We start from the raw sequence: 144,179 nt of genomic DNA on the forward strand, positions 1-144,179 counted from the left end.
AAGGAAAACGAAACAAAGATATTGCAAAGAAGAAGTCCTATAAAGCTGCTGCAATAACTAAAACCAAGAGGAAAATGTATGCGGTTACTAAACCACCTACCGAGGTTCACCCAATGTCAAAACCTAAGCATACCGTAGAACCTTTAAATGGAGAAGAACCTAAAGATTCCCAACCTCTATTATGGATGTGAAGAACTTCTACTACCTCCCCCACTGGCCAAAAGCGTCAAAAGGCCCATACCGGAGACTCTAAAAAGTCTCTAGTAGGCATTGGACTCAACGTTGAGTCGCTTGAAAAGACCCCAACCATCCACTCTGGTTCATCAAGTGAATCAGTTTCAGAACGTTCGATTAGAGATAGAACCCAATTAGGATTCCAAGTGAATCCTGATGTCAATCAACCTCCCAAGGTCTCCAGGAGCAAACAAAGGCACATATTTAGCCTATAGGAGCTGAACTCCATTACTTTTTAACTTACACAAACACATCAAACACAATCTGCACCGAAGGGTCCTTTTTCAATGACCCTTTCCAGAATAGATCTGAGGCCAAACTTGGTTTTAGACCAAGGAGACCAAGGAAGATCTCGAAATCCTATACCATCTACATTACTTTCAACTAAATTAGGCACGTGGAGCCTCATTGGGCAAGGAACTGTGAACTGCAGGGACACGCCGGTGGTAACTAGTACGAATTCTCGTATTTTAGGTGACAGTTGGACGAACTACAAACCAGCCTCTAACGCAGACCTCCAAAAGTTTGAAGCTCATAAACAAGAAATCAGAGAAAAGAAGGAGCAATCTCTGCTGATCCAACAAAAGAGAGAAGAAGCCAATCGTTAAGTAGCCTTATACTTAGCTTCAACCATCATCAACATGAAGAAAGCTCATAATCTGGCCCAAACCAAAGCATGGATGGAGACGATGGAAGAAACTATCTGTAAAGCTCACATCGGAGAAGGTGCCCAGATTGGAGGTGCCTAACCCCCTTGTCCTCCTCCGTCATTGTTGAGAGAAAAACTTGAGACACACTTGAACAAATGTTAGAACAAGTATAATTGCGGAATAGTTAGTCTCGAAGGATCTAAAAGCTCAACAATAATAATAATAAGTTAGAGTTAGATAGTTAGAGAGTTAGTTGCGGAAATGTAAGAAATATAAATGGCAGCAGGTGATATATCAAGTATACACATAAGTTGATTCATAACATGGAATGCATTCAGACCAAGTTAATAAGCGAGATCAAACTTAGTGATAAAGTCACGAATGACTTGCTCCGAAGAGAGATTGTATTTAGTTATGTTCTAGTGAAGTTTGAGAGTAAGAAGAGATGCGTAATCAGATAGAAGATAAAGATAGAAATGATAGCATCGAAGTTGTATTGAATAAGTAAGAATGAGCTCTATTTATAGAGTCTCAAGAATTACACCGGATCACATCTCTAAGAGTAGCCATGCAAGGGATACTGGACTATAGAGAGTATTACAGTAAAATAGATAAAGTTAAACTAAGTAGATAGAGACTGCGGTTGATGAAGACTTCGGGTGTGGTTGCTGAGGAAGGTCTGACTGCGGATGCTTGAGGACTGCGGTGGCTGAAGTTCAAAAGGGTCACTTTTATGATTCAACAGTCATCTTCATCAACACCAAAGGAATCATTCCAAGGGAGTACTGAAGTGCGAATTAGCACCGATCCACTTCTCAATCAGGTCCAAAAGTGTAAATTTTTAGACCAAATTTGTAAAAAAAATTTGAAATATGGTCCAAAAGTGTAATTTTTAAAAGTTGGATGACCTGTTGACCGGGTAAAATGGTCAACTTGAATACGATTACCGTTTTTGGGACTTAATTGAACAAAAACAATATATAAGGACTAAATCGATAATAAGGTCAATATATAAAGACTTTTTAGCAATTTTCCCTATATTATATTTATATTTTAAAAATATGAATCATCTTTGGGGTGGGGAGTAACATGTTTATGTTTGTTGATTCAAAATAAGAATCTTTTCACGTTTTTTTTAGGGTGGGGTGAGATAATATACATTTGTATTTATACATTTCTCTTTAACATAAATAAATGTGGATAATTTAGTGATATAAATTTGGTTTATGTCAATTCTATTATGCTTCCAAGTATAATGTGTTGATTTTGTTGGCACTTTGTAGGAACCAATAGAAGGATTGAGTTATAATGCTCAAGTCTTTAGATATTGTGCGAGTTTTTTTTTTCCATCGGTTTGGTTTAAGACCCTCAAATTATTTCTTTAAGTGTAAAATGGTTTTCTTTGGATGAAGTTGCAAGTTTCTTCTTGTTGGAACTTCCTAATTTGCACTCTCTTGAAGAAGGCTTCTTTACGGCAGGTAATAGTCAATTATTTCTTTAAGGGTAAAATGGTCTTCTATGGATGAAGTTTCAAGTTTCTTCTGGTTCCAACTTCCCAATTTTCAATCTTTTGAAGAAGGCTTCTTCTCGGTAAGTGATAGTCAATTTAATAATGATAAAATGAAGTGACAAACACAATGTGAGTGTTGAATTTAATGTGTAGTTTCAAAAAATGAATGTATTGTTTAATCAAGGCAATGAAATGCCCCACAAGACAACCCCCATCTACTCCCACCACAACTGAACACACTTACAACTATGGTAGAATATTGCAAATTGATGACCCATCAAACCACTCAAACTACTTCCATAGCAGGTTAAGATGTTACCATTATTTGCAGTTAACATGAGTGATTAAATTGGAGTAAACATTATGAGTTAATAAATTCAATTTGCAAGGAATTGACACGTCAATAGATTATTTAATGGTTTTTATAGTTTGATCTGATAGCCTCCAAGAAACTATTCATCAAAATGAAATAATCACCACCCAAAAACAATTCGATGTCGTCGCTTTGTGCTGGTACACAACTTATATATATATATATATATATATATATATATATATATATATATATATATATATATATATATATATATATATGAGGGTTCAGTTGAGAATGGGGGAATCAATCTCAACCACACATTTATTTTGCCGCAAAACACTTGGGTATACCGACGGAAATAGACAAGAGATACACGTGTATTTTAAAACCAAACATGTTTCCTCAAACTATGTTAATCATTATATTATATATATATATATATATATATATATATATATATATATATATATATATATATATATAACGTAGATTTATTTTTTAAATTTTTAAGTAACTAGTTTTATCGAAAAATTATTTTAAAATACATAAAATCTCATAATTATTTATTCACTGTAAATAGACATCCATATTGATATCGTTTTAAGATAAAATAAAATTTTTATTTATTTATAGTTTCAACTCTCGTTATTTATAAATGAATAAAAATGCAACAGATTTTTATTACAGTACATTTGTTATTCACTTATGAAAACGTATGCTTAATTTTTTTTACAGTTTAAGTATCATTTATATATGAATATAACACGTAATAAAGTTTTGTTACATAAAATATATTTTTTTACATCATATTTCGTAACATGTCATATTAATATATAAATAAAACGTGTATTAACTATCGTTATATGTTATATTAATATATGAATAAAATATTTATCATATTTTTATTATAGTTAATTTGTTATTTCATATATGAATAAGTGGTATTTTAATAGAAGATGAAATGTTTTGAAAATTCGAACTCCTTATTCATATATGAATAACAAATGAACTGTAACAAAATTCAGATAAAATTGTTATTCATATATGAATATAACTTTTAAGAAGAGCAAATACATGTTTCATTCATATATGAATGATAGTTAAATTGTAAAAAAATTAAGCATACTATTTATTCATATGTGATTAACGAATGTACTGTAATAAAATCTGATGAATTTTTATTCACATATGACTAACGAGAGCTGAAACGATAAAAAAAAATTATATTATTTTAAAACTGTATCAATATGAATGTATATTTATAGAGAATAAAAAATTATAAATTTTGATATATTTAAAATAGTTTTTCAATAAAAATAACTCCTTCAAAATTACAAAAAAATATGTATTTGTGTATATTAAGGTAAGGATTAACATAGTCTAAGGAAACATATTTGTTGGAAAACACATGTGTATTCATTTCCCCTTTTCGCCGGTACAATTGAGGGTTTTGCGACAAAAATAAATAATTGGATGAGAATGATTCCTCCATTGTTAAAGACAACCTTCTTAATTTTTTCAATTGAACTTACTTTTATATATATATATATATATATATATATATATATATATATATATATATATATATATATATATATATATATATATATATATATATATATTATTTAAGTTTTATTATCGGATAGGTTTGCCAAACAAAAGTATCATTTAATGCAAGTATATTATTAGATTTAAATACCAATGAGTAAACATAATTTAAGAAATACGGGTAATTTCTTACATTTATTTACGACGATGTCTCATATTACGAAAACAATATACAATTATATTATACACAAAACTTAGTAGATTATGAAATCAAAACAATATATATTAAATACACAAGTTGAAAAAATAATCAAATGATAATGAGACAATATATATTAGATGCAAAATGTTGAAACTAGTATAGAGTGAAAATGAAACATCTAATTTATAATGTCGATACTCACTTAATGCCATGCTTTTAATTATGTTTGTGTTGTCATGTGTTGTAAAGTTCAATACCACCTACTGTGAATGAAATACTAATCCGTTTTTTTAACGACTAACTTATATTAAAAAACAATCCACTACCAAAAAGTTAGCAAACTACACGAGAATACAAAACATACGGTTTTGTAAACCCATAGACCAATATATTCTAACTTTATAATTCCTAGCCGAAAATCAATCAAAAGAGGCAACAACAATGTTATAAAAATTATTAATCTAAAATGTACATCTATTTCAATATGCTTTAGACAAAATTGTAAGAATGGTCCCTATAGTAGGTCAAAACTCGTATGTTTAGGCCAAAAAAGTTTGGAGTAGCACCAGTAATCCAAAAGTTTCATTTTCTTGCGAGTCTGCTCCAATTTTTTCAAAACTTTTTATGAATACCAAAATTACCCTTGGTATTTTCTCTTTTTCTATTTTTTATTACAAAAAGAATGGTCATCAGTGAGGCTTGCAACGACTATATCTTCCGGCAGAAAGGGTTCATGCGGATCTAAAGGAATGAGAAAATTGAATTCAGCCACCACCACCTTTACCTTCGCTTCACTTGATCTGTTTACCAAAGACAAAACCGTCAATCTGAACTCTAGCGAGTCTTTCCAGATCTAAACTTCGGCGAACAGATGGACCTTATTCTTCCAGATTTGAGCTCTGCCACCTCCAACAGGTCTCGTTCATGACGAAACGAGATCTTCTTCACATACCTTATGTTGCAATGATCTTTATTCCTTTGTGTGTGAGAGATAGATAACGATGTTCCAAATTTGCGCCGGAATGCCACCTCCTTGCTACCTAGCGTAGATCTAAGAGTTCCACTACCGACAATAACGACATTCCAGAACTACAATGAAGGGTGGCGACTAGAAAGGACAAGGTAGGATTTCCATATCTGCAAATGAGATCTTCAAGCGATGAGGGTTTGTGGATTTGAAAATATAAGAGGGAGAAGATGAAGGGTTGTGCCTGATGAAAACTGAAGTGGAAGAAAGGGAAGATGAAGGGCGACGACGATGATAGGGCGGCGGTGATGTTTCATATAATTGATTTATTTTTCATTCTCGTTTTCAGGAGGTTTGCAGATCTGGAAAACTGAGTTTTTCAGAGTTTTTGTTTGAAGATCTGGAAAAATTTAGTTCTTGATTCTAGGTTTTTGAATTTTCAAATCTGGAAAAATTATTCTTGTTCTTGAGATCTAAACAAATCAGTCATGGGCAATAGGGCCGCCCAAGCTACTATTAGTTTATAATTTAATGTGTACTGTTTCGTCCTATAATTAGATGATCTTTTTGATCAATCTATATCTGGTTTTTTACTTCCGATATCATTTCTGTGTGTAATCATAATATTAATACAGAAGTCTCTTTATCAAGATTATCTTTCATAATTAGTTGTTCATCACTTTCTAACCTGGTCTTCAATGCAGGCCTTGTTAGTATTCAACTAAAGTGTTATTTAGTTGCTTATATGTTAAGTAAACTTGTTGTTATATCTCTTCTTTATCATTCCACAATCTAGTTGTTGTTGAGCTTCTTTAAAACATCCATTAATTCCGTACTTATCTTAATATCATTCAAAGATTAAAACCTCTTTGTTTTATTTTTAACTTATTTTAATTGTTGTAATAAAGAAAAAAAATAAATAAAAAATAAAATAGTAAGGTGCAAATCCGTCATTATAAAATAGTTTAAAACACTTTGGACCAAACTTGCAACATAATAAAACTTTTGGACCACTGGCGTGAATACAAATATTTTTGGACCAAACTTACGAGTTTTGACATAACATATGTATTGCAATTTTGTCTATGCTTTATTTATTCAAGAAATATATGATTTCGATCCCCACTTAATGACATATTCATTATCACAAAAAGATATCTACTGGAGCCAAACTTTAAATGCCCAAATTAGACAACATTTTAAATACCCAAATAATTTGAATGAAAAACAATTCATAACTTATTATGTGTTCATGTGGCTGATTGAAATATATTTGTAATTATACTTCTAAAAGAAAACTATTTTATATTAAATTATATGCATGACGATACATAGTAAAAGGACTTCTAGCGCAGCAGTATCCGGTGTTGCCCTCCGTCTTTGAGGTTGAGGGTTCAAGTCCCTTCGTGGACATAGGTGGATTTATGTGTAGTTTAGGAGTATGTTAGAATGTCGTTTCAAAAAAAAATTATATAACAATGTATCAAGATTATGTATATGTTATTCCTTTATTTAATACATAATATATACCATACAAACTAAGATATAAAACATGCATCTTTGAAATAGATTCAAACAACACATGATTACTTAAAAGTAGATACGACTAGCAAGATGCTTGTTGCCTTACTCCCTTGTTATTCTATAAAATACATATAGTTTTTCGAGGTAATCATTATCAATCTCGTTCTCCTTTATCCACCTCCATTTTTAAAGACCAAATCAAGATTGTATAGTATCACCCGCAAACCTTTCTACAAGATTTCCCTCGGTTACTCCAATAATAGTTCGGAGCTGTTGTTGAATCCTGAGGAGAACTCCTATAGCATTTAATAATTGCGCTCTATATGTACCAAATTGCAAAGCTATTGCATTAAAAACAACAGTATTTCTCCCCGGCTTTGTTATAACAACATTCTGGACTTGTTGTGAAAGGGAACCACTCACTGCAATTTCCACGTTTAGCCTTGCTATAATCCCGTTGATAGAATTAATAAGTCCCCTAATAGAATTTATAAAACTATCCATAGGTGGTACATTTGTAGAATTTGTATATTCTCCAGACGCTCCTACAAGATCAACCTCGATATGTCCTCCTATATGACTTGTTCCATTCAATCCACAAGATACTCTTTTTGTGAGAACACAACTAATCATACTACTTACCTCACCATGTCCAAAGGATGTCTTTGCCTTTTCAACATTCTTTCTACAACAAACATTGTCAGTTTTGAAAATAAAAAACCAAAATAGTACAACAATAAAAGGCTTAAGAACCATTAGGCAACCTTTTATGAAATTCCTAATGATTAATATAGGCTACAAAAGCTAACACACAATATATATATATATATATATATATATATATATATATATATATATATATATATATATATAGTGTGAGGTTCAATAGAGAACCATAATTAACCAAGAAACTAATCGTGAGCGTTGGAAATCATAACGATCAACGGCCAAGGAAATAAATGTACACTTTTACATTGGATGCACACACACCGGATTATACCAAAAAATCCACCGTTTACAAAAAAACCAATCACTTTTTTTCGTTTAAATTTTTTTTAGGCCATGTTTTTTATCAAAAAAAAAACTGAATATACCGTTGTTCATGATTTTTCGTCCTCTTTCCATAGAGATCCATGATGATATATAAAAAACGAACTTTTTTTTCGAAAAAAACTCACTTCATTTTCTTTGATGAAAAAAGTTAAAGTCTATTTTTTATAGAAAAAAATTAATAAATATATCAAAATTCATATTTTTTGTACTTTTTAAACATAGATTCATATTCATGTTAAAAAAACGATATTTCTGTTCAGATTCACATTGTGAACCTCCTCAGATTCACAGTGTGCATAATAATAAGTCAGATTCACAGTGTGAATCTGAACTGATCGGAGCTTTTTCACATTGTGAATGTTAAAATTTGAAATATTTACAATTTAGATTCACAGTGTGAATCTACACTGATCGAGGTTTTTTTTTTGTGAACCTTCTCAGATTCACAGTGTGCATAATAGTAATTCAGATTCACAATGTAAATCTGAACTGTTCGAGATTTTCCATATTGTGAATTTTAAAAATTGAAATATTTACAGTTTAGATTCACGGTGTGAATCTACACTGTTCGAGGTTTTTTTTTTGTTTTTTTTTTGTATTTTTTAATCGGTGTTGATGTTTATTAATAGAGTACAAAAAATTAATATTTTTGATATAATTAGTTTTTTTTTTTTGATAAAAATAAACTTAAATATTGAAAAACTAAGAAAATTAAGTGAGTTTTTTTCGAAAAAAAAAGTTCGTTTTTATATATCATCATGGATCTCTATGGAAAGCGGACGAAAAATCGTGAACAACGGTATATTCGGGTTTTTTTTTTCGATAAAAAACTTGGCCTAAAAAAAATTTTAAATGAAAAAAAGGAAGTGGGTTTTGTTATAATCCGGTACATATGCGTCCATTATAAAAGTTTACAACCCTTCCTTTTGTTGTTGATCGCTTTAAATTCTGACGCTTTGGATTGGTTCCTTGGTTCCTTGATTAATAATGGTTCTCTATTGAACTTTTCCATATATATATATATATATATATATATATATATATATATATATATATATATATATATATATATATATATATATATATATATAGGTTCAGGTTCATTTGAGACCATGCTAATTTTGTGAGACCGTGAGAATATTAACTTTTTTTTCGAAAATAACCCACTTCATTTTGTTAGTTTTTTCAATATTTAAGTTTATTTTTATCAAAAAAACTAATTAAACCAAAAATATTAACTTTTTGTACTCTACTAATAAACATCAACACCGACTAAAAAAAACCTCCATCAGTGTACATTCACATTGTCAATCTAAACTGTAAATATTTCAAATTTTAACATTCACAATATGAAAAAGCTCGATCAGTTGAGATTCACATTGTGAATCCGACTTACTATTATAAACACTGTGAATCTGAGAAAATTCACAATGTGAATTTGAACAGATTCACGATGTGAATCTGAACTGAAATAGCATTTTTTAACATTAATATGAATATAATGTTAAAAAGTACCAAAAAGTATGAATTTCGATTATTTTATCAATTTTTTTCTATAAAAAAATAGACTTTAACTTTTCAACAAAGAAAATGAAATGGGTTTTTTTTTTAAAGTTCGTTTTTTATATATCATCATGGAAGTATTTAGCATTAGGAGAGATTGGGACATCCCAATAACCATCAGAAGGGGGTTCAGCATAGGTAAGATAAGGCTTGTAATCATCATCCAGCAGTCTTCGGTGGGGATTGATCCAGGAATTTACTAAGGATTCATCCATAGTAATATCAAATCTGTTTTCTCTCCAGATGAGCTCCGCGAACTTGGCTGCTTTCCAGTCTTTCTTCTTTTGTTGCGTTGCAGGGGAGTCATTTAAGTGCTCTGATGATATGTTGGATGCCAGATTTTTGAAGTGGGGAGGGGTCTCTGGTCGCTCAGGAGAAGGAGTTTTTTGAGTGATCTCCTTTTGCGGTGGAGACTGATGCGGTGGTGGCGTCTGATGAGATGGTTGCGGTGAAGGATCTTTCTCAGTTATGATGGGGGGACTTTGATGATGGAAAATGCTACTGGAATGATGGTCTTCTTCATCACTTCCCCCTCTTGAGGAATGCAACACCGGAGCATCCTCAAGCCATTGTCTGAGACCATCGACTTTGGCATACACCTCCTGGAATTGGGCTTTAAGGGCATCAGCCAGTTGTTGATTGTCTGGGATGGCAGTGTTGAACAGCAGGTGGTGAATCTCCTTTGTCAGCTGAAGAATCTCGGGGCCATGAAAGTTTGAAGACAAAGAGCGTTGGAGTCTGTTGATGGTGGATTGAAGGACAGAGATGGTAGACTCATACGCAGTGTGAGTCTCAGGGATTAGTTTTTGAGAATGAGTGGGTTGGTCCGCAATGGCTATTTGTAAATCTTCTTTTATTGCGGATACCTCAGAGATGAGGTGCTCCGCAGCAGCCATGAATTGCTTGTGATCAGCTTGGCGACTTATGTCAAGGGATTTGATTCTCATTTCAACCTTCAGAGAGATGCGCTCAGCAGCCAGTCTTTCTCAGGTTTCCAGTCTTTCAATTCGTTCTATTAAGGACTGCGGTCCTGGAATGTCTTCTAGTTGTGGTTGAGTGGGCTGTACCGCAGCAAGAATTTGATCAACTTTAGCTTGCAGACTTAGGAACTCTTTTCTGGTCACCGCATTCTTCTTCTTCTTCTTCTTTGCTTTTGGCTTGGAGGTTGACTGTTGAGAACCACTTAATTCTTCTTCTTCATCAAAAATCATCAGAAGGGTTAGGTTGATTTACCTCATTTAGATCAAAATCGTCGAAGCCAAATATGGGAGTTGAGCTAACTTCGACTGCGGTTCCTTCTTCTTGAGAATCATGAACAGATGGAGTTGGAGTTGGAACTGGAGGGACCTTGGATGTACCTTCACCACCAAGAGTGGTCTGAGTCTGTTGAATCGTTTCAGCCATTGCGGCCATCCATTCTTGTACTTTTAAGATGGTGGCTACGGTGTTGGCATTGTTGATTGCGTCCGCCCGGTACTTGGCTACGGATTGAATTTCCTGTTGTTTCTGTTGAAGTTGCTTGACTTGCTGATCCTTTCTTGCTTGGAATGCCCTACGGAAAGCGGCATATTTCTTGATGTCGGAGTCAGAAACTGGAGTGTAATGTAACCATGAATCATTTGATTCATCACCGTCAAATCCTTGGTATCGCACCGAGGTGTCCCTCGGGTCCACGGATCCTTGCACATTGGTGCTATCCGTGCCTAAACCACCTGTAATAGATGTAAGCAGAGTAGGATTTCCTGAGCTTCCTCGGTCTCCTTGACCCGTGGTCAAGTCTGGCCTCGGCTCAGTTCTGGCAAAGGCTGAAGAATTGCCATGCGGTTGGGAAGGTGTTTGCAGTGTTTGGGTAACAGACAAGAGTATGGAGTTCAACTCCTCAGGGGAAAAGAAGTGTAGACGGGAAGCCCTGGAGACCTTAGGGCGAGAACCAGTATCATCCTCTTGGGAGTGAACTGGGGGTGAGTCACCACGATGAGGTGAAACAGACACATTTTCTGTGTCTGAGTGGTATTCGATTGTGGTGTTGAATGGGTCTGCGGCCACCCTAAGGACTACCGGAGCCTTTTGAGAGGCTGAGGTATCAGTCCGGTCACGCATTTGGCCAGTGGGATCGGTTTTCCTTTTCTTTAGGATAGCGATGGGTTGTTCATCCTCATCAGAATCACTTTCAGTGGATTCGTCATCCGAGGGCACAGTTTGTGTGATTTTTCGTTTCTTTGAGGGTTCAGCTCGTTTGGGAGCATCTTTCTTCTTTGGGGTTCTTTGTTTCTTGGAAACATTGCGCTGGCCTTGATGGGCCGAAACTAACTGTTTGCGTCTTTGAGAAAGGTTGGAGGGAGTGGTGGAGGATGGGACTGCGGTACAAGAGATTGGTGTTGTTGCCCATGCTAAAACCTGCATCCGCATGAAGATCTGAGATGCATAGAGACCAGAACCTAGCAAATGTGATTCGGTAGGGTTTTCTCTTGGGCTCGCTTTGGGGATGTACTGCAAGAAGTCATCCCACAAGATCTGTCCGTAGTTAACGTCGTGGCCAGTAAAAATGCTCCACACCAACTCCAGAAGCTTGAGACCCATATTATCAGTGCCTCCGGTTCGGCCTGAGAGGTTGCTGATCACAAAGTGACAAACGAATTGCCACACCGCAGGCAGCTGATTCTTCTTGAATTCGCCGATTCCTTTTATCTTTTTCTGGTAACCCATTTGGTAGAGTGCTGAGGTGATGTCCGCCATGCTTGGAGTAAAGACCTTGGTGGAGGGATGAACAAGCAGATTGATGGCAGTTAGGAACTTTTCTTTGTTCAGGATAACCAAAGAATCGTTCACCAGATTAAGATGCACTTTTTGAATATTTTCGTGGGGTTTGTAAGCAGAGAAGGCACATTTGAACAGGGTTGAAAGAGGAACAACGTCTGTGAATGAATCGAATGGGCCAAATAGGGGGTGATTGGTCAAGAACTTGATCATTAGCTTGATCGGAGCATTGTAGGAGGAATGCTCTTCGAACACAGCCCTAAAATTGCTTGAGGTAATCGTTGGCGTTGGGTGTCTTGAAGCAGAGTCTGAACCAGTAGGGTTTACTGATCCAGATGCCTTGGAGTGTTTCTTGGAGATGCCTGATTTCACCATTTTTGAGTGTTTGAAGAAAGTTGCAGAAACAGAGTGCAAGAAAAAGATTTGAGGTTTAGAAAGCGTAAACTTTTCTTGGGGAAGAAGAAGGGGGTTTTATAGTGGCTAAATTGGAGCGGGAAACGATTTTACCCTAAGTGAAATTAGGTAAAACGTTTGGGTGTTTTTCTTGGATTAAGAGAGATAATCTCAGCCACAGATTAAGAAAAAAAAGGTTTAATCTATATTTTTGAGATATACCAAAAAGGGTTGGCATTTAATGAAGTGTTAGAAATCAACACCACGTCTGAAGAACGTGTGGTGACGTAGGGATTAATCCGTTGTGTAAAGGGGAAGTTGTAACGGATTAGACGTTTTGGGGTAATAGGAAGAGACAGTTTAAAAAGGATTTGATTTTGGGAAATCGCTCTTTTTGTCATCATACCTAAAATAGGTCTGACACAAGGTTTATTCAAAAAGAATGGGATAGTTACACAAAGAATTTTTTTTTTTTATGTTTTATCTATTTAATGAAGGAACATTAAATAGCATACCATGTTTTTTTTTTAAAAATGAAACAGTTTGAAAATCAATCAAAGTGACTGCGGATTGATACATCATTGCGGATGGATCAATTGCCATCGGATGGATGACTGCGGTAGAAGAACTGAGAAGAACACTTGAAAAACGATTAGTAATAACAAACAATAAGGACCATTGAAGGATAAATATGATATATGGTTGCGGTACACAGGATGTATCAAAACCATCTATCATAAGTAACTTCAGTTAGGACCGCAACAGAGACCAAGGATGGTCTGCGGTACCTAACAATTCAAGAAGAATTGTGGGTCCGGATTCATCATTCCTAACATTTGTAAGAAACTGTTGAGTTTTGTAGAGTCAAGTGCCTTTGTGAATACATCAGCAATCTCTTCATGAGTGTGAACAAAAATCAGTTCAATGTTACCTTTCAGGATGTGGTCTTTGATGAAGTGATACCGTAGTTCAATATGCTTGGTTTTGGAGTGCTGTATGGGATTATGAGAAATCGCTATAGCACTTTTAGAGTCACAATAGATTGGTATCCGCAACATTCTGTATCCATAGTCCAATAGTTGAGTTTTCATCCATAAGACCTGAGAACAACAGCTGGTTGTGGCCACATATTCAGCTTCTGCGGTAGACAATGACACACAATTTTGTTTTCTTGATGACCAGCTGACGAGTCTTCCACCCAGAAATTGACATCCACCGGAGGTGCTTTTACGATCCAGTCGACATCCAGCATGATCCGCATCGGTGAATGCTTGTAGACTGAAGTCATTCCCTGCAGGGTACCATAAGCCAAGAGTCTTGCTATTCTTTAAGTACCGTAGAATCTGCTTGGCTGCGGTCATGTGAGACACTTTCGGGTCAGCCTGGTACCTTGCGCATACACCTGTTGCAAAGACGATATCTGGTCGGCTTGTTGTGAGGTACATGAATGAGCCGATAATACCTCTATAAGTCTTGTGATTGACTGATTCGCCTGAGGGATCAGCAGATATCTTATATCTGAAGGCCATGGGGACCTTAGCCGAAGAACAGTTGTCCATTGAATACTTCTTTAATAGTTCAGAGGTGTATTTCTCCTGATGAATGAATATCCCTTGAGGGACTTGTTTCACTTGAAGTCCTAGAAAGAAGTTAATCTCATTATTCATGCTCATTTGGAACTTGTTGGACATGAGTTTAGCAAATTCATTCACCATATTTTGATCAGTGGAGCCGAAGATGATATCATCCACATATATTTGTACAAGCATTAGATGATCACCATTTTATTTTCTAAATAAAGTGGGATCAATCACTCCTCTTTTGTATCCGGACGAGACAAGAAATTCAGAGAGAGTCTCGTAACATGCTCTTGGGGCTTGTTTTAGACCATAGACTGCTTTTTCAAGCTTGTAGCAGTGGTCTGGAAATTCAAGACTTTTGAAGCCCGGAGGTTGCTGAAGATAAACCTCCTCTTTTAATTCACCGTTAAGAAAAGCACTTTTCACATCCATTTGATGAACCTTTATATTCTTGTGAGCTGCGTATGATAAGAGGATCCGGATGGCTTCCATTCTTGCTACCGGAGCATACGTTTCATCATAGTCAATACCTTCAAGTTGATTATATCCCTTGGCAACTAGTCTTGCCTTGTTTCTGACGACCGCACCGGATTCATCCAACTTATTCTTGTACACCCATCTAGTACCAACAATGGTGTGACCTTGCGGCTTCGGAACAAGCTGCCATACTTTGTTTCTTTTGAATTCTTCTAGCTCTTCTTGCATTGCGGATATCCAATCTGGTTGTAGTAGTGCTTCTTTGATCGTTCTGGGCTCGACCGAGGACATAAATGCTGCATAGTGACAGTGATCAGATAAATCCTTGAAAGATCAAGTTTGGATACCTGCGGATGGGTTACCGATGATTTGACCTGGTGGGTGATCCTTCGTCCAAACATGTAGACGGGGTTGTAAATGATCAGCAGCTGCGGTGGAGGGAATGTCTTCAATATCGGAAGACTCTGCGGTTGGACACGACAGTTCCCCCTGGACTTGAGAACATCCTGCTGAATTGTCTTGAACTGGGAAGGAGGGATCAGAGTTTTCTTGGGCAGATGATGAAGGTTCCTCCTGAAGTACAGACAGGAGTTCCCCTTGAACCTGCGAAGGTTCCCCCTGGATTGCGGATGGAAGTGTGATAATCCTTGAATCTGTTCTTGTGTCAATGTTCTCTATGTTTTCATCATCCGAGTCCAAAGAATCGTTTGAGAGTTGAACATCTTTGCGGATGATTGGAGCTGCATCTTCTAGTACTGGAACCTCGATGGTTGTTGCACGGTTCGGAGTTGAGCTTTCCCCCTCAACCGGCGAGGTGGAAGTATTTAGTGATACTTCATCGGTCAGTGTGGGACCAGATACATCAGCATGCTGCTGCTGAGCTTCCAAGGACACAAGAACTTCGGATAACTTGGTTGTTTCTACAGGGTCGAAGAGATCGTCATAGTTTACTTCAATTAGATTTAGTGGACCCGAAGAGGCAGGAATATCACTTTCTAGAATTGTTGTGGTTTCGGTTGATGGAGCGGTGTTGCGGATGTGATAGTCATCAAATTTCACATCGAAGCTTTCAATTATCAACCTTGTGCGTCTAATGAGAACTCGATAAGCAACCTTGTTAGTGGAGTAGCCAAGGAATATGCCTTCATCAGACTTTGGTGCGAATTTGTTGAGATGATCTCTGTTGTTGATTACGAAACATCTACACCCAAATATATGGAAGAATCAGACATTTGGCTTGCGGTTGTTAAGGCCCTCATACGGTGTTTTGTTGAGGCGTTTGCACACAATGCTTCGGTTTTGTACAAAACAGGCGGTGGCCACTGCTTCGGCCCAGAAGTAGAGAGGAAGATGGGCGAAGTTGAGCATAGATCTGGCAGCTTCTACTAGAGTGCGGTTCCTTCTCTCTACTACTCCATTTTGTTGCGGTGTGTAGGGAGCTGAGAAGTTGTGAGTAATGCCTTTGGAAACCAAGAAACTATTTAGAAGATGGTTAGTAAACTCGGTTCCATTATCACTGCGGATACGTCTAACGGGTAACTTGATCTGAAGTTCAATTTCCTTGATGAAATTGATCAATATCTATGGAGTTTCTGATTTGAGTCGTAAGAAATAAACCCAGGTGAACCGTGTGAAGTCATCAACTATAACCAGTATGTATTTCTTGTGATGAAGACTGGCTACGGTAGATGGACCGTAGAGATCAATGTGCAAGAGTTCCAATGGTTCAGTAATTGAGGAGTCAATCACCATGGGGTGACTTGCTTTGGATTGCTTTCCACATTCACATGCAGGACAGAGAGTATCATTGCTGAACTTGAGAATTGGAAGACCTCTGACTAGTTCTCTAGTGACCAAATTATTGATGTATCTGAAGTTGAGGTGAGCGAGCTTACAGTGCCATAGCCAGCTGACTTCGGATACTGCTTTGGATAGGAAGCATAACTGCGGTTTGCCTATGATCAGAGAGACATCCAGAGGATACATAGTACCTTCGGATCTGGACTTGATCAGACAAGTGCTCCTATCGCTTGTCATTATATAGCAAAATTGATCATCAAATTCAACACGATGGCCTGCTTTACATAGTTGACCAACACTTATGAGATTGTGTTTAAGGCCTTCTACATAAGCAACCTTTTGAATAGAGAAGTTTCTCGTAGTAAGAACACCATAACCTCGGATTATCCCATTCGCATTGTTCCCGAATGTGACATTTCCCCCGTTGCAAATTGGCATGAAATCTCGAAGGTATTCTAACCTTCCAGTCATGTGCAAGGAGCAGACACTGTCGATTAACCATTCTTCTTCTTGTTCCTCCTTGCACAGGTCCTGAGAATTACATGGTTAGTTTAGGCATCCAAACTAGTTTGGAGCCTAGGACAAAAGGTGAATTTCTGATTGGTGCATGAACCAAGGTTGCATGGATGGGTTTCGTGTCAACTTTTAATCCTAGTCCTGGGTGTTTGTGAGATTTTGGAGTGTTGTAAATTTTTGAAAAGTTACGAGGTTTCTGAAACAAACCAGATTTGTCATGAGATGATCCATTTTGACAACTACACTGACATTGACAGGTTGAAAATTTGTCTTTTGCTCTAACACTTTGTTTGGTCAACGGTCTAAAGGATGAGTTGGGCTTGTGACCGGTCCGAGGTTGGTAATATCTGACAATGGTGCTGTTGGACTTCTGAAAAGTTTGTTTTGAAAAAGGTTTAGCACGTGTAGATCTTTGGGACCTTTTTGTTGGTTTTGGTAAAATACCCTTCCACTTGTTAAAATTCTGATGTGATTTTAAAAGTGTTGGAGTGGGTAAGATACCCTTCCATTTTGGATCATATGAGGAATAGATTTGAAAACCATTGCTTTGAAAAGACCTTACACTCTTTTGGGTTGTGTCAGATGAAGTAGGAATGACTGTTGAAACTGTACATTCCTTTTTGCATATTTTCTTGATGGGAGAGTTTTTTGAAAAATAGTGTGAGAAAACAAATTTTTCTGGACTCTTAGACTTTGGAAGTCTGATATGTCTTTTGTTTTTCGAAAAGTTTTGTCTATTTGTGCCTCGAGATCGAATTTCCTCTTTGAAAGCCTTTTTAGCTAAGGTTTTTGGGGAACCGCAGTCATTGGTGTTCAGCTGCGGTTTCCTGGAAACCTTTGAAAATTTATGAAAACGAGGGCTTGAGTCATCCGAACTTGAAGATTCAGGGATTTGAGAGCATTGACCTACTTCAAAGTTTTCTATGGGTAATTCATGATGAATTGGTTGAAGAGTTGCAGAACTTTTGTTCGAGGACTCCGGTAGGGATAATTTGACTATCGCAGAGTAAGTCTGGGTTGGGACTTCAGTGGGACATTTGTGAGACATCCGCTGCTCATGACTACAGTGAGGGGCACTGCGGTCTGAGGGCAGAGATGGGAAGTATTGCGAGACTTCGGGGCTTTCAATGAGAATTTCCTCATCAACTACAGATGAAGTTTGAGAATTTGGGTAAACTGTGCCACAGACAGGGATATGATCACTTGTGTGACCCGAAACCTCAGGCGCAATTTCCTCAATGACACAATTATTGCTTAGATTATGAAGTCTACCGAAGTGTGTTCTGATGTCTTCGGGAAAAGTCTTGTCATTGAATGGGAAATAAAATTCTCGGTCCCGAGGGACATACAGTTGATCTTTGTTAAACCGGGGTGAGGAATCATTTGCGGTAGGATACCCATTCGACCAACCCCAATTGTATGTATTGTCCACAGTTCCATTATTAACCAAATTTTCAATAGCTTCACTTTCATTGAACAATTTTTCTATTAATAGATTTAAGCGTACAATCTCACTCTAAGCTAAATCTCTTTGGTTCAAAGCTATTTCTAGTTGTGTTTCACTCAATATTCTTGCATCTTTTTCTAATTCTAAATCCTTTTCTAACATGGCCATTTTGAGTCTTTTGTTGTCCATTCGTCCTCTTACATGAAACATCTCTTGGGACGTTATGTTCTTCTCATCTAAGGATTTGTTATAGTCTGTAAGAACGGCAGCACATGTGTCATTAAGATTATCTATGAATGGTTGACAGTCATGCATGCTATAGTTTAGATTTTGGATCATGAGTTTTACTTGTTCGACGATGCTTAGAGTTCCATCCTTTGCCATGTAGCAATAGTTCTTTTCTAGCTTTGTAGACCCATCATCATCCGCAGTTGCTAGCACGAAGATTTTGCCTTTTCCTTTGACATTGCTGATGGCTTCTTCTTCATCTCCGGATGACCAAACTTGATGGTCTCTTTCGACATGGGCCACGTATGCCCTAGCCTTTTCCTTTTCCTCCAATTCTTGAGCCATTCTAAGGTAGAATGCTCTGTCTTTCACCATATTTGCTTTGCAATCTTTTGCAAAGTGATTCTCTTTGTTGCACTTGTGACATATCACTACATCACTTTTGTCTTCGGAGGGGGTACCGGAGTCAGTGGTTTGAGTGGACTGCGGTGCCTCCTTTGGTTATGTATTTTGAGATTGCGGTGGTGGGTGAGAACTTTTGGGATAACGAGAGTGATTATTCTATGGGTTGAAGTTACGGTTGAATGGAGGTTTGTTGAACTGCTGATTTTTGCGAAAGGAAGGAGGTGGTAGTCGATTGAACTGTTGGCTAACAAGAGCAATAGCCTTCTGAAATTCTTCTTCATCATCATACTCGGAGTCAGCTTCGTATGACTGCGGTGTAGTGTCATACGAGGTAGAGTAGGATTAATTGTGTGGAGCTTGTGCTATGAGAGCGAGTGGTCCTCTGAAGTCAGCACAGTCTTTGAGTACGGTGGATTCTTGTGCTTGCAGTTCCCCGTAGAGCTTGTAGAGAGACAATGAATGAATCTTTCTATCCCCTTGAACTATCATCTTAGCAGTCGTCCAATGTCTTCCCAAACCGTTGAGAAATTGAAGATTTGTTTCATGGTTACTGCGGATGGTGCCAGCATTCGATAACTTGGTGACTATCAGATTGAACCTTTTAAAGGAATCTTCTAAACTTTCGCCAGTATGAGCTTTGAAGTTGTTGAATTCATTGAGTGTAGTTGTGAGCTTCTTATCTTGAGCTTGTTCTGAGCCTTCATACAAATTCTTGAGAACATCCCAGATCTCGTTTGCTGATTTACAGTTTGTGATAATGTGGAAGTTGTCAGGAGCGACTCCACAAGAGATTTCATAAAAAGCAACAGCATCATTTTCCATTTTATCTAGATCATCTTTGGTGGGACGGCTCATGACTGGTTGTCCTCCTCCTAGTCTGGTTGTGGCGTCATCAGTTTGAACTGGTGTAAGAACAGGGACATGTGGTCCTTCTTCTACGGACCGCCATACATCTCTACCAAGTCTCCTTAAGTACCTTTCCATTCTCTGAGACCAGTGATGGTATTCATTTGCCACCAATATTGGGGCTCGATTTGAACCACCAACACTGTTGGAAACATTCAGAGATAATGCTTGTGCCATTTTTGTTTTTTTTTGTTGTTTTTTTAAGAAATGAGCTTCAGTGGTATAGAAGGCCCTTTGAAAATCAGAGTTTTGTTTTTCAAAAAGCAACCACTATGGCTCTGATACCAATTGTTGAGAGAAAAACTTGAGACACACTTGAACAAATGTTAGAACAAGTATAATTGCAGAATAGTTAATCTCGAAGGATCTAAAAGCTCAACAATAATAATAATAAGTTAGAGATAGATAGTTAGAGAGTTAGTTGCGGAAATGTAAGAAATATAAATGGCAGCAGGTGATATATCAAGTATACACATAAGTTGATTCATAACATGGAATGCATTCAGACCAAGTTAATAAGCGAGATCAAACTTAGTGATAAAGTCACGAATGACTTGCTCCGAAGAGAGATTTTATTTAGTTATGTTCTAGTGAAGTTTGAGAGTAAGAAGAGATGCGTACTCAGATAGAAGATAAAGATAGAAATGATAGCATTGAAGTTGTATTGAATAAGTAAGAATGAGCTCTATATATAGAGTCTCAAGAATTACACAGGATCACATCTCTAAGAGTAGCCATGCAAGGCATACTGGACAATAGAGAGTATTACAGTAAAATAGATAAAGTTAAACTAAGTAGATAGAGACTGCGGTTGATGAAGACTTCGGGTGTGGTTGCTGAGGAAGGTCTGACTGCGGATGCTTGAGGACTGCGGTGGCTGAAGTTCAAGAGGGTCACTTTTATGATTCAACAGTCATCTTCATCAACACCAAAGGAATCATTCCAAGGGAGTACTGAAGTGCGAATTAGCACCGATCCACTTCTCAATCAGGTCCAAAAGTGTAAATTTTTAGACCAAATTTGTAAAAAAATTTGAAATATGGTCCAAAAGTGTAATTTTTAAAAGTTGGATGACCTGTTGACCGGGTAAAATGGTCAACTTGCATACAATTACCGTTTTTGGGACTTAATTGAACAAAAACAATATATAAAAACTAAATCGATAATAAGGTCAATATATAAGGACTTTTTAGCAATTTTCCCTATATTATATTTATATTTTAAAAATATGAATCATCTTTGGGGTGGGGAGTAACATGTTTATGTTTGTTGATTCAAAATAAGAATCTTTTCATGTTTTTTTTAGGGTGGGGTGAGATAATATACATTTGTATTTATACATTTCTCTTTAAGATAAATAAATGTGGACAATTTAATGATATAAATTTGGTTTATGTCAATTCTATTATGCTTCCAAGTATAATGTGTTGATTTTGTTGGCACTTTGTAGGAACCAATAGAAGGATTGAGTTATAATGCTCCAGTCTTTAGATATTGTGCGAATTTTTTTTCCATCGGTTTGGTTTAAGACCCTCAAATTATTTCTTTAAGGGTAAAATGGTTTTCTTTGGATGAAGTTGCAAGTTTCTTCTTGTTGGAACGTCCTAATTTGCACTCTCTTGAAGAAGGCTTCTTTTCGGCAGGTAATAGTCAATTATTTCTTTAAGGGTAAAATGGTCTTTTGTGGATGAAGTTTCAAGTTTCTTCTGGTTCCAACTTCCCAATTTTCAATCTTTTGAAGCAGGCTTCCTCTCGGTAAGTGATAGTCAATTTAATAATGATAAAATGAAGTGACAAACACAATGTGAGTGTTGAATTTAATGTGTAGTTTCAAAAAATGAATGTATTGTTTAATCAAGGCAATGAAATGCCCCACAAGACAACCCCCATCTACTCCCACCACAACTGAACACACACTTACAATAAAAAACTACGGTAGAATATTGCAAACTCAAACTGATAACCCATCAAACCACTCAAACTACTTCCATAGCAGGTTAAGATGTTACCATTATTTGCAGTTAACATGAGTGATTAAATTGGAGTAAACATTATGAGTTGTTAAATTCAATTTGCAAGGAATTGACACGTCAATAGATTATTTAATGGTTTTTATAGTTTGATCTGATAGCCTCCAAGAAACTATTCATCAAAATGAAATAATCACCACCCAAAAACAATTCGATGTCGTCGCTTTGTGCTGGTACACAACTTATATATATATATATATATATATATATATATATATATATATATATATGAGGGTTCAGTTGAGAAAAAAAAGGTTGAGAATGGGGGAATCAATCTCAACCACACATTTATTTTGCCGCAAAACACTTGGATATACCGACGGAAATAGACAAGAGATACACGTGTATTTTAAAACCAAATATGTTTCCTCAAACTATGTTAATCATTACATAATATATATATATATATATATATATATATATATATATATATATATATATATATATATATATATATATATATATATATATAAACGTAGATTTATTTTTTTAATTTTTAAGTAACTAGTTTTATCGAAAAATTATTTTAAATACATAAAATCTCATAATTATTTATTCACTGTAAATAGACATCCATATTGATATAGTTTTAAGATAAAATAAAATTTTTATTTATTTATAGTTTCAACTCTCGTTATTTATAAATGAATAAAAATGCAACAGATTTTTATTACAGTACATTTGTTATTCACTTAGGAATAAAACGTATGCTTAATTTTTTTTACAGTTTAAGTATCATTTATATATGAATATAACACGTAATAAAGTTTTGTTACATAAAATATATTTTTTTACATCATATTTCGTAACATGTCATATTAATATATAAATAAAACGTGTATTAACTATCGTTATATGTTATATTAATATATGAATAAAATATTTATCAGATTTTTATTATAGTTAATTTGTTATTTCATATATGAATAAGTAATATTTTAATAGAAGATGAAATGTTTTGAAAATTTGAACTCCTTATTCATATATGAATAACAAATGAACTGTAACAAAATTCAGATAAAATTGTTATTCATATATGAATATAACTTTTAAGAAGAGCAAATACATGTTTCATTCATATATGAATGATAGTTAAATTGTAAAAAAATTAAGCATACTATTTATTCATATGTGATTAACGAATGTACTGTAATAAAATCTAATAAATTTTTATTCACATATGAGTAACGAGAGCTGAAACTATAAAAAAAATTATATTATTTTAAAACTGTATCAATATGGATGTCTATTTATAGAGAATAAAAAATTATAAATTTTGATATATTTAAAATAGTTTTTCAATAAAAATAACTCCTTAAAAAGTACGAAAAAATATGTATTTGTGTATATTAAGGTAAGGATTAACATAGTTTAAGGAAACATATTTGTTGGAAAACACATGTGTATTCATTTCCCCTTTTCGTCGGTACAATTATGGGTTTTGCGACAAAAATAAATAATTGGCTGAGAATGATTCCTCCATTGTCAAAGACAACCTTTTTAATTTTTTCAATTGTACTTACTTTTATATATATATATATATATATATATATATATATATATATATATATATATATATATATATATATATACATACATTTTATTTAAGTTTTATTATCGGATAGGTTTGCCAAACAAAAGTATCATTTAATGCAAGTATATTATTAGATTTAAATACCAATGAGTAAACATAATTTAAGAAATACGGGTAATTTCTTACATTTATTTACGACGATGTCTCATATTACGAAAACAATATACAATTATATTATACACAAAACTTAGTAGATTATGAAATCAAAACAATATATATTAAATACACAAGTTGAAAAAATAATCAAATGATAATGAAACAATATGTATTAGATGCAAAATGTTGAAAATAGTATAGAGTGAAAATGAAACATCTAATTTATAATGTCGATACTCACTTAATGCCATGCTTTTAGTTATGTTTGTGTTGTCATGTGTTGTAAAGTTCAATACCACCTACTGTGAATGAAATACTAATCCGTTTTTTTAACGACTAACTTATATTAAAAAACAATCCACTACCAAGAAGTTAGCAAACTACATGAGAATACAAAACATACGGTTTTGTAAACCCATAGACCAATATATTCTAACTTTATAATTCCTAGCCGAAAATCAATCAAAAGAGGCAACAACAATGTTATAAAAATTATTAATCTTAAAAAATATACATCTATTTCAATATGCTTTAGACAAAATTGTAAGAATGTCCCTGTAGTAGGTCAAAACTCGTATGTTTAGGCCAAAAAAGTTTGGAGTAGCACCAATAATCCAAAAGTTTCATTTTCTTGCGAGTCTGGTCCAATTTTTTCAAAACTTTTTATGAATACCAAAATTACCCTTGGTATTTTCTCTTTTTCTATTTTTTATTACAAAAAGAATGGTCATCAGTGAGGCTTGCAACGACTATATCTTCCGGCAGAGAGGGTTCATGCGGATCTAACGGAATGAGAAAATTGAATTCAGCCACCACCACCTTTACCTTCGCTTCACTTGATCTGTTTACCAAAGACAAAACCGTCAATCTGAACTCTAGCGAGTCTTTCCAGATCTAAACTCCGACGAACAGATGGACCTTATTCTTCCAGATTTGAGCTCTGCCACCTCCAACAGGTCTCGTTCACGACGAAACGAGATCTTCATCACATACCTTATGCTGAAATGATCTTTATTCCTTTGTGTGTGAGAGATAGATAACGATGTTCCAAATCTGCGTCGGAATGCCACCTCCTTGCTACCTAGCGTAGATCTAAGAGTTCCACTACCGACAATAACGACATTCCAGAACTACAATGAAGGGTGGCGACTAGAAAGGACAAGGTAGGATTTCCATATCTGCAAATGAGATCTTCAAGCGATGAGGGTTTGTGGATTTGAAAATATAAGAGGGAGAAGATGAAGGGTTGTGCCTGATGAAAATTGAAGTGGAAGAAAGGGAAGATGAAGGGCGACGACGATGATAGGGCGGTGGTGATGTTTCATATAATTGATTTATTTTTCATTCTCGTTTTCAGGAGGTTTGCAGATCTGGAAAACTGAATTTTTCAGAGTTTTTGTTTGAAGATCTGGAAAAATTTAGTTCTTGATTCTAGGTTTTTGAATTTTAAAATCTGGAAAAATTATTCTTGTTCTTGAGATCTAAACAAATCAGTCATGGGCAATAGGGCCGCCCAAGCTACTATTAGTTTATAATTTAATGTGTACTGTTTCGTCCTATAATTAGATAATCTTTTTGATCAATCTATATAAGGTTTTTTACTTCCGATATCATTTCTGTGTGTAATCGTAATATTAATACTGAAGTCTCCTTATCAAGATTATCTTTCATAATTAGTTGTTCATCACTTTCTAACCTGGTCTTGAATGCAGGCCTTGTTAGTATTCAACTAAAGTGTTATTTAGTTGCTTATATGTTAAGTAAACTTGTTGCTATATCTCTTCTTTATCATTCCACAATCTAGTTATTGTTGAGCTTCTTTAAAACATCCATTAATTCCGTACTTATCTTAATATCATTCAAAGATTAAAACCTCTTTGTTTTATTTTTAACTTATTTTAATTGTTGTAATAAAGAAAAAAAAATAAATAACAAATAACATAGTAAGGTGCAAATCCATCATTATAAAATAGTTTAAAACACTTTGGACCAAACTCGCAACATAATAAAACTTTTGGACCACTGGCGTGAATACAAATATTTTTGGACCAAACTTACGAGTTTTGACATAACATATGTATTGCAATTTTGTATGCTTTATTTATTCAAGAAATATATGATTTCGATCCCCACTTTATGACATATTCATTGTCACAAAAAGATATCTACTGGAGCCAAACTTTAAATGCCCAAATTAGACAACATTTTAAATACCCAAATAATTTGAATGAAAAACAATTCATAACTTATTATGTGTTCATGTGGCTGATTGAAATATATTTGTAATTATACTTCTAAAAGAAAACTATTTTATATTAAATTATATGCAGGACGATACATAGTAAAAGGGCTTCTAGCACAGCAGTATCCGGTGTTGCCCTCCGTCCTTGAGGTTGAAGGTTCAAGTCCGTTCGTGGACATAGGTGGATTTATGTGTAGTTTAGGAGTATGTTAGAATGTCGTTTCAAAAAAAATTATATAACAATGTATCAAGATTATGTATATGTTATTCCCTTATTTAATACATAATATATACCATACAAACTGAGATATAAAACATGCATCTTTGAAATAGATTCAAACAACACATGATTACTTAAAAGTAGATACGACTAGCAAGATGCTTGCTGCCTTACTCCCTTGTTATTCTATAAAATACATATAGTTTTTCGAGGTAATCATTATCAACCTCGTTCTCCTCTATCCACCTCCATTTTTAAAGACCAAATCAAGATTGTATAGTATCACCCGCAAACCTTTCTACAAGATTTCCCTCGGTTACTCCATTAATAGTTCGGAGCTGTTGTTGAATCCTGAGGAGAACTCCTATAGGATTTAATAACTGCGCTCTATATGTACCAAATTGCAAAGCTATTGCATTAAAAACTGCAGTATTTCTCCCCGGCTTTGTTATAACAACATTCTGGACTTGTTGTGAAAGGGAACCACTCACTGCAATTTCCACGTTTAGCCTTGCTATAATCCCGTTGATAGAATTACTAAGTCCCCTAATAGAATTTATAAAACTATCCATAGGTGGTACATTTGTAGAATTTGTATATTCTCCAGACGCTCCTACAAGATCAACCTCGATATGTCCTCCTATATGACTTGTGCCATTCAATCCACAAGATACTCTTTTTGTGAGAACACAACTAATCATACTACTTACCTCACCATGTCCAAAGGATGTCTTCGCCTTTTCAACATTCTTTCTACAACAAACATTGTCAGTTTTGAAAATAAAAAACCAAAATAGTACAACAATAAAAGGCTTAAGAACCATTAGGCAACCTTTTATGAAATTCCTAATGATTAATTAATCAGGCTACAAAAGCTAACACACAATATATATATATATATATATATATATATATATATATATATATATATATATATATATATATATATATATATATATATATATAGGGTGAGGTTCAATAGAGAACCATAATTAACCAAGAAACTAATCGTGAGCGTCGGAAATCATAACGATCAACGACCAAGGAAATAAGTGTACACTTTTACATTGGATGCACACACACCGGATTATACCAAAAAATCCACCATTTACAAAAAAACCCACCACTTTTTTTCGTTTAAAATTTTTTTTAGGCCATGTTTTTTATCAAAAAAAAAACCGAATATACCGTTTGTTCATGATTTTTCGTCCTCTTTCCATAGAGATCCATGATGATATATAAAAAACGAACTTTTTTTTTCGAAAAAAACTCACTTCATTTTCTTTGATGAAAAAAGTTAAAGTCTATTTTTTATAGAAAAAAATTAATAAATATATCAAAATTCATATTTTTTGTACTTTTTAAACATAGATTCATATTCATGTTAAAACAAACGATATTTCAGTTCAGATTCACATTGTGAACCTCCTCAGATTCACAGTGTGCATAATAATAAGTCAGATTTACAGTGTGAATCTGAACTGATCGGAGCTTTTTCACATTGTGAATGTTAAAATTTGAAATATTACAATTTAGATTCACAGTGTGAATCTACACTGATCGAGGTTTTTTTTTTTTTGAATCTTCTCAGATTCACAGTGTGCATAATAATAATTCAGATTAACAACGTGAATCTGAACTGTTCGAGATTTTTCATATTGTGAATGTTAAAAATTGAAATATTTACAGTTTAGATTCACAGTGTGAATCTACACTGTTCGGGGTTTTTTTTGTTTTTTTTTTGTTTTTTTTAATCGGTGTTGATGTTTATTAATAGAGTACAAAAAATTAATATTTTTGATATAATTAGTTTTTTTTTTGATAAAAATAAACTTAAATATTGAAAAACTAAGAAAATTAAGTGAGTTTTTTTCGAAAAAAAAAAGTTCGTTTTTATATAATCATGGATCTCTATGGAAAGAGGACGGAAAATCGTGAACAATGGTATATTCGGGTTTTTTTTTTCGATAAAAAACTTGGCCTAAAAAAAATTTTAAATGAAAAAAAGGAAGAGAGTTTTGTTATAATCCGGTACATATGCGTCCATTATAAAAGTTTACAACCCTTCCTTTTGCTGTTGATCGCTTTAAATTCCGACGCTCTGAATTAGTTCCTTGGTTCCTTGATTAATAATGGTTCTCTATTGAACTTTTCTATATATATATATATATATATATATATATATATATATATATATATATATATATATATATATAGGTTCAGGTTCATTTGAGACCATGCTAATTTTGTGAGACCGTGAGACCATATGTAAAAATAATTTTAAAATGCAAAATAAAAGGAAAAATCCAAAAATTCTTTTTTTAATTATTATTTTCGGAACTTTATTTACCTTAAAAAAATATAAAAAAAATTAAAAAAATTAAAAAAATCACCGTTTTTTTTAAAATACGTGAAATATTCTAATATAATATTACACTGTACATATTGTAATATGATTTTTAGAATGTTTAAAATATTCTACTAGATTTGCCAGATATGTAGAATATTCTAAATATTCTACTAAAATATGTAAAAAATGTATTTTTTTTTGTATTTATTTTTTATTTTTTTTGGTATTTTTTTAATTTTTTTTTGGAAAATATATATTCCGAAAATAATATTGAAAAAAAAATTTCGAAAATTTTCAATTATTTTGCATTTTAAAAATGTTTTTGTTTTATCTAATAAATGAGTGGCTAGGATTGCGTCTCACGGTCTCATATAATTAGGCCGTCTCACATTAACCTAACCCTATATATATATATATATATAGGTTCAATAGAGAACCTTTATATATATATATATATATATATATATATATATATATATATATATATATATATATATATATACATATATATATATATATATATATATATATATATATATATAAAGGTTCAATAGAGAACCATAATTAACAAGAAACCAATGAACCAATCGTGAGCGTCGGAAATCATAATGATCAACGGCCAAGAAAATAGATGTACACTTGCAAATTGGACGCACATACACCAGATTATACCAAAAAACCTACCTCATTACCAAAAAACTCACATCTTTTATTCGTTTAAATTTTTTTAGGTCATATTTTTTATCGAAAAAATAAACCGAATATACCGTTGTTCTCGATTTTTCGTCCTCTTTCCATAGAGATCCATGTTGATATATAAAACACAAACTTTTTTTTTTCGAAAATAACCCACTTCATTTTGTTAGTTTTTTCAATATTTAAGTTTATTTTTATCAAAAAAAACTAATTATACCAAAAATATTAACTTTTTGTACTCTACTAATAAAAATCAACACCGACTAAAAAAAACCTCCATCAGTGTACATTCACATTGTCAATCTAAACTGTAAATATTTCAAATTTTAACATTCACAATATGAAAAAGCTCGATCAGTTGAGATTCACATTGTGAATCCGACTTACTATTAGAAACACTGTGAATCTGAGAAAATTCACAATGTGAATTTGAACAGGTTCACGATGTGAATCTGAACTGAAATAGCATTTTTTTTAACATTAATATGAATATATGTTTAAAAAGTACCAAAAAGTATGAATTTCAATTATTTTATCAATTGTTTTTCTATAAAAAATAGACCTTAACTTTTCAACAAAGAAAACGGAATGAGTTTTTTTTTTAAAAGATCGTTTTTTATATATCATCATGGATCTCTATGGAAAAACGACAAAAATAGTGAACAACGGTATATTCGGTTTTTTTCGATAAAAAACATGGCCTAAAAAAAATTTAAACGGAAAAAGGAGGTGGTTTTGTTATAAGCCGGTGCATTTGAGTCCATTGTAAAATTCTACAATCCTTCTTTTTACCGTTGATCGCTTTAAATTTTGACTCTTTAGATTGGTTACTTGATTAATAATTGTTTCTATTGAACTTTCTCTCTCTCTCTCTCTCTCTCTCTCTGTATATATATATATATATATATATATATATATATATATATATATATATATATATATATATATATATATATATATATATATATAGGGAGAGGATCAAATGAGAACACCTAAAAGGTTGAGAACGCGAGAACAGTTGTAGACCAATCATTCCATAAAGGTGTTAAAGGAATTTTACAATGTAATTAAATAAGGATAATTAATTATTTCCTACAATCATGAGATTTTATCTAATTAATTGATTTTTTTTACCAAAATACTAGAAATAAATTCAAATCTATTTTTAATCAATCAGATTATTAAAAAAACGCTTTTACCATGATTAAAAAATGTTTTTTATTTTTTATTTTTTACCAATATATCAAAAAGATTGATGAATTAATCATTTCAACCGAATATGTGTAATCATACAAAAATAAAAACATATTTGTAGTCATATATGAATCTGTTGTAATCGTGAATGAATAGATGAATTAAGTTATAATAATAAACGAATGTAACACAATTTATAGAGAAAAATTACAATACGAGTATAATCATAAATAAATAAAACATATTTGATATTTATATCTTGATTACACATCTATTCATAAATAATAACACAAAAAGTTACAATGTAATACATGTATATTTTTCTATAATCACATTTGAATACAGCATAAACAAAAATTATAATAAAAATAATCAATTATTATTATTATTATATAATCATAAATGAATAATGCGAGATCTTTTCTACTTTGTATTGTTTGGTTGTAAATTAACGCTCCAACATTCCGTTTGTAGAAGCATCTCGATTTCCTCTACACACTGTAAAATAAAAAAATAAATACAATTAACAATCAACTAAATGAAAAAGATTTAGAAAAACACATATGACGTCAAATATTATATCAAGAGATATGAACAAAATATAAAATACATATGAAATCATATAATTGTAATTATATTCATAAATGAATATATATATATATCATTAATCACAAATGAATACACTTCCAATCATAATGAATATCACTCTAATCATAAATAAATATCATAGCTGCCGATCCCATGATTTATTTTGCTTTTTACTGTTTCTATCATAGCCTTAACATGTTTAATTTGGAGCTGAAACATTAATTCCATTGATTCAAAAGATTTCAGAACGGAGACGCATGCAAGGAAACAATAAAAAGTAAGCCTTGAGCTTGAGATATCTAACCCTACATGTGTGTTTTGGGTTTTTGAGATTAAGAAGCTTTTAATTTTTGAGATTTGAGATACCTGATTATATTGGAGTGTCAAGTGGGGTTTACTACATGGGTTAAATAAAATTATCTATTTTATGAACAGACACTACTGAGATTCATGATAGATTCATGATTGATGATTTGATTCACACAACCAATATAGTTAGTCCATTAAGTTTCAGAATGTACAAATACGGTGACAGAAGCAGTATGATGAGGATAAAGAAATAGAAATTTTGTGAAGACATACGGATTTGTTGTCAAGGGAGGTTGAAAGTTGAAAGAGAGGGGAAAAGACAAAGATTAGGGTTTTGAAGATAGTTTGAGGAGAGCACGTTAGCGATGGATTACAAACACAAATACAAATGGAAATCAGGTTCTACAAACTGAAATTGCAACTGATTCTGAAAACAAAAAGGCAAATTTACATACCTGAAAAACGAAACGCAAGCTGAAATTGCTATTGATTCTCGTAGGAATGGTAGCGGTGTGGGGTGTCTTAATCGGGATTTTTTCCGGAGATGATGAGAACGTCGGCGATGATTCGGTCGCTACGGATTGGGGATGACGGCAGGTTCTGGGGAGTGAAGATCTTGATATAGGGTTTGGCAATCGACAATAAGCAGTAATATGGGTCGAGCGAAGGGAATGAATAGGTTTATACAGAGAGAGAGAGAGATTGAGAGATTTTAGGAGTTGTTTAAAATAAGGGAATGATTAATTACCATGATACCCTTTTCTTATTTTTAATTCAAATTAATTGAATTTAAACATTTTAATAATAAAAAAGTTTCTAATTAATTATAGCCTTAGATCTAAGATAATAGATGAATGAGATCTGTTCTCGCGTTCTCAACCTTTTAGGTGTTCTCATTTGATCCTACTCCTATATATATATATATATATATATATATATATATATATATATATATATATATATATATATATATATATAAGTTCATTTGAGACGTACCTAATTCTTTGTAACCGTGAGACCAAATTTTAAAATGAAATATTCTAATATTCAATTGTTTGTAAAAATATTATATGCATAGTAATATAACATCATATGTTTTAAAATATTTCAATGTAAAATATGTGAATGATATTGTTTTAGAATAATAGAATTTTACAAATGATATTTATATAAACATTAGAATAATAGAAAATTTCATTAAAAATAAGTAGTCTCGGGGTCTTATAAAAATAGGCCTTCTCACACAAGATTGGTTCTTTGATTAATAATGGTTTTTCTATAGAACTTTTCCATATATATATATATATATATATATATATATATATATATATATATATATATATATATATATATATATATATATATATAAGAATTAAACTCACTGTTGTCCAACTTTAATCAAGTGAAACAAGAGTAAATTACACGAATGGTCCCTATGGTTTGGGGTAATTTGTGTGTTTGGTCCCTAACTTATTTTTTTAACTCGGAAGGTCCCTACTGTTTCTTTTTGTTACACGCTTGGTCCCTATTGTTTGTTTTTGTTACACGCTTGGTCCCTGTCTTGCCTAAAAAGACTATTATTTAAGTAAAGAAAAATGGTGGGTTAGGTAAGGTAAGGTAAGGTAAGGGGGTGGAGTTTGGGGTGTGTTTATTTAAATAAATTTAAAAATCAAGGGAAAAATAGTCTTTTTAGGTAAGACAGGGACCAAACACGTAACAAAAAGAAACAGTATGGACCTTCCGAGTTAAAGATAATAAGTTAGGGACCAAACGCGCAAATTATGTCAAATCATAGGGACCATTCGTGTAATTTACTCGTGAAACAATAAAGAGTTTATATAAGTTTTCTTTTATCGGATAACTTTACCAAAAATATTATTTAATGCAAGTTGATTATTAGATTTTGGGAGAATTTCGTATATACCCTTATTAAACTTCTAAATATTGTATTTGTCCGACTTAAACTCTAAATATCATATTTGTCCTTTTTAATGTTTTAAAATATCATATTTGTCAAAATATATTTTTTAAATATCTTTTATTTATTAATAATCCTTTTTTATATTTTAAAATTATTAAAAGTAAAAAATAATCAAATGGACCATAATACCCCCCTTGCCTTCTAAATTATAAGAATCCCCTTACCTAGTGCTATATCCGACTGCACGATCATCATCTTTAACCTTGCGTCTTTTTTTCCACTTTCTCGTCTATCCTTTGTTGCAATCAACTACATTATCAAGTAATTATATGAAAATGGAATTGGCATCGCAGGGATACAGACATACGATGTTGAAAAGGAGATAAGCTAATTTCCAGATGTTGACCTATATATGTGTATGGAAACAGGGTGTGCTTTCCTCTTTACACTACCGAAGATTGAACATTTTAGGTTCTTGTAGTACTATGCATACCTTCTTTAAGATTGTCCTCATTCGTGCTGTTTTTACCCTTTCCAAGATCCGGTAACTCAAGATACAACACGTGTTGGTTTTTATTGTGAGAGGAAATAGACATTTTATGTTTTTTGTTAGAAACTCTCTTTTGCTTAAAACTTATTCCATTGGTTTGTAAATCACAGTTAACACTAAAAGGAAATGAGAACTGTTTGTATGGTTTCTCAGTTGGTGGATTCTTGAGCATTTAGCAAGGCTTCCATAACTTCAACTGCCATTTGAGTTCTAAAACCAACATCAAACATATCTCGTGGTTCATCCCTCTCATTATTGTCATTTCCAGGCAGCAAGTTGGAAGAATCTTGAAGTACCTCTTTACATCTTTCACTCAAATATTTATCTCATCCAAAAAAATTATTGGAAGAGGCATTCAAATTAACAAGCTTACCTTCTTTTGAACATTGTGTTTCCATATCCATGCTCCCAATTTCATTTTCATATAATACCTGATAGTGTAGCCGACTGCAACAAAGAATTTGCGAGAAGACGGAAAAAAAGACGCATGGTTAAAGATGATGACCGTGTGGTCAATATAGAAGTAGGTAAGGGGAATCTGATTTAGAAGGCAAGGGTATTATGGTCCATTTACTTAGTTTTTTTTATTTTCAATAATTTTAAAATATAAAAAGAAACTATTAAATAATAAAAACTGTTTAAAAAAGATATTTGGGCAAATCCGATATTTTAAAACATTAAAAATGGCAAATATGATATTTAAAGTTTAAGTTGGATAAATACGATAAAAGTTTAATAAAGGTATATACGAAATTCTCCCCTTAGATTCAAATACTAAAGAACAAAACTAGTTTAAGAAATTTAGGTAATTTCTTACTATTATTTACCACGATTTCTATTATTACGAAAAGAATCTATAAATATATTAACACAAAACTTAGTAGATTATCAAATCCAAACAATATATATTAATTACACAAGTTGAAAAAATAATGAGAGGATAATGAAACAATATATTATAAAATGAAAACAATATATATCAGATGCAAAAAGTTAAAAATAGTATAGAATGAAAATGAAACATCTAATTTATGACGTCAATACTCACCTAATGCCATGCTTTTAATTTTCAAGCGTAATTCATGTCTATGTGTTGTCATGTACAATACTAACTACTGTGAATGGAGTATTAATCCGTTTTTCTAACAATTAAATTTGGCTCGAGGGAGTGGTAATATTCTTATCACGTTGTCATATATGATTTTTTAGTTTTTTTATGGCATATAAACTTAGCATGTGTAGCAAAAACAAGATACGGAGTGGTAATATGACAATTTAATAGGTTGACGTAAGAGAAAAAAATTAAAATATAAAAAAGAATACAAATGAGTCAATCACAACACCTTTCATACTATCTCTTTATGCTTTCCTCTTACTACACCCATAGCAACTTCTTCTTAGTTTCCTCTTTCGCACAAAGTAGGGGGTGGTTTGTAGCATCGCTTAGCACCTCTCACTCCCTATAGCGTTATATTAAAAAAAGGCAATTCACTATAAGCTAGAATGAGAAAATTACATGAGAATAGAAAAGATAGGGTTTTGTAAACCCATAGACCAATTGATTCTAATTTTATAACTCCTAGCCAGAAATCTATCAATAGAGGCAACCACAATATTATAAAAAATATTTCTCTTTTTGTTATTCTGAAAACCACACAATTATAAAATAACTACGCGAATGCCCGCACGTTGCTCAGAAACACCTATATAGTTGAAGTCTTTAAAAATATATGTTTTTAAATATAGCAATAACGTTGTTGTTAAATTTGATATAATAATTCGTATACTAAATTGATATAATATATTGATCATTTTGAATTATATGATAATATATACATCTATTATAACTACATAATCTCAGTAATTTGAATGACTTCTACCCGCGAGTTACACATGAATAAAATTAAATATAATATATGGTTTAATGTTATTTATAGTTGTTGTTGTTGTTAATTAATTTTTTAAAATTTATTTGCTTAATGTTTTAATTTATATCATTATAATTATTTAAAACATCAAACATTGTTTTTTGATTTTAAAGGTAACAATATAATCATTTATATATAGTTATTTTTAACTATTGTTATTGTAAGTTATTTTAAGCTACTTATTTGAAAACTTTTAACAATTATAAAAATATCTTTAGGAAATATTTTAGCTAGATTGAGATTACAATTTAGTTTTTGCATTTATCACTACAATTTATCACCTTTAACTATTTACAAAATATTCTTTGATTTTTTAAGTGTAACTGAAATTTATATTTAAGTTAACATTGTAATGTCATATTTAAATTAACAATTTAAGTATTTTGTCCGAACTTTTCAAAAGTTGTAGCTTTAAACTGATAATGGTTTACATACATCAACATATTAAATCTAATAAATTGAGTATAATATTTTCAAAGTTAAAGACATAACTTTATAAGTAGAAGTGAAGATATTATTTTAAAATTGAAATTTAGTTTATTTATGATTACACTTTAGGTTTGATATTTATTTAACCTTATTAACCGACTTATAATCATTATTAGAAAGACACTACAATAATCTCTTTTAACTATTTACAAAATATTCTTTGGGTAATTTAAGTTAAATTAAAATTTATATTTAAGTTGACCCTGTAATGTTATATTTAAATTAATAATTTAAGTATCTTATACAAATTGTTCCAAAGCTGTATCTTTAAAATGATAATGGTTTACATCCAACAATATATTAAAACTAATAAATTAAGTACAATATGTTAAAAGTTAATAAACATAACTTTATAAGTTGAATAAAGATATTATTTTAATAATAAAAATTTGGTTTATATATGATTACAATTTAGGTTTGATATTTATTTAACCTTATTAACCAACTTATAATTATTGTTAGAAAGAAATTGAAAAGTCATGAGAGTTTCAAATGAATATGGTGAAAGGATTCTTTTATAAGTATACTAGGCGAATGCCCGCGCGTTGCGCAGAAGCACCTATATAGTTGAAATCTCTACAAATATATATTTTTTTAACATAGTAATAACGTTGTACTTAAATTTGATAAAATCATTCGTACACTATTGATATAATATATTGATTATTTTGAATTATATGATAATATATATACATCTATTATAATTGCATAATTTCAATCGTTTGAATGATTTCTATCCGCGAGTTACACATGAATAAAATTAAATATAATATATGGTTTAATGTTATTTATAGTTGTTGTTATTGTTAATTAATTTTTTAAAATTAGTTTGCTTAATGTTTTAATTTCTATCATTATAATTATTTAAAACATCAAACATTGTTTTTTGATTTTAAATGTAACAATATAATCATTTATATAGAGTTATTTTTAACTATTGTTATTGTAAGTTATTTTAAGCTACTTATTTAAAAACTTTTAACGCTTATAAAAATATCTTTAGGAAATATTTTAGTTAAATTGAGATTACAATTTAGTTTTTGCATTTATCACTTTTAACTATTTACAAAATATTCTTTGGTTTTTTAAGTGGAACTGAAACTTTTATTTAAGTTGACAATGTAATGTTATATTTAAATTAACAATTTAAATATTTTGTCTAAGCTGTTCAAAAGTTGTAGCTTTAAATTAATAATGGCTTACATACAACAACATATTAAATCTAATAAATTAAGTATAATATGTTAAAAGTTAAAGACATAACTTTATAAGTATAAGTAAATATATTATTTTAAAATTGAAATTTAGTATATTTATGATTACACTTTAGGTTTGATATTTATTTAACCTTTTTATCCAACTTATAATCATTATTAGAAAAACACTACAATTAATAACTTTTAACTATTTACAAAAATATTTTTTGGGTTGTTAAAGTAAAACTAAAATTTATATTTAAGTTGACTCTGTAATGTTATATTCAAATTAATAATTTAAATATTTTATACAAATTTTTACAAAATTGTATCTTTAAAATGATGGCAAATACCGGCGTGTTACGCAGAAATACATATATAGTTGATGTCTTTACAAATATATTTTTCTTTTAAATATAACAATAACGTTGTTGTTAAATTTGATATAATAATTTGTATACTAAATTGATATAATATATGGATTATTTTGAATTATATGATAATATATACATTTATTATAAGTGCATAATCTAGTCATGTTTTACGTGTGTATAATATTTGTTATATTTGTCAACTATTTTAATTTAGTACTATGATGATTTATTAATTTTAAAAAAAATTGACGGTGTTTTAATTTCATCATGCTGATTAGTTAAATTATCAACAACTATTTTAAATCTAACATAGTTTAATTTCTAAGTTTCTATTATTTTTAACTGTTATTATTATAAATTAATTTAAAAAACAATTGAATTGAATTTTAGTTATTATAAAATATAGTTTTCAGACACATTTTAGTTAATTCGATTCATAGATTTAGGTTCTTTTATATTTATTATATTTGATGTTTTCCTATTAACTATGTTTAAAAACTATATATTGAACTTTTTTTAAAACATTATTTGATATTTTACTTTAGGTTTTAAATTTTACACTAAATTTTTGAACTTATTTGATATATTAATGTAGATTATTTATTTAACAATATATTGAAGTTAACAAATTAAATATATCATATTGATAAGTCATGAAGTCTTCTATTTTATGATAATGTTTACAACTAAAAACATATTTAAGTTAATAAGTTAAGCCCGCACGTTGCGTATAAATACTTATATAGTTAAAGTCTTTACAAATATATGTTTTTTTAAATATAAGAATAACGTTGTTGTTAAATTTGATATAATAATTCGAATACTAAATTGATATAATATATTGATTATTTTTAATTATATGATAATATATATATCTATTATAACTGCATAATCTCAATCATTTGAATGACTTCTACCGGCGAGTTACACATGAACAAAATTAAATATAATATATGGTTTAATGTTATTTATAGTTGTTGTTATCATTAATTAATTTTTTAAAATTTATTTGCTTAATGTTTTAATTTCTATCATTATAATTATTTAAAACATCAAACATTGTTTTTGATTTTAAAGGTAACAATATAATCATTTATATAAAGTTATTTTTAACTATTGTTATTGTAAGTTATTTTAAGCTCATTATTTGAAAAGTTTTAACGATTATAAAAATATTTTTAGGAAATATTTTAGTTAAATTGAGACTACAATCTAGTTTTTGCATTTATCACTATAATTTATCACTTTTAACTATTTACAAAATATTCTTTGGTTTTTTAAGTGAAACTGAAATTTATATTTAAGTTGACACTGTAATGTTATATTTAAATTAACAATTTAATTATTTTGTCCAAACTGTTCAAAAGTTGTAGCTTTAAACTGATAATGATTTACATACTACAACATTTTAAATCTAATAAATTAAGTATAATATGTTAAAAGTCAAAGATATAACTTTATAAGTAGAAGTAAAGATATTATTTTAAAATTGAAATTTAGTTATCTATGATTACATTTTAGGTTTTATATTTATTTAACATTATTAACCAACTTATAATATTTATTAGAAAGACACTACAATTTACCACTTTTAACTATTTATATAAAAAATTTCGGGTTGTTTAAGTTAAACTAAAATTTATATTTAAGTTGATCCTCTAATGTTATATTTAAATTAGTAATTTATGTATTTTATACAAATTGTTCCAAAATTTTATCTTTAAAATGATAATGGTTTACATCCAACAATATTTTAAAACTAATAAATTAAGTATAATATGTTAAAAGTTAAAAAATAGAAATTTATAAGTAGAAATAAAGATATTATTTTAATGTTGAATTTTAGTTTATATATGATTACAATTTAGGTTTGATATTTATTTAACCTTATTACCCAACTTATAATTATTATTAGAAAGAAATTGAAAAGTCATTGGAGTTTCAAATGAATATGATGAAAGTAAAATACATGTGAGTTTCAAATGAATGTGGTGAAAAGAAAAATGCTTTTTTTAGAATATAGTATGATATGATGATATGATATGATATAAAACATTATTAGAAAAGTTTACTCTTAAAAATATACATCTATTTAAAAAGAAATATACGATTTAGTGCACCACTTTATGACATATTCATTGCCACAAAAAAAATATCTACATGAGTCAAACTTGAAATGCGTAAATCATACAACATTTTAAATACCCAAATAAATTGAACGAAAAATAATTCATAGCTTATTATGTTTTCATGTGGCTGATTGAAATATATTTGAGATTATACTTCTCAAGATAAAAAAATATTTATATTAAATTATATGCGTGTACGATACATAACAAAATACATATTGATATAACAATTGATCGAGATGATGTATTAGTTATTCCTTTAATTAATTCTTAATATATAGGATACAAAATGAGATATAAAAAATGTCCTGCGGTATCAAGTGGTGTTCTCCGTCTTTGAGGTTAAGGTTAAGTCCCGTTGTGAATAATAGGTGAAATTAGGTGGTAAATAATTTATATTTTCCGGTCCAAAAAAAATATATAAAACATGCATCTTTGAAATAAATTCAAACAACATATGATTACTTAAAAGTAGATACGGTTAACAACATGTTTGCTGCCTTGCTTCGATTTTATTCTATGACATACATATAGTTTTTCGAGGTAATCATTACCAACCACCACCACCACCTCGTTCTCCTCTATCCTCCTCTATTTTTAAAGCCCAAATCATGATTTTATATTATTACCCACAAACCTTTCTACAAGATTTCCCTCGGTTACTCCATTAATAGTTCGGAGTTATTGTTGAATCATCTAGAGAACTCCTATACATTCAATAATTGTGCTCTATATATACCAAATTACAAAGAAATTCCATTAAAAACTGCAATATTTCTCCTTGGCATTGTTATAACAACATTATGGTCTTGTTGTGAAAGACACATCTATGTTTAGAGTGGTGCACCATGAGCATGGATAGTGCATCCATGCAACAAGGTGCTATATTTCACTCAAGGTGCTCCATACCATCTTTTAGAAGATCTACTCATTTGTCACTTGATCCGTTACTTTTTCAGAAGATCATTCCTTTCGCAGATGATTCGTTCCTTTGGTACATGCTCCATGAGTCCCAAGTGCTCCATTGAGTTCCAAGCGCTACATTGAACTCATATGCTCTATGAAAATGCTTCAAATTCTCAAGTCATGTTTAACAAATTCCACCTTGACTTGAAAATCCTCTGAAATCCACATAAAACATGAACTCCCTCTCCCTTCGTGACATCCATCCCTAAAGGGAGCTACTTCCCGTGAACATCAACCAAGTCCAAGAAAAGCTTTAACTTCTCCGCGCACAACTACTTTGTCAACATAGCTGTTGCGTTGACATTGGTATCAATCTTCAAAATTGAGAACTTTTCTTCTTCCATAATGTCATGAATGAAATTCATCCTAACATCAATGTGCTTCGTCTTCTCATGATACACAAGATTCTTTGCAAGACTCAACGCACTCTGACTGTCGCATTACAAGACAAGCTTCTCCACCTTCGAAGGACATTCAGTTGTTGTGTCTAACAATTTTCCAGTTTCAACATCAAGATTAATTGTAGTCAAGTAATGTACCAACACAAAATTCAGAGGATCAACTTTTCGAAGCATTGCATCAGGAATTCTAGCAATACTTGGAAAAATTTCAGTATCGTCTTCAACATTTTTAGGAAACTGATATAAAGAAAAACTAGTAGTTTCTTCGTTTTCAGGGACTGGAATACCCTCTTTGGTATATACAAACTGAAGATTAAGACTCCAGTATTGAGCACACAAGATTCCATCAACAACATTCGTGTTTTCAATACTTTTTGTGAATTCTTTCCAATGTTGTGTCGCATAATCCACCTGTAGGTCATAGTAAATGCCAGCCACCATAGCATAGACTTCCAATCTTCCTTTGTCCAACCCCACACTTCGACCTGTCAAGCATCGATGATAAATTCCAAATAGAAAGTTCCAAATACACGGCAACCTCGATTTCTTGAACTCACTAATCTTGGTGATAGTAGGTTGATAACCCATCTCATTGAACAAGTGAATTATTTGTTTATTCGAGACTTTGTAGAACGGTTCGTAATTAGGGATATTCAAAATTTGGGCGAACAACTTCTTTGACAATCTGAGCTTCTTGTCGTTCGTCAATTGAAAAGTAACAATCATCATGGTTTTGCTGTAAGTTGCAGTAGAACCAGCCAAAGATAACGAAGACATGGGAACATCAAAAGAATTTAACATGGTAGTAGACAAGATAGAACTCTTGAGAGCAACAACGAGCATCTGTAAACCCTCCGAATAAACACTTTCATCACTTTGAACTTGAAAGTTTTTACTTTGAATCTTTATCAATGGTTGAGACGAAACATCGTTTGTGGTTTGCGATTGATTAGCAGCCATGATTAGGGTTTGGAAAAGAACTTGAAGAAACATAGGATATGATCTCACAAATCTTTTTGAGAGTAAATTGTGAACATAAAATTGGAATAAATCCCCCAAGTCTCCTTTTATATGTGACCACAATTTGAATCCCAAACGGTTAGCATTCATAGACTTGCCACGTGTTCCTTGAAAGTTGTACCCGTAGCAGTAAAGCACGCCATGTCAGGAAAAAGGGATGAGTTCTGTACTCGAGAAAAGCGCACAGTAACCAAACCGTCACATCACACGTCGTTTCAAAAGAACCCAGTGGATAAGAACCGTCAGAAACCTTCAGAATGGAGGTTAGGTTCTTTCACTTTTGGGTTTAAAAGCGAAGTCATGTGCCAGACTTTTGAAATCATCAGTCTGAGTTGGTAATACTAAGAACCTCAAGGATTTCGTGAGTGCATGTGTGCCAAGAAATAGATAAGAATCAAAGATAAAAAAAATTTGGATCCGTGATGTCGAAAATCAAAATTTCGACATAAAAGAAGTTAGATCTCAGGCAAAGATCACTTCGCGAATTATCAAGAGAGATAATCAGCACCTTGTGTGGTTTCCTGTGAAGTACAATCGAATACTTGTAGAGAAGTAACGAAGGGCTTCTTTTATCAAGTTTCAAAGGTGGTTTATGATTTCGTTACAAAGCACATCTAAACATAAGAGTGACAAGTTGTAAACGAAATTACCTGTTTGACCAGTGTAGTCGGTGACAAGTAGGCTTTGGAAAATATATTAAGTAACGAAGGTTAAGAATGACACTCAACCAGAAATCATATTCTTCAAACAAAAATTATTCCTAAATCCTGTTGGGTAACAAGTGTCGTAGGTTTCGAACATTTGATCAAGAGTACTATAAAAGAATGAATATAATTTTGATTATCGAAAATTGGTATAGAAACAAAAGTTTCGTTAATATCTGGAACAAAGTTCCCTGTCAATTCCTTATGTTTCGAAAGTTTGGGTTTCACTTCCATCACGGTCTCATGATGTTAGATTATAAACACAGAGATTTGATATGTATAGATCCTGATTGGTTTATACCAGAAATCTCTTGGATATATGTCATTGTGTGTGATCGTGAAATAACTTTAAGATGAAAAAGATGAGTGTAAAGATTCAAAAGTACCACTGCTATTCATTGACCAAACAGAAAACTCTAAATTCAAATGAGTAACGTATGGTAGCTCAGTGACTAATGGGAATATAGCCTAAATGGGAAGAATCCTCAGAATGAGAGATTCATTAAGGCTTCGAAACACATTGAGTCTTGGAGGCTTGGGTCGACATGCTACAACATGCTTCTAGGGACATCCTAACTAGGACATAGTAGCAAGCATGAACCACCAAAAATATTCGTGAATTCCTACACACAAAAAGAGGAACAAAAACAAGACAAAGAAAATATTTTTGGATTTTTGAATGAAAATAACAAAAATAACGAAAAATCTTTTTGGTATTTTTCAATTTTTAATAACAAAAGACAAAAATGAAAATATTTTTGGTGTTTTTGATTTGAAAAAAAATGCAAAAGTAACCTCTGAATCATGAACAGTAACCGCTGAATCGACATCTTTCCGACACTATTGACTTGTCATTATAACGAAGGTAGTCTAGGAACTAAATTTGCATTCATCATTCCTAAGCCATTTAGAATTCTTACAAACGATTTTTTATCCAAAGGTTTTGTAAAGATATCAGCAAGCTGATCGGTTGTCTTTACAAAGTGAACTTCTATGTTTCCATCTTCAACATGATCTTTTATAAAATGGTAACAAAGAGAAATGTGTTTGGTTTTCGAATGTTGCACATGGTTATGGCAGATGCGAATGGCACTTTGTGAGCCACAATACAACAAAATTTTCTTCATGTTGATTGCATAATCATGCAGTTGACTTTGTATCCAAATGATTTGTGAAGTGCAAGCTGCAACAGCAACATACTCTACTTCTGCTGTGGAAATCAAAACACATGTTTTCTTTTTCGATTGCCAGCTTATTAACTTCCCATCCAGTAGTTGACATCCGCCACTTGTGCTCTTTCGATCAAGATTGCATCCTCCTAAGTCAGCATCTGAGAATGCTTGTATGAAGAAGCATGTCTTCGAAGGATACCACAATCCTAACGAAGTTGTTCCTTTGAGATAACAGAATATATTCTTTACAGCATTCAAATGACGTTCCCTGGGATTCGATTGATACCTATCACAATTGCATACAGAAAACATAATATCAGGTCGACTTGCCGTGAGGTAAAGTAACGAACCTATCATGCTTCGATACAATGTGATATCAACAACTGGTTGATTCAATGATGGATTTAGCCTTGTTCCAATACCCATTGGTACTCTCAGCTTCGTGCTATTCGTCATTCCAATTTTTTCCAGCAGATTTCGTGTATACTTCTCGTGATTGATAAATATGTCTTCTCTGCTTTGACGAATGTTTAATCCCAGAAAATTGTTTATCTTCCCCATCGTACTCATCTCAAACTGGCTTTTCATCAAAATTTCGAATGCTCTTGACAATACAGGGTCAATAGAGCCAAAAATAATACATTGACATTGATTTGAACAAGCATAAGATGATTCCCAAATTTCTTTCGAAAGAGAGTGGGATCAACTGATCATTGTTTAAATTTCGATTGCTTTAAGAAATTGGTAAGAGTTGCATACCAGGCTCTTGGTTCTTGTTTCAACCTATAAACAACTTTGTCGAAAATATAACAATGATCAGGAAATTTTTCGTTAACAAAACTTGGAGGTTGTTCAACATGCACCGTCTCTTCGAGATCACCATTTAGAAATGCACACTTGACATCCATCTGATAGACATTAAAATCCTTATGTGCTGCATAGGCCAAGAATATTCGAACTACATCGAGTCTTGCGATAGGGGCGAAGGTTTCTTCATAGTCTATACCTTCTTGTTGCGAATAACCCTTAACTACAAGCCTAGCTTTGTTTCGAACAACATTGCCTTCTTTATCAGTTTTATTTTTAAAGATCCATTTTAATCCTATCACTAACACATCTTTTGGTTTAGGAACTAGTCGCCAATCTTTATTTCGTTCAAATTCAGCCAATTCAGATTCCATAGAAACAATCTAATCAGGATCTTCAACAACAATCTTGACTGTTTTTGGTTCAATTTTCGAAATAAAAACATTGAACATGCAAAATTCCTGATGAGTATTAAGTACCTCATTCTTTGCACGAATTTGAGCTCTTGTTAGTACTACATCTTGCGGATCACCAAGAATTTGTTCATGTGGATGATTCTGTGTCCATCTATTCAACAGAGGATATGCTAGATCAAAATCCGAAGGTGCATCTTCGAATGTTTCATCATTCTATGATCCTGTAATTGACACATTATCAGTCGAATCATGAAATATTTTGTAATCATTATTTGAAATATTTGTTTGTTTATCATTTTGCTCCTCCTCAACAAAATTATCTTCTTGATGCTCCCCCTCGATACCAACAGTCATTCTCCCATTCTCCCCCTCGAAAGTATGCTCCCCCTCAGCATGAGTAGTCGATGTCAAGTGCTCCCCCTCCACTTGATCAGTTTGCAAAACTAACAGACTTTCGCTAAAAATCGGAGAATTTGTTGTTGAGTGGTTATCTGCACTATGCTCCCCCTCAGCATGAGTAGTCGATGTCAATTCGACTATCAGTAGTACCAAAAATTAAATCATAATCAAAATCTAATGAATTAACATTGTCAAATTCATAATTTGATTCATTAATAATTCGTTTTTGTTCAAACTGTTTTTGAACACTTTTGACATAGTGATCATCGAATGTGAGATTAAAAGTTTTTTCGATCTTTCTTGTTGGTTTATTGAGCACCTTGTATGCCACAAAATTATAAGAATATCCTAAAAATATCCCTTCATCAGCCTTAGACTGAAATTTCAAAAGATTATCCTTAAGATTCATAACGAAGCACCTGCAACCAAAAACATGAAAATAAATACATTTGGTTTCCTGTTGTTAATGATCTCATAAGGGGTGATATCAAATCTTCTATGAAGAAAAGATCGATTTTGAGTAAAACAAGCAGTAGAAACAGCTTCTGCCCAAATATATTGTGGAAGATTCGCGTATGACAACATCGTCTTTGCAGCTTTGCATAGTCAACGATTTCTCCTTTCGACAACACCATTCTGTTGAGGTGTGTAAGGAGAAGAGAAGTTGTGCGTAATTCCTTTATCAGCCAAAAATGAATCGATAACCTTGCTCTTGAACTCAGATCCATTATCACTCTTGATTTTGCAAACCTTTTTCTTCAGACTTAATTCGATATGCTTGATAAAATCGATCATCACTTGAGCTGTTTCTGACTTCAAACGAAGAAAATATGCCCAAGTGAACCTAGAAAAATCATCAACAATAACCAAAATGTACCTCTTTTTGTTAAGTGTCTCAACTGCCGAAGGACCACAAAGGTCAACATGAAGAAGTTCCAAAGGTTCGAAAATCTTGGAATCAATCACAATCGGATGACCTTGTCTATGTTGTTTTCCTTGTTCGCAAGCTGCACATAAAGTATCATTATCAAATTTTAATACAGTCAAACCTCGAACAAGATCTTTTATCACTAATTTGTTTGGATTTTTAAAATTCAAATGAGACAATCTTCGGATCCACAACCAACTTATATCAGAGGAAGCCTTCGAAAGAAGACAGATAGAAGGAACACCAACAATGGGTTTGATGTCATGTGTAAACATATCTCCTTTTTGTTTTGATTTAAGAAGGCCTTCTTTTGTTTCAATATTGGACATTACAATTCCTTCTTCATTAAAGACAGCTTGATTGCCAGTGCCCACAACAAGTTGCGAAACACTGATCAAATTGTGTTGAATACCTTCGACATAAGCAACTCTTTTGACTGTAAACTTCCCATTGGTCACTTTCCCGTAATCTATGACTTGAGACTTGTTGTTATTTCCAAATTTCACTACACCAACATTGTCCAGACTTCGAAAATCTCTTAGGTTTTCCTTTTTCCCTGTTATATGACGAGAGAAACCATTGTCGATATACCATTTGTCATCGTATTGCTCATCACACAAAAGCTGCAATCATTTAAAGAATTTAGGCCCCCAAGGCTGTTTGGGTCCATGGTTATTAGAATAAGATGCTTGATGTAAAGAAGATCCAATTATCCAGTTTCGAACTTTTGTTTTGACACTATCAAGTATGTCCACATCATTATTTAAAGTCAACATCAACATGCACCTCAGTCTGCTTAGTTTCTTTCTTACTGACTTTTTCTGTCGAAACTTCTCTCAATTTTTGAACAGAAGGATTTGATTCTTTCGAAGAAGAACTTTTATTAGAGGATTCATTTAGATACTTTTCATATGCATCATTGATCTGTTCTTGAGAGAATTTCCCAGATTGAAAACTCCTTCTTTTTCCTTCCAACCAATGATTGATATTTTTCACATTTGTTTTTCCTTTCACAAATGTAGCTTTTGTGGTTTGTTTCGAAGGTGGATATTGAAAATGAGGTTGACTAGGCTTGAAAGATTCATTTCTTCTCCCTTGAGCTTTGAATTTCTCAAAGTGTCTTGTTGGCTTTCTTGTCGAAACATGAGGATTATAACGATTTTGAAATCAGTTTTGATAACCAAGATTATTCCTTGGAAAAACTGTTTGTGAATTTGAAAATTGATTTTGATAATGAACACGATGATAAGTCATTTGTTTATTTGATTGAAATTCACTTCTCTGAAAATTATTTTGTGAAAACCTTGGATTGTTCGAATTCTTAACAAAACCTTTTTGTTGATTTTTCACATAATTCTCATGATAAGAAGTTTGATCTTTTGACTTTTGATTTGGTTTCGAAACCTGTTCCTTTTCCTTGAAAAAATCTTTTTGTGATTTCGAGGGTTTTGACATTGATTTCATTTCACAAGAAAATGACTTTTGTGATGTCTTAACATACTCAGACTTTTTCTTTTCAGCTGGTTTGGAAGAGAAATTATGTTATTTATTTTTAGACACATAAGTCTCCTAATAAACGTTGTTTTGTGCCCTATTCATAGAAATCCCATTTTCTTGTGAAATCTTTTGGATCTTTTCTTTTTAACTTTGAATTTTATTATTTGGTTTTTCAAAAACTTTATCGTTTGTTTGTTTTTCAACCTTTGACGATTCAGTAAAAACCACCTAAGATCGACTTGGTTTTTGTATTTGAAAAGTATAGGAGTTTTTGGTAAGATTGTTCTCAACGGTGCTTTGATTTGAGAAAAATTCATCTTTTGAAGCTTTCTTGTTGTCCTCTTCAACTGGTTTGTTGATTTCTGGTTTCACACTGTCTCCATTACCCTTTGTAACAAAAACTTGGTTTGGAAAGACAACATTGTCGGTGTAAATGAAGTTTGGATAAACCACAGAATTAGGTTCAAGATAATGAGAACCTTTTTCTTTCATGATTTTATCAGATTTCTTTGTCTCTTCATACACATGATCTTCAACAATGCGAGGAATGTTTGTTTCCATTGAAACATTTGGATCTATTTTTTCTTTCGAAACCTCATCATCATCACTGTCAGTCTGACTATCTTCGACAGTCACATAGTCAGGGTCAAAAACTTTCGAAGTAGAGGGCTGGTCTTTGTCAACTTTAACATTCGAATCAAGACATTTTTCTTTACCCTTAGCTAATGATTTGACATTAGTGACAGATAACTGAGACACAGTTAACTACTTCCTCTGCTTCAATTTCACTGATATTGTCATCTTCGATATCAACAAAGTTGTTTTGAAAGTCAGAAGTCGATTTCTCAGTCTTTTTCAAAATCTTGATTTTTTCACTTACAGTCAAAGTCTTATTAACAATATCAACAAGATCATTAGCATCTAAATGTTCATCGATTTTCACTATTCCATAGGGATATCTATTATCAGGGACTTTATCAAAGTCTGAGATAGTCATCTTACAATCATAAGATGTTGCATCAACTTTTTCCCTTTCGAAAGATAAGAATGGTAGAAGTTTCCTTTGTTGTTCTTTACTTATGTCACTAGAGTGATGCAATTCAGTCAGTTTACAATAGTCTTTTAGCAGAATTACAGTAAATATTCCTTTGTTTTAACAAAATCCTATTATATGCATTCAAACTATCTCTATCAATCATAATATTCGTTATTTGCAACTCTAGTTGATCTATTTTAGCCTTCTTCGCCTCCAACATCCTTTGGGTTTGTAGTAACTGAGTACTAGATTTCTTAGCCTCATTGCTAGCAGAGATCACTAGATTATTAACATAAGTAACAACATCATCAAACTCAGTTAGCATAGAACTATAAGCACTTGAAGGAATATTAAAGGATTGAAGTAGAGAACATACCTTCGAAGTTATTGGTGCTTTGTGTGCTGATGTCGAAACAAAGCAATGACCAGTTATCTTCTCTTCTTCATCCTCCTCAAACTTCGCAAACATAAATCCGTGTGTCGGATTTCTCAAATCTTTATCATCCGAGCCAGAACACCATATCTGATATATGCCCACATCCTCATCTTCTCCTCTCGCAACCAATGACATCCCTTTCGACTTTGCCCTCACTTCCTCCAACCGCTCGAAATAGTATGCCTCGTCCTTAACCCTACTCTTCCTTTCCTCTTTCTTTTTCAGCATGCAGTCATTAGCCATGTGATTTGCACCATGATAGTAATTACAATCAATTCTTGAATCTCCCTTCAGTTTTTTCTCTAGTTTCGAATCTTCATCTTTAACCACCTTCTTCTCGAACTTCTTCTCATCACTAGCTTTCCCAGTGTTACTTCCTCTCATTTCACCAACTTTCAACTTTCTAGAGAATGGCTTTTTATAAAACTTCTTTACTCTGTTGTTAGAGTAAAAAGCCACCGCTTCGTCATCATAGTTGACAATAAGACCTTCGTCTTCAGAGCTTTCCTTCTCAGTAATTTCTATCTCACCTACTCTTCCCGTTACTTTCGAAACCAAAGCTAATGGACCTCACAGATTGATTTTTGACTCTTCGGCTATTTCTTTCACTTCAGTTTCGTGAGCTTTTAGCAGATTGTAAAGATCATTAACAGTCAAAAAATCGAAGGTTTGTTGTGTCTTCATCATCAAGATCACATTCCTCCATTCCTTGCGTAACCCCATTATGAACGTAAGGTTATATTCCATAGTAGATCTGGTAATTCCATACCTATTACACTTGTAGATAAGCTCGTTCAGACGATCATAGTACAATTTGATCGATTCACCACCTTTTTTCTTAAACTCCATTAATTCAATCAGACATTGTTTGACTGAACTGATTTTGGTCTTCTCACTACCCTGGTACTATTCCTTCGGTGTATTCCAAATTTTTTTTTGATGTTTTGCAATTTCTAACATAGCTATACACAACACGAGGAAGAGCACCACGAAGCTCTCTCATGCATCTTTTCTCATTTATCTGTAGCCTTTCAGTTTGTTCAATAACACTTTGAGTTGATGAAGAAGTACCAATACTTAACGAAGGTGGATGAACATCATCAGTAATGCACTTCCATAGCTCTTCATTGACTCCATTCAAGTAATCCTCCATTAGATCCGCCCATTGATCATAATACTCTGGAATAAGCATAAGAATCTTAGTTGAAGATCCTAGCAAATGCGAGAAAGAAGTCATCATGTTCATGTTGAAGTTCGCCATGGATGTACGGACAGATTTAGAGAAAAGCTTCAGAAACTTGAAAATTCACAGATGAATTTATCAGAAAACACTAAATGATAACTTGATTAAACAACCTAATCGCAAAATCGAATCACAACTAAAGATCTAAGATGATTTTCAGTATCAAAAGAGCGGAAACGTTTGAATCGAAGATGAGACTTAAAATACTTTTGACACAAATGAAAATCAGATCATTGCAGAATGATTCCTTCTCTGATACCAAATGTAGTTGCAAATCAATCGAGTGAAAACAATATAATCAGAGTAACAGATAAAAATAGTACACACGATGTAAATAATGTCTATTTGGCTCAATATGCTTTCAAGAGAGTACAGAGTGAATAGACAAAATACAACGAAGTTCTTATCTAACTCTAGTACCGTACACCTATTTATTGGGAACCAGAAAGCGAACAAAAAATACAAGGGACTAATTACACTAGACTTCGAACACTAAAATGCCCTTGTAATAAGATTACAAACTAACAAAGCTATCAACAAGATTCGACACATCACAACTAAATTCGACTTCTACACGAAAAAATGAAATACCTAAGGTCTATAGGAGCTTTTCCTTCCCATGTCGTTTTCAAACCTTTCGATGCCTCTATTCAATCCGATTTTGCATCTTCCTCATGGCTATGTTTTCCGGAATACCCTTTTTCCCCCGTGTCCAAAGTATCCGTTTTCCGGCATTGCCTCGAAGTTCTTTCAAGCTACTGAACTTTCATTTGTTCAAACCATGCCTGTAATCTAGAGGATTTTGTCTTGGATTGACCGAGTAAATCTTTCCCATGGTCAAGAGATAGGTCTTCCTAAGTTAGCCTTTGTTTATGAAATCAAAACACAATGACGGAGCCTGGAATGAGAAGTATTTCTTTGTGAGGCATGATTCTATTGTCGGTGGAGAGTTTTTTCTTAAACTTAGGCTAAAAAGGGTAAGATTTGTTTGTTGGTTTTGAGGAAACAAAAATTTAACCTTCTTATTTTGTTTGTTTGAATGTGTGTTTGAAGTTTGGGGAAGCATTTTCTAAAGCTGAAGATACCGAGGCAAAGGTTGCATGCTTTCTTCCTTTACTAGCGGGTATTAGGACGTTCAAGTTTCATTGTGCAAATCTTTAGGAAGGTTCATCCACGACAGCTTCCATGGCTACCGATTAGGATACCTTTCTATCTGTTTAATTCAATATTAGTATCCTGAATTTACAAGGATTCTTCATGATTTGCAGGATCCAAAACTAATCGTTCTATTGCTCGCTTCGGTTTGCCCGATCTTGAGGATGACATGTCTAGTGGTTTGCTCACTTTGAAGAAAGAGATTATCCCACCCTCTGCTCCCACCAAGAAGACCCAGCTTGACCTTCCTGTGAAGCCTTCTTCAACTCACAAGAGAAACTCTTCCGATATCTGGGATCTTGAGAATCTAGGGACAGACGAAGCACTAAGGAAGCTGATTTATTTCTTGCAGTTTGTAAGTGTTTTTGTGTTCCCCTTGTTCAAATTCAATTTTCTGCTTATTGTTGCTTTTTTATAGGTGGTTGATCATGTATCTCGTTCTAATGAGGATTCCAACGCAAAGCTGGCTCAAAAAGAGCATGCCTTGAGAGAGCAAGAGGAGATCAACAAGGAGCTTCTGCTGAGGGTGGAGATGTTGTTCAAGGAAAAAGTTGATAAGGAGGAGGATCACGCAGCTGAGATGAATGAGGTGATAGCCTAGGCAAAAGCTAGTGTTATTGTAGCTGTTTGGGAGACAAAGATCAAGCTCGCTGAGGATCTAGAGAATGCAGGATCCTGGGACGTGTCCGGATGACGTGAGGCCCTGAGCAAGTTGACTGCAAAGTCTGTGAAAGCTAGTCATGATCCTGCATTGCAGTTGAAGGAGGGAGAGGAGAAGGGCACGACGAAGGCAGTTCCGGGTGGTGGCGATCAATATGTAGTTTAAGATAGATATGCTTTTATAAAAACAATTTGAATGAATTTGGGTTTGTAAGACAATGTTACTCTTTTACTTTTCTTTTGGGGGGCTGGTGAGACATCCCAAAATTTAGGGCTAATATTATAGACGACCAATTCACCGTCAACCGAGTAAAACCGCTTAAACGGCAACGCTAATAAATGCGTCTGAAAAACTAAAATTTTGAATTAAATAGTTTTGAGCAAAACAAACATTAAAATATTATAGTACATGTTCTCCTGTTTCCGAAACTATAAAGAACGTCCAAAACGGAGTTCGTATGCAAAAGATACGATAATTTTAAGAAAAGAGACAGTAAAACATTGTTTTTCTTAAATCGCGTAGAACCGAATCAATCCTTTAAGGCACTTACGTTTTGCCGACGGGTTTTCTGAGAACGCTTTTGAAATCAGACGATAGTCTATTATTTAATTCCATACTCAAAATATTTTTAACGAAAATATTTACAAAAGTCGCGAAAACGGATACCACGACCCGTTTAGACGCGAAACTTCAAACGCAATTTCCCGGAGTTCTGTAACTCCAAAAATTAATCTGTTTGATGTTCGGGAATCCTTGAATTAAACTCTATCTAACGGTACTTTCAAAAAAAATTTCTCGACTTTCGGATCCCGATACATTGGGCATTTAATGGGGGTATAACCTCATGTGGGGCCCACATGTGACTTAAGAGACTAAAAAAAAAAATTTGACTCCTTCTCCTCTTGCCTTCCACATTTTCTTTGCCCATACCCTTCTCCTTGTGTGTGTACAAGCTTCACCAAAAGGTACAAGAATGAGTTGGAAGCATGACACTTCAAAGCTTGTGTGTGTGCATTCTTGGCTATAAAAGGAAGCTCATATCACCTCAATTAACACACAAAATCTCAATTTTCTTCTCTAAAGCTCTCACTCTATCTCTCTCTCCCCCTCTCACAGTTACAATAACACCACCATCACACTACACCACAAAACCACCACAAATCACCATAACTCCACCAAGAAGCCACCTTACACCCTCCAGTATCATTATCTAATCCCCCTAAGCCACCCTCTATCGGAATCAGCTCCAAACAGGAGGTAAAAACACCCCCGACCACCCCCTATCACCACTCCACCAACCACTGCCACCACCAAGGATCACCTCCCCAACCCATTTCTGCTATTTTTTTTTCAATCCCCATAGCCCTCTCCTCACTCCCTTCGTCTGAATTCGGTCGAAATAAGCAAGAAAAGGCAGCAGAAGACCACCGGAGTGGCCTTATGCCACCTTCGTCACCCTTCACTGTCGCTACATCAAAACGCCGACCACCACCACCTCCACTTGCTGTAAGTCATCACCACCCCTCTCTGTTAAATTTTGTTGTTTGTTTGATGTTCCTTCGATATCAACTACCTAAGCCGGAGACCTGCTTCGTTTTTTTTGTTCGTCGAGCATAAGAACGAACATAGGAGGAATACCCTCCTGTGTAACACATAACTGGCAAACTTCATTCAATTTTAATTAAATTAAACCCTCGTTTATCCAACTTGAACAGCTTTATCCCTTCCCTCTCAAATTGTTTTCAAAACAAATCTAAACCTTTCAAACTTCATTTCTAAAATAAATCTCAGCCCCCTCCTTGAGAAAGTCTTTACAAAACTAGTCCTAGGTCCCTAAACTTCATTTAATATGTCCAAAACCTACCCCTAATTTGGAAAAATCTTTTCAAATAAATTCCAAAGTTAATAAAAAAAATTAATAAATTTATTTTAATTTCTTTAATTATTTGATTAAACAAATTTTAGAAATTATATTTTGAATTAAATAAATATTTGAATTTATTAAATTTTGGAAAATATTAAATTATTTTAAAATTAGATAAAATTTATTTAAAATAAAGTAGAGGGGAACCCATGCTACGCATAGGGCAGAAGATATTATGGGTTGGAGGATTTGCTGTTGGATTTATTGATTAAGAAAGTTGCATAGGTCATTACATTCCACACTTCCATGGTTTCAGTTGGATTTTGTACAACATACTTTACTATTTTTACCGACATCGGCAATGTAGTCTATGCGTATATCGTTAAGGGAGGACTATGTATAAATATAACAACAACATACGTTTCTCCATCTACCGATATGGGCAATATAGTCTATTTACACCTCTTATGTAGATAATAGCAATCATCAGTTAATAGAATGCAATTTTCTTGACTTTATTCATCGTCGAGAAGATTGAAGCCATCATTTAACATCGTCAGTCAATGGAATATTTGGGACCATATTTGAATTCAATAGGTTGGGTGATCTGCAAGTAAAATGCAGGTTACTGCATCATTTGATAGATAGAACTTACTATTTTCAATTGAAAGTTCATAGATATCCCACCCGAAACTTACTCCAACAATATAATCATGCACATATATCAACAATCAAAAAATATACATTAGACACTAATATCCCACACCAATAAGAACAACATAAAGTTTATATACTATTGTTAAACTAATATCATATACAAAGATCAAATTATAAATTCAAACCTACCTTTACCCCCACTAAATGGTTTAGAAGTTTTAATATCCTTTTGCTAAATCCTGCAAAAAGAAAATTTAAATGAAGCAAAAAAAACATTAAGTCATAACTCTAATAAATAGTTCACAAATTTGAGATCATTATTCATTTGTGGTTTCATCATCATACTTAGGACTTGAATGCAAGAAACAACAACATTTACTTGTTTATTATAGCATCCTACTTTCATCTCTTTCTATTATAGCAACATACTATCAAATTAATCCTTATCAAGGCATTTTACTTTAAAAATGTACCCAGTTATGCATTATACTTCCATTTTTTTTTTCTGATTACAACATTACTTTGAAAAACCTACCTCACTATAGAAGTGAAACTTATGCCGCGTCTTTGTATGAATTTGTAATAATTGAGTAGATTTTACAAAAGAAGACTCATCATAACACTTCAACCTCCTCCTAGAAGTATGATTCACATGTGGCCTGACTGAAGCGAACCAATAATGGGAACCCAAATACAGGATGTGTGTGATGTTTTAACCAATCTTTAGTCTAACGATCTTCATGGTGTTAATTATAATACAAAAAAACTTTTTATTGATACTAAAAGGTTTTCAAAGTATAGAAACTAAACTAACATCACATGTAGGATACCCAGATCCAAATTCCTTATGCATGTTTTCAGTAGTTTCATCAAAGTCCTAATTTTTCAAGGCTCAGTCCATTTTCACATGAATATAAACAAATGGGTAATATTGCAATACAGTTGGGAATTTCCCCAAAACATAAATGATGATGGGTAAATCTGTAATTTTACGTGGGCAACTGTACTTGCTCCACTAACAATTGGATAGAGAATATCAGTGTTCTTTTTAACCACAAACTAAATAGATGGGAATCTGGTAGAGAGCTTAAATTTATACTATTAGGGTCTCCTATTGTATCAATATAAACCTGTAATAACAATGATTAGTTTTCATGAAATTTACTGATAGTTAAATTTTAACTACATAGGTGTATACCTTGGTTAGATGATACCCGATGTCCAGTATAATCTTGACCAGGCCCATGGCAGACTCATGTAATATCTCATTGAGATTAGTATGATTTCTATTAATAAAGAGTTAATGAAATCAATTAGAATAGACATTAACTTAGAGATCTTATTTATAGAAGGAAGTTGGATACTGAATTTTGCAACATTTTACATGAGATCTCTTTGGGATGTATGACATCAGCAACACAACCAATTGTTCCATTAGTCTTAATACATTCAAACAACTTCTATCTTTCATCTTCTTTCAATTTCTTTGAATCTGCAGAAAACACAACAAAAACAAAGCCTTAGGTTTGAGAAAATCGCCTAACTGATGGAAGAAAAAAAAAGCGTTAGTATGTTGTGCAATCATTAAGTATCGTAGTAGATGTACATAAGTATCAATATTGAAATCTAAAATACAGACGACATTGAAAATTGATATTCAAAACTGAAAGCACAAAAAAACAGGCGGAGAACAAAACCAGATCAATAGCACACAGAAGAAAGCCGATGATGCACAATAGTAGAAACGGAAGCGAAGAAGGACGAACCGAAAAACATAATACACACTAAATATAGACATAGTGGTCTCCTTCTTAAACATTGCAGGCTTCTACAAAACATTTGTATGCAGTTTCTATGTTGGCGTAAGCGTTGTGTTCAGTTTCCTAATGAAGATGATCAAATACGAAAGCAAAAAACTTTAACGATTAATGAATTCAGATCGATATTATGTAATTTTCCAAATTTTTTATCTGGGTTTTAGGGTATTTTACCTGGCCGACCGACCGCTCGTATCCGATGTAGTCGTATCTGGTCATCGGAATATCAGGTTTTCGCCAATCAAGAACGTCTCTTTCAATTATGTCTCCCAATTGATCGTCTTCATTTACCACTGTAATTTTTATTTAATTCCAGTTCGAGAGGGGGAGTATAGAAGCATAAAAAAAATGCAAAAACTGGTTGAGCCCTAGAACATGAAACTCCCAACAATAATTTCTACTTTCCTTATCTTTCAATCATCTTCAACATCATCGACTTGCTCTAGACCATCAGTAAAACATCAATATAGCATTATAGAGTGAGATGGCATGAGGGAAATTGGTATTTCATCATGAGTTGATTTTAGTATAAGATAAATAGAATAAAAGAGGAGAAATATGGATTCAAAACCGGATGAGTATATAAGCCGAGTTCTTCAAACCCTGGAACAAAAAATCAAATCAAATTAGAAATTTATACCTGATGGCTTCTAATCAAATGAAACAAAATAAGATCGAGTGAAAGAGAGATTTCAAAGCAGAAGATCGAGGGCCTAACTAAAGGTATGTGGGTTAGATCGAGTAAATAAAGGGAGGGTGAGAGATGGCGGTGGTTGCAGAACCTGGGAGTCGACCTGCGTGTTTGTACTCTGCAATAGATTAATCCTCCTACAACCATCAATCAAATTCCCTTGCTGCCAGAAAAAAAACCAAAATTATATGTAGAAGGCATAGTGAATACATAGAGGGAAGGGTAATTAAAATAAAAAACACTACCATCTGAACTTACTCCCACTTTTAGTTGAGCTTGTTCTTGTTCTTCTTGTCGCTCAAAATCGACCTTTGCATCTTGAACGCATGTCCTGGTGGAAACAGGGTGTATTCGGTCCGTATTCTTCTCCACATTTGTTTAGTCAGCTCAATACCAGCAAAAGAAACAGCCAATGTCGGCTTAATGAAGGAATTACACGGGGCAAACCACACATATCAGCATGGAAAAGAGACTATGTAGAAGATTTAATGGCGGTAGGGAGACAGAGTTCCATGGAACACCTCAAGCAGGGCTTCGACCACATCGGCATTTGATCTTGCAGTTAGCAATGAATGGTGAAATCGATGTTCAGGGGGGCAGTGGTAAGTGGTGGAGGCGGTGGAATAAGTGAGAGAAAAACCTATGCCCGAATTGAGTCGATGATGGAAGATTCTAGCAAGAGTGGGAAGGATGAAAAATATTAAAGGGACCGAACCTATATCTAGCATGTAGAAATTTTTGTGATGATGGTCGAAGAACGGTGGTTGTCTCACCTGTATTTGGGGAAGAAGCCTGAGTTTAAATAACAGAAAGAGAACATAGAGGGTCGATATGTGCTTTGGAGACATCGAATGAAGAAAAGGTGGTGGAGAGCAGTGAAATGGTAGAAGAGGAGAGAGTCTATTGTTTTGTGAAGATCCGATGGAGTACATTCTAGAAAAGAAGAAGCCGGTGAGAGATAGACGAAGGAGAGTTGATGATAAGCGGTGGAATTGGACATGAAGCAAGGAGATGAAGAAGAAACAATGGGAGGAAGCCACCTATGGAATCCTGTCAAAGAAACTGGCCGTGGTGGAAGAACACGGTCCACCAAGATTATAGATAATGTCATAAAAGAACCCACAGCAAAATAAGGCAGAAAACAGAGGGAATTCAACACACAAACATAAACAGGGACCAATTCTACCAAATCCTTAGGAACTTTACTGTTCCTAAGGGTGTCCTTCTTTAATATATATATATATATATATATATATATATATATATATATATATATATATATATATATTGATGATTATTTAAATAAGTTTTGGGCAAACAAAACCTTGAAAATTATTAAATAATTTCTTGTATATAGTTAAAATACCAATTATTAATATTCCTTAGGAAACTAAATTATCTCGAAATATCGTGTTCACGACAATACATCATGGTTTTCTCGCTTGAATTCTAGAAACCAATCGACAACACGTTAATGTGAGTGTTACGACACCACTTTTACATATTTTCGGGGGGGGGGGGGGGGTACATGTACTACTTGTACTATATTATATATACATGTGTCTAAATGTTTTGTTTATACAAACAACATTGTTATATTTATGCGGTATAAAACCACACAAAAATATTATTTACTACTCTACTAATTATGGTACGGGGAATCTAGTTTAAAGGGCCGTATAGGGTTGTTGGATTTCAGAACGACTTTATTGATAAAGTGATCCTTCCCTCCGGTGTTTCATGTCTGGCCCTCGTTTGTACATGCTAGTATGTGTACTAAGTAATATGTACCACACAAAATACACATGAAATATCATTATTTTGTGTAAACACATTACTAGTTTGTGAAATATTTGTTTAAACGCTTTTATCTTATAGGTAAACAAGGTAGTTTTAAACCTGAATATTAATATATGTTATATCGTTAAAATGATACAACTACTAAAAATAACATATACTTCCGATTACAAATGTGCTATGACTTTATAGACGGTTATCATCTTGGTAGTTTCAATATACCTCATACATACACAAAAATGTATAGGTTTATATATTTATACAAGTTATAGAATTTGTATCTTAGGCTCATATAAGTGCTTGTGTACACCACCCTAAGTTTTATCAACTGTTTAAACAAGTATCGTAGACTTTTACGCTTACGCTTATCAATTATACTTGTCTTCCATCTGTTTATCCGTATGTGCGGTTGTTAAGTACAACATTGACCGATAACTTTATTCGTATATCCATATGTCTGTTTATCCGTTATCCGTACAACTTTGTCACTATAATCTTTAACTAGATTTCAATATCTAGAAACCACAGTTTAGATTTCTATCTTTAACAAACATTTCCAAACACAATTTACTTACCAAAAAGGCAATACTTTCTAGATCATATTAAAAGTATCATTATTTTAGAAAATCTGTGACACTCACCAACCTTTATGTCGACACTCAAACTTATATGTATTCTCAGGAGATCACTGAACAAGCGTTCAGACAGAAGATTGGTCATGGATTACAGACGACCTAGCTATCCAGTTTTTGTTATCTGCTTACTTGTTTAAGGCAACTATTGTACTATTATTATCTGTAAGAACCTGTATTCAAACTTAATGATGGAATAAAAATGTTGTTTTGTTTATCGTTGTGCTTGTGCAATATATTCAATTTATCTGTGATCCATGAACTTAGTCACACTCCCGTCATGTTCCGCCTCGGCCGAAGGTGTGACAGCTAGTGGGTAACCCCTTTAATGCTATGGGTTTTATGTGTCTTTACATGCGTGATTGAATTGCATGGTTGTAGTAGTAGGACTTTCGAGGATCCCTATAACCAGGATCTTTAAAGAGTTTAGGATTTGCAAGAATTCTCAGGATCTGAATAACTTGAAAATAGTTAGTCACCCATTTATTATCCTTAGGCTCTGTGGCTTTTAAAGTAAGAACTTTGATAGTCTTTAAAATTCTCATATGATAGGATCCTTGCTTTAGTAGTTCATCAGTGAGGATCCTTCATTATCTTCAACTTAGTGGACTTTATGGAGGATCCTAGCTTGAGAATCAATCTTGGAGAAATACTAAAGGAACTTTTGTTTTGCAATATGATAGCGCTGCAGGTCTTGCATATTTTCCGGGGAATATCCCATCTTTAAGCAATATATTTTTTGAAAAACCCATAGGGGAAAATCCCAATCTTAGTAAATTACTGGTGAGGATCCCAAATCGTATGATAACTTAAAAATGTTATAAACCTTAGTTATTTTCTGGGGAAGATCCCAACTTGAGACAACATGAAAATGTTATGAACCGTATGTATTTTAATTTTAAGATCTCAACTTATGTGTAGAAATAAGAGGGTTGCCAAGTCACTGCAGTGTGAAATGAAACCTTAACTCGTATGAAAGAGGTAATTAACTCTTTAAACCTTAGAGGGGATTAAGTACCCTTATTCGTAGGAGAGATGATTAGTCTCTATTTTTAATTATGTTAAAAATTATAGAACGTTGTAGCTTTGAGACTATTAACTGCCAGGGTCTTCAAACATCAACATCCTTGTATGTCAGGATCCTTATGTGTCAGGATTCTTGTGTGTCAGGACCCTTGAGTTCCTACGCACAACAACCTTTAGCTAGGGGTGGGTGTTAGTCTAACTAATGCCCATCCGATGCTTAAATTAGTAATGGTATTTGAAGAGAGAAAATAGTAATAAAAATAAAGGGTAAAGGTAAAGAGTATGTGTGCCTTAAGGGTGTTGGAAAATGACTAATCTTACTTACATAAAATAAGCTTTGAGATGTATAGCATTCCAGGATCATGGCAAGACATAGCTAGCCAATATGCCCCCTATTTTGGTCAAAAATTACACAAGTATAAATCAACCAAATTGAATGAGAGGTTGTAATGTTTGAATTTTGCAATAGAGAAAGTTAAAGAGAATGACACGATTATTTACAAGGAAAGCTATTGATCCTTCCTAGGATCTACGACACAAAACTTTGGGAGGTGATAATGATCACCTACCTTAATGATTTTATTAATATAAAATGATGATTACAAAGAGTATTTAAGTAAGAACAAGTGAAAAAGTTTATAGAGTAAGCTAAGAGTAGGTAGAGTGTGTCGTGTGCGAGATAGATGTGTCAATTTATAGTCTAAACTAGCTAACAAGATGTCTGATATTCCCGGGATCCTCTATGACCAGCATTATGAACGTTGTTTGACTTGGTATTCTGGGTCTTTAGTATAGTTGAGACGAGTCTTTGTTGAGAATAAGTCTTCTCTTGGCTATTTCTACATATGTGTTAATTAAGAATGAAATATAACCGTTATAAGTGTTAGTAAATAATAATAACGGTAACTGTCGGGTTCCTGAGGTAGTTGAGGATCCTGAATATCAGATGAGGATTGAGGATCATGGCCCTAACAATTGCCCACAAGTTATTCCTGAAAATATAGGAATTAATTTTGAGAATATTAAAGGGATAACTTAAAAATAAATTAAAAAGAGGAGATAAAGTGGAGTTTAAAAATTGTCCCTTAATGGATATGTTTTATCCATCGCGAGGTAACCGAGATGCAGTCAAATCATATTTATTGTCTCTTCTTTGCTATAAATGTGGGCTTCTAGTAATTTCTTCTTTACTCTCTTCAGTCGTCATCGTCTTATTGCGAAGGTAAATTTTCCTCTTACTTTTTTTCCTCCGTTCCTCCGATTTTCCTCTTCATGGTTAAGAAAAGTAGTCGTTCTCGAGCTAGCGTTGTTACTTCTTCCGAGAATGACTTCAGTGATCAAACAATCTTATCTTATAATGAGGTTTGCTCCTTCGACGATGAGGATATGGAATCGTTGAAAGACATTGAGGCTTTTCCTTCCGATGTAGTTTTTCGACCTTTTGAGGCCACCGTTCAACTGGATTTTATTCTCCGACGTGGGCTTCCTTTCCCGAATACCCATTTACTCTAGGTTTAACATATTCTTTTACTGGTATCGTTCGTGATTTCTTTTTGACTACCCAAATTTATTATATCCAAGCTATGCCTGTGGTTTGGAGGATCCTGTTTTGGATTGATCGCTTGAATTAGTCCAAGAATATGGACATCGGGTTACCTGAGCTGGCTCTCGTTTATGATCTTTCTACATTTGGCAATTATCGCTTCATGTTAAGAGTTAAGACAAAAAAAATCCACCTCATTTTTAAATCTAAACAAAATGATGGTGCTTGGAAGGAAAAATACTTCTTCGTGAGACATGATTCGATTTCTTGCACTTCCTGCACTTGAAAGGTCGTTCAGGTTCGAATATTCCAGTCTCCAAGAGGGTTCTTCTACTAATGCTTCTAAGACTACTGGTAACATTATTTTGCTTTGATACTTCTTCTAGATTGATAAGGATCCTTAGTTGATAGGGATGTTTGGCAAGTTCCAAGACTACTCGGTCCAATGCTAGTTTTGGTTTGGCAGATCTTGAAGACGATATGACCAGCGGTTTGATCATGGTTAAGCAAGAGAAAGGTGTCACACTTCTTCCTCCCAAGAGATCTCACGTAGACCTTACAGTTAAAGCTTCAGGATCCCGGAAGAGGAAGACTTCTGAGGCCACATATTCCAGCCTAGAGAACCTCAACATCGAGGATGCTCTTCGGAAGTTGATCTCACTTTCCACGGCTGTAAGTTTCATGTGTATAAGAATTATTTCTATTAGTTTATCATACATGTTTCTTCTTTTGCTGAAGTTTGTGTTTCTTTCAGGTCTCCACTCATGTTTCTCAGTTCACCAATGATCTCAGGATCTGTAACAACCCGTTGTTTTGAATTAATAAAAGTCTAGAATACAACTATGTATAATTAAATTCACAACCTAGCTTGTTGTTATTGGAACTTTAAATGCCAAGAGTGCATGCTTATTTAAAACCTAAGCTAAATTAGTGTGTTATAAATGAACATAAGTTGAAAGACTAAGGGTTTAAAACATAAATAAACCTCATATATGTGTCTTCGCCCAATATAATCAATTCAAAGTGGTTTACGGGTTGGAAATAACACCAAAAGGGTGTTTTCAGTTTGCCTAGAACCGAAAACCCCTCAATGTATTAACCTAGATCCGAAAACACCCCTTCTAGAAGATCATTGGCCGAAAACTCTTTTCACTTGAACTTGGAATCCGAAAACTCTTTTCACCTTAGCCTTAAATCCAAAAACACCTTTCCTCATTGACTTTAGGAACGAAAACTCACTTTCTGGAACATATTATGTCCGAAAACCCTCTTTAATATATATTGTTTCATCCGAAAATAGTCCTAAATATCTAATATCTTCTCCTAATTCAGCTTCCCTATATGATAATTACATTTACCAATGCAAACGTCAACTCCTTATTAAGTTTCCTTCATATATAAGGTGTATGATAGATCATTTCTTCATTTATCAAGTCCAGTAAACAAGAACAATCCCATTCTCTCTCAAACAGAAAACCACATTTCTTACCTCTCAACCTTAGAAGTTAACAACTCCATGAGATAACCTTCTTCCATATTACTATAGCTATAAGTTTGGTAAGCTTCCATTAGAATCCATGTATTTTTCATCACCTCTTACGATTGTTATCAAATATGCACACATTAATATGTATTTAAACATTAGGATACGGCTATCGTTACGTGTTCTAAGTCGAAGTCTCCGTTTCAATCCCGTTACCAAAACCGTCATCACACTCAAGGTGAGTTCATACCCCTACATTTTCATAACTTTTTCTATGTTTTAGGGGGGGGGGTGGCATACAAGTACAACACAAGAAATTTGTGTTAATATACAAATTATTTTTTTATATTTTATTACGTTAATGCATCATTACGTAGAGATATCAAACATGCGGAATGACATTATTACCAAATTTACGAACGGTTACATACAAAAGTCGTTCAAACGAAACAATTATCATTTTTCAACGGAATAATATCTTTTAAACTATATTAGGTATAGTTTGAGAAACATTCACATCATTTTATCCTTTTAGGGCAAAGAAACGATTATATAAAAATACGATTATTTTTATACATTATAAACATAACGAAAGGAGTAACAATTTCATGTATAAATACTTTCATTAACAAAACACGTATCTCGTTGGAAATTTGTGAGTCATTCATCTTCATCGTACCTACCAAAGGTATCCATCGAAGTCCTGTTTTATAACTAGAGTCTCCTCCCAGAGAGCATGATACTTGTGTATAGATCTATACAGGACTGATGATCACGCACCCTGGTTGTTAGCTACAGCACGACCAACAGGTTATGGGTGACAAATGACATATCCTTTTGACGCCTGAAGAACGCCGAGACATACAACTCATTAATATCACAGTTATGAAAACTCACATGACAAACGAAAATACGTTATTTTTACGTGAAATCGATAGTACGCTTATTTTATGTAAATACCCAGCTGTTCAAACGGTTTTATTCACGAATAAAACTACATGTTATTAAAGTAAGTATGACATTTATACTTGTACTTTCGGTCTTGGAACATATAAGACTACAATTCAGTTTTACGGAAAATATATGATTTTTCGGGATAAATATAATTACTTTACAAACAAACAGTTTACAAATTAGCTTTATGGAAAATATAAGATTTTTTGGGATAAACACTCTAATTTTATAAACAAACGAATTACAAATCATATTATAGAAAATATCAGATTTTCTAGAAACAAACGTGATTTCATCTCATTGAATGGATATATATTTATTCATACAAATGCTTATGAAATCACCAACTTAAATGTTGACACCTTTCTCAAATAACTTGTATTCTCCAGAAACCAGTAAAACAGGTTATCAACAGCTTTTGAAGATTTGACGCTAAGGCCTTAAACAAAACTTTTGAACATCATATTGTAATTGACTTTTGGAAACATGTAACACATACAATGATGTAACCTTTTCAATTATGTATATGATGGTTGTGTTTTCTTTCTTTACTATTCAATTGTTATGATACTACACATGACATCCTCCGCCCCCGAACGTTTCCGCCGTTCAGGTTTGGGGGTGTGACAAATTGGTATCAAAACATTGTTTATAGTGAACTAAGTATATCGAACCATATGATATACAACTATAAATACAATGAGACTAAAATACTCTGACCAAGAGTTATACTTTTAAAAATATAATAATATTTTTATAAAAAGTATACATGTATACATACTAGTACAATGTCGTAATAAAAACAAAACAAAAGTATTAAAGATGCGGTGAGCACTATGAGTACGTCTGAGAGTATGTAATCAGGTCTGGAATGAATGTAGCCTGATCAACTATATTTATTCGATTGGTGACTAGCATACGCTTGGTAATAATCATAGTGCGCAACAAATCTAAAAACTTACCAACCTCATAAACTCGAGAACCAAACATAAAATTTAAAATACTATAGGAGTATTTTATGATACCATAATAACCGTGACTACTATATTTAAGCTTCGATATTTATTTTCATACACTTAAGTTTTTCATATATTCCTCATATCCCTATTCTCGTTCAGACGCAATGGCAAGATTTCACCCTCATGGAGACCCCTATTTTCCAAATCAAAGCAACGGTGGTTGGATTGAAGGGGATCCGGAAGAAGATCCTGAAGAAATAATGGAAGAGGAATCAAAATAGGAGGAACCAATGGAAGTCAAAGATGAAGAAGATTTGGAAGGCACCGACGCGGATCCGGAGGTCTACAATCCCCCGCAGGCAGTTCAAAACCCCACAGCCAAACAGATTTCCATGGACCGATACCAAGATGGGCCGTAGACTTTCATAGATGGAGCCGAGAACAAGGACAACGCCCTCCTTGCGGGATGGAAAGAGGATTTTATAACCTCTCCAAAGGAGGTTCAGCTGATAGGGTGCTCCCGATCACAGTTCGCCGCATCGCTAACCAAGGGGACAAGCAAGGGCATCCGCCAACCAAATCATGGAGGTTTGCGCTACCGCTGAGATTACTGTTGTCTGTCTTCGTCGTATGGACGAAGACCATGATCAGACTAGGAACCACACCGAAGCCCTTCAAAATGAAATGATTGCTGCTCGAGCTGAAATTAGAGCACTTTGGGAGCATCAGGCTACGTTGGAGCGATGTTTGAGGGAAGCAGGACATGATGTGGCAGAGTCCAGTACTCAGAGTAGCATTCGCCACGAGTAGCGTTTACACTACTCACATTTTTGATATAGTTTAGGACTGCGGATATGCGTTAAATATAACTCTTATGCATGCATACTATTTGATAGTGGAGCGGAGAGGAGTTTTGTGAGCCACCAGTTTAAGCATTTACTAAATCAAACACCAAAATCATTAAACGAAACATTCACCATCAAAATGGAAAATGGAAAGACGGAAAACACTAACGACATAAACGTAGATTGTACCCTCTCACTAAACAATCGTGCTTTTAAAATCAACCTCATGTCAGTCTTAATAAAAAGTTTCGAAGTCATCATCGACATGGATTTGGCTATGTCCCCATCGTGCTGATATTCTATGCTACGAGAAGGCCGTTCACCTTAATCTACCAAATGGCGAAACCCTCGTCATTTACGGTGATAAGCCCAATACGAACCTTCACATCATTTCTTGCGTCAAGGCTTGGAAATTCCTTCGCAAAGAATACCACGTATTCTTGGCACATGTCGTGAATGAAAAACAAGAATTAAAAGACCTCAAGAGCATTCCTGAAGTCTGTAATTTTCCTGACGTATTTTCTGAGGATCTTCTAGGAGTCCTCCTACGCGACAGGTCGAATTTAGAATCGATCTTATTCCTTGAGCTACCCCAGTAGCCAAATCACCGTATCGTCTAGCCCCAGCTGAGATGCAGGTATTATCCAGCCAACTAAACGAACTACTCAGTAAGGGATTCATCCGACCGAGCTTATCACCTTGGGGAGCACCGGTCCTGTTCGTAGAGAAGAAGCATGGATCGTTCTGAATGTGCATCGATTATCACGAACTAAACAAGCTCACCATTAAAAACAGATACCCACTACAAATTTGTAGTGATGCCCTTTGGACTAACCAATGCTCCCGCAGTGTTCATGGACTTGATGATCAGGGTTTGCCGTCGTTTCATAGACAAATTCGTGATTGTGTTCATAGACGATATCCTCATCTACTTGTGAGGCAAGGAGGAGCATAGTCAACACCTTCGACAGGTCTTGGATACATTACGAGCTGAAGAGCTTTATGCGATGTTCTTAAAATGAGATTTTTGGATCCAGAAAGTAGATTTCATAGGTCACGTGGTCAGTGAAGAAGGAATACACGTAGACCCCTCCAAAATTAAAGCAATCAAGAACTGGTCAGCACCAAAAACGCCAACGGAAATTCGCCAATTCTTAGGCCTTGCTGGCTATTACCGCAGATTCATACAGAACTTCTCAAGGATCGCTAAACCACTTACTACTTTGACTCAGAAGGGCGCAACTTTCAGTTGGGGAGAGAAACAAGACACTGCGTCAAACTCTAAAGCAAGCCCTGTGCAGCGTGCCTATTCTGTCTCTTCTTGAAGGGACAAAAGACTTCATTGTATACTGCGATGCATCCAATCAAGGACTGGGATGTGTACTTATACAGTGAGGAAAAGTTATCGCCTATGCCTCACGACAACTAAAAACACACGAGGTCAGCTACACTACTCATGACGTTGAACTAGGAACAGTAGTGTTTGCTCTGAAGATCTAGAGGTATTACCTCTACGACACTAAGTGCACCCTCTTTACCGACCATAAAAGTCTTCAACATATATTCGATCAAAAGGAGTTCAATATGAGACAACGACGATGGGTTGAACTACTCAATGATTACGAATGCGGAATTCGTTATCATCCAGACAAAGCCAATGTAGTAGCAGATGCTCTTAGTTGTAAAGAGTACTCAGGTCGCAGAGTAAAACCACTAACCATGACTATCCATTCCTACATATCAATACAAATCAAAGAAGCTCAATTGGAAGCCCTGAAACCAGAAAACGTGACCGGTGAAGCCCTAAGGGGAATGGATAAGAACTTAGAAATCAAGGGTGACAGATTTCGTTATCTCATGAATCGGATCTGGACACCGAAGTTTGTTGGATTCAGAGAAGTTTTCATGAATGAAGCACACAAGACTCGATAGTCTGTTCATCCAGGTTCAGAGAAGATGTATCTGGACCTCAAGCAATTGTATTGGTGGCCGAATATGAAAGTAGAAATTGCTACCTACGTGGGCAAGTGTCTGACTTGTGCCAAAGTAAAAGTAGAATACCAAAAGCCCTCAGGTTTATTACAACAACCAGAAATACCTGAGTGGAAGTGGGAACGAATTAGAATATATTTCATAACCAAGTTACCTAAGACGAAAGATGGACTCGACATAATCTGGGTAATCATCGATCGGTTAACCAAGTTCGCACACTTCCTGCCAATCAAAGAAATAGACATGATGGAAAAACTGACCAGATCGTACATCAGGGAAATAGTACAATTACATGGAGTACCAATATCTATTATCTCTGACAGAGATAGTCGATTTACCTCTCGGTTCTGGCAGTCACTTCAAAAATCCTTGGGAACTAGGTTGGACATGAGTACAGCCTACCACCCACAAACAGACGGGCAGAGTGAGAGAACTATCCAGACACTAGAAGACATGGTGAGAACTTCTGTGATCGACTTTGGTGAGAACTTCTGTGATCGACATGGTGAGAACTTCAAGGCTGCTCCATTTGAAGCCCTCTATGGCCGCAAGTGCAGATCACCTCTGTTCTGGGCAGAAGTGGGTGATACACAATTACCTAAAGGACAAGTTCCTGACAGCACTCTGACTGGTCTGGAGATCATCAGGGAAACGACCGAGAAGATTGTTCAAATTCTTGAACGACTGAAAGCCTCTCGAGATCGACAAAAGAGCTATGCAGACAAGAGACGAAAACCCTTGGAATTTCAGGTTGGCGACCGTGTTCTGTTAAAGGTCTCACCCTGGAAGGGCATGATACTCTTCGAAAAGCGTGGGAAGCTGAATCCAAGGTACATTGGGCCATTTAAAATTCTCGCTAGAATCAGCCCAGTAGCTTACGAACTCCGTTTACCACAAGAACTTAACAACATACACCCTGTCTTCCACGTGTCAAATCTAAAGAAGTGTCTATTCGACGAGACTCTTGTGATTCCACTCGATGAAATCCAGATAAACGATAATCTTAACTTTGTGGAAGAGCCAGTAGAAATAATGGATAGGGAAGTCTAACGAATGAAACAAAGTCGCATACCAATAGTGAAGGTTTGCTGGAATGCAAAGCGAGGACTTGAATTCACTTGGAAGCGAGAAGACCAGATGCAATAAAAGTACCCGCATCTTTTCCCTAGTCCATGAGTACTCACACAAAAAATAATTTTGGGACGAAATTTCCTCTAATGGGGGGATAATGTAACAACCCTTTGTTTTGAATTAATAAAAGTCTAGAGTACAACTATATACAAGTAAATTCACAACCTAGCTTGTTGTTATAGGAACTTTAAATGCCAAGAGTGCATGCTTATTTAAAAGCGAAGCTAAATTAGGGTGTTATAAATGAACATAAGTTGAAAGACTAAGGGTTTAAAACATAAATAAACCTCATATATGTGTTTTCGCCCAATATAATCAATTCAAAGAGGTTTACGGATTGGAAATAACACCAAAAGTGTGTTTTCGGTTTGCGTAGAACCAAAAACCCCTCCATGTATTAACCTAGATCCGAAAACACCCCTTCTAGAAGTTCCTTGGCCGAAAACTCTTTACACTTGGACTTGGAATTCGAAAACTCTTTTCACCTTAGCCTTAAATCCGAAAACACCTTTCCTCTTTGGCTTTAGGAATGAAAACTCACTTTCTGGAACATATTATGTCCGAAAACCCTCTTTAATATATATTGTTTCATCTGAAAACACACCTAAATATCTAATATCTTATCGTAATTCAGCTTCCCTAGATGATAATTACATTTACCAATGCAAACGTCAACTTAACCTCCTCATTAATTTTCCTTCATATATAAGGTGTATGATTGTTCATTTCTCCATTTACCAAGTCCAGTAAACAAGAACAATCCCATTCTCTCTCAAATAGCAAACCACATTTGTCACCTCTCCACCTTAGAAGTTAACAACTCCAAGAGATAACCTTCTTCCATATTACTATAGCTATAAGTTTGGTAAGCTTCCATTAGAATCCATGTATTTTTCATCACCTCTTACGATTGTTATCAAATATGCACACATTAATATGTATTTAAACATTAGGATACGGCTATCGTTACGTGTTCTAAGTCGAAGTCTCCGTTTCAATCCTGTTACCAAAACCGTCATCACACTCAAGGTGAGTTCATACCCCTACATTTTCATAACTTTTTCTATGTTTTACGGGGGGGGGGGGGGGTGACATACAAGTAAAACACAAGAAATTTGTGTTAATATACAAATTATTTTTTTATATTTTATTACGTTAATGCATCATTACGTAGAGATATCAAACATGCGGAATGACATTATTACCAAATTTACGAACGGTTACATACAAAAGTCATTCAAACGAAACAATTATCATTTTTCAACAGAATAATATCTTTTAAACTATATTAGGTATAGTTTGAGAAACATTCACATCATTTTGTCCTTTCAGGGCAAAGAAACGATTATATAAAAATAGGATTTATTTTATACATTATAAACATAACGAAAGGACTAACAATTTCATGTATTAATACTTTCATTAACAAAACACGTATCTCGTTGGAAATTTGTGAGTCATTCGTCTTCATCGTACCTACCAAAGGTATCCATGGAAGTCCTGTTTTATAATCAAAGTCTCCTCCCGGAGAGCGTGATACTTGTGTATAGATCTATACGGGACTGATGATCCCGCACCCTGGTTGTTAGCTACAGCGTGACCGGCAGTTTATGGGTTACAAACGTCATATCATTTCAACGCCTGAAGAACGTCGAGGCAGGCAATTCATTAATAGCACACTTATGAAAACTCACATGATAAACGGAAATACGTTATTTTTATGTGAAATAGATAGTACACTTATTTTACGTAAATACCCAGCTCTTCAAACGGTTTTATTCACGAATGAACTACATGTTATTAAATTAAGTACGACATTTATACTTGTACTTTCGGTCTTGGAACATTATAAGACTAAATTCAGTTTTACGGAAAATATAGGATTTTTCGGGATAAATACGATTACTTTACAAACAAACAGTTTACAAATCAGCTTTATGGAAAATATAGGATTTTCCGGAATAAACACTCTCATTTTATAAACAAACGAATTGCAAATCACTTTATAGAAAATATCAGATTTTCTTGAAACAAACGTATTTTTATCTCATTGAATGGCATATATTTATTCATAAAATGCTTATGAACTCACCAACTTAAATGTTGACACTTTTTCTCAAATAACTTGTATTCTCAGGAAACAGTAAAACAAGTTATCAACATCTTTTGATAATTTGACGCTAAGGCGTTAAACAAAACTTTTGAACATCATATTGTAATTGACTTTTGGAAACATGTAACGCATAAAATGATGTAAAATTTTCAATTATGTATATGATGGTTGTGTTTGCTTTCTTTACTATTCAATTGTTATGATACTGCACATAACGTCCTCCGCCCCCAAATGCTTACGTCGTTCAGGTTTGGGGGTGTGACAGGATCCGTGCTAAGAAAGCTGAGTCTTCTCTAAAAGAGTAGGTGAAAATATGTAGGACCGCCAATGAGGATCTTCTGTGGAGGGTGGAGTTTTTGAGCGAACAGGAGGCTGAGAAGGAGGAGGAGCATTCTGCGGAGCTTGAGGATGTGATTGCCGATGTGAAGGCAAGTGTTGCGGTGGCTATGCTGGAGGCTGAGATCAAGTTAGAGGAGGATCTTGAGCATTCTGGATCCTGGAATGTAGTAGGATGGCATGAGGCACTAGCCAAAGTAACTGGCACGCCTGTCACCAGTGCTGAGGATCCTGCACCATAGCCAGAAGTGGAGAAGGAGGATAAGAAGGCCGATGATGACCAGGATATGGTTTAGGCCTTTTAGGTGGTTAGGGTAATGTAGTTTTTTTGATGTAACCATTTGACTCCTGTAGAGCTGTAAGCCTTTTATTTTGAATACAATGGTTAATCTTTCCTTTATCTTTCTATGTTTCCTTTACCTGCATAATATGATACTAAGATCTTTACGTAGTTAGGATCCTAAAAGCAGTGAATAATTTTCAAGATAAATTTCTTTTGTCAAATAGTAGATAAAATGATTTGATAAGGATTGAATTAGTTGAATAACTAAAAGTAATAACTTAAAATAATAAGAACTGACTTTGTTAAGCAATTTAAAATGTTAAAAGTTTCATTAAAAGTTTGATGACTGACTTGTAATTCTTAAGAGTTTCAAATAATTTTTAAAATAAAACATGTATAAAAGAATTTTACAAGAACTATATTTGGTAAATCTGAGTTATTTAAAACTTCTTTAAAGATATCAATTTAAAATAGTAAATGACTCTGAAGTGATGAAAGTTTATAAATCAACAATTGGTTTAGGATCCTGAAAAGTTTAAGATCCTTAATTTTACTTAAAAAATTGAAAAGTTAACAACAAGGAAAGATGGAACCTGATATTCTTCGAGTTTTTCCTTAAGCTTCACAAGTCTTTCAATATTAGAATTTACTGAGGATAAGTCTCAACTTAGGAAAGAACTTAGGATCGTTGTTGACTTCTGATGATAAGATTCTTACTAATGAGGATCCTTACTGATGAGGATCCTTAATGATGAGGGTCCTTAAGGATGAGGATCCTTAATGATGAGGATCCTTAATCATAAGATCATACAGGGGAATTCATTTCTTAGGATAACCTATTTAGGTTATAGACTTTGACATAATTCTTGGGTAACACTATATGTTCAATTGATAACATGTTAATGTTATATACTGGGGAGGATCCCAACTTGTGACATATTTCATTGGAAAGATCCCTACTTATGATAAAACGAAAATGTTATGACTCGTGTGTATTTTCTGTGGAAAGATACCAATGTGTGATAAAATGAAGATGTTATAAACCTTATGTAATTTGTGGGGTAATATCCCAATTTTAGATAACATGAAAATGTTATAAACCTTAAGGATCTTAACGTATATTCAAAGATAAGTGGATTGCCAAGCCACTGCATCGTGAAATGATCCCCTTATTCGTATCCTATAGTTATATATCATGCGTTCAAGTGAGGTGTATAAACCTTAGTTCATGTGAAAGATGTAATTAGATCTTTAAACCTTAGAGGGGATTAAGTACCCTTATGCGTATGAGAGATGATCAGTCCCTAGCTTGTGTATATTATAGTTTAAAGATCAAACCGTTGATATAATGGAATTATCCAAGTGTTAAGATGTTGAGATATTCGTGTGTCAAGATCCTTATGTTCTAGGATCTTCAACCTTGAGGATCCTTATGTTTCAGGATCATTGCTTATGGAGATCCTTAGTTGTACGTTGTTCTGCATACCAAACGTTAGCTAGGGGTGGGCGTTAGTCTGGCTAATGCTCCTTCGATGCTTAAGTTAGTAATGTATTCAAGGAGAGAATAAGTAATGATGAAAAGTTTAAGGTAAAGAACATGTGCACCTCGGTTTGTTGAAGATCAATTGATCTTATTTACATATAGTATGCTTTGAGATGTATAACATTCTAGGATCTAATCAAAATTTCTCCTTCGAGTGTTGCTAGCCAATATGCTCCTTTTCTTGCTTCAGCATCTATGAGATATGGTCCTTCCCACTTAGGAGCTAATGTACTTGTACTAGGATCCTTGGTGTTTTGGAATGTTTTCCTTAATACCAAGTATCCTATTTGGAATCTTCTTTCTTTTATGTTCTTATTGTAAGCCTTTGTGATCCTTTATTGATGAGCAGCAATTCATATCTTGGCAAGATCTATGAGTTCGTCAACAGTGTCAAGATCATGGGCTAGGATCCTATCATTGTTTTCTTGATTTTGGAGCAAGTATCTTGCTGTTGGGATCACTACTTAGGTAGGGATCATTGCTTCTGTCCCAAAAACCAAGGAGTAGGGGTTCTGACCTGTGGCTACTTTGAAAGTAGTCCTATCTGCCCATAGGACAAAATGAAGCTCTTATTCCCATCATCCTCTCTTTTCGTCTAGACTTTTCTTCAAGTTGTTTACTATGATCTTGTTGCTAGATTCTTGTTGACCATTAGCTTAGGGATGAACAGGAGTGGACATTATCATTTTGATTCCCCAAATCATGCAAAAGTCTCTTGTCCTCTTGCTTATTAATTGGGATCCATTATTAGATATGATTTCAGCAGGAATCCCGATCCTGGTCAAGATATTACGTTTAATAAATGAGACTACCTGTTTGTCTCTAACCTGAACGAAGGCTTCAACTTCGATCCACTTTGAGAAGTAATCAGTCATTATCAAATTGAAGACTTTTCCTCCTGGAGCTATTAGAAATTTTCCTACTATATTCATTCCCCATTTCAAGAGTGGCCATGGAGAGATAAGAGTATGTAGAGATTCCGCCGGTTGATGTAGGATGTTGCTATGTCTATGGAAAGCATCACACTTTTGAGCATGTAGAAAAGAATCTCTCTTCATGGTTAGCCAGTAGTATCTTGTTCTAAATAACTTGGAGCATAAGGATCTACCCCTAATGTGATTGCCACAGTCTCCTTCATGTATGTCCTTCAAGACTTTTGCAGCTTCAGGATCTTTCAAGCATCTAAGGTATGGACCTTCCATAGACTTTTTATAGTGTTTACCTTGGATTCTTACGAATCTTGAGACTCTTGTTCTAAATGCTCTTTTGCTTTTTTCTTTTGCTGGGATCGTGCCATTTTGGAGATACTCCATAATGGGTTGGATCCATGATCGTGGACTTCTTTGAGGATCCTGTTCATCCGGATCCCTTTAAGGATGGATCTGAGGGTCAGGATCTCTGATGGCTGCTACATTTATTGGTTATTCAGGATCATCGGGTTTGTCGGAAAGGGCTTCTGTAATTGGAGTTATTATGTAGGTTATAGGGATCTTCATTTCTGGTGGGATCCTTAGGGAGGATCCTAAGTTGGGTAATGCATCTTCTTCTTTTTTTTTTCTGGGAACTTGGGTTAGGCTAAAGTTTTCAAAATTAGAGGCTAATTTTGTCAGGATTTCGAGGTATAATGCTAATCTTTCACCTTTCACTGCATAAGATCCATTGAAGTGATTAGTTAATAATAAAGAATAAACAAATACCTGAGGATTCTTGATTTGAAGATCCTTAGCCAATTGTAGTCCCATGATGAGTGCTTCATATTCAGCTTCGTTGTTGGTAGCGTTGAATTCTCAACTAACTGTCTAGGGTAGGATGTCCCCCTGTGGCAATTTTAGTATGATCCGTAGCCTGATTCCGTTTTGGTTTGAAGCTCCAACTGTGAATAGTGTCTATTTCCCCAAGTGTTCATCTTCTAGGAGTTGTTTAGCTTTAATGTCTACTTCGTTTTGTAGATCATCACTAAAGTCAGCCACAAAGTCTGCTAATGCTTGTGACTTTATGGTAGACCTTGGCTCATATTTGGTGTCAAACGTGCTTAACTTCACTGATTATTTTGCTATCCTTCCTGACATCTCTGCTTTTCTCATCACATTCTTAATAGGATATTTAGTTTTCGTATGTATAGTATGTGTCTCGAAATAATGTCTAAACTTAGTAGAAGCAGTTACTTGGCTAGGACAATACTTGCCGCACTTGAGGATATCGAGAGGTAGAGGTGAAGTGGTTCTCCACCTATAGGCTTCACCAGCAGCGACGCAGAGCTTAAGTATCTTTTGAGTTCCTGAAAATCTTCTTCATGTTCTTCCGTCCATTCAAACTTCTTGTTCTTCTTCAAGATATCATAGAAGGGCTTACACCTTTATGGGATCTTGAAATGAACTTGTTGAGTGTTGCAACTCTTCCGATTAGCCTTTGGATGTCTTTTGTTGAAGATGGAAATTTCAGCTCGATGATTGCTTTGATCTGCTCCAGGCTTGCTTCTATTCCTCTCTAAGTTACGTTATACCCAAGGAACTTTCCCGACTTCATCCCAAAGTGTCATTTAGATGGATTCAACTTCATGTAGTATTCGTCTAGAATATGGAAGGCTTCTTTGAGATCCCTAAGATGATCTTCAACTTTCATGGATTTTACCACCATGTCGTCAATGTAGACCTCCATGGTATCTCCCAACTTGTCTTTAAACATCCGGTTCACCAGCCTTTGATATGTTGCACCTGCATTTTTAAGACCAAAAGGCATTGCAGTGTAACAATATATACCTGTTGGTGTTATAAATGATGTATCCTCTTGATCAGATGTTTTCATATGGATTTGTTGGAATCCTGCTGAAGCATCCATGAAGGTTAAGAGTACGTGGCCAGCTGTTGCATCTATCATGGAGTCAATGTGTGGTAGAGGAAAAGGATCCTTAGGACAAGCCTTGTTAAGATCCGTGTAGTCTACACATACTCGCCACTTGCCGTTTTTCTTCTGTACAACAATTAAATTAGCTATCCATCTCGGGAACTTCACTTCCTTGATCATCCCTGTCTTGATGAGCTTTTACACTTCTTCTTGGATGATCTGATTCTTTTCAGGTGCAAACTTCCTTCTCGTTTGATGTATCGGTCTGAAAGAAGGATCAATATGAAGTTTGTGACTGATAATACTCTTGTCTATACCTGTCATATCTTTGTGTTTCCATGCAAACATCTTGCTTTTGGTTCGAAGGATGTTTAACAAGTCTTGCTCAATTTGCTCTGGTATAGAGGATCCTATGAGGACTTTGGTTTTAGGATCCTCGCTGATCAGGGAAACTTCCTTCACGTTTTTCTCCTTCGTTTCTAGAACATGTCGTGCCCTTGCCTTAATTGTTATGCTTGCTAGGGTTTCGTCGTAGACTTCATAGAGGTTTTATAACATTCCTTTGACTCTTGTTGATCACCCATGATCTTCACTGTTCCCCATGGAGTAGGCATCTTTACACACTGATGATATGTTGATGTTACCACTTTTATCTTGTGGATCCACGGTCTAACTAATATCACATTATAAGAAGATAAGGTGTCAATAACACAAAAATTTTGTATAGAGTTTACCCCCTCTATGTATATTGGTAGCTTTATCTCCCCGATGGTGTGTTTCGTTTCTCCGCTAAATCCTATGAGGACCGAGGATTGTTTGATTATCTCCGATCCTGGATGTTCATCCTCTTCAGTGCGTCCAAGAGTATGATGTTCACCGAGGATCCTCTGTCAACAAGGATCCTTCTGACGAAGTGGTTGGTAATGTACAGTGTTATCACGAGTCCATCATGGTGAGGATGCTGGATCTCTTCCCTGTCCGTCTCGTCAACCGCAATTTCATTTTCATTGCTAACTGATGTATTCTTCCATGGTCTATCCTCTTTTTCTGTTTTAGAGACCTTGGCGTGTCTTTTAGCCTGAGAATAAGAAATACCACAAATTTTAGATCCGCCTAAAATAACGTTAACTATCTTGGCGTTTGGGGATAGAGATCCTGGTTTGTCCGGGATCTTGTGACCATCCTAGTTGTTCTCCTTGGACTTTTCTTTCTTTCTTCCGAGGATTTCTTTAGGATGCCCTCTGCTAATGAGGTAGCTGATCTCCTTTTGTTGGGGCTATGCAATCCTCCTTCATGTGACCGAAATCTTCATGGTAAGCACACCATTTGGACTTGTCTTTCCAACTGGTAGACTTGTTATCCTTCTTTGGCCACCTTGCTTTGTCTACGACATCCTGAATAGCATAGATTAAACCTGAAATATCCATAGAAAAACAATAGTCTATGATCTTAGTAGGTTCCTCTTCCTGTCCTTCATATTCGAGGAAATTAACCCTGTGATGATCTGGTTTGACATAGGGCTTCAATTTGTAGGATCTTGGAGACGAGGATTCGGCCTTCTTATTGGGATTCTCACATTGACTTGAAGGGTTTCTCCTCTTCTGGACTTCTTTATCCTCTTCTAGCCTTATGAACGTCAATGTTGGGCACCTAAATTCGTCCAATCTCTTGCATGGAGTCATCGGGAGATCTTCATAGAAGGGTGAATCCTTCCTTAGACCCATTTTGAAGGCCTCCACAACAGTCGTCGTGTAAAAGTTGGGGATCCTGAACCACTCGATAGAGATCACTAGTGATCTTGTCAAAGGTTCTGCTACAAGAAAACTGGTTATTGAAAATATTGACTAAATGTGCAAATAAAGTTATAGAATAGGGAGGAACGTTTAACATCCATTTAAGAGCTGACACCGTGAGGGTTCAACCAAATCCTTGGCATAGTCAAGCTTCGTTCAAATGCTCTGGTATGGGAAAAATTTTCATCCTTTCTTGGTATTGTGCTACATGCTCTTCAGGATCTTTAGTTCCATCGTAACGTTTCATGCTAGGAGTCTGTAAGGGCTTAGGAACTTCGGTATCAGCTATCGCAGGAGAAAATATTGAGATCTTTTGACTTGTTGGAGATGCTTCTGGTATGGGTTGAACTACCCTGGGTACGCTTGAGATCATCTGTCTCAACTGCTGAAGGTCCCTAGCCATGTTTGGACTTATTCCGGCGTCAACATTCATAGAGTTAGTTTTGATAGTATTGTTGATTAAGAAGTTACTAGAATCAAGGTTTCTAGGAGTATTGAAAGGCTCATCGAGATCATTGATCATAGATGCTCGATTGGTCATAGTCGTCCCCCAGGGTGATGCAGCAGTAGTAGGAGCTGTGTTCCCCTGTTGATTTCCTGAGCATCCTGCATTGTCGAAGTTCATGATCCTTGATTGTACAACTGTCGGCATTATTTCCTGGGATCTCTAAAATTCCGCTTTCATCCTCTCAACTTCTCTCAGTAGTGTTCTATTGTCGTCTTGTTTCTGAGTCATCTGTTGCGTCATTTTCCTCATCATAGTGAAGAGTTTAGTAGTAGTGACTGGAGCAGTCGGATCCTGGAGTCTTGAAGATCCCCAACTTCCTTTGTTAGTGACCAGAGGGGTGTTTTTCTTGGAAGTATCAGGCGCTTTCCTATGACCAGGAGGTCCACTCGATGGAGGTGGTAGGTTTTTGGTTGGAATGGAAGGAATAGAGGATGAACAAAGGATCGATTGTGTAGACATGATCTTGTGGAGGTTTTGAACACCACGACCCCACGGTAGGCTCCAAATTGTTTTGGTGAAAAATTACACAAGTATACATCAACCAAATTGAATGAGAGGCTATGATGTTCGAATCGTGCAATAGATAAAGGTAAAGAGAATGACACGATTATTTACAAGGAAAGCCCTTGATCCTTGCTAGGATCTCCGACACAAAACCTTGGGAGGTGATAACGATCACCTGCCTTAATGATTTTATTAATATAAAAGGATGATTACGGAGAGTATTTCAGTAAGAACAAGTGAAGAAGTTAATAGAGTAAGCTAAGAGTAGGTAGAGTGTGTCGTGTGCGAGATACATGTGTCAATTTATAGTCTAAACTAGCTAACAGGATGACCGATATTCCCGGGATCCTCTATGACCAACTTTGTGAACGTTGTTTGACTTGGTATTCCGGGTCTTTAGCATTGTTGAGACGACTCCGTGTTGAGAATAAGTCTTGTATTGACTATTTATGCACATGTGTTAATTAATAATGAAATATAACCGTTATAAATGTTAGTAAATAATAATAACGGTAATAGTCGGGATCCTGAGATAGTTGAGGATCCTGAATATCTTATGAGGATTGAGGATCCTGGCCCTAACACCCCCTTTCCTGCTTTGGCATCTATGGGATATGGTCCTTCTCGTTTAGGTGCCAGTTTACCTGCATTAGGATCCTTGGTGTTTTGAAATGTTTTCCTTAGTACCAAGTCTCCTATTTGGAATCTTCTGACTTTTATATTTTTATTACACGCCTTGGTGATTCTTTGTTGATGAGCAGCATTGCGGATCTTGGGAAGATCCTTGAGTACACAACATCACATTTTTAGCATGAAGGAAGGAATCTTTCTTCATGGTTGGCTAGTAGTATCTTGTCCTCAACACTTTGGAGCATAAGGATCTGCCCCCAATGTGATTGTCGTAGTCTCCTTCATGTATATCGTTTAGAACTTCAGCACCTTCATGGTCTTCTAAGCATCTAAGGTATGGACCTGCCATAGATTTTTTTATACAATTTACCTTGGATTATAACAAACAATGAGACCCTTGTTCTGAATTCTATGTCGGTTTTTTGTTCTTTTGGGATCGTTCCATTTTGGATGTATTCCATAATAAGTTGGATCCAGGATCTCGTGGTTGGGGAAGGATCCTTGATATTAGGATCCTGAAGATGAAGTTGAGGATCGTGGTCTTCGATAGTAGCGACGTTGATAGTTTTCTCGTGATCGTTGGGATCCTTCAATCTTTTGGCAGGATCCTCAATCGCTGGGATTAACACGTGGGTTATTGGGATCCTAGTTTCAGGCATGATCCTAAGAGAAGATCCTAGGTTGGCTATAGCATCTGCTTCAACACTGTCTTCTCGAGGGACTTGGTTTAGGCTAAATGCTTCAAATTCTGAGGCTAAGTTTTTGAGGATCTGGAGATATAGTGCTAGTCTTTCTCCTTTTACTACATAGGATCCTTAAAAATGGTTAGTCAATAATAAAGAATCTACGAATACCTGAAGATCCTTGATTCGAAGATCATTGACTAACTGTAATCCCATGATTAGTGCCCCGTATTCAGCTTCATTGTTGGCTGTGTTGAACTCACAACTGATTGATTGGGGTAGGATGTCCGTCTGTGGCGATTTTAGTATGATCCCTAAGCCGGTTTCTCTTTGGTTTGATGCTCCATCTACGAATAATGTACAACTTCCCATGTTTTCTTCTTCTAGAAGTTGTTTGGCTTCTATTTCAACTTCAGTTTGTAGATTATCACTAAAGTCAGCCACAAAGTCTGCCAATGCTTGAGACTTTATACCGGATCTTGGCTCATACTTTATGTCATATGTGTGTAATTTTACAGACCACTTTGCCATCCTTCCTGACATTTCTGGTTTTCTCATAACATTCTCAATGGGATAATTAGTTCTTACATTTATAGGATGTGTTTCAAAATAGTGTTTTAATTTAGCAGAAGTAGTTATTAATGCAAGCATAAGTTTTTCAAAGTGGGAGTACCTGGTCTCAGGATCCAAGAGACTTCTACTTACATAGTAGATGGGATGTTGGTCCCCATTAAGATCCTAAGCCAAGACTGTACTCACCGCGTTTGAGGATACTGAAAGGTATAGGAGAAGTGGTTACCCATCTAATGGTTTTACCAATAGGGGTGTTGAACTTAAATATTTTTTAAGATATTGGAAAGAATCTTCATGTTCCTTGGTCCTCTCGAACATTTTGTTCTTCTTCAAGATGTCATAGAAAGGCTTGCATCTTTCTGATGATCTTGAGATGTAAATGTTTAGGGCTGCCACTCTCCCTTTTAGTCTTTGAATATCTTTTGTTGAGGACGGTGATCTTGGATCGAGGATCGCCTTGATTTGCTTCGGGCTTGCTTCAATTCCTCTTTTGGTCACCATGTATCTGAATAACTTGCATGATCTCATTCCAAAGTGACACTTGGAGGGACTTAGCTTCATGTTATATTCGTCCAGTATGTCGAAGGCTTCTTCGCGATCCTTGAGGTGATCTTCAGCTTTCTTAGTCTTTACCACCATTTCATCGATGTAGACTTCCATGGTGTCCCCCAGTTTCTCTTTAAACATCTTATTGAGTAACCTTTTCTATGTTGCACCTGCATTTTCAAGACCAAATGGCATAGAAGTAAAACACTAGATACCTGTTGGAGTTATGAATTTTGTATCCTCTTTGTCGGATGGTTCCATTTGGACTTGTTGGAATCCCACTTATGCATCCATGAATGTTAATAGTTCATGTCCCGCTATCGTGTCTATCATGGAGTCTATGTATGGTAGAGGGAAATGATCCTTGGGACAAGCGTTGTTAAGATCATTGTAATCTACACACATTCTCAATTTACCATTCTTCTTTTGTACCGCTGCCACATTAGCTAGCCACCTTGGAATTTCACCTTTTTGATTATTCCTGTTTTAAGAAGTTTTTCACTTCTTCTTGTATAACTTGGTTTCTCTTTGGTGCGAACTTCCTTCTCTTTTGGTGTATCGGTTTTAAATATGGATGAACGTTAAGTTTATGTGTTATTATATTTTTGTCTATACCTATCATGTCCTCGTGCTTCCATGCAAACTTCTTGCTCCTAGCTTTGAGGAACTTCATTAGATCTTGTTCGATTTGCTCAGGCATTGAGGATCCTATGGGAATTTTGGCTTCATGATCCTCAAGGTTCAAGGGCATTTGTTTTACATCTTGTTCTCTTATATCCTGTACGTCTTGTGCCCCGTGCTTTAATTGCTATGCTTGTCGTGGTATCGTCGAGGATTTCATTGAAGTCTTGTAGCATTCTTTGGATTATTGCTGATCTCCTGTAATCTTCACTGTCCCCCATGGCGTAGGCATCTTTACACACTGATGATATATCGATGGGACAACCTTCATTTCATGGATCCATGGTCTACCTAGTATAACATTATAAGAGGATACTGTATCAATTACACAAAAACGTTGTATAGAGTTTACCCCATCTATGTACATAGGTAGCTTTATCTTGCTGACGGTGTGTTTATTTTCACCGCTGAATCCAATCAGCACCGAGGATCTTCTAACTATCTCGGACTCCGAGATTTTCATTCGTTTTAATGCGTCCGTGAGTATAATGTTGACTGAGGATCCTCCATTGACAATGATCCCTCTGACGAAAATGTTGACGATGTAAAGAGTGATCACCAATCCCTCGTCATGAGGATCTTGGATGTCTTGTCTATCTGCTTCGTCGAATGTGATTTCTTTCTCGTTTTTGGTTGACGTGCTCTTATGTGGTCCATTTTTTTTGTATCCCTTGGTGTGCCTCTTTGCTGTAGAATAAGAGGTACCACAAATGTCAGATCCTCCGCAGATCACATTGATTACCTTGGCGTCAGCATGAGGGGATTCTGGTTTGTCGACGATCTTCTGAGGATCCTGATATTTCTCTTTGGATCTTTCCTTTCTTCTTCCAAGGATTTTTTTTGAGGTGTCCTTAAGAGTTAGTTGATCTCCTTCCTGAGAGCTATGCAATCTTCTTTGATATGACCAAAGTCTTCATGGTATGCACACTATTTGGATTTGTCTTTCCAAGTGGTGGATTTCCCCCTTTTCTTGGCCATCTTGCTTTGTCTCTAAGATCCACAGAAAAACAATAGTCAGTAATTTCAGGAAAGTCTTCTTCCTCTCCTTCATCTTCAAGGGCATTAACCCTATGATGGTCAGGTTTGGAATATGGTTTTGATTTATAGGATCTTTGAGCCGAGGAGTCGTCCTTCCTATTGGGGTGATCGTATGAGCTTAATGGGTTGCTCCTATTTTGGATCTCTTGGTCTTCTTCGAGCCTTATGAACCTTAGTGCTCCGCGGTGAATCACCGAGGATCCTGTGTTGTCAAAGTTCGGGATATTAGGCTACAAGATCGAGGGTGCTGCTTCTTGAGGCTTGTGGATTTATATCCTCATTCTCTCCACTTCCTTGAGAATTTTCATGTTATCCTCCTACTGTTGAACGACTTGTTGTTCCAGTCTCTTCATCATAGAAAAGATTTCATTATTGGAAATCAGCACAGGAGGATTCTGCAATCCCTGGGTGGCGATCGGAGAGGTGTTTTACTTCGGTGCTTCCGAGGTTTTTTTGGGAGTTCCAGCTGGAGGTGGTGGAAGGGTTTTGGAGGAAATGGTAGGAATCGAGGAAGAGGACAAGGTCGATTGTTTAGACATGATTTTTCGAAAGATCTTGAACACCACGACCCCATGGTCGGCGCCAAATTGTTTTGGTTAAAAATGACACAAGTAAAACTCAACCAAATTGTATGAGAGGATGTGATGTTCAGAATAAACAAGTACACAATGGTGATCAAAGTGCCACACGTGTTTTAAAAGGAAAGCCCTTGATCCTTGCTAGGATCTCCGGTACAAAAACTTAGGTGGTGATAACAATCATTTTCCTTGATGATTTTATTGATTGAAGAAGTTGATTAAAGAGATCAATGTAAAATGTAAGTATAAGTATCGTGGATAAGCTAAAAATTGTGTGTGTAGTTTTATGAATACATGTGTCATTTATAGTCTAAAGCTAATAACAAGAAGTCCGATAATTCTGGGATCCTCTGAAATCAGCTTATAGACGTTATTTGACTTGATATTCCGGGTCTTTTGCCTAGTCAAGATGATTCTTTGTTGAGAATAAGTGCTTAGCTGACTATTTCTGCACATGTGAGAAAAAAAATAAGCATATAACTATTATATATGTTAGGAAAATAAATGATAATAATCAGGATCCTAGAGTATGTTTAAGGATCCTGAACGTAATTCTAAGATCCTGGACCTAACACATGGTCTTCCACTCCTTAAACTTCCCAAACAACTCATCTTTATCTTTATAAATTATAACCAAACCTTTCTTGAATAATCATCAATGATCGTCACAACGTATGAGCATCCACCATGAGACTTAAATGGTGTAAGACGCCACATATATTAGTTAACATAGTCTAGGATTTCGTTGCTTGTGTGTTGACTGCTAAAGAACTTCACTTTGCAATTCATTCCTTTGACACAAGCTTCACAAAACTTTATTTTTCTTGTAACCTCTCCACCAAACAATCCTTGTTCACTTACAATTGGCATGCCCTTCTCCCTCATGTTCCACAACCTACAATGCCACACCTTCTTCTTGTCACCACCTTCATTTAAGGATTGCGAGATAGCCACCATTCCCATAACCGTACTGCCATCCAGGATATAAATCCATCCATGATTTGTATTTTCTTTATTATAACTAAAAGAACTTTGGATACTTTGACCTAGTCACCTTCACCAACATACCTCATCCCATTTTATCCAAAAAACCAAGAGAAATTAGGTTCTTCCGAAGAACTAAAAGATACCAGCCATCTAACGTTTTGACCATACCATCTGGGAATCTTGATCTGCACTACGTCACTACCCTTCATGTTGCTCACCTAATCATCATCCATCTTGACTGTTCCATTCCACTCTTTGAAGAATTCAAACGGGTCACGATCTCTGGGATAAGATGCTCTGGGATCCAGGACCCAAGCATCTATAAAACTAGAACTACTTACAGTCAGTACATCACTATCATCCCTTTCATTTGAACTCTCCTGAACCAGAACAAAAATGTTATTGCTTCTTGATTCACTCTTGAACTTTCCATTCTTTAGACGTGGACAATTTCACATGAAATGACCATTCTACTTGTAGTTATAACATTTAACATTTCATGAACCTTTAGTCTTCGATTTTGATAGTCATCTCCCTCTGTTCCCCCCCCCCCCTTCCCATCGTTTGTCATTCCTCTTCATGAGAACAAACCGGAACTAGAAATTTTTCTCCAACTGAAACGTTTCTTTTTTAGTTACTTGGATATCAAAGAATCCTTCACATCGTTCACATTGATATTTGTCCTACTATAGAGAATGGTATCAACAAAATTCTCATATAAGTTCAGAGGATAATATAAGAGAATGAGCGCCTGATCTCCATCCTCAATCTTCACATCAACCTCTTGTAGATCCAAGATGATGTGATTGAAGTTATCCATATGATCTTTCACTTGGGTACTTTTAAACATTCTGAGAGTGTACGAAATGTTGCTTTTGATACAACCTGTTCAGAAAGTGATAGAGTTTTTCTGGTACTTGTCACAAAGTTTCTCCCAAATCCCGGAAGTAGTTGTTTAATCCAAGACTACCCTCAATACTTAATTTATCAAACTCAATAGAATGACACTATGTGCCTTTCTCAGAATGTCCACCTTCTTTTCTTACGCCATGTCCTTTGATAGTTTTCCCTCTCGTTCCAATGCTGCTGTAAATACTTTTTGAACCAGAAGATCCCCCATCTTCACTTTCGAAAAAGTAAAGTCATTTGAACCAGTGAACAAAAACCGCAACTTTGATAGCACTTATTAAGAAGTGAAGAAAAAAACAAGCAAAGCCATAAGCAGACAGGACACAATATTTATTTGGTTCAGTCAAGGTAACCTACATCCATAGTCAGGAAGGGAGTATTATTTATTTATGAGCTCTCTAATAGATCCTACAAGTACAATTCACCAAAGATTCACCTATCACACTAGAATACAAGATACTTTAAATGACTAGAAGGCATTTCTATTTGTACTGAAGGGATAAGATCTAGGACCCTAATGGGCCAAGACCATTGACCTATAGGCCCATAAAAGTGTCAACTAGTCACAATCCTCCATGTAGGAACTTATATAACATTTTTCCATGACATATAAAACATGAGCATCATCAACACATAAGATGGAATACTATGAGCCATAGTGAAGCATCATGATGCATATGTGGCACATCATGAACACTAGTGGCGTATCATCCATCATGGTGGCACATCATGGTGTATTGCTTGAGCATCTTCAAATTCTAAGCATCCTTGAATAATCTTAAACATCATACATGTCGGAACCTGAAAGTGAACCTCTAGCAATCTCTATCCTTTGTATGTTCCGGAGTCAGCCCAGTTCCGAAATCAGTTCCTTGTCCGGAGTCAACTTGTAGTCTAGAGTCAGTTTGGTGTCCGGAATGAAGATGGTGCATGTATGAATCTATTTTTCTGTTTCTATTAATTAATTTTGTCATTTTGTTTGATGTAACGTATCATAGGACTTAGTCTCTTTTGTCAACTTAGATAATCAGAGTGTCAGGAGTAACTCTATTATCCAATCCCATGTATGTTTATGGTTAGTATGATGTATGTTATTCTCTTATATACGGAGCATTCATTGACAAATCAAAATGATGGATTGCTTCACCAAAGATAGATATTTTTATATTTACTTCACTTGCACCTTTCTCTCAAATCCTTTTGTCAGACATTCCTTGTGTTCATTTATTGACTTTACTTAATCATATTCATTGACTTATATTTAATACTTGAAGTACTTTGTTGATTTTCATATTCAGACTTGACTGGTCTTGCCAGACTTGACTGGAACCGTTAAGTTGGAAGCACACATTGATCTTAAGCATCAACTCAAGGTTTGAGTTTTCAAGCCTTGTCCATGCGCAATCAGATCCTTGTTCTCACAATAAAGGACTTCATAGAATATGTGGCTTATTAACGAATACCATGGCTCATTAGGGAACGAAATGTTGCACCTTGCACCAAGATGGTGCATCTAGCATGATGATGGTGCATCTTGTATAAGGGTTGGCACATCTCCTCCAATAATGGCGCACCTCCCTAAAAAATGGCACATGTGGATTCTAAGTGGCATATCCTCCTTCTAAAGTGGTGCATCTCCTTATCTAGTGTCGTATTTGGGTTGACAATAGTGCATCACCCTTTCAAATGGTGCACCATGCAACAGGAATGGCACATATATTCTTAGAATGGCGTACCTTGAGCATGGATGGTGCATCCATGCACCAAAGTGCTCCATTTCACTCTAGGAGCTCTATACCCCATTTTAGAAGATCTGTTTCTTTTTTCAAATAGTCCATTCCCTTATCACATGATCCATTTCTTTGTTACATCCTCCATGAGTCCTAAGTGATACATTACGTTCCATGTGCTCCATTAAACTCAAATTCTTCATGAGAATGCTCCAAATGCTTAAGTCACATTTAACACAAGTTTTAATCAAAAATCGAAGGTTTCCTTTTCTAAAGGTAAAAATGGTTTTAAAACATTCAATCTTTGGTCAGAAAAGAGGGAAAATGATATTAATCAAGATCAATTTCAGTGGAATAAATAAAAGAGGCTTATGAAAGTTATTTTTGCAAATCTTCTAAAAGAAGTACTTCATCTAGAGAAACTAAATCGAAACCACAAAAATGATTCAATAGAAACCAATTGTTTATTCCATAATTCCTAAAAGAAATGATGAGAATGAAAAGTTAAAAGTTGGTTTATCGATGTCAAATAAATATGTTTGTCCATCTCGAAGTTTTAAATTTGAACCGATTAATCAAATTAAAAGAATTGAAATTCAAAATTTAATTCATATCCGTACACTTCACAATACATCCGACACTAATGAAAAAGGACCCAAATAGTCTTAGGTGCCTAAATCTCTCTAGATGATTATGGATATTATTTGATGAGAAATATGATGGAAATTGGTATATCGTTAGTGGTTTCTCATGTCACATAACTAGGAAGAAGGAGAATCTACAAGATTACATAAAGCTTGATAATGCTTGACTTGTACAGTTTGGGAACTATAATAAATGTTTGATCTAAGGATACGACAAAATCACCAATGAAAATTTTAAGATTAAACATGTTTCTTATGTAAAAGGTTTACAACACAACCTAATTAGTTTTCGATAATTGGTTGTAGGAACAGGAAACCAAGTGACATTTGATTAATAAAGGAGTGTGATTTCAACCAAAATTTCGAAAGAAGTGTTATTAATGTCCAAGAGAATAGGGGACATGTTTACTTTGGATATGAAACCTATTATGCATTCACCCGCAATTTGTTTACTATCAAAGGCGTGTTTAAATCTAAGTTGGGTATTGCATCGAAGGCTTTGTCAGATAAATTTAAAAAATCATAACAAGATTGTTGTCAATGATTTATTTTGATGTTTACCAATGCTTAAATTTTATAATGATTCTTCGTGTGCATCTTGCGAATAAGGAAAACAACATAGAAAAGAAAATCCCATTACTATCGACTTGAAGATCGTTGTGTGACATCCCCATTTTTACGGCCAGAAAAGACCGATTTTTTTGTTTATGCTTTATAAAATCAGAGTACCTCTTTTAATAAAAATGTTGCGGAATTTGTTCCCAGAAAAACATGATAAATGCATTATCAAAGCATTTCCGATGAAAAATAATTTTTATTCATTTTAAAACATTTGGGATGTCATCGTCAATACAGAAACATAAGCATAAACAAAACTTACATTCATTTACACTAGTGATGTACATCTCTTTAATCTCTCAGTGTAATGTAACTTCGTATCGACACCTGTGATACAAATAAGCTTGAGTGGGTCACGTTGGGAAACCTGGTGAGTACATAGGGATTTCAATCCCACAATGTCATATCATATATATAATTTAGAACTCACAAAATATACAATTTCACCATATATATATATAAGCAACTCTTACCCCACCCCGTTAATCCTCTCGGACCTTAAATTTTTACCTCTTACTTAATCCATACTCTCAGATCTAATCCATGCTCTCGGATCAATAATTGTGCCCATTCCATACTCTCGGATTAGGGACAAGTTTCTATGTGTAAATCCATTCTCCCGGATTAACGACGAATGACTATGTCCTATCCATACTCCCGGACTGAGGACGACTGATTATGTCTTAATCCATACTCCCGGACTAAGGACAACTGACTATGTCTTAATCCATACTCCCGGATTAATGATAGTTGACTATGTCCAATCCATACTCTCGGACTAGGGACAATGACTATGTCTAATCCATACTCCCGGATTAATGACAGTTGACTATGTCCAATCCATACTCTCGGACTAGGGACAATGACTATGTGTGATCCATGCTCCCGGATCAATGACATATACTAAAGTTCTATTCTCTGAGTATAACTCACTCGTACTCGTAAGAAAATACTACCCAATATTCCTCATAATTAATTTAGGTTTACTCTTTATCCTAAATCATCATATATAATCAGGTATGTTCTTTAACACGTATTTCAGGCAACATCAATTAACTCGCACATAAACATATAATTAATACTTCAATCAATACTTGTATTAAAATCATCTTCATGAAAGGGACTATGCACTCACTTGATAATGTGGTGACTCGGCACTCGGACAGCACTTCGTTACTCTTAACACAATTTTCCTCGGACAAAACCTATTATAATTACCACTAGAGTTTAGTCTAATATTCACCGAGACTAATTAATAGTCTAACTATTATTATTACTATTATATAAGCGTTAAATGATACTTATATAACCCATAATAATAGCCCAAGTACTTATTATAAGGTCCTAATAACATAACTATATTAAAACATAAGCTATACTAAAGATAGGTTAGGCGTAGCTCACTTACAGCGGGTATTTCTCAAAACCGGGCTTCGCAGGAGCAGAGTTCCCGAGCCGAAAGGCTCCTGGGCTTCTGCCTCGTGCTAGGGAGTTACCCTAGGCTTTGGGGGGGGGGGGGTTGGGGCTTAGAGAGATGTTCTAGAGAGAGAGAAAGAAGTTGGAAGGTGTGAGGAATGAAGGGAATCCGACACCTCTATTTATAGGCTGCCTGGGGGTGATTCACGTCGTGACCAGCTGGAGACACCCAGGCACAGCCTGGTGCTAACATGTGGCATCGCACATAGGGTGAAAATCAGCCGATTTTCAAAAATTCATAACTTTCGCATACGAGCTCTGTTTTTGACGTTCTTTATATCCATGCGTAGGTAAAAATAAGATCTACAACTTTCATTTTGACTCCATCAGCTAATTCGTGACCGATCTTAAATTTAACAGTACGAGGAGATTATATTGTATAATGTCCGCGTAAAATTCATAACTTCTACATACGGACTCCGTTTTCATCTGTCTTTTTACCGTTGAGTTCCTATTAATGAGATCTTCAACTCTCATTTAGGTCGCATAGGCCAAAAACCGCTCGATCTCAAATTCGAGTTTCGGGTCGTGCACTGCTATGCCAAATCTTAGAAAATTCATAACTTCCTCATACGAAGTCAGATTTGGGCGTTCTTTTTTTGTATGTTCTCCGTTTAACGTATTCTACAAATTTTGTTTAGATAACTAAGGCTAAAAGTCACTCTATCGTAAATTCACTATTTACGCTTCCCGGTGTCGTGCCGGTTTTGCCGTAAAACTTCGACGGGTCATAACTTGTTTGTTATAACTCGGATTTCGGCGTTCTTTATATATACGGAACCCTTGAGACATATTCTAAAACTTGGTTAATATTATTTATTCTAAATAATCTTGTGTTGGAAAGTCGTTTTCGACCCCTATTATCTCTAAATTGACTAGCCTGGATCTACGGGCGTTACAATTATCTCCCCTTAGGATGATTATGTCCCGGAATCATCAACGAAACAGGGCTCGCATGATGACTCCATACGTTATCTCTTCATCCTAAGTAATAACCGTAACTTTGATGTTTCTTCGAACGAGTATCTAAATCTAAGACTTCCTGACTGCAGGCGGTGCTCGATCTTGCAATTGCTCCCTATCTTACGTTAGACTTCAAATTATGACCTTCAAGTCACAATCTCGATCCTCTCTGGATACGAACTTAAGATAAGTCCTTTTATTACTACAATGGATCGATGTGTCATATTCTAATGACCTATCATTGTAGGTTGCAACGCCTAGAATCAGGTCTCTTAGAGTCAAATTCCAGAACAGACTATATTTCCTTCATGTTCTAATCAAATCTTAAAAGGTAGCATTTCTAGCTACAACAAACTATCGTGATACCTCTACTGATCGCTTTGATTATCTTTTATTTCAATCTTCCGGCTTAAGTCAGATGCTACATCGAACTTGGTTCTCTGAACCACGTAACATACCCATCGTAGTCGGACTCAATTTGATATGACCACTAGGGTCGGAATAACAACAATCTTCTTAGTCATTACTGAAACAATGGTGACGAAATACTTTAATAAAATGACATCAATTACTAGCTTCTTGGTAACCTTGTGACTTTCCCTGATCCAAGCGTGAGTCTTATGCTTCCGGTAGTATAGGCCTCTACTACCATTCACACCTACTCATACTCGTCCCAAGTATTGTCTCACAGTTTTCCAATTCACCATACAATAAAATCACATAACACACCAGATAACAAAGACAAGGTTTATATTACTTCTTGAAACGATTACACAGATGTTCGAGTTCAACCTATACTATGCCCCTAATAGGCTACACCTCCTGATACTATCCGCATGGCTACTTCACAACTTGATCTTCGGGTATCAACCCTCATTCCTGATTCCTTGCATTGTCATCTGCTTCGTCAAGGATCATATGGAATGCTTTTGCCTTCGGTTTTGGTGGTGCATTTGGCTTTTTGGCTTCTTCTTTCCTTAGGCAGTCTTGCTTGAAATGTCCTTCCTCACCACACTTAAGCATAATTCTGTCTTGGTGGTGCATTCGCTGGCATAATGACCAGTCTTCCCGCATTTGAAGCAGGTCAATTCTTTAGAGCATCTCCCAATGTGCTTCCTTCTGCACTTGTCACACCATTGTGCTCCTTCTCTAGACTTCGAGAATTTTCTCTTCTCGTCGGACCTTGTGGATCCTTCAAACTTTCTCTTATCGCCAACTTCAACCTTGCTGGCGGCCCTTCCCTTGATCATATCTTCAACAGACTTGGCAGCCCAGATAGCTGCCTCTAGAGTAGGTTCCTGACGTACCGGCACCGCATACTCCCAGGGAAGTCCCTTTGCATACTTATCAACTTTTGTCAGCTCGTCTGGTACAAGGCGCAAAGCAAACTCCATTTTGTCCGTGAAGTTGTTGGTGTATTCATCGATGGACATGCTTCCTTTCTTCAAAGTTAGGAATTGGTCCTCTAGCTCGAGCAGGTTTTGGGATGAGCAGTACTTGCGCTTGAATTGCACCAAAAACTCTGCCCAAGTCAGTTGTAGGGGCTCATTAGGGCTTAGAGTCTTCCCCAGGGTGTTCCACCAACACACAATGCCTCCTCGGAACTGATGTACTACAAATGTGATTTGTAACTTGCCTCTGCATCCACACATCATGAAGGCCAACTCCATCTCCGATATCCAATCCATAACTCCGATCGGATCTTCCTTTCCAGTGAAAGTCGATGGCTTGCAAGTTAGAAAATCCTTGTACTTGCATCTGTTTCTCTTGTCTTCGTCATCTTGGTTGTTTCGTCGAACTATTGGTGGGTTGGCTTGACCAACGGTCCCACTGTAGTTCCCTCCTTCCGACTGCCCATCATTCAGTTCGGGTTGTTCGATTGGTATTGTAGCTTCCTCTCGATTCGGTTGAAGCAAACGTCTGGTTTCCTCCATTTGACGATCCAACATCATTTGGATCATCGCCTGTACTCCGGCCATCGTGATGAGCTCACGAGTGGCTACCACAACAGGTATTTGCTCAATCACTGGAGGTTGATTCCTGTTTCCGTTTGAATTCCCGACTCCACTTCGGGTTCTTGCCATTTCGATCTATACACCAATTTAGACGTTCGGGGTGTAATGATGAGAATTAAGATAGGAAAGATTTTATTTACGATCGACGTGTAAATCTTCCTATCACTCCGAAAAGTTATATGCCAATTCTAATATCGTAATTAAACGTTTAGAAACCTGAACACATAAAGTTTCCAGATCCGGTTGCCAACAGACCATAGATCCGATCATATAATGCATATCATAAATCATTTAGCATATAAAAGCATGTTAGGTATTTTCCCTAAATAAGCTAGTGCTTGTGTCGATTCAGGTGTATTACCTAAATTTTATTAGACACACTCCTCACAATCATTGCTTAGCATTCTAAGTTTAAGTCTAGAAATAAATCCATATTCCTAGTTCGCTTAAACTAATGCTCTGATACCAACTATGACATACCCATTTTTACGGCCAGAAAAGACTGATTTTTTTGTTTATGCTTTATAAAATCAGAGTACCTCTTTTAATAAAAATGTTGCGGAATTTGTTCCCAGAAAAACATGATAAATGCGTTATCAAAGCATTTCCGATGAAAAATATTTTTTATTCATTTTAAAACATTTGGGATGTCATCGTCAATACAGAAACATAAGCATAAACAGAACTTACATTCATTTACACTAGTGATGTACATCTCTTTAATCTCTTAGTGTAATGTAACTTCCTATCGACGCCTGTGATACAAATAAGCTTGAGTGGGTCAGGTTGGGAAACCTGGTGAGTACATAGGGATTTCAATCCCACAATGTCATATCATATATATAATTTAGAACTCACAAAATATACAATTTCACCATATATATATATATATATATATATATATATATATATATATATATATATATATATATATATATATATATATATATATATATAAGCAACTCTTACCCCACCCCGTTAATCCTCTCGGACCTTAAAATTTTACCTCTTACTTAATCCATACTCTCAGATCTTATCCATGCTCTCGGATCAATAATTATGCCCATTCCATACTCTCGGATTAGGGACAAGTGTCTATGTATAAATCCATTCTCCCGGATTAACGACGAATGACTATGTCCTATCCATACTCCCGGACTGAGGACGACTGACTATATCTTAATCCATACTCCCGGACTAAGGACAACTGACTATGTTTTAATCCATACTCCTGGATTAATGATAGTTGACTATGTCCAATCCATACTCTCGAACTAGGGACAATGACTATGTCTAATCCATACTCCCAGATTAATGACAGTTGACTATGTCCAATCCATACTCTCGGACTAGGGACAATGACTATGTGTGATCCATGCTCCCGGATCAATGACATATACTAAAGTTCTATTCTCTGAGTATAACTCACTCGTACTCGTAAGAAAATACTTGTATTAAAATCATGTTCATGAAAGGGACTATGCACTCACTTGATAATGTGGTGACTCGGCACTCGGACAGCACTTCGTTACTCTTAACACAATTTTCCTCGGACAAAACCTAGTATCATTACCACTAGAGTTTAGTCTAATATTCACCGAGACTAATTATAAGTCTAGCTATTACTACTATTATATAAGCGTTAAATGATACTTATATAACCCATAATAATAGCCCAAGTACTTATTATAAGGTCCTAATAACATTACTATATTAAAACATAAGCTATACTAAAGATAGGTTAGGCGTAGCTCACTTACAGCGGGTTTTTCTCAAAACAGGGCTTCGTTGGAGCAGTGTTCCCGAGCCGAAAGGCTCTTTTCTCAGAGCCGTCGGGCGCTCCGGGGCTTCTGCCTCGTGCTAGGGAGTTACCCTAGGCTTTGGGGGGGGGGGGGGGTTTAGGGCTTAGAGAGATGTTCTAGAGAGAGAGAAAGAAGTTGGAAGGTGTGAGGAATGAAGGGAACCCGACACCTCTATTTATAGGTTACCTGGGGTGATTCATGTTGTGAAACATCAATTCACGTCGTGACCAGCTGGAGACACCCAGGCACAGCGTGGTGGTGATACGTGGCATCGCACACAGGGTGAAAATCAGCCGATTTTCAAAAATTCATAACTTTCGCATACGAGCTCCGTTTTCGACGTTATTTATATCCATGCGTAGGTAAAAATAAAATCTAGAACTTTTATTTTGACTCCGTCGGCTAATTCTAGACCGATGGTAAATTTAACAGTACGAGGAGATTATACTGTTAAATGTCCGCGTAAAATTCATAACTTCTACATACGAACTCCGTTTTCGTCTGTCTTTTTACCGTTGAGTTCCTATTAATGAGATCTTCAACTCTCATTTAGGTCGCGTAGGCCAAAAACCGCTCAATCTAAAATTCGAGTTTCGGGCCGTGCACTGCTATGCCAAATCTTAGAAAATTCATAACTTCCTCATACGAAGTCAGATTTGGGCGTTCTTTCTTTGTATGTTCTCGGTTTAACGTATTCTACAACTTTTGTTTAGATCACTAAGGCTAGAAGGCACTCTATCGTAAATTCACTATTTACGCTTCCCGGTGTCGTGCCGGTTTTGCCGTAAAACTTCGACGAGTCATAACTTCTTCGTTATAACTCGGATTTCGGCGTTCTTTATATGTAAGGAACCCTTGAGACATATTCTATAACTTGGTTAATATTATTTATTCTAAATAATCTTTTGTCGAAAAGTCATTTTCGACCCCTATTATCTCTAAATTGACTAGCCCGGATCTACGGGCGTTACACGTTAAGCCACATAAACTTCTACATATTGATCTATGTGAACATCCAATTATTGAATCAATTGTTGGAAATAAGTATATTATAGTTATAATGGATGATTTTTCATGCTTTAATTGTGTTCATTTTATTCGAAAAAAGTACGAAACTGCACAAGCAATGATAAACTTTATTAAGACTATCGAAGTAAGCTTGAAGAAGAAAGTTCGACAGATTCAAAGTGATAATAGAATGTAATTTAGGAATCATGTCCTTGATTCATATTTTCTGGAACATGGATTATCTCAAAAGTTCTTTGCACCTTTTACATATCAATGGAATGGAATGGTTGAAACATGAGATAGATCTCTTTGTGAATCAACTAGGACGATGCTCAATTATTCAGATTATCCTTAATGTTATTGGGCTAAAGCCATTTCAATTGTGTGTTTGCCTCTAAATCGTTCTTTCATAGATCAAAGATTTAATATTAGTACATATGAAGTCATTAACAAAAGGAAACACAATGTCAAATTTTTCGATGTTTTTTGTTGTAGGTGTTTCGTCATGAACATAAAAGACAATCTTTACACATTTCAATCTAAGCCAAATAAATGAATCTTTCTCGGATATTCTCAATATTATGTGGCATATCGATCGGTGAACAAGAGAACAAGATGTATTGAAGTAACCTTCAATGTGACATTCAGTGTCAAAATGTCAAATGAGTCGAACACTTGTTTACTTAAAATGCAATATTTCCCAAAAATCAAAATGTATCTAACAAAATGCTTACTTTTCATATTGATTTTAATTTACTTTTTTTTACACTTGACAGGGCAATTAATTCTGAAATACATGCCGAGGATAATAAGGTTCCTGAAGATTCTAAGCATATTGAGGTTTCAACAATCATATATTTTACTTTTGAGGGGGGGGGGGCAGCCAATATAGAATGCTCATGTTGAGGGGTTGTAGTCACATGCTAGCTTCGAGGGGGAGAAAAATCATGCTCATATCTAGCGGGAACAATCGCATGCTGCCTTGGAGGGGGAGCAAAATCATGCTCAAGTCTAGAGGGAGTTCAATACTTCGATTAATGCAAAATCATGATGTTGATATTAATAACTCAATTTCTGTTGCAAAATAATTTTCTGATGAAGAAGAAGTATTTGAAGATGGGGATTTTGACATTGATCAGTCCTATCCTCTGTTAGAGAAACGGACAAGAGATCATCCCAAGGAACAAATATTTGGTAATCCTAACTCTAGAGTGTTACCAAGAGCACAATTCCAAGAAAGAAATGAAAATTTAAATAATAATCAATATTATTGCATTTTTCATGTCTTCATTTCTAAAATTGAACCTAAAACCATTAAAATGCCTGTGGATCATCCAAATTGGGTTGTAGAAATGCGTTCTCAATTGGCTAAATTTGACAAAAATAAAGTGTGGAGGTTAATTCCTACACTTGAAAAATGATTCTGTTGTTGGACTTAAATGGGTTTATTTAAAGTTGATAAAGAAGGCAATGTTATTTGTAATGAAGCCAGACTTGTAGTTAAGTGTTATTTCCAAAAAGAAGGAATTGATTATGTTGAAACCTGTGACAACCCAAAATTTTTTGTTTTGTACATCCAATCAATCGAGAGCCAGACCCATTTCTGTTACCTTTTAGCATTGTTTAGGGTCTGTTTGAGTGTTCCGATCATAACACATTCAAGTTTTCGGTTTAGGGATGAGTTCTCTTAAGTTCGTAGTGTTTCATTCGAGCCATACACTCCTTCAAGAGGAGTGTACGGCCGTACACATGGGTGTACGGCCGTACACTCAATGTGGCAGTACACCACCTTCCATATATAAGCCATCTCTTCATTTTTCATTCATTTCTTCAACTTCCAATTCAAAGAAAGTAAGCTTTTCTTCCATTGTTTAGTTGATTCATTTCATTATCTAGCAAGGATCCATGATTTCATCCATGAAACATCTTCAAAACTCAAGAACATCAAGAGTGTACGGTCGTACACTCTATCTATGGTCGTACACCCTTGTTAAGACCATAACCTAAGGCCTTAAACACTTGCTAGTCACTTGTTACCCCTTAGAACTCTTGAAACCTTGAACCCATTTGAATCAAGACCTAAAAATGCATCCATCTTGGAGAGTGTACGGTCGTACACACCTCAAAACCCTCCAAAATGAAAGCCTTGTTTATCCTTTGGTTGTGCATTTGTCACCCTAGCTTCCCTATGGATCACACACCCTCTTTTGCATGTTTTCCATGAGTGTACGGTCGTACACTCATTTGGCTGTACACCCCTTGGCCGTACACTCCATGTTGTGGCCTTAAACCCCCTTTGATCAATCATATGTGATTGTAACACTTAGTTCAAGTGTTTCCTAGTACCTAAGGGTGTTTCCTTGCATGTTAGTTGTTTAAAACACTAATTACATGCCAATACCTGCCATATTATTTCATTTAAGACACGTTTGTGTCTCGGGAATTCATTCGTGGAACTTCTCATCCTTACGCGCATATTCGATTGAATCACCCACATAAGGTGAGTTCATACCCCTATAATCAATCTTCTAAATGTTTTAAATGCTTTTAAGGGGGGGGGGGGGGAATACAAGTTGAACACAATGATAATTGTGTAAATGTTTTGTGATAAACATCATTTCAAAGGATTGCTTATGTTTATAAAGTGATCAAATCGTTTCAAAAGCTCTTTTTAAGTTATGTTATTTTATTGTTTATAAAACTCCATTTTTAAAGTACAATCATAACTCAATAGATAAATGAGTCTTTTCGTCAAGTCAGTAACAGTTCAAGTAAACATATTAGTAAACTATAATAGGTATAGTTTAGGAGTTTAAACATACTATAATGAGAAACAGGTAGGAACATACTATAATGAGAAACAAGGAGGAACATACTATACACTATACAAAGAGAACATACAATACACTAGAACAGAGAGAACATACAATACTAATACAAGAATACTATAACATTAATGTGAGCCACTACTTCATGACTTAGCAATATACTTGCTAGGTTGCGTTTTGTAACCAGAGTCTCCTGGAGGGAGAGCATGAGTTTGTGTATAGATCTATACGGGATTGACACCTCACACCTTGCGGCTAGCTACAGTGGGACTTGCAAGTCTACGGGTGACAAATATCTCATCATTTCCGGCGCCACTAGGTTGTCGTGGTAAAACACGTGTCATATCAATATGGTTATAATCACATCACATTTTAACCTTAATTAACAAGCTGGTTTTAAGGTAGTTAGTGCTTCAGTAGTCACTTTTTACAAACATTAGTGAATACTTTCGTTATTACAAAGGACAAACAGTACAGTCGAGTCTTAGTACATTCACTTAGAAAGGGGCCTATAATGCTAACTTTATGATTCCTTATGCATACATCAGGGATATATATTAATCGGGTCCGGCAGATAGTAGGTTGTGTGCTTTCCACTTCATTTCCTGTTCCTTGTTTGGTTGTGGGCTTAGAGCAGATGCACCCAGTCTATTATCTATTCGATCTTAGCTATATATATTTTCCGTATACGTCAAGTAATCATAAGGAGTACCATGTATGGGTCAGGTCATAGTATACAAATACAATACACCGTTTTTTAGTACAAAACATACTTTTCAGATAGAACATTGAGTAAACTAAACTAGAAACTTATCAGTGAAAGGTTTAATCCATTTTATTAAACCGGTATAACATAAAGGACCTTTAGTAGTTAATTCTATAATACCTTAGCTTATACATCAGGGTTATATCTATTTCATATCCGATAGATAGTTAGATGTGCGTTTTCCGCCACATTTCTTGTTCCTTGTTTGGTTGTGGGCTTAGGGAAGATTCACACAATTAACTATCTGTTCAATATTAGATTATATATAACTAGTATCAACTAAGTGATTATAGAAGGAAATATTGTGGTTACTATTTCTACTAAAATATATAAGGGTTTTCTTAAAGAATGTTCTCATCAAATATAAAGGAGCTATTACAGTTAACTTCGTGAGTACCAAGTGAAAACGCCAGGGTTATATACAACGATGATCTAACAAACAATGGGATGTGTGCCTTCCGCCTCATTTCCTGTTCCTTGTTTGGTTGTGGGCTTAGGGCAGATACACACAATCGATTGTTTGTTTACTCTGGGTTTTATATAACTTGTGTCCGTTTAGTACTCATAGAAAGGATTGTAGAGTCATTTTACTTATCTTTCACCAGATCAGGAAATATAGGATTTTCTGGAGGAACAGGCGAACTTTTCTAAAAGAACTTACAACCTACTCTACATCACTAAAATCTTATGAACTCACCAGCTTAAATGCTGATCTACTCTTTCAAAATAACTTGTATTCTCAGGAAACTAGTAGACATGTACGCGCACTGGGATACAAAAGATGGAGCATAGTAGCTTCATGTCTTGTTTTGTTATTTACTTTTGTAGTCTATCTTATGTGAATCACATACTTTGTAAACACTTTAATATTAATGTAATGGTTGTTTGTTACTTTGATTACTATGATGCATGTCTTGTGATACTAAACATGACGTCCTCCGCCCCCGAACGTTTCCGCCGTTCCGGTTTGGGGGTGTGACAGATTGGTATCAGAGCATTGTTTATAGTGAACTAAGTTTATCAACCTATAAAAGATATACAACTATAAATACAATGGGGTCGAAGTATTCTGGATAATAATATATTTTAAGAATATAACAATACTTTATAAAAGTATACATACATGCTTATACATACTAGAACAAGTATCACAAGAAGAACAGAACATAAGTATTTAAAGGTTGAACACTACGGTCAAACCTGGAACGTTATGTAATCATATCTGGGATCAATATAGCCTGATCAACTATATTCATTTGAGATGTGACCAACATGTGTTTGGGAGTGATGTGGTGTTGCAACAGTCTTAAAACTTACCAAACACTATTCAAGAGATTTCTAAATCAGAACAGAAAGTTAAAATATTATAGGAGTATTTTATTATACTAACAGATAACAACCAGTTTAAAACATACCAAGCTCATTACATTAAAATACTATTGGAGTATTTTAGGCAATATAAACAACTTATGTGAGAATTTAAAAGACCCTTTCTGGTAGGTCTATGATTCCGAAGTGTATACTTCCAAGGTTTTATATAATTGAGATTTTATAGACTTAGAATTTATGATCTATGCTTCATTACCTGTTCCTTGTTTGGTTGTGGTTTTGGAGTAGGATCACTTATTCGAAAGGTCTATTTAATCTTATATTATATACAACTTCTATACATTGCGCAATTATAGGAGGACCCGGTAAGGATCACCTCATAAAGATACACTTAACCTCATAGATTCTTTAGACACTTCCATTCTCGCACGACAAACCCTGATAGATGTAACCACTTCATCCTAGCAGTCAGCAGAGGAGTCCAGGAGAAACAAAAAGAGAAACAAAAAGATATTTCTATGAAGTAATCAGCCAGAGTAACTAAAACGTCTTATGCGTCACACTAATAAATAATACCCATGATTGACTTAGTGAGGTAGTGAATACACTACTTATACTATGTGTTAGGATTATTTTCTTCTTTTCATGCAACTGGTAACAGTTATTCAATTCACAGAGATTCATTCGAGGATAGCCACTTCTGATTCATAAAGTTTATTTTATATGGACTCTCATTATGAATTGTTTTCCAGAACCATATGAAAGTCAGAACCAGATACACTCAGAACTAGGATAACTTTGTCATTCAGCTTTCGGCTTATAACCAATGCTATAAACTTATCCCCATCTCATCTTTGTATTCTTTTTAGCAAAAGATGCCTCGCGGTAGACCAGTAAGGCGCATAGTCAATAGCACAACAGAGAATCCACCACCACAATTCGATTCTGCTGCTCTCCAAGCAGCAATAGCAGCCGCAGTAACAGCTGCTCTAACTCACATCCGCGAAAATAGTACTGATGGAACTGGTAGCGGTACCCACTTAACCAACACCGAGGTTACCCACGGACACCCACGAGGGTGTTCGTACAAGGACTTCATGAACTGCAAACCCAAATCCTTTAATGGAAATGGAGGAGTCATTGCTCTGATGCGATGGTTCGAGAAAACAGATTCGGTCTTTGAAACCTGTATGTGCCCGGAAGGAAGCAAAGTTAAGTTTGCTTACTGTACCTTCTACGACAAGGCCCTAACATGGTGGAATAGCCATGTTAAGTCACTGACCCTATCAGTGGCTAACTCCATAGGTTGGGAGAACCTAAAGGAGATGATGTTGGAAGAATACTGCCCTAGGGGCGAAGTTCAAAAACTGGAGCAAGAACTATGGGAGCATACCATGGTCGACTCAGACATAGTCACCTACACTGACATGTTTAGCGACCTGGCAGCACTATGCCCTCAGATGGTTACCCCGGAAAGTAAAAAGATAGAAAGGTACATCTGGGGTTTATCTACCCCGATTCAAGGAGATGTACTGTCTTCTAACCCAACTACATTCGATAGCGCCAAACGCCTGGCCCGACGACTCATTGACCATGGAGTCCGCCATGGCTTAGTGATTCCTGCTCCCGAGCCATCAAAGGGAGGGGACTATAAACGGAAGTCGGGGAAAAAGAAGAAGGAGCGAACAACACAGGAAACCCCAGAGGAATAACAAATAGGTACTATATACGCCGCCACAACACCTGCTACTCCAGCACCTGCCAGTCGATATGCTGGAACTCTCCCGAAGTGTGATGGGTGTAACTACCACCACACCGTAGTATGTCGGGAAATGCAATGCCTAAATTGCCACAGGAAGGGGCACACTGCCCGGTTCTGCAGGGCACCAACACAACCGATCTCACAAGTCCCTGGAGTTGAAGTAAACCAGGCCTGTTATGGTTGTGGGGAGATTGGAAATTACAAGAGGGACTGCCTGATAACGAAGAACTCAGGAGCGGATGGACGAATTCTGATGATCACCGCAGGAGAATCTACCCCGGAGTCGCCAGCGAGCAGCGGTACGTTTTCAAAATAAACTAATTACTTTAAAAATTAATTTATATTTATATAAGATTAAAACATGTGGAAAACATTTAAAATTAATTATAATAACTCACTTATCGGAACAAGTCACAGTATTTAAGAGAACCAAAGATCCGTTCAGGGAAGCTATGATAGTTTAGTATGTACATCAGGATTGTGCATAGCTAAGATGTTCCAGACTTAGAGTGAGTGATTCCACCTCACTTCCTGTTCCTTGTTTGGTTGTGGATTTAGGGCAGAGTCACTCAGTCGACCGTCTAATTCATCTTAATTATACATAACTTGTATATGTCAGGCGATCATAGTGGTACCAAGGAGGATCATAATATAGAGTATCGACACTAGCTATAAAAGCACTTTCACTGTATGTACTCGCTCATTACGGTACGATACGTAGAAGTGTTAACATCAACAAGAAAACAGAAAGCACTAGATCATTTACACAGAGTACATTGTCGAACACACTCGGGATACACCGTCGTATAACAACCGTTTCTTTCAAATCGGCCTAACTTTTGTTTCAGTAAAGAGTCTGTTATCATCATTCGTCATGGATTGGCATGGTCCTCACCATACTAAGTTCATATGTTTCCATCGCCTCGACCTTCAAATTCGCGAAACCCTCGTCATTCGTAACGACAACCCGACCCAGACTTAGGAATCGTCTACCTCGTATTCTAAACCCCAAAGTACTCATGCGAAGAGTACCTTACCCTCCGAAACCTTGCCGACGTATATTCAGCAGACCTTCCCGAACTACCACTCGTCCAACATATCAAGTTCAAGCACAGAGGTTAAGGACGAATACAACCCACCTATCACTAATACGTGTATACGCGAGAGTGGTGTATAATTATGATTATGCAGATCTAGTATGCGTGTTTCCGCCTTATCTCCTGTTCCTTGTTTTGTTGTGGACCAGGGGCAGAGTCGCACATCCGACCGTCTTACTAATCTTAATTATATACGACTTGTATACACGAGGTAATGATAGATGTACCAGGTATGAAACCTATCATGGACATTAGGGCAAAGTTGTCAGGTCTACGAGTGAGTATTCTGCCAATCAGAGGAGCACAATCCCAGGAGTACTACAAAGAAAGCTAATTTCGGGACGAAATTCCATCTAACGGGGGGATGATGTGTCAACCCAAAAATTTTTGTTTTGTCCAGCCAATCAATCGAGAGCCAGACCCATTTATGTTACCTTTTAACATTGTTTAGGGTCTGTTTCAGTGTTCCGAGCATAGCACATTCAAGTTTTGGGTTTAGGGATGAGTTATCTTCAGTTTGTAGTGTTGCATTCGAGCCATACACTCCTTCAAGATGAGTGTACGGCCGTACACATGAGTGTACGACCGTACACTCAATGTGGCCGTACACTACCTTCCATATATAAGCCATCTCTTCATTTTTCATTCATTTCTTCAACTTCCAAGTCAAGAACTCGAGTTCTCTCTCAACTATCATCAAACTTTCACCTAAATCTTCAAAGAAAGTAAGCTTTCCTTCCATTGTTTAGTTAATTCATTTCATTATCTAGCAAGGATCCATGATTTCATCCATGAAACATCTTCAAAACTCAAGAACATCAAGAGTGTACGGTCGTACAGTCTATCTATGGCCGTACACCCTTGTTAAGACCATAACCTAAGGCCTTAAACACTTGCTAGTCACTTGTTACCCCTTAGAACTCTTGAAACCTTGAACCCCTTTGAATCAAGACCCAAAAATGCATCCATCTTGGAGAGTGTACGGTCGTACACACTTGGTGTGGCCGTACACACCTCAAAACCCTCCAAAATGAAAGACTTGTTCATCCTTTGGTTGTGCATTTGTCACCCTACCTTCCCCATGGATCAAACACCCTCTTTTACATGTTTTCCATGAGTGTACGATCGTACACTCATTTGGCCGTACACCCCTTAGCCGTACACTCCATGTTGTGGCCTTAAACCTCATTTGATCAATCACATGTGATTGTAACACTTAGTTCAAGTTAGTTGTTTAAAACACTAATTACATGCGAATACATGCCATATTATGTCATTTAGGACTCGTTTGTTTCTCGGGAATTCATTCGTGGAAGTTCTCATCCTTACGCGCATATTCGATTGAATCACCCACATAAGGTGATTTCATACCCCTATAATCAATCTTTTAAATATTTTAAATGCTTTTAAGGGGGGGATGCAAGTTGAACACAATCTTTTAAATATTTTAAATATTTTGTGATAAACATCATTTGAAAGGATTGCTTATGTTTATAAAGTGATCAAATCATTTCAAAAGCACTTTTTAAGTTATGTTACTTTATTGTTTATAAAACTCCATTTTTAAAGTACAATCATAACTCAGTAGATAAATGAGTCTTTTCATCAAGTCAGTAACAGTTCAAGTAAACATATTAGTAAAGTATAATAGGTATAGTTTAGGAGTTCAAACATACTATAATGAGAAACAGGGAGGAACATACTATAATGAGAAATAAGGAGGAACATACTATACACTATACAAAGAGAATAGACAATACACTGGAACAGAGAGAACATACAATACTAATACAAGAATACAAGAATACTATAACATTAATGTGATCCACTACTTCACCACTTAGCAATATACTTGCTAGGTTGCGTTTTGTAACTAGAGTCTCCTGGAGGGAGAGCATGAGTTTGTGTATAGATCTATACAGGATTGACACCCCACACCTTGCTGCTAGCTACATTGGGACTTGCAAATCTACGGGTGACAAATATCACATCAGTTTCGGCGCCATTAGGTCGTCGTGGTAAAACACGTGTCATATCAGTATGGTTATAATCACATCACATTTTAACCTTAATTAACAAGTTGGTTTTAAGGTAGTTAGTGCTTCAGTAGTCACTTTTTACAAACATTATTGACTACTTTCGTTATTACAAAGGACAAACAGTACATTTGAGTCTTAGTACATTCACTTAGAAAGGGGTCTATAATGCTAACTTTATGATTCCTTAGTGAATACATCAGGGATATATATTAATCGGGTCCGACAGATAGTAGGATGTGTGCTTTCCACTTCATTTTCTGTTCCTTGTTTGGTTGTGGGCTTAGAGCAGATGCACCCAGTCTACTATCTATTCGATCTTAGCTATATATATTTTCCGTATACGTCAAGTAATCATAAGGAGTACCATGTATGGATCAGGTCATAGTATACAAATTCAATACACCGTTTTTTAGTACAAAAACATACTTTTTAGATAGAACATTGAGTAAACTAAACTAGAAACTTATCAGTGAAAGGTTTAATCCATTTTATTAAACCGGTATAACATAAAGGACCTTTAGTAGTTAATTCTATAATACATTAGCTTACACATCAGGGTTATATCTATTTAATATCCGATAGATAGTTGGATGTGTGTTTTCCGCCTCATTTCCTGCTCCTTGTTTGGTTGTGGGCTTAGGGCAGATTCACACAATTATCTATCTGTTCGATATTAGATTATATATAGCTAGTATCAACTGAGTGATTATAGAAGGAACTATTGTGGTTACTATTTTTACTAAAATATATAAGGGTTTTCTTAAAGAATGTTCTCATCAAATATAAAGGAACTATTACAGTTAACTCCGTGAGTACCAAGTAAATACGTCAGGGTTATATACAACGATGATCTAACAAACAATGGGATGTGTGCCTTCCGCCTCATTTCCTGTTCCTTGTTTGGTTGTGGGCTTAGGGCAGATACACACAATCGATTGTTTTTTTACTCTGGGTTTTATATAACTTGTATCCGTTTAGTTCTCATAGAAAGGATTATAGAGTCATTTTACTTATCTTTCATCAAATTAGGAAATATAGGACTTTCTAGAGGAACAGGTGAACTTTTCTAAAAGAACTTACAACCTACTTTACATCAGTAAAATCTTATGAACTCACCACCTTAAATGCTGATCTACTCTTTCAAAATAACTTGTATTCTCAAGAGACCAATAGACAGGTACGCGCACTGGGATACAGAAGATGGAGCATAGTAGCTTCATGTCTTGTTTTGTTATTTACTTTTGTAGTCTATCTTATGTGAATCACATACTTTGTAAACACTTTCATATTAATGTAATGGTTGTTTGTTACTTTGATTACTATGATGCATGTCTTGTGATACTAAACATGACGTCCTCCGCCCCCGAACGTTTCCGCCGTTCCGGTTTGGGTGTGTGACAAAACCTTTGCTCCTATTGTAAGACTCGAAGCTGTTTGTATTTTTATTGCTTATGAAGCTCACAAAAACTTCGATGGTTATCCCATGGATGTGAAGCATGCATTTTTAAATGGAGAACTCAAAGAAATAGTTTATGTCAAGAAACCTCCTTGCTTTGTAAATGATAAGTTTCCTAATCATTGTTATATTTTCGATAAAGTTGTTTATGGCTTAAAACAACCACCACAGGCATGGTATGCAACTCTAATCAATTTCACGAAAACCACTAAATTTAAAGAAGGTTCTGTTGATCCTAGATTATTTCATAAGAAGGTGGGGGTCGTTAAATGCTTGTTCAAATTTATGTGGATGATATCATTTTTTATTCTATTGACCCTACTTTATCGAAAGATTTTTAAAATTTATGCAAAGAAAGTTTGAGATGGGTATGATGGGGAAGATAAAATTATTTCGAGGTTTGAATATTCGACAAAGCAAAGAAGAAATCTTTATTAATAAAGAATCTTACACGAATAACTTACTTAAACGATTTGGCATGGAGAAATGTTCAGATGCAAAAGTTCCAACTACTTTTGGCACAAGATTAAGTCTTTCATTGGATAAACATGCCGCCGACATTAAGACTCCAACACTTGGACTTTGGCCTTATATCTTACAGGTGGTTGGCCTGATATAATGTTTTTCTATGTACTTGTGCCAGGTATCAATCCAATCCAAGGGAATCACATTTTACGACAATGAAGAGAATCTTTCAATATCATCATAAGACTCCAACACTCGGACTTTGGTATCCAGAAAACACAAGGTTTTTCATTCAATTATATTCAGATGCCGATCTAGGTGGATGTCAATTAGATAGAAAGGTACAACTGGTGGGTGTCAAGTTCTTGATGGGAACTTGGTGAGTTGATATTTGAAGAAGCAATCTAGAGTTTTGATATCCACAACATAAATTGAGTATGTTGCTATTGCTGATGCATTTACTTCAAAATTCATATGGATTCAAAGTCAACTTCGAGACTTTGCCATAAATATGAAGAAAATTCTTTCGTTCTGTGATCCTTAAAGTGCAATTTGCATATGTGATAATCCATTTCAATATCCAAAAACCAAGCATATTGCTTTTCGATATCATTTCATCAAAATCATGTAGAAGAAGGCAACATAGATGACCACTTTGTTTACACAAATGTTCAACTTCAAGAGATGTTTACACAAATGTTCAACTAAATGGTTTTGGAATGATGGAAGGATGTTATGTTCCTCAATCGAGTTAACTTTTCTCTCTTTCATTTTTAATTTCCATCATTCTATATATGTTTTCAATGTCACTATTCATTGTTGAAGTCTTGCTAACCTTAGTTGATATTGTTCATTGTGTCTAATGAATCTTCGACATGATGGTTGCTAAAGTCTCGCAGATACTATTTCATATCGAACCTTCGATAACCGTCAGTTTTTCAAAATATAATCATTTTTCTCTTGTCTTCACAAATTTCTTTCTGCATTTTATTATTTTTAGTTCTTCTTGTTTTTCCTTTTGAAAATCACAAAAAAAAATTTTTTTAACATTTTTGAAAATTTTGTAAAGTATTTTCTTCTTTTCTTTATATTCTTTAGAAAATCCAAAAATATATTTTTTATTTTTTGAAAATCAAAATATTTTAAAATTTGTTATTTTTCAATGATTTAAATCATTATTTCAAGGAATTGATGGTGAATACTTTTGTATTCTAGCATGTAACCAACAGATCGACGGAGAAACTTTTCATGTTTCAGTATACCATCTCACTCAATACCTTCTTTCGACCATGTCTTAAATCTATTCATTACCGGAAACTACTGGCAGACGTGACACTCATCCAAAGTTGGTGTTATAACGACTATTTACACATGACATCACCCTATATGGAACTTATATAAATTTCTAAGCAAGCATATTTTTTTAATATTATATAAGTATTTGTCAGTTCATTATCTCTACGCTATTAGAACTTCTCTCAAGGATTTTGTCTCACATCTTCAATATTCCTTGCTTTCTTCACTTGCTTAATTATGTCAGTCGTTGATAAACTTTCCATATTATATGAGGAATCTTCTATTGATGAATTAACAATTCAATTAAACAATTTTATGATGATAACAAATCCAATGAAATATTCCTTATGGTTACAAATGTTGGTTCTTTTCTTATTTCATTTAGTTTTGAATTATGCTTTAACAACTATCCAACCGGTCCATATGAAATGGTTGGCAGTATCTTGCTCTTCATCTACATACGTATCTTGCTCTTCATCTACATACATACATAAGAATTATGTTATTTCATTTGAAGTTATCTCGAAAGGACCGAGGAATCTGACTAAATAACATTTTGCACAAGCATTGCTTTTTGATCTTCCAAATGAGCCAATTAATCCGTATACATAGCAGATTATTTCTATGCTCAATGATGTAGGTCATATGCCTTACATGACGATGATCAGTGAGTTTAGGAAATCCAACTTTCCCTTTATTTAGAGTTTTCATTTTGTAGTCGTGGTTAGAGGCTTAACAAGTCGATATTCAGGTCTCGATAAATCCAAGAAATGTTTAATGCAAGTTTTTTATGGGATTTAACATCATGAGCTAGTTGATTATGTGTCGATTTTAATGAAAGAGTTTGTATCTTATGTGAATCATTCTATGAAAGCATCTGAAGTAGCGACTGCTCGTTTTTGAACATTGGTGGTTGTTGAAGCATATAAGAAAGCATAAATTCCTATTCCTAATGATGAAGTTCCAATTTCTAATTGTACTTTAAAAATTACCAAAGTAATTCTTGATCAGAGTGTAGAATTTCCATTTGTAGGGCAAATTCCTGAATCAATATTTGGTGGCCTTTAAAGAAAAGATAATTATTCCTCCACATGTTTAACTATTTGTCGATGATTTTGCATATGCACTTACGAAACAAAAGGTGATCGAGGAGAAGGAAGTACCGAATCATTTGAAGGGTATTGAAATTGAGAGGCCTATTCAGGAAACTCTTAGTAAAAGGCCGAAAAGTATTAAAGAAATGGAAACAAAAGGAGAAAGTGGCAAGAAAGAAAGACAAAAAGAGAAGGAGAAGATTAGTAAAGACGATGGGTCTTCAATTTGAAGGAGAATATGAGGAGGAAATTGACACCGATATTGAGATCCAATCCTATCCTCTTCGACATTTGTCTATTGATCTGAATGAAGTTATACCTCCCAAAGTGAGCGAAGCATTTATCGACTTCCATTACTTTATCTCCTAAGTCACCACTATGACAACTGGAAAATTCTAGACCAAGTTAGGTCTAAACTTCCATCATGTGCCAGTGAATTCATAACGTAATCATCTTAAGGGGGAAATAATTGTAACGCCCTCAGATTCGGGCTAGCCAATTTAGAGACAATAAGCATCAAAAATAAATTTTTGATAGAAGATTATTTAGAATAAATACTCTTAACTAAGTTGTAGTGTATGTCACAATGTTTCCGTACATATAAAAAACGCCAAAATCCGAGTTATAACGAAGAAGTTATGACCTGTCGACGTTTCGCGACAAAACGGGCACGCCACCGGGAATCGTAAAAAGTGACTTTACGATAGATTACTTTTTAGCCTTAATGATCTAAACTAAAGTTGTACAGTACATCTCCACCTACGCTTGGGTATAAATAACGTCAAAAATAGAGCTCGTATGAAAAATTTATGACCTTCCGAAGATACAGTTCCCTGAGAGCATGACGCGTGTCAGAAACCCTAATTTAACTGAAATCATGACATGAACATCATTTCTCATGGCGTGAGTAGTCAAAACGCCACTTTTCAAGCCTATAAGACACACGGTAAGTCCACGTTAAAGGCTCATGACGTGAGAAGTCACTTGGACACCTTTCGGAGCTAGAAACGCGCATGGCAAAGCTACGGGATGATCAGGACCAAACTCACGACGTGAGCCATGCATGCTCACGACGTGAGAGCCGAGATTTCGGACTATAAATAGATGGTTCGCCCTCTTTCTTTTGGTTCCAAATTTTGTATCACTTCTACTTCCACAAACACTACTTTAAGCCCCTCTAAAACCCCCGAACCCCAGAGAAACCCCCTAACACCCGAAGAAAGTCCGAAGCCCCAGAGTTCTTGAGAAAATAATCTTTTCTAGTTGACACTCTGCCCGCGTAAAGCCCGGTTTTCATCAGAAACTCACGGTTTTGTCAAGGAAAATCATTCCTAGAAACGAAACGTTGCCCAAATCACCACTTATCAAGTGAGTTCATACCCCTGCACTTTTTCCAAACTTTTCTATGTTTTTTTTTTGGGGGGGGGGGGGGGGGGAATACAAGTAAAAACACAAGTATTATATTGTGTTTAAAATACAAATTGTTTATTTTTCTCTTTTATATATACTTTATAAATATTGTACGTAAAAATACTAACTAAACGTTTTGTTACCAGACTTATAAACTCTCAAGGTTGTTAAAATACAAAAGGTTCATATTACGAAATTTACATGTATATAAACTATAATATGAATAGTTTATGGAACTTATGGACTATTTTACTAAGTAAGGAAAATGATACGAAAACACACATATAAATTATAATAGGTATAATTTATGAATCAATTCACAATATCAATCATCTTAAACTTATATATGGAAAAATTTCATCTTTATTTGTTAAAAGGTTTTTCCACAGTATTACTCGTAATCTCGTTGAAATGATAAATTTGTGAAACACTTCGTGGTGTATTTACCTAAGTACGACCGTAAGTCTTGACTTATTAACCAGAATCTCCTGGAGGGAGAGCGTGAATTTGTGTATAGATCTATACGGGACTGACAATCATGCACCTTAAATGTTCGCTACAGTTAGTCCGGCAGGCCTAAGGTGACAAATGTCATATCATTCCGACGCCTGAAGAACGTCGCAGCAGGCAGGCATATTAGTCATATAGTATGATTATAAGAACTCACATGGAGAAAACAACGATTATTTTACGTAGTAATATACTTCTTATAAAATAGTAAAACAAGGTATTTACATCATATCTATTTTACAGGCCAAATATATATTCAGTTAGTTTTACTTATGAATAAAACTATATGTCATGCAATTAATTATGGCAATTATACCTATACCTTTTTTATTTTGGAATTTTTAAAACCACAAATCGGTGTTATGGAAAACATAAGATTTTCTAGGATCAATATCATTATTTTACAAGTGAACAGTTTATAGTTCTACTTTCTAAAAACAAACACAACTGCTTATCGAAATCAATGTTTTACAGTAGAACGAATATAACTAAGAATATGTTTACAAAGGATTTAACACTTATTTACGAATTGTATATTATCAAATACTTTTATTTGATTATTAACTATACATTCGGGTTTCAGGGAAAATGTACTTTCAAAGGTTTTATTTAAATAATAAAACTATATTACATTATTTGTACGTACTAAATTTCTAGATCTACACATGAATTACACGAGAAGTAAAACATTATATAGTTACTAATATGGTACAAACAGAAGTTCAGAAAAAACATATAACAAGTATCCTTTTTATTAAAGTCTATGATTACTTAATGTACACATTACGATTATATATAATGAAGAACCGATAAACAGTGGAATGTGTGATTTCCACCTTTCTTCCCGTTTGTTGTTTGGTTGTGGGCTTAGGGATGATTCACCCAATCGACTGTCCGTTCTATTTTTATTATATATAATTTAATTGCATACACTAAGTAATCATAAGAGGTAACTAGACGGGTCGTACTAAGTACATGAATACAAATATCGAATCACAGGTTATAAACATAAGAACTTTATACTTTTTTACTCTCAAAGTACTAAGATTATGATTTGTTTACTAAGAAAATATTGGATTTTCTGGAAGAACACATTAACGTTGTTATTAAAAAAAGAATACATCTTTTCCACCAAAATACTTATGAACACACCAACTTAAATGTTGATACTCTCTTTTCAAACCACTTGTATTCTCAGGAAAGTTAGTAGCAGGTACCCTCTCGGGCGTTATGAAGACGGAGCATATCAGTATTATGTCTTATCTTTTGGCTATAGGTTTAATGTAAATCAGTCAATGTTTTGAAAACGATGTAAACTTTATATTATTTATACAATGGTTGTTGTTGCTTTGATTACTATTATACAATTGTTGTGATACTGTACATGACATCCTCCGCCCCCGAACATTTCTGTCGTTCCGATTTGGGGGTGTGACAAAATGGTATCAGAACATTGTTTATAGTGAACTAAGTATATCAACCCATAAAAGATATACTACTATAAATACAATGGGACTAAAACACTCTGACCAAGAATTTTACTTTTAAAATATAATAAAATTGTTATATAAAGTGTACATACATGCATATATATATATATATGACAAAACTTCAAAAATGGTCCCTATGGTTTCCGAAAATCTGAAGTTTAGTCCCTAATTTATAAAAACCTCACAGATGGCCCCTGTGGTTTCAAAACTTTTAACAAATGGTCATTTTCGTTAACTCCGTTAGCTTTTGGCCGTTAAGTGAAGGGCAATTCTGTCATTTCACTTCCACAGGGACCATTTATGAAGTTTTACCTTATTTTTTTTTAAAAAGAAAAAAATATATAATTATTTAATATTAAAGGGTCCCACCTCTCTCTCTCACTCACACATACACACACAAACGCCCTTCCGTTTCCTGATGAAACTCCAACATGAAAGCTTCGACATAAATTACCCAAAATCCCACATTTCATGTCCAAGAGCTCTGATGGGTGTCTGTAACCCTTAGGTCCGACGAGAAAGGTGTTTGAAAACGTTATGCCTTACGAGAAAGGCAACGACTTTGGTATTTGGGAGGGTTTTGTGGTAATTTTGAATCTGTCAAGATTCAACCACCATCGATCTCTCAAGATTCAAACCTGGTAAACCCTAATGCAATATCAAATCAAATTAGAATCTGAAATCGATTTTAAGGGTGAAATCGAACAATGAATGTCTTTTGTTTATCTCAAATGGCTCGATTAATAGGTGTGCGTATGTGTGCGTTTTCAATTGTAGCTTTCAAGGATCATCTTCTTCTCATTCATTTCAAAAATATCGTGAGTTTGTGTTTTAGAGATTTTAAAATTCATCAGTTTTAGAAGAATTTAACCACCTGAGTAATGTCATGCTCCCTTTGTTTTGTGTTCTTGTTCTTCATTCCTTTTAATCTTTGTTTAAATCAAGAAGTGTCTTTTGATTTTTCTCTGACTAGAATGATTCCAGAACTACATTTGGCCAAGTTCGGTTGGGTTATGTAAGTCTAATGATATGCCGATCCTTGTAGCATCTTTTTCGATGAAGTTGATGTGATAAAAGGAAATGTGTGTGGATGTGTGTTTGAAGGAGACGAAGAAGAGAAGAATGAGAAATGCTTGTGGACTCCTGAATGAGATTGAAGGGATTGAGAGATCAGCTCGTTTTGTAATAGAATTGTGTGATTCATTATAGTTTCCATTGGAAGAAGAACCGGAACCAGATGTGAGAAGGAGGGTAGAAGAAGTAGAGATGGTGTCTGGAGCAATTAAGAAAGGTCTCGATCCAATTTTGACTTTTTCAGTCAAACATTGTTCACTCATCCATCCATACAAGATCTGGAGAGAGAGGGGGGGGGGGGGGTGGGACCCTTTAATATTAAATAATTATATTTTTTTTCTTTTACAAAAAAAAAAAATAAGGTAACACTTCATAAATGGTCCTGTGGAAGTGAAATGACAGAATTGCCCTTTACTTAACGGCCAAAAGCTAACAGAGTTAGCGAAAGGACCATTTGTTAAAAGTTTTGAAACTACAGGGACCATCTGTGAGGTTTTTATAAATTAGGGGCTAAACTTCAGATTTTCGGAAACCACAGGGACCATTTTTGAAGTTTTGTCTATATATATATATATATATATATATATATATATATATATATATATATAAATATATATATATATATATATATATATATATATATATATATATATATATATATATATATATATATATATATTAGAACAAGTATCACAAGAAGAATAAAACAAAAGTATTTGGATGTTGGATACTACAGTCAAACCTAGACAGTTATGTAATCATGTCTTGGATAAATATAACCTGATCAACTATATTTATTTGAGATACGACCAACATGTGAAACTGACCAACCCTATATACAAAGGAATACTAGAACCAAACATAAAGTTTAAAATACTATAGGAGTATTTTATGATGCTATACAATAACAAAAAGTCTAAAAACTTATCAACTTCGTATACCAAGAAGCTCTAGAATCAAACATGCAATTAAAATACTATAGGAGTATTTTAGGTACTATAAATAACCCATGTGAAAACTATAAGACACTTACTGGTAGATCTATAATTACTGAGTGTATACATTAAGGTTATATATAATTGAGATTTTATAGGCTTAGAATGTGTGATCTTCGCTCTACTTCCTGTTCCTTGTTTGGTTGTGGACTTAGAGTATGATCACTTATTCGAAGGTCTATTTGATCTTGATTATATATAATATTTATACACTACATGATTATAGAAGGACCCGGTAAGGATCACCCCCATGAAAAAAATTATATAGACTTCTATTAGGAATTGTTTATAAAACTCCATAAAAGTCAGAATATAATTCGCGCTGAACCAAGATAACATAGTTCAATTGGAACATGAGTTATAGCTAATACTTAAAACTTATCACCTTTCCATCTTTTAAACCTTATGGTAGAAAGATGCCTTCCCGTAGACTTATAGGGTGCGATCATACCAGCACTAACGCACCGAATCACATTAGAACTCCACAAGTGAAACATGCTTGGATGAGAGTAGTACTAAGATGAGTGAACTTAACCTTTGTACAATATCTATTTCTACTCATTACCATGAATGCATCATAGGGATACAGGTCGAAAGATTCAGAATCATACCACAAAACGAGAAATTTATATGTATATATTGTTGGATTAGTGTCTAAGTCCATAACTATATTTGGTATGTACTTGACCTAGTTGTAGCATGGTCCTTTTGGGTTGCCTTTACCGAAGCAACTTGATTGGATGAATAATAGAGAAAGAGGTTATTATGGTTTATTAATATATTATAAGAATAATATATTAAAGGAGAAATCATATTTATTTAATTAACATTGGTTAAGAATTAATTAAGAATTTATTTTGTGCTCAAAAGAGGTTAATTGAATTAAGGGGACTAAACTTGTAATTATGTGATAGTTGCAAAGTAGGGTGAGGAAACCCTAGAGATAGGGTGGACGAATTCTTGGGGATAAAGCCTTAAGAATTCGTCCAAAGGAGGTGTTCCATAATATTCGTATGGGCTGCTTGGTGGCTAAGTAATCGGATAAAGACTTTGACTGAAAGCCTAAATCTCACACCTATATAAACACGCCTTAGGCATGAGAAATAGGCTACACCTAAAATCCTAAGAGTCTTGGAGCCGATTCCCCTCCCCCCCATCCTCTCTCTTTCTTCATCCAACTTGCTTTGGTTTTTGTGATTTATTAGAGGCACAACATTTGGGGTGCTAAAGTTCTCAAAGCTTGAAGATTCTTGCAACAATCAAAAGGTAACCATCTAAACTTGTTTTATTTGTTATTTCGATTTTGATATGCTAGTTCTAGGGTTTATAAGCTTTGGATAATTTGCATGTACAATAGAGAAACCTAGATCCAAAGCTTTAGGGTTTTGCATGTGCACCATAAGATTGTTGTTTTGCTCAAAACCCATCAGTGGTATCAGAGCCTAGCTTGGTTTTTATTGTATTTGATGCATTGTATAATTGTTCATTGCTTGAAATCGAAAATTTTTCCTTCTGCCTGACAGACTCATTGAGTCACCTGATGAACTCGACGAGTCAGATGAACTCGGCGAGTCGAGACAGTGACTCGGCGAGTCGGAGTGTCAGACAGAGGGAATTTCGGGATTTTGGCTTATTTTGACTTGGGATAATTACCAAAATTGTTTTTGACTAATAAAATCCTAATTTTATTAATATGTTGTGATTATCCTTGTCAAAATAAAAGATATGTGCTAATTAATTAGATAATTATTGCCTTATATGATAAACCTTAATTATTTGAATTATTTGATTAAATTATCTTGCATGGAATTGGATTAGGTCAAAATTAGATAATCACCAATTAATTGTTTAATTATATTATTTGAATTTTGATCTAGATATTTTTAAAAAGTTTCAAAACTTGCCCTCAAGTTTTGGAATTTAAATTTTTCATTAAAAGTTTAATTTGAAATATTTAAATTCTAAACCCTAGAATTTTACAAGTTTAAAATTCAACCCTTATACTATTATAATATTATAAGAATAATGATTATATATATGCATAAGATTAATGCTAGTCTTACCGTTAGTATGTCTCATTTACAAAGCCGATCTATAAGGGGGGTATAAGGTTGCTGCCTATAAAATGGCAGTTTAATGGGTGTCCACTCACACCCACCGCTTCCTTGATTGGTGGAGGGTCGTTAGCCGAACAGGTAGGATAGGGCAACTAATTCTCATTAAAAGTATAATGGTTAATAAAGTAACTAAATGTTTTTTTATAAAATTACCAATCTTAGTTACTTTAGGAAAAAAGTGAAATAATGCTATTCCATGAAATTACACTTTGTACCCTTGCCAAGACGTTAGTGGAGTGTGTGTGGTTAACCGGCACACTAATTTGGGTCTAGCAAAGGTGGCAAAGACTGAATCGATGTTTGTCATAGATCGATGGAGTGTGTGTGGCTAACTGGCACATTGATTAGGTGACTGAAACATAGAGGGCACCAAGTACATTTGCATGGTTATTCACACATTGTTTGTGATCCTCGGTATCCTAGTCACAAACTTGAAGGGCATATCGAGATTTAAACATGCCATTGAAAAGTTCAATGAATCTCAAAAGATCTAGGAGTTTCAATAAATTTAAAACTTAATTTCTTTTCATTTTTCATGGTGGAAATTAGTGAATCGTCATTCACTTACCTTCAAATTATTTGTGATTTAGATTACGGCATCCCTCTTCTAAATTGTGAATAATGTTGTTGGGTCCAAGCCCTAATTTCTCATTTGGGTGTTTAATTGGGGATTCTTATCTAATCAAACCTTGTCTCTTTTCTTTTTCAGATGTCTAACTCGAACAACAACGCTTCCGGCTCGAACTCTTCCGGCTCATTCTCACTCATGAATTTGTGTCGGAGGGTAATTTTCGATGGGTCCAATTTTAATGATTTGATCCGCAACATTTGAATGGTTACCCACTACAAGGACAAGGAACATGTCCTCGACAAGGATCTGAAAGAGGTGAATGTCAACACTGCTACTCCTGAGGAGATTTTTTCCTTTGAGACCCACGAGGCGGATGCTACGAAAGTCCATTGCATCATGCTCGCGACTATGACCGCAGAACTCCAAAAGTCCTACGAGGACTACTACCCCTACGAGATGCATCAAGATTTGATGGACAGATACCATCAAAGCGCGAGGTAGGAGATGTACGAGATCATCACTTCAATGATCACTACCAAGATGAAGGACAGAGAGTCTGTCACATCCCATCTGTAGAAAATGCAGAGATATATTGACCGCCTGCAGAAGTTAAATGTTGACTTCAATGAGGAGCTGGTGATTGATATCATTCTTCACTCCTTACCTCCTTGCTACAACCAGTTCCGCATGACCTACCACATGAACAAGGAGGAGGTCACCTTGAGCAAGCTTCAAGGCTTGTTGAGGACTGGTGATAGCAACCTCAAGGACAAATCTATTGCATAAACTCCTACTACTGCAGCCCCTGTCTTGGCTATTGGGAAGGGGAAAGGTAAGAAGAGGAAGGCTCCTTCCTAGAGCCACCATAAGGGAAAGTCCCATGATGACACCTCTTCTAGTGGGACCAAAGTTGGTTCTGTTGCACCCACCTCTAACCCAAAGGATGCAAAGTGCTACTACTGCCATGAGAAAGGGCATTGGAAACGAAGCTGCCCGAAGTATCTGCAGGACATCAAGGATGGAAAGATAAAACCATCCTACGCAGGTATTTATTCTATTCAGTCTAATAATTCATCACATGCTATTTATTGGGTTCTCGATATAGGGTATGGTTTTCACATTTGTTCTGATTTGTAGGGCCTAAGAAGAAATAGGGATGTGGAGCATGGGAAGATAAACTTGATCATGGGGAACAGAAGAGCATCGCCTGTCTCCAAGATTGGAGTTTAATCTTTAGTGCTTGGTAGTGGATTAGGATAAGATTTGAATAATTGTTGCCATTCGCCTAAAATGGCAAGAAACATCATTTCTTTTCATGGTTTATATAAACAAGGATTTAGATTTTCGTTTGATAATGAAAAAGGGTCTATTAATGCTTTCCGTAATGGTGTTTTCTATTTTGAAGCATTGCCTCGTAATGGAATATATGAAACTGTGATGGTCATAGACAATTTAGGAAATGATTGTGTATCGATTCTTCCAATGATATGGATAAAGCATGCTTGTGGCATTGTCGTATTGGACATGTCAATAAGAAACGCATAGCCCAACTCCAAAAGGATGAAGTGTTGGAGTCATTCGACATTAGGGACGATGACGTGTGCGAATCTTGTTTACTTGGAAAGATGACCAAGTCACCCTTCACTGGTACTTGTGAAAGGGGTGAGGTTTTATTGGATCTCATACACACTGATGTGTGTGGGCCCTTTAGATCCACCACAAAGGATGCAAGCCGTTTCTATGTGACATTCACCGATGATTATAGCAGATATGGGTATATCTACTTAATCAAGCACAAGTCAGAAACCTTTGAAAAGTTCAAAGAGTTTAAACATGAAGTGGAGAATCAGCTGGGCAGGAAAATTAAGATGCTCCAATCAGATCGAGGTGGTGAGTACCTTAGTCTTGCATTCCATGACTACGTCAAGGAATGTGGAATTGTTTCGCAATTGACGCCACCTAGGACACCGCAGATGAATGGTGTAGCTGAGAGGCGTAATCGAACCCTGTTGGACATGGTTCGTTCCATGATGAGTCGTTCTTCGTTACCTATCTCATTTTGGGGGTATGCCTTATAGACTTCCGCCTATATCCTTAACCTTGTCCCTACAAAGAAGGTTGCCAAAACACCTCACGAGATGTGGACGGGGAAAGCTCCCTCGTTGGCACATATCAAGGTTTGGGGTTGCGAGGCTTTCGTAAGACAAGAGACTCACGACAAGGTCGAACCTCGAAGTGAACGGTGTATTTTCATCGGCTATCCATAGAATTCTTTTGGATATCTCTTCTATAAACCAAATGACAATGTTGTCTTCTTTGCGAGGAAATGAGTTTTCCGAGAGCGAGAACTCATAAGCCAAGGAGACAGTGGGAGGCAAATCGATCTTGAAGAGCTTCAAGAGTCGAACGATGAAGGAACGTCTGGCACTGGCGTTCAACTTGAGGAGGAAACTCCTGTTCAACCAATTGACGAGTCCTTACCACTTAGACGTTCCAATAGAGTTAGCGTTCCACCCCAGTTTTATGGTTTCCATATTACTACTGAAGGGGATACGTTTATTAGTGATAGCACACTAGTAAATTTGGATGAACCTAACAGCTACAAGGAAGCCATGGCAGGCCCGGAGTCTGCAAAATGGAAAGAGGCTATGGACAGCGAGATTATGTCCATGTATGACAACCAAGTTTGGAATTTGGTTGACAATGTGCCAGGTCATAAGACGGTCGGGTGCAAGTGGATCTTCAAGAAGAAGATCGACATGGATGGGAAAGTAGACAATTATAAGGCGCGATTGGTTGCGAAGGGCTTTACTAAAACTCCCAGAGTTGACTATGATGAGACCTTCTCACCAGTTGCATAGATAAAGTCTATTAGGGTGATGTTAGCCATAGTTGCGTTTCATGACTATGAAATATGGCAGATGGATGTCAAAACCACTTTCCTTAATGGGAAGCTGGTTGAGGATGTTTACATGAGTTAGCCAGAAGGTTTTATCGATGCAAAGCCCCCGAATAGAGTGTGTAATCTTGAGAAATCCATTTATGGATTAAAACAAGCATCTCGCAGATGGAATCTTTGTTTCCATGAGAAAGTCAAAGAGTTTGGCTTCCTGCAAAGCGAGGATGAGTGTTGTGTATATGTCAAATCCAGTGGGAGTATAGTTAGCTTCCTCGTATTGTATGTTGATGACATAGTACTCATAGGAAACGACATTCGAACCCTGCAGAAAGTTAAGTTATGGCTTGGGAAGTGCTTCGCTATGTAGGACCTCGTAGAATTTGCCTGTATTCTGGGAATAAGGATAGTGAGAAATAGGAGTAAGGGACTAATAGGACTTAGTCAAGATACTTACTTGGATAAGGTACTAAAACGTTTTAGTATGGAGAATTCCAAGAAAGGGGAGTTACCGATCCAAAGAAATACCAAGTTGAGTAAGACTCAAAGTCCGAGTACTGAAGCCGAGATAGCAGAGATGAGTCGAGTACCTTACGCTTCCGTAATTGGCTCGATCATGTATGTTATGACTTGTACTCGCCCTGATGTGGCCTTTGCTTTGAGCATCGTCAGCAGATATCAAGGGAACCCTGGTAGAGCACATTGGACTGTAGTCAAGAATATTCCTAAGTACCTTCAGAGGACCAAGGAATGGTTTCTTCTCCTCGGTGGGAGTGATGACTTAAGGGTACGAGGGTTTAGTGATGCCAGTTTTCAGACGGACCGAGATAATTATCGATCTCAGTCAGCCTGGGTCTTTACCCTAAATGGAGGATCAGTGACTTGGAAAAGTTCCAAGCAAGAGACCGTAGTTGATTCAACGTGCGAATCATAATACATAGCAGCGAGCGAAGCGTCGAAGGAGGCAATATGGTTGAAGAACTTAATTAGAGACCTTGGAGTTGTGCCAGCCATAAAGGAGCCCATAGAAATTTTTTGTGATAACAAAGGTGCGGTTGCCTTAACCAAGGAACTGAGGGATCATTGCAGATCAAGGAATATCGACAGGAAATATCACTTCATTAGACATCAGGTAGAAGAGGGACTCCTCGTAGTGAAGAGGGTATTGTCAGAGGATAAGCCAGCATATCCCCTTACAAAGGGACTGAGCAGGGTTAAGCACTTGCAACACGCTAGGAGCATTGGGTTGAAGGACGATATTAGTTTTGAATAGATAGTTTTGAAACATGTAATAGATAAATTGTAATTAACATTTAATGATTAAATAAAGGAGTATTATTTATAAGTGAAGTCACTGTCTTGTGTTAATTATTTACCTATTGTTTCACTTTGCATGTTATCACTTCCTGAATAATAAGATTATTCGAATAGTCCACAGGCGTTCATATGTTGGAAGTAGATATGAAAGAATATTTTCATGAATTGGTTTGTAGATTGTCTAAAGTGTGTTAGAGATAGCAAAATTTTGCTGCAACGTTCATGAGTGCTTACGAAATAAGATTTGAGCATTGGATTAAACCCACGCTTGCTGGCATCACTTCATGTTATTTATCACGATTGATTTCAAGACGATAATATCATATAGTCTTTAAACCTAGATATATGGTTTATTGTTTGCGAGTTGGTTGGGCATTGATAATGCGTAAACGCATCAGTAACTTGATGTTACAAAACGCATTGTTGTGCATGATTTGATGAGTGAATAATAAATGCGTATAAGTCGAAGTTTATCTGTTCCTTTTTTCCTAAGAGAGTAAAAGCGATATCTGCGCTCCTTGATGATTTGGTTTGACTTATGTGTCGGGCCCGGTCAAGACTGAGTTGATGTGTTAAATTAAGTTCTATGTCACATAAATCAGAGATCGAGAAACAAACTGCTGGACAATAAGTATGATTATGTTCCATGTAATTGTCCGCACGATATCTTGAGAACGGAGGACTATATGATCCCTTATCTCAAGGACAAGTTGACAACAGTTTTAAGAACTGCGATTGCTAATCGGATCCTGAAGTCGTACTTGCATTTATAGTTATTAGACTTATCCAAGTGGGAGACTGTTGGATTAGTGTCTAAGTCCATAACTATAGTTGGTATGTACTTGACCCGATTATAGCATGGTCCTTTTGGGTTGCCTTCACCGAAGCAACTTGACTGGATGAATAATAGAGAAAGAGGTTATTATGGTTTATTAATATATTATAAGTATAATATATTAAAGGAGAAATCATATTTATTTAATTAACATTGGCTAAGAATTAATTAAGAGTTGATTTTGTGGTCAAAAGAGGTTAATTGAATTAATGGGACTAAACTTGTAATTATGTGATAGTTGCAAAATAGGGTGAGGAAACCCTACAGATAGAGTGGAAGAATTCTTGGGGATAAAGCCTTAAGAATTCGTCCAAAGGAGGTGTTCCATAATATTCTTATGGGCTGCTTGGTGGCTAAGTAACCAGATAAGGACTTTGACTGAAACCCTAAATATCACACCAATATAAAGACCCCTTGGGCATGAGAAATCGGCTACACCTAAAACCGTAAGAGTCTTGGAGCCAATTTTCCCCTCTCTATCTCTCTCTCTTGCTTCATCCAACTTGCTTTGGTGTTTGTGATTCATTAGAGGCACAACATTTTGGGTGCTAAAGTTATCAAAGTTTGAAGATAATTTTGATATTTGTTATTTCGATTTTGATATGCTAGATCTAGGGTTTATAAGATTTGGATAATTTTCATGTACAATAGAGAAACCTAGATCCAAAGCTTTAGGGTTTTGCATGTGCACCATAGGATTGTTCTGATGGGATTTGTATACTACAACATCCTATGGTGCACATACAACCCTAAATGCCTTGGATCTATGTTTTCTTTAATTATACATGTATTGGTCTTTCCAAAGCATTAAGCCTATAACTAGCATACAAATGACATAAACAATATGAAATATTAGTTAGGATGACATACCTTTTATGTAGCTTGAAACCTTGTTGTATTTGGCCTTAAGAGCTTAGCACCAATAGTATGAATGTCTGAAATGGCTCACAACACACCTAGGACAAAGGTGGCTCTTGAGAGAGAATTCCATGCACCCAAAATCGTCCATATTTCTCTAAGAAGAGATGCACATGTTTTTTTGTCATGAAGCAACACATTTATATGGTGGATTCCAAGGGTCATGGGTATAACCCAAATCCATACCCATGGGGTTTATGATCCATGGTTCATGTGGTCCAACTCTTTATGTATCCATACATAAACTTGGTCCAACATGGATCATAAGCCCAACACATATAAATATAACTAATTACCATAATTAGTCCCCATAGATTTATTTAGTCTCTTTTGATCACTAAATTAATTCCAAATTAATTCTCGATCAACACTAATTAAATCATATGATTTCATATTAATATATTAGAGCTTATAATATATTAATAAATCATATATAACCTTTTTCTCAAGAGTCCATCCTAACAAATTGTCCTGATGATATGTAACCCAAATGGACCATGCTACTCTCGGGTAGAGTACATACCAATAATAGTTATGGGCCTAGATATTTAATCCAACAGTCTCACACTTGGATAAGTCTAAAACTATTATTTCAAGTATGACTCCAAAACCCGACTAGCAATCGTAGCTCTTAAAAGTCGCTGTCAAACGCTGACCTAATCAATGATGCGTCCATTAGATAAGGGACATATTCCTCCATTCTAGATATCATATGGACTGAGACATGTATTAAGATCATTTTCTCTATCCATTTGTTGTTTCCCAATTTCCGATTTATGACGACCAACTAATTGAACAAATCAAAACAGTCCAGGACCGGCCGAGCACTTAAGGTTGTCATCACTACATCATCGAGGGACCTACAAATATCGCTTTTATCCCTCTAATGGTAAAAGGAATGCATAAACTTCGACTCATATGCTTGCTCTCTTTACTCATCAAATCACACACAATGATGCATTTTATAACACCAAGTTACTGGTGCGTTTTCACATCATCAATGTGCAACCGACTTGTAAAGTGCAACTCATATCTCTTAGTTTCAAGAATATAAGCTATTATCGTCTCATGATCACTCGTGATAAAATCCATGAAGTGATTCAAATGAGCGTGGGTTTAATCCAATACTCGAATCTTATTCCAGGAGCACTCATGAATAATGCAGCTATGTCTAGGCCACCTAGACAAACTACAGACCCATTCATGACAGTCTTGCCTCAATACCTACTTCCAAAGTATGATCGACTGTGGATGGTTTGAATAACCTACTTATTCGGGAAGTTAAAACATGCAAAGTGAAACACAATAGCAATACTAATCCTATATGGCCCAAAAACTTTTGATTCATATTGATTACTCATTATTCATTGTATAATGTTTCGAATAATCAACTTAATACTTGAATTAAAACAATAGTTATGCCATGCTCCAAGCATGCACACTATTTTTGCCAAAACAATAGTTATGCCATGCTCCAAGCATGCACACTATGTTTATCTATGGTCCTTACTTTGTGAAATAGATTCATTGAAAACGTTTCCAATGGTGCTCATTTCACAAACCCAAATCCTTATTGCAAGTGTAAGAATTCCAAATTCTTCTCACTGCTAGAGTGTTAGATTCTAAACTATAATGCAATGTAGCCTTTGTAATGTCATGGTACCAAAAGTCACAAAGACTTGACCGACAATATTACAAAACTCTTCCACTGAAAATTGTCACAAGACAATTCCATGGAAATGAAGTCTCAAATTCAAAGTACATTCCTTTGAACATTCTTCTTGCATAAAATTTTCTAACTTTCTCATCTATCCTTAATATCCAACTCCCAATATGAAAACATTCCATATTCCCATTTTGACTATCACTTCTGAACAAGAACTGCCTCTTTTCAGAATATGTCAATATGGTCCATCCATTTTTATACTTCCAACTACAAGCAACCAATCTTTGGCGAACCTTAGATTGCCCTTAACTGTTGTTTAACCACTTTTAGTCATATCCGGTTCTATTCCTTTTTCCCTCTTAATGCCCTAGGCATTTGGAAAATTAGAACACGAAAATATACTATAACATATGCAATTGATCCTATACCCGAAGCATATGGGATACGATTCATAATGTCTAACATAAAGAAATGATACTTAATCGGTCTTTTGCTATAATGTTTCTATTTGCCATGTTCTCATAATTCGAGTTATGAAAAGGGATGCCGTAATAATAATCTACGCAATTAACATTTCCATGTAGAATTTCCTTAAGTCGAATATTTTCAACATAACATTCATATATGTCCTTGACTAAATTTGATTAAAATCTCACAATCTAGGCTTTTAGATTTGAAATGAAGTATAATTTTCTCTCCCTTAATTACAGCAAAACAACTTTTTCAAACCATGCAACTCTGCGAATGGAAACATTTGTTTTCCATAATTAACATTGCCAACTTGCAATAGTCACTATAGTAGATTATGCTCCCACTAGCATAATAAACATTACTTTACTAGCATAACACTTATGTTCCCACTAGCTTTGACATGTACCCAAAAATCAGCTGGATTTCTAGAAATCAATACTTTTTACTGACTTTCATTACCAAAGTTCAGATTTCTGGTACGAGATGCTTCGATAAGACTTTATTTAGGCTTCTCAAACTCATACACCTTTCCTTAGATAGCTCACATATGTGTCTAAACAATTTTAGAACTATGAAAAGGAGTATCGTAATCATAGTCTCTAAAACGCCCGTAGATCAGGGCTAGTCAATTTAGAGACGATAAGCGTCAAAAATGACTCTTTGATAGAAGATTATTTTGAATGAATAATCTTAACTAAGTTTTAGTAGTCTTGACAAGGATTCCAGATATATAAAGAGTGTCGAAATCCGAGTTATAACGAAAAAGTTATGATCTGTCGAAGTTTCGCGACAGAACCGGCACGACGCTGTAGGACGTAAAAAGTGAATTTACGATAGAGAAATTTTTAGCCTTAGTGATCTAAACGAAAGTCGTAGAATACGTTAAACTGAGAGCGTGCATCAAAAGAACGTCCAAATCTGACTTCGTATGAGGAAGTTATGATTTTTCTAAGTTTCAGCTTAGCAGTATGCAACCCAAAGTTCGAATATGAGATCGAGTTATTTTTAGCCGAAACAATCTAAACGAGAATCAAATACTCTTTAATAGTAGTTCAACGATAAAAAGACAGACGAAAACGAACGTCGGATGAAGAATTTATGAATTGTTATCGGACTTTTCCTGTCCCGGCCTACTAAAAATATAATATTAAAAATGAATTCAAAATTAGCCAACGGAGTCTAAACGAAAGTTGTAGAGCATAATCTACCCTACGCGTGGATATAAAGAACGTCAAAAACGGAGTTCGTATGCGAAATATATGTATTTCTGAAGTTCTGAACACAAACTTCGAGGTCTGTCAGAATTCACGACGTGAACATAGAGTTCACGACGTGAACTCAGTGATTGACACCTTCCAAGGGTAGGAGTCAGACGTCGAGTCTACGAACTGATCATGGCCAATTTCACGACGTGAACAAGCCTGGTTCACGACGTGAATGTCGAATTTGGGCCCTATAAATAGAAATCGAAGCCAGTCGATTTGGTTGCTAATTTCTGAACCTCTCTCCTACTTTTCTCATCTTTAAGCCTACTTTTAACCGCCCCTGAAGTCCCGGTATCGTCCCGACGCCCCAAAGATCCCGAGAAAAAGAGTTTTCGAGCCAAAACTCTGCCCGCGAGAAGCCCGGTTTTTTCGGGAACATCCCAGTTTCATCGAAGAATATTACTTTAAAGAGCCGTAGTGTTGTCCGATCATCATCTGATCATGTGAGTGCATAGTCCCTTCATAAACATGATTTTAATACAAGTATTTTTTGAATGTATTAAATATACGTTCATGTGCGAGTTATTTGATGTTGTCTGAAATAAGTGTTAAAGAACATACCTGATTATTTACTATGATTCAGGTTAAAGAGTAAACCAGAAATTTGTTATGAGGATTATTGGGTAGTATCTCCTTATGAGTACGAATGAGATATACACGGGGAATAGAACCCTTAAACATGTCATTGATCTGGAAGCATGGATTAGACTTAGTTATTCGTCCCTAGTCCGAGAGTATGGATTGGACTTAGTCAGTTGTCCTTAATCTGGGAGTATGGATTAGGACATAGTCAGTTGTCCTTAGTCCGGCAGTATGGACCGGACATAGAATCTGTCATTAATCCGGGAGTATGGATTTAGACATAGACCAATTGTCCCTAATCCGAGAGTATGGAATGGGCACAATCATGGACTCGAGAGCACGGGTTAGATCCGGGAGTAAGAATTAAAATTTAAGGTCCGAGAGTATGGATAGTCTCGTTGATAGGATTGACGGGGTGGGGTAAGAGTTGATTATATATATAGAGAAAATTGTATATTGTGTGAATTCTAAAATATATATATGTTATAACATTGTGGGATTGAAATCCCTATGTACTCACCAGGTTTTCCAAACTTGAACCACTCAATATATTTGTATCACAGGTATCGATACGAAGACGCATTACACTGAGAGATTAAAGATATATATATATATATATATATATATATATATATATATATATATATATATATATATATATATATATATATCACTAGTGTAAATGAATGTAAGTTCTGTTTATGTTTATGTGTATGTATTGACCATGATATCCCAAATGTTTTAAAACGAATAAAATACATTTCTTCGGAAATGCTTTGATAAAGTATTTATCACGTTTTCTTGGAACAAATTCCGTAACACTTTTAATAAAAGAAGTACTCTGATTTTTATAAAGCATAAACAAAAATCGGTCTTTTCTGGCCGTGAAATTTGGGGATGTTACAGTTGGTATCAGAGCATTAGTTTAAGCGAACTAGGAATTTTTAGGAAATTATAGACTTAAACTTAGAATGCTAAGCAATGATTGTGAGATTAGTGTCTACTATATTTTAGACACGAGCACTAGTTTATTTTAGGAAAGATTACTAAAATGCTTTTATGTGCTAAATATTTTGTGTTATAACTATAATGATGTTATTATTTGTTCGGATCTATGATCTATTGCCGACCGGATCCGGAAATCTTATGTGTTTAGGATTCTAAGTGTATGACTACGGTATTAGAACTAACATGTAAACGTTTCGGAGTGATAAGGATGATGTAAATATCTATCGTGAACGACGATCTAAATTCACCTTATTTGGTGTATAGATCAAAAATGGCAAGAACCAGAAGTGGAGTTGGAAACGCGAATGAAAACAGGAATCAAACACCTGTAGTTGAGCAAGTACCTGTTGCAGCAGCAACACCTGAGCCTATGACAATGGTTGGGGTAAAAATGATGATTCAGACGATGTTGGATCGTCAAATGGAGGAAACTAGACGTTTGCTTCAACAGAACCGAGAGGAACCTACAATGCCTGTTGAACAGCCCGAATTGAATGAAGGGCAGTCGGAAGGAGGAAACTACAGTGGCACTGTTGGTCAAGCCAACCCACTGATAGTTAGACGAAACAACCAGGATGTAGGAAATGACAGACGTGGGTGCAAGTACAAAGATTTCATGGCATCCAAATTGCCGTGTCTTTCTGGAAACCCAACCCCGGTACAAGTTATGGACTGGATCTCCGAAATGGAGACAATGTTTGAATGTTGCAAATGCAGCAACAGACAGAAGACCGCTCTTGCGATTCCTCTATTAAAATATGGAGTGTTGAGCTGGTGGAAGCTACTGGTTGGTTCGGTGCCCAAGGGAGAAGCTAGCAAGATGTCTTGGGAAGATTTTGTGGTGCAACTAAAAATGCAATACTGCTCTGAGCAGGATCTTTTGGAAATCAACAATGAGCTCTAGAATCTGAAGAAGGGAAGGTTGAGCGTCACTGACAATGCTACTATTTTTATGGAGAAGATGAAGCTTGTTCCTTACCTTGTTCCAACTGAACTCTCCAAGGTTAACAAGTTTGCCCATGGATTACCAGCGGAGTTTGGTCTGATGGTCAAGCAAGCAACCACTCTGAAAGCCGCAATTTGGGCTGCTAAGAATGTCGAGACCCAGATAAGAGAAAAGGGTCTGGAGAGGGTTGAAGTTGGCGAGAAGAGGAAATTTGAGGAATCTTCGAGGTCCAACGAGAAAAGAAAATTCATGAAGTCTGGTTCGAGGAAGTACGAAGAAGAAGCACAATGGTGTGATAAGTGTAATAGGAAGCACATTGGGAGATGCTCTAAAGAGATGACCTGCTTCAAATGCGGGAAGACTGGTCATTACGCCAGCGAATGCACAACTAAAAGAAAAGCCTGCTTTAAGTGTGGTGAAGAAGGACACTCCAAGCAAAACTGCCCAAGAAGAGAAGAGGCTACGAAGCCAAATGTGCCACCAAAGCCAAAGGCATTCCACATGATCCTCGGCAAAGCAAAAAACAATGCGAGGAATCAAGGATGAAGACTTCATATCAAGATATAACTAGTATCAGGAAGTGTAGCCTATCAGAGGCATAGTATAGGGTGAACTTGAACCTCTGTGTAATCGTTTCAAGAAATAATATAAACCCTAGTTTTGTTATCTGATGTGTGGAATGATTGTGTGATTTTCTTGTATGATGACTTGGATCGACTGTGGGACAATACTTGAGACGAGTATGAGTAGGTCTGAATGGTAGTAGAGGCCTATACTACCGGAAGCACAGGACTCGTACTTGGATCAGGGAAAGTCACAAGGTTACCAAGAAACTAGTAATTGATTCCGTCTCATTCAAGTATGTCATTACCATTGTTTCGTTAATGACTAAGAAAATGATTGTTATTCCGACCCTAGTGGTCATATCGAATCGAGTGCGATTACGATAATTATGTTACGTGGTTCAAAGAACCAAGTTCGATGTAGCATCTGACTTAAGCCAGAAAAATGAAGTGAAAGATGATCAAAGCGATCAATAGAAGTATCGCGCTCGTTGTTAAAGAAGATGGAAGTTAGAAATGATACATGTTGAAATATAATAGTATCGCATTAGAACATGAAGGAAGGTATTGTCTGTTCTGGAATTTGACTCTAAGAGACCTGAGTCTAAGCATTGCATTATACGATGAGAGGTCATTAGAACATGACCCATCGGTCTGTTACAATAAATGAAGGAAAGTACTTATTCTAAGAATAAGAAGGAGTCCTAAATACGGATTTATTTTGTAACTCGAAGGTTACGATTGAAAGTCCAACATAGTACGAAGGGCAGATGCAAGATTGACCATTGTCGGAGGGAGTCTATCCATTTTGAATTCGGACTCTCGCTAGATATTTCAGTGGATCTTCACTGTTGCATCCGCTGTTCTGATTCCTACTCTTCGCATGAATACTTTCGAGTTTCGAAGAGAGACGAATTTCTGAAGTTAGCATCCAGTTTGCTGTTACGAGTGACGAGGATTTTGTGGTCGAGCGATTTAAGACAAAAGGGTCTCTGTGGGGACAAGCGGGGTCGGTATAACGTATACTCAGTCGGACTAAGCAGGATGATGTCGTAGAATCGCGCATTAAGTTAGTCCGGAGGGGGCGTTTTGTTAGGACCTCGGTGACTCTAGATGAATGCTTCCGGTGTTTTTCTATTTTTTTTATAGGAATGTTGTGATTTAATTTGAACGAGAGAGTAATCACAATTATGAACAATTATTGGGGGTTTCGAAAACGTACCAAAATATAGCAGGGTTCTTTGATGCTTCCCCATTCTCTGGGGTCAAACTCCTCCTACTTCCCCGTCGTTCTTCTCTGTTGGACAGTCTCTCTTGAAATTTCCTACTCCACCATAGAGGTGACATGTTGGACTAGTCCCAACATTGGTAGTCGGAGTGATGAACTCAACTGGGGTCCTACAGATGCAGGCGGTGTGTCCCTTCTTGTTGCATCTAGTGCAATGCAGCACTCGGCAGACTCCATAATCATGGTAGTTGCATTCGCTGCAGTACGGGAGGTTTCCCAAGTAGGGTGTGGTTTGTGTTGGAACAGCAGGTCTGACTGGGGTATTGATTGCCCCAGTTCGTTGCCTCTCAGTAGGTCCTTGGGTTGAACAACTCCCTTTCTCATTCTCGAACTTTCGTTTCAGGATATTAGGTTTGAAATCAGGTGTGTCCTTTCTAGTACGCACTTGTGGTTGAAATTGGGTATCACCAAGATTTGGATTGCCATTAACATTTCCACCCATATTTGCGTTGTTAGTGTTAAGGATAGCTAGGGCGGCTGCTACGGCTGCTGTGACAGTGGCTTGGAACGTAGCTGAATCCATTTGAAGGATTGGTGTCTTACTGGTGGTTAGGTTACGTTTCTTTGGAGGCATGATCTGCTACATGTCAAGAAAAGAAGCTTGTGAGCAAAAATGGTTGCCTCTGGATGTATCCTAAATGTTTATATATATGCATTAAAATTTCCCATTTTGCTATCTGGTTCTCATAGATTCGACCCACATCCCCATGATGTGGTCCTAGCAAGAATAGAAGTAAGTTTCTAGGATAGTTAAAGATCGAGTGTCATCTGAACTAAGTTACTTTCGATTGGTGGATAGCGATTTCCAACTCTCGAAATGATTTGAACACCACAAAGTTCACATACAATAAAGTTACGAATTCTTTGTTGCTCAGCTCATTGAGCTGGCTGGATAACTCACATTTTCGTCGGCGCTAAACGATATGGAGATTTAGCTATAAGAGTAGCTTCGGGGATTAAGTCGATACGAAACTCGACTTAGCGCTCGGAAGGAATCCCTGGAATATCTTTGTGGAAAACATCAGCAAATTTGCAGACTTCGGAGATGCTCTCGAGGTCCTTAACTAATTAGGTTTCTTTAACAACATGAGCCAGGAATGCATGGCATCCCTTTCGCAAATACTTATGGGCTTGGCGCAGGAAATGATACGAAGGTTCGAACAAATTTTATCACTGTAAACAGTGAGGGCTTCATCAGAGGGAAAATTGAGACGAATAGCTTTCTCAAAGGAAAGGATATCAGCACGATTGGGCTCAACCATCCCATGCCGATTATGACATCGAGGCAGTTTATGGAGGATGACATGAGATCGATGGGGAAAAGGAATGATCGTCTAGGGTAAGAGTACAGCCTATGTTATATGCTTCATAGACGAAACAGTGGTATGACTTTGGTAAAGTTGCTTAGTTAGAATGCTACCGATCTAAGGTATACTTTTAACAATGATAATCTTTAACTGAAATAGGATTGTTGCCACTCTAGCTGAAACTAAGATTACACATAGTTCAGAAACTTTGACCTAAGAGTAGGTCTAAGTCATACTAACAGAGAAAGAATCTTGGCAACATAAAAGACTAGTGAGACAGTACTTGCAAAACAGAAATGTTTACGGAAAAGAGCTACTTAGAACATAAATATTAAAGTTATTCCTTAAACCAAAAAGGAAGGATGAGTAGAGTATTCCCCTATCGGCGACGGGTACTCCTCAAATGAAACCTTAATTCGGTCAGCTGACGCTCCACACCAAGTAGGTGTCCCTCGCAGCTCTCCCATAAGCAATTTCAAGGCGACGAATGTGATCCGTGCTGGAGTTCGAATCCGCTTCTACTTCCACAGTTCGCTGAAGGGTTGCCATACCTAGTTCCACATTGAGAGCCACTCGGCGTATCAGAATTTGAAGGGCCCTGTCTGCGCGGCCTCCTTCGTTCAAATTGTAGAAGTTGCGATTTCCGTTGTATGGGAGAGGTTGGCCTTGCTCGTGGCTCCACCTATTCAAACTCCCGGCCCACATAGGTGTTGGACCTTGGAACTCAAGTCGGTGGCTAGGATTTGCTATTGGGGCAACGGGAGGTGGGTTCTCGACTTCGGGTTCTGAGTAAGTCTCTTCCGGAGATTGTTCGGCGAAGTCATCGTCCAAGGGAATTTCATGGTTTTCTTCTGGCTCTGGCTCGGGACATCTATCATCTCCTTGGTTGGGAAAGTACGGGTCGCCAGGGAGATGGAATTCGGCCATGCTATCTACACGAGTTATTGGTAAAGGGATAGTTTGTAGGCATCGAATCTAATAATACTTCCATTGTATTATAGTTACCTGATTGATTCTTGAAAAATGAATTTTTGGTAAGTTTCCGGTTCGGTCGTTATAGCATCCTAAAATACTCCTATAGTATTTTTAACCTTTATGTTTGGTTCTAGAACTCTTCTGGTATCTAGGTAAGTTTTAGACTTGTTGCAACACTACAATCACACCCAAACACATGTTCGTCATATCTCAAATGAATATAGTTGATCAGGCTATATTGATCCCAGATATGATTACATAACTGTCTAGGTTTAACTAAAATGTTCAACATCTAAATACTTTTGCTCTGTTCTACTTATGACACGAAAATTGGTACTCGGGTATACTTATATACTTTGTTATAAAGTACTTTTGTTTTTAAAAGTATATTTTTAGTTTAGAGTGCTTCGGCCCCCTAGTGTTTATAGTTGTATACCATGTAAGGTTCGGCATACTTAGTTCACTATAAACAATGGCTTTGATACCCATCTGTCATACCCCAAAACCAGAACGGAGGAAACGTTCTGGGGTGGAGGACGTCATGTGTAGTATCACAAAAATTGTATCATAGTAAGCATAGTAAACACAACCCAACATTGAATACATGACAACTTTAAAGGTTTACATCTGTTTTAAATCTGATTTGATTACATCAAGAGTGTAGGTAAATATAAAGACATAATCTTATTTGCTCCGACTTCTTCATAATGCCCGGAAGGTACCTATCTACTGATTCCCTGATAATAAAAGCAGTTTTGAAAGAGTATCAACATAAATCTGGTGAGTTCATAAGCATTTAGTTTTGGAGAAAAATGTTCTTTGATTCTTTTGAAAAGTGTTCCTGAAGAAAATCCTTTATTTTCTTATTAAAAGTATGACTAAAACCCATTCCTTCCATGACTTCTAGATTCATACAAATTACGCATAAGCCAAGGAGTCATGAAATGAATATGAATATCCGTTAGTTGAATGATAAACTGTCAGTTTTTAGAAATGCAGATGTTATCATGGGAAAATCCTATATTTTCCCCAAAAACAGGTTATTGAACTATCCGTTCTAGATTGAAAGGTCCAAGTATTTACCATACTTATATCGTTATTGCATTTAACTTTTGGAAACCCTGATTACTATCAGTATATATGAAAGTAGTTTTATTACTTAAAATAAAGCTAATGAAGAATGAAATCCTGTAAACAAAGATTAGTTTATACTTATTTGTGAGTCGTATAATCATGCTTGATATGACCTAGAGACCTTTACAACGTTCTTCAAGTGTTGGTTAAATGACATTTGTCACCCCAGGCGTGCCCGCCTAACTGTAGCTAGCAGTTCAGGTGTGGGATTGACAATCCCGAATAGATCTATTCACAAATCTCATGCTCTCCCTCCAGGAGACTCTGGTTATACTAGGATAGGATTTAATGAAGTACTCCTAAGAGTACAGGTTCGAAGTAGAGCCTCACAATTCTGTATAATCTAGTTTACATGTAGATCCGTTGAAACACAGTATAAAGTAATAATCATCCATAAATAATTATTATATATTATACTCCAGTGAAAATATATACCATAAACTAAATTTGCCATAGTTTATCTATATTCACTCATGCATGAAATCTGAATTGGTAAAAGTTGTATATTGAATTCTCCCAAACTATACCCATTATAGTTTACTTGAAATGATACGGAAAATGCTTTGTAAAAACCTTTCTGAAAACTATGAAATTAGATTTCCAAAATAAGAGCGTCCCTTATGCTCAACATAGTACAAAAAGGGATAAGATATCTGAATATTTTATTAAACGTGGAAACCGTTGATCTGTATTAATAAGTTTAAAACTTAATAAAATACTTTGCATTTGGCTTGTATTCCCCCTGAAAACGTTAAAAATCGTAAAATCGTAGGGGTATGAACTCACCTCGAGTGAGTGATTTGAATGAAGGATCGATACGTGATGTTGAATGTTCAAGTGAAGCCTTGAACACAATTGTATCCTATTCAACATGTAATAATACATAAAGGAGCCAAATTAGGGCATTTCACTACTAGACATGATAAGAAACCACTCTAGGGACTGGGAACCACTTGCACTAAGTGTTGGAACCTTATGGGATAGAGTGACGGGGTGTACGACCACCTTATAGGTGTGTACGGCCATGGGTGTACGTCCCATGAGTGTACGGCCATACACTCATGATGGAATGTTTTCTTGAGGTGTTTCCAAGGGTTATACTAGCATCCATGAAGTGTTCTAGGAACATGCTTGGTTGTGGTGCAAGTTAGAGGCCAATAGAGATCATCAACATGGGTTTACGGCCTTAAGAGGTGTATATGTCCGTACGTAGGGGTGTGCGGTCGTACACCCTTCATGTCCATGCCCAAGATGCCAACTTTAAAGCTCAAGAAGGCTAGGGACATGTCCAACTAGAAGATAGGGGTCAAACTCTCACTTTGGAGAGCCTTTATGGAGTGTACGGCTCACCTTATGAAGGTGTACGGCCGTACTCTCTTCAAGACATGAAGAATATGACGAATCTTGTAGAATCAAAGGCTTAGATAGAGTGGTCTTTCAAGGATAACAAGTTAGAGGATGGATTACTCACGTTCTTGAAACTTTGAAGGGTTCACGGTTGATGACACTTGAGAGAGAAGAAGTAGTGTGCGGCCAAGGAGAGAAAGGGATGAAAGGAAAGGGGTCTACCCTTTATATAGGGTTGGGTGTGCGGCCATGAGGGGGGTGTACGACTGTACACCCATGTGTACGGCCGTACACTCCTCCTAAAAGAGTGTATGACTTGATTTCGTTACATTATGACTTGATAACTCATCCCTAATCTCAACCTTGATTGTACTTAAGCTTAGAACACCTAAACGAACCCTTAAACAATACTATAAGTTAACAGAAACGAGTTTAACATTGGTTGAATCGACTAGATGTACATGATAGAAGTTCCGGGTTGTCACAACCATCGCCTACAGTCAAGAAGACCAAGAGTTAGGGACTCATTCGAAGAAACATATAGATTACGGTTATTAATTAGGGTGGAAAGATAACGTATGGAATCATTATACCACACCTATTTCTTTGATGATTCCGAGACGTAATCATCCTAAGGGGATATAATTGTAACGCCTGTAAATCGGGGCTAGTCAATTTAGAGACGATAAGCGTCAAAAATGACTTTTTGATAGAAGATTGTTTAGAATGAATAATCTTAACTAAGTTGTAGTAGTCGTGACAAGGATTCCGGATATATAAAGAATGCCGAAATCCCAGTTATAACGAAGAAGTTATGACCTGTCGAAGTTTTGCGACAGAACCGGAACGACGTAGTAGGACGTAAAAAGTGAATTTACGATAGAGCAATTTTTAGCCTTAGTAATCTAAACGAAAGTCATAGAATACGTTAAACCAAAAGCATGCATAAAAAGAACGTCCAAATCTGACTTTGTATGAGGAAGTTATGATTTTTCTAAGTTTCAGCTTAGCAGTATGCAGCCCAAAGTTCGAATATGAGATCGAATGATTTTTAGCGGAAACAATCTAAATGAGAATCAAAGATCTCGTTAATAGTAGTTCAACGGTAAAAAGACAGACGAAAACGGACGTCGGATGAAGAAGTTATGAATTGTTATCGGACATTTCCTGTCCCGCCCTACTAAAAATATAATATTAAAAATGAAGTCAAAATTAGCCGACAGAGTCTAAACGAAAGTTGTAGCGCATAATCTCACCTACGCGTGGATATAAAGAACGTCAAAAACGGAGTTCGTATGCAAAAGATATGAATTTCTGAAGTTCTGAGCACAAACTTCGAGGTCTGTCAGATTTCACGACGTGAACATAGAGTTCACGACGTGAACTCAGTGATTGACACCTTCCAGGGCTAGGAGTCAGACGTCGAGTCTACGAACTGATCATGGCCAAGTTCACGACGTGAACAAGCCTGGTTCACGACGTGATTGTCGAATTTGGGCCCTATAAATAGAAATTGAAGCCAGCCGATTTGGTTGCTAATTTCTGAACCTCTCTCCTACTTTTCTCATCTTTAAGCCTACTTTTAACCCCCCCTGAAGTCCCGGTATCACCCCGACGCCCCGAAGATCCCGAGAAAAGAGTTTTCGAGCCAAAACTCTGCCCGCGAGAAGCCCGGTTTTGAGGGAACATCCGGGTTTTATCGAAGAATATTACTTTAAAGAGCCGTAGTGTTGTCCGATCATCGTCTTATCACGTGAGTGCATAGTCCCTTTCATGAACATGATTTTAATACAAGTATTGTTTGAATGTATTAAATATACGTTTATGTGCGAGTTATTTGATGTTGTCTGAAATAAGTATTAAAAAACATACCTGATTATTTATTATGATTCAGGTTAAAAAGTAAACCAAAAATTTATTATGAGGATTATTGGGTAGTATCTCCTTTTGAGTACGAATGAGATATACGCGGGGAATAGAACCCTTAAACATGTCATTGATCCAGAAGCATGGATTAGACTTAGTTATTCGTCCCTAGTCCGAGAGTATGCATTGGACTTAGTCAGTTGTCCTTAATCCGGGAGTATAGATTAAGACATAGTCAGTTGTCCTTAGTCCGGGAGTATGGACCGGACATATAATCTTTCATTAATCTGGGAGTATGGATTTAGACATAAACCAATTGTCCCTAATCCGAGAGTATGGAATGGGCACAATCATGGACTCGAGAGCACAGATTAGATCCGGGAGTAAGAATTAAAATTTAAGGTCCGAGAGTATGGATAGTCTCATTGTGAGTATTGACGGGGTGGGGTAGGAGTTGATTATATATATGAGAAAATTGTATATTGTGTGAATTCTAATATATATATATATATATATATATATATATATATATATATATATATATATATATATATATATATATATATGTTATAACATTGCGGGATTGAAATTCCTATGTACTCACCAGGTTTTCCAAACCTGACCCACTCAATATATTTGTATCACAGGTATCGATACGAAGACGCATTACACTGAGAGACTAATGATATATATCACTAGTTTAAATGAATGTAAGTTTTGTTTATGTTTATGTGTCTGTATTGACCATGATATCCCAAATGTTTTAAAATGAATAAAATACATTTCTTCGGAAATGCTTTAATAAAGTATTTATCACGTTTTCTGGGAACAAATTCCGTAACACTTTCAATAAAATAAGTACTCTGATTTTTATAAAGCATAAACAAAAATCAGTGTTTTCTGGCCGTGAAATTTGGGGGTGTCACAGTCTCAAATGTTTAGACCTTTGCCATTGCTCACAATTCGAATCATGAAAAGGTATGTCGTAATCATAATCGAATTTGAGAAATGCAAATATCACAATTGCTATCTCTTTAAAATCTACTTAGTGAAAGTGTTTCCTCACAATCATTTACATGAAGCGGAGAGAAACCTTATGACACTTAGATTTTATGGTATATGTGTTCCTATCCATGTGAATTTGTCATGACCATAATCACAAGACATGGTTAGTGACAAATCCAAACTCATACGGACTGAACTTGCTCAATCTTAATTTCTTGCCACCTGGCAGCACAAGGGCCTACCATTACTTCCAAGTTGTTATGCAAACAATTCAGAACTCATAGAACTCACATGCATAGTCAAATTTAACTAGAATGGGCACAAAAACAAGAATATGTCAACACGATAGGTTACAAACCTCAAGTCGTGTGCTAGTGTCTAACAGCAGGTTTTCTTCTTGATTAGTTCTTGAAACTTGTCAAGATCTTTAAGACTCCCACTGACCTCTTGACATATAAGACTCTCTTGTCAAGAACCATTCCTTGACAATAAAATATTCAAGAGTTAGTGCGGATTCTTATAAAGACAAACACTTCACACAATTGGTCTTAGTTGGTCTTTGTCTTATCCAAGACCTCACAACTTACCAATTTCAAATGTGCAAGAGTAGAAAACCTTTTACTCTACATTTGATAAGTGTTATAAACCTTCTTAAGATTATGTCACTCAAGTTACAATCTTGGAGTATGACTCTAACACTTGTTTTGGAACGAAGTATGACTCATCTTCTTGATTTAACCATTTCAACAATTCACGATCCCTCTTCTTAGCCGTACGAATGCACTAAGATGTCCTTAGAGGATCAATTGTGATATGGTTCCATAATCATTAAGATGACCATAAAACAAGATACTAAAGTACTCTCCCATCTTTCCAGATTGGAGAAACCTTTATCTTTCTGCCTATTTTGATTCTTCTCATTCGTCCTGCATACATTTAATCTTTTCAATGTTCATAATTATACTTAAACTGGTAAACATAACCATATTTACTAAACTTTAGTAAATCATGACGAATAGACTTTCATTCTTTGTGGTGGACCTGACCAGCGCACAACCAAGTGTACCCGATCCCCTAGTCCTTCACTTGTCTCACACGTACATGTGAAACTTGGGTGATGAGAATCTTTCCTTATTGGGTAAATTCTTACACTACCACAAACGAAATCATCAAATCCATATTTCCAATATTTTTAGAAATATACAAACATCAAATTTTCACAAATGCCATTGTAAGGAGATATAAAATAATGTAAAAAACAAAATTTTATATATTTTATAAAATTGCAGAAAAACTTTTCCTTATAATGCAATTACAAATGAAAACTATGTTACAAAATATTTCTAAGCAATCTATCATAACTCTTAAGCAGCAGCTCAAAAAATCCGATCCGCGACCAGACTCAGCTTGCTCTTTCTTTAAGCTTCCTCTCGTTTTTTCGATTCTACAAAACATCAAGATGCGACCTTGTCACATCATGTTTTAAGAATATCCAAATAGGAACATTAACAGAGTTAGATAGTGGACTTACCTGAAGCAGAGTTATACAGTCTGACTGTACCATCGTTGTGGTCCTTTAGGTACTTACGGCAGCTTCGCAACCAATGCCCCTTCTCTTGGTAGTAAAAACATATGGACTCTTTGGGAATGGTACATGGGACAATCATAGACTCAGCCTTTCCCTTTCCCTAGTAAGGATAAATATTTTATGTACTTCCAATGTTTACATTGTCAATGTCCATGGAAGTTTGGGAAGTAGATCTTCCAACCAAATTTTCTTTATCAGTATGACAAGTCATTGCTGATTCAGCAGCAACAAACAAATAGGTAAGATCAATAAGGGTCATGTCGTGATCTCCCATATAGTAGTCCTTAAAGAACCCGCTATATGATTTAGGAAGTGAATGAAGAACCTAGTCAACTACCAACTTCCTTGAGCCTTCGACACCTAACTCTCCCAGGCTGTCTATGTGTGACTTCATCTTCAAGACATGTGCACACACAGACCTTCCATCTTGGTGTTTGCTAGCCAATAAGGCTTGAGTGACCTTAAACTTGTGGGTTAGGGATAATAATTGGAGGAGGTGGAGGAATTGAAAAATGATTTCCAGTCCCATTAATGCACAACAAAGGGATTAATCTTTCATCTTGATTGCCATGTGGGATATCATCTTCACTAGGAAAGCTTTTTCCAAAAGGATGAGGAAGACCATATTTGTCTGAACTAGATATCTACAAGGGAGAAATTCAAGTTTTAGTTGATTTAAGTCCTTAATATAACACCCAAATAAAATATTAAGGCTATGACCCAACACAATATTTTACAATTTGGAAGAGGGATGTCGTAATCCAAACCGCAAAATATTTGAAGGGAGGTAAATGACGATTTACCAATTTCCACCACGAAAAGCAAAAAAGAATTTTAGGTTTTAAGTGAATTGAAATTCCTAGCTCCTTTGAGATTCAGTGAACTTTTCAATGGCATGTTTAAATCTCGATTGTGCCCTTCAAGTTTGTGAATGGGATGCCGAGGATCACAAACAAGGTGTGAATAACCATGCAAACTAGCTTGGTACACCTAATGTTACAACCACCTAATCAATGTGCCGGTTAACCACACACGCTCCATTGATCTATGATTAACATCAAGCTACCCTTTTCTATGCACTGTCAGTCCCAGATTAGTGTGCCGATTAACCACACACGCTCCACTAATGACTTAACAACGTGCAAAGTGCAATTTCATGAATTAGCACCAAATTCACATTTTTCCTAAAGTAACTAAGATTGGGAATTTAATAAAAGTTAAGTTACTTTAGTATTTTCATTATACTTTTAATGAGGGAGAATTAATGTTCTGTCAAACCCGTTTGGCTAACGACCCTCCACTAGTCAAGGAAGCGGTGGGTGAGAGTGGACACCCATTAAACTACCATTTTATAGGCAGTAACCATATACCTCCCTTATAGACCGGCTTCGTGAATAAGGCCTACTAACTGTAAGACTGAGTTTACTCTTATACATATATATATAAATATTAAACCTATAATATTATAATAGTATAAGGGTTGAATTTTAAACTATTAAAATTCTAGGGTTTGGAATTAAAGTATACATAGGAGGGTAACTTTAGAAATTCCAAAACTTGAGGACAAGTTTTGAACAATTCAAAAAACTTTTGGTTTCCAAAACTTATGAGTTTAATTTGGTTTTTTGTGGAATACTTTTCATGTTCCATAACTTGAGGACAAGTTATGGAAGACATTAAAATAATTAAAATGACTCTTAAAAATAACACCTTTCATTTTTCATAACCTACAAGATTAAATGACACTTTTAAAGGAAAAACTCTTAATTTTCCATAACTTGAGGACAAGTTATGCAGTTCATAAAAACCATTAAGATCAATTAATCCAATTAACACAATAATCAAATAATTTTTCAATGATCTAGATCAAACTCATAAGTAAAG

The 144,179-nt window shown here is 35.5% G+C and overlaps 1 pseudogene; it reads right to left on the reverse strand.

Moving 5' to 3' along the window:
- Window positions 1–55,979: 55,979 nt before the first annotated feature.
- On the reverse strand, window positions 55,980–58,700 carry LOC145115316 (ribonuclease H2 subunit A-like; annotated as a pseudogene).
- Between the last annotated feature and the right edge of the window lie 85,479 nt (window positions 58,701–144,179).

This window comes from Lactuca virosa, chromosome 5 (genome assembly GCF_052849685.1).
Source record: "Lactuca virosa cultivar CGN04683 chromosome 5, Lactuca_virosa_CGN04683_v6, whole genome shotgun sequence".
NCBI classification, from domain to species: Eukaryota; Viridiplantae; Streptophyta; class Magnoliopsida; order Asterales; family Asteraceae; genus Lactuca; species Lactuca virosa.